The sequence below is a fragment of the Lepidochelys kempii genome, chromosome 9 (assembly GCF_965140265.1).
Source record: "Lepidochelys kempii isolate rLepKem1 chromosome 9, rLepKem1.hap2, whole genome shotgun sequence".
Lineage (NCBI taxonomy): Eukaryota > Metazoa > Chordata > Testudines > Cheloniidae > Lepidochelys > Lepidochelys kempii.
Genome location: NC_133264.1, coordinates 25204887 through 25349065, shown reverse-complemented (window position 1 = coordinate 25349065; position 144179 = coordinate 25204887). Strand labels below are relative to the sequence as shown.

Here is a 144179-nt window from a genome sequence, read left to right as displayed (position 1 = left end):
GAATTCTCCTTTTCTGCCCACCCCAGAGCCCAGACACTTGCAATATTTCAGGGATCACCAGCCATTTTAGTTCCAACATGGATGACATCTCCTCCAGCCCAAAATATTTTACAAACCTATTTTAAAACTTCTCTGCTGCAGTGCTGCTCTAATTAATAGAAGTCTTTAGCGGAGTGAATGGGAGTTCTGGATACAAAAGGATGGAGAAATCTCGTCCTGCATAGGTGTGTTCTGAACACAGTGGTCTGTTGCCCAGGCAGGAGCAGGATGCCAGGAACTCATGCAGGAGATCTATATCTACTGTGAGCCACGGAACAGAGTTTTGCAGAGACTCCCTGCATCCTAGTTGCTATAGTTTGTGTTAAAAATTCAACAGAAAGATATAGTCCATTAATAAATTCTAGGGTATTTTTAAAGTAATTTCTACAGAAACCACTTTAATTTCTATAGAACCCTATTGGCCTCATCATTAATAATTTCTACAGGACTTTTTCATATGGGCAAGTGGTTAGAGGCACAACAACATAGATTTGTGCTGACCACTTACTTTACTGGCAGAAAACTGCTAGCATAAAATTTGTGAGCACAAAGTGCACACACAAAGGGGAAAGTCCGTCTTCAACCTGGCTGAAGGTACACCACAATATGTACATTACTCAGTTCTCAATCCTTTAAGACAAAGAATTAACACTGACTTTTAAAATGGAAGTGCACAAATAATCAAAAGGAAAAATACAGTACAATAAAAACAGCAATTTTGAATTGAGAAGTGAGGGACATGAAATGTAACAATTTAGCTGTCTGAGTTTACAAAATCCATTGATTATATGATGTTGTAGGTTTAATAAGTGCATGTAGAGCTTACTAATTTGGTGGGCTTTTTTAAATAACATTCTGTAGCAACTAATATAGGTCAGGCTTTTTTACAGTTCGGAATATTGTAACATGTTAATTTTATTATCTATGATTCCCTTGAGTAGGAAGTGGGATTATGTAAACCTCTTGGTAATTTTTTACTTTGAATATAATTTTGCAAATTTTAGTGGGGAAAGTTTAGGTTGGTAGTGCAAGTCAGATGGGATGTCAGTGAGTGATGGCAGTGGGCAAGAGGCTGGATCCCTTTATGGTTCAGCCCCAGTGTTGGGAGTTTTTGTTGAGGTTGTAGAATTTTTGTAAAGAAAATGTAATTGAGTGTTAGCCAGAGTCCAATGAAACACACAATTAACCTTAACCCTTTTTAAATACGTTTTTGTTTATGAAATGATACTAGGCACAACATCAAAAAAAGAAAAGGAGTACTTGTGGCACCTTAGAGACTAACCAATTTATTTGAGCATAAGCTTTCGTGAGCTACAGCTCAGGAAGTGAGCTGTAGCTCACGAAAGCTTATGCTCAAATAAATTGGTTAGTCTCTAAGGTGCCACAAGTACTCCTTTTCTTTTTGTGAATACAGACTAACACGGCTGTTACTCTGAAACTAGGCACCACATAGCTCTTAATTATGAACAGACTTTGTTAAAATGAACTACTTCAAATCATCACTCCTGATAGACTGGTAATAAAAGATTTAAGGTAAAATGTAAAGAAAGGGAGAAGTTATTCCAGTTCCAAAAGACCACTCCAATACAGCTAGCATGAATAAAGTAATTACACTGCAGAAATCATCCCATTCTCTACTTTTTAACTTACTATTATTATTATCCCTCAGTATTACATCATGTGATGTGTTTGTTTCAGACAAAAAGCCTTCATAACATACAAGATCTTTAAGCATATAAAAGGGGGAGCTACTGTCTTAAATTTATCCCCTGGAGTCACCAATACATCTGACCATGCATTGACACTGTAGGTTTGGGTAGTCAGGAGTTTTATTAAACCCTCCAGAGAGTTCCTGTGTTTTAGGTGCTCAAAAGCACTCATTCTTCACCTTCCTCAAAATTCTCACAGTGCCTAAGAGCGCAGTCTTCTGGAAGTCAGTGATTGTGATGTCTTGCACTTCTTGTGTCATGATGACTTCTGTAGTTATCCTCCTACAGTATTCTCTTCTTTGGCAGTAACTGCAGAACTGCTGAATTCTTTTAGTGCCTTGAGTCAGCTCAGTAAAAACTGTGGCTTCAGAAACAAGCTGGCATGGGGAAGCAGAGAAGGCAGATGGCTGATCACTAGGGAAAGTCTTTCACTTTTTATCATGCTCTCGTATCATTTTCTTACTTATTGTTTATGACTCCTGACAATCAAGAATCCAGTCATGCAGAGTGACTGTATTCCTACTGAAGTCATTGGGAGTTGAAGCCGCTCAGACCTTCCTAGAAGTGGAAAGGCCCTGTTAGAAGTTAATGATATAGCATATTCAAATAATGTGTGAGCCCTGTCCGCACTCTAGAGCAGAGGTTCTCAAACTTCATTGCACTGAGACTCCCTTCTGACAACAAAAATTACTACACGACCCCGGGAAGGGGTCTGAAACCTGAGCCTGCCTGAGCACCGCCACTGCACGTGCGGGAGCCAAAGCAGAAGCCCAGGGGCTTCAGTCTCAGGTAGGGGGCCTGGAAACTGAATCCTACCACCCAGTGCTGAGGTCCGCGGGCTTCAGCTTTGGACCCAGGCCCCAGCAAGTCTAAGCCAGCCTGGTGACCCTATTAAAATGGGGTCACGACCCACTTTAGGGTCCTGACCCACAGTTTGAAAACCGCTGCTCTAGAGGTAGGGATCTCAGTACTGCCAGGGGAAATGTATGCCGAGAGAGTTCATTTACATAAGCTTTCCACCCAAAACCATCCAAGTGGTGATGCAAGTCAGATGGGGTGTCAGTGAGTGATGGGAATTGGTGGGGTAGTGGAATTTAACAGAGAGACAGAGGGAGGGGAAAGGGACTCTGCTCAGGGGTCCTATAGGCCATTCACCCCCTCCACTGAAGACTTTGTGATAGGATCATGCTTTGCAGTGAGACACAGCACTGAGGTAGCTCTTGGCTGAAATCACGGGGGCAGCAACAGAGCTGCACGAATTCTGCTGAGGCCCTCCCTCCCCGGCATCAAATCAAGCTGAAATCTCAACAGCAGGGTTAGGTGGTGGAACCTCAGGACTGGATCAGCCATCACTTTGCCTAGTGGCTGCAGACAGGACTGCCCAAGTGCACTCTGGAACTACCCTAACTACTGACACCAACCATGGAGTAGGGTGTAGCTCAGAGGGAAGGTGGAATGTGACATGTTAAAGGGGCATTCACCTATCAAATGTTCACACTAGCTAGTGGGGAACTGAGGTAAAGGATGACTCTCAAAATTACCACTGGCGTGAGGGTTTTATTTATGGTTCATATAAATATATTGCTGATTTACTGTTGCGGTTTTCCCAAGTTAATGCCATGTCCCCTTGTCCCTTTATAAAGTTTTCCTTGTTTCACACACAGACTCAGTGCCTGTTTGTGGGGAAGTATTGCCTGTTAAGGGTGCCCAGGGAAGGTGTTTAATTTCCTCAGGTCTCGAGGTAGGGGCTTGAGACAATGGTATGTTAATTTTAAGAGGAATCCCTAGATATTTGAACCTGGATCTTGTTGCTGCTGACAAGAAGGGTTACACTGGTATTATAAACCATTGACAAATTAAGTAAGGCTGAGTTAACTCTCCGTCTCTCTCACACATGACCCTCTCCCTCCCTTTTTTGTGCCCCCCCCCCACCTAGCTTCAAGCAGCAGATCTCTGATCCCACAGAGGAAATTCAGGAGGTTTGGTACTGATGCTATGAAGATATCAGTCCCCCATACACTTCCACGGAGAAAAGTGGGATCTGCACACGCAGGAAGGTAGAGGGGCTCTTAACACTCACCACACTATCTGGCCCACAACTAAAGAGTCTACAGATGATGTAAGAGATGGATTTTTTTCAGAGAAATACTAAGACAACCCAAGATGTTACTATGGAAAGACAGTTTGATTAGTTCCCTGTTTACAGAAACTAAAGCAAAGGAGATTGCCAGCTAGATAAGAGTAGAACATGGAAGACTTACAGAAATCTTTTGTCCATTTAACTCCACCAACTATTAGTATGTCATAGAATATCATTTAAATCTGAACACAAAGCCAAGCCAATAAAGCACATCATGCTTCCTAGATCTTCCTTAATTGGATGCCTTGGTTCGCAGTGCATCTAGCAGCAATAATCTTGATGCTGTATCCTTCATCATCCCATTTCTCTTCAGTTCAAGTGTGCTGTTGAGAAAGTCAATAGTTTTAGGTAAAATACTCCTGGAGAAAGCTTATATCAGCCTATTATTATAAGCACTGTCTTCTTCTGTGTGCAAGCAGGTTTTATAGTAACTACTTCAGGTAGAAAATTTCTCTGCTTCCAAGAATTTATGCCATTTCACACTTCCAGAACAAAATCCCCAAAGTTTCTCTGGCAGGATTCAGCCATAGCTGCTTTATTGCAAACCCATCAAATTAAAATGGGCAATGAGACAGTCTTTGTTTAATTTCCTTTGATCCAACTGCACAAATAACATTAACAACCAGAAATCTACTGCTCTTTTTCGGAGCATGTAAATGGAGGGAGAGACTGGCCAGGGCAAAGGAAAGAAACAGGGTGGAAATCCAGTGATTCCAGACAATAAGACTTAGTGGAGCCAATGGGGAGAAGTAGCCAACAGATAGAAATAAGGTCAATGGGGGGGGAGGGGAAAGGGAGAGTGAGAAAAAAACCTATTCAGCCAAATAAATGTGATGGCAGAAAAAAGATCACAAACAGCAGCACAAAAGACCCATAATAAGGAAAACTCTAATGGAGCCACAGAAAGGAGAGATGAGAGCTGGAAAAGAGAGAGAAAGGGAGATGGGGCTTCAAATGCTGATGTCAATGTGGTGTAGCTGAGAAGAGAGTTGAGCTTAGCTAGTTCAAGAAACAAGCTGCCATAAAGAGAAAAAGCCCAATAAAGCTTAAAACCAAACCAGCCTATGGCACTGTAGCGTCCATGCCCAGCTGTTACACAATTTAAATGAAATTCTTCTAAGGAATCCTGCCTTCCCTCCCTAGAGGTGCTACTCCTGAATCCTAAGTAGCCAATGTTACAGATTCTTCAGTTCCTGATGGTATACTTTTCTAGTGGGATATATGTGGGCATCCTGTCAGCAAATAGTCTACACAGAATGGGATGTAGCTGCAATGCATTGCAGAGCTTAGTACACACTACATTTTTTGTAGCATCACTGAACTTTATTCAGACAACACTGGTTTGGAATTAATATTAAATGCAAAGTGAACATAGATGCACATGTCATGAGAACCGTTTCTTGTTCTTGTACAACTAGCCAGATTGGCTACAAGCCATTCAAAATAAAAAGGCCTAATACAAGAAAACTTATTGGGCTTATCACTTCCTGGATAAATGCTAGACTCACACTGAAGACATTTCTGGTTAATAACAGAAAAATAAATTGTTATTCCTGGTGGAAAACTTGTTTTATCTTTCAGTGCAAACAACCAGATAGCAACTTAATGGGAGCTGTCAAAGAAAGGTAGCAAGTCTATTACCTTCTCAGCTGACATGTGCACATTAGTTTTTTATTAATAATGACATGGTGTAATAAAACTAATACAATTCATGCAAAGAATATATATTGATGGGAACTAATAATAATTTACAATGCCAACCCAGTATTCTGCAGACTGTGAGTGAAATAGACTCCCTCGTTCAGAGATCCCTTACAAGACACTCTGCTCTACATGTGTGGGTCGAATTTCACCCTGCATGCGTGAGGATTATGCCACACCCCAGTGAAATGCAGCCACTTCTAAGAGGGAAACATGGCACCGGAGCAGTGACTTTCAGAGGTGCTGAGCACTCAAAGCACCTGCTGACTTCAAAGCAAACTGTGTTGAGGCTGATCAGGGAGTCACCTGACAAAACTGGCTGGAGATTACAAAAGAGAGGGTCTCTCAGCAGCCATTTTGAAAGCGAGAAGGAACAAAGACAAAGACCCTGAGACTCTATATTCTGGATGAAAAATCATGTGCAGGAGAGCAGAGGGGAGTGAAAGGATACTGGATTCTTCCTAGGACTCTGGACTATGCCCAAAGAACTCTCCCAAGTGGTAAGGGGACTGTGGCAGGGAAAATGTAGATTCATAGATGTTAAGGTCAGAAGGGACCATTATGATCATCTAGTCTGACCTCCTGCACAATGCAGGCCACAGAATCTCACCCACCGACTCCTGCAATAAACCTCTCACCTATGTCTGAGCTATTGAAGTCCTCAAATCATGGTTTAAAGACTTCAAGGAGCAGAGAATCCTCCAGCAAAAGACCCGTGCCCCGTGCTACAGAGGAAGGCGAAAAACCTCCAGGGCCTCTTCCAATCTGCCCTGGAGGAAAATTCCTTCCTGACCCCAAATATGGCCATCAGCTGAACCCTGAGCATATGGGCAAGATTCACCAGCCAGATACCCAGGAAAGAATTCTCTGTAGTCACCCAGATCCCACCCCATCTAACATCCCATCACAGGCTATTGGGCCTATTTACCATGAATATTTAAAGAATATTTAAATTAACTGCCAAAATCATGTAATCCCATCATACAATGTGTATAGCTGTGTTTATTATGTAACCCTTCTGCCAGGTGGAGCCAGCAGCAACCAGGGCTGGGTTCAATATCTAGGGGTTCCTTTCCATCGATACATCACAAAACCCAGCTCGAGCCCCCACCCAATAACCTGGGAAAATTACACACCACTCCTGGGGGTCTCTGAGAGGCAATACTTCCCCTCTCGCAAGTACAGACTCTGAGTGTAGAAAAGAAACTTTTAATGAAAGGAGGGAAGTCACCCAACAACAATTCATAACCTGATACAATCTTGCTCACTCAAGACAATGATATTTCGTGAATTGCTCAACCAGAGGAGCTTTGCTGTGACTGGGTGTTTGTGCTCTCTGAGGCTTATGCTGCCAACCACCTGCACTTGACCCAGACACATGTGCGAAAGAATCATTTGATAATGATTCAAATCAGTTTGGTCAGATGCCAAACATTTAGCAGCCAGCTTAATACTAAGTGAAAAATGTCAATGAGGATTCTGCTTCTCCCTCAATCACCATTATGGTTTGTAGGCTTCTTCTTCACCCATAAAACTGCACGGCAGATCTGAATGATATGTAAATTAATTCAGTACAATTCAAGGTTTTCATATATTGTATATAAAGCCTTTCATAATCTGGGGCTTAAGGACAAGAATTGTTCCCTCTCCATAAATCACTGCCCAGTAGTTAGTCAGTCAATCAGTGGGTCGGGTCCTGGGCCCTAAATCCATTCAGGACCAGGACTAAGCCAGCAGCACAGATTTCTTGTTCTGGGTCTTGCTTGTGGAATTCTCTCCCACAGGAGAGAAGAACCTTGAATCCCTTGCTGTGGGGGTGGGACAATGGGGGTCAAATAAATTTGTTAGTCTCTAAGGTGCCACAAATACTCCTTTTTTTAATCCTGACTCTGTCATTGATGTTGTTGGGGTGGATGGTAGGGATGTGGTGTGAGAGAATTAGATTTCTTCAGTTTTGCATTTCTTCAATATTTTGCATGTGAAATGAGAATTGTTGCATTTTATTTGGCAAGATGGCTTGTCTGAGAACTACAACGTCTGCCCTTTGGTGCTGGCTGGGGATCTGTTTGATTTTTTTTATTATTATTGTTGTCTTTTGATTTATGATCTGATTGTGCTGCACTTAGATGATAAGTGTCTTAAAAATGTATTAAATAAAGTATTTTTTGGAATTAGAACATCTCACCAGCTTAAAAGCTAATATGAAAAGCATCTAAAGACACCAATATTCTGACTCACCCTTATGATCTAATAGCTATGCAGGCATTTGCTGGGCTTTCTTGGCAAAGTACTGGGTCAACAGGAGTGCTAGGAAAAACTTCAGAATTGCTTTCTCAGGCTATGTTCCAACAAGTTTACTTCAGTGATGCCACCAGGGATCAAGTGTAAAAGTTACTTCATATCTTAAATTATTCCTTTCCTGTCGTGCAGCCAGAGCATTGGTTATGCAGCTAGTCATCATTTTTTAATTGTGCTCTTCATCAGCTTTGAAAATTAAGGTCAACCTGTTCTGCGCCTGTGGCACCAACAACATCTCCTCTTCTATTTTCATTCCAAAAAAGGCAGAGGTTGTGATAGAATTGCTGCCAAAACTCGGTGCTCTGACACCCACCTGCATAAGTGCAATGATATCATTGACCTTGGGGTGAGGGGTGGGGGTTTAGAAGTGGTGTGGAGTTATGCACATGTATGTGACTACTGGCCTGTAGGACATCTCTGAAAGAAAACTGAGAGCCTTTCATTAGGGCTCAGTTTTTCTTCACATCAAGAAGATGTCACAGCCAGATCAGACATTTAGACTCTTACCTGACCGGTTGCCCTCCTGTCACTTTCACTTTTTGATAGACTGACTTGTCCTGATCTGTGACTATTCTATCTCTGCAATTTAGGAAAATAGAACAGTTCACCTGGCATGCTGAATGGAAACACACAATTAGTACATCCCTGAATATTTCTGGACTAGCTTCAGACTTAATTAAATTCTGCTGATAATAGAGAATTAAGTTCTATTGCATGTTTTTTGACATTAATACATTTACAGAATAACCAGTCCATAAGGGAAGTTACTTTCAAATCTCCACAGTCAGAGGTTGGTTTATGCCCTTAAGCATGAGACTTTATATCCCTTATGCTGTTTTATTCTACCTACAGATTTTCTCATTATCCATATAAACGTTCTTTGACTCTTTCTAAAGCTTTTGGCCTCAGTGAATTGTTGTAGCAATGAGTTCCATGGATATACTGCATTGCAGGAGAGAAGAGGGGAAATAAAGGGAACTGTCATAAAGATTTTGTATTTTTAAAATAACTGCTGTCCTTAAAGGTAGATGTGGAAAATTCCCTTAAAATCTTTGTTTTTGCCCACATAAATCTGGAGCATTGGAAGAGCTACCTTATTATCTTTTGGTTTGTAGGATTTTTCAGCTTCTGAGAGCACACTGGATTTTACCTCTTTTGTATAAAGAAGAATCTATTACCATCTCAAAAGATAATGTTTTAAATATTTTCTCAATCCTCAATAGTAATTAAATCCATGGCAATTTTTGCCCTTTTAGCATTGGGCTGACAAAGAGAGTTTTTCAAGTTATGATTGACATTTTAATGTATTATATGTAGTATATGGCTGTTGGTGGTGTTTTACATAGTGTATGCTTTTCCTTTTGTATTTGAAAAAGACATATGTCATATGCAATTTAATAACATTGAATAGAAAACTGTATTTCTCTAAGTATTTTCTTTCATCAAGTTTAAATGTTTCCTTTAAATTTAATTCAGTGCCTCTTGTTCTTGTATATGAGAAAGTAGATATAGGGCTGTCTGGTTTACCTTCCTATTCCAGTCATTATCTTCTCTCTAAACAAAACAATCCCATTAGTTTCAGCCTTTCTTTATACAGAAGTTTTTCCATGCTTCTAGTCATTTTTGTTGTCCAACTGTGAATCCTCTCTCTGTCTGCTACAAATGACAGCTGGTAATGGGGCTGGAGGGGTATAAACCAATTACATCTCCTGCCCTTTATTTCTTCAGACAAGAAATATTTATGGAAAATCTCTCTTTGCCCTCTTGTCTCCAGCAACCTGATGGCGTGGAATGGGGTGGCAGGGAATGGGGTGGAGAGTGCTGATGGTGGCATCTAGATCTTTCATTACCGCAGCACCATTGAGAGCAGCCAGAGGAGGCTGATAGAGAGGCATGGATGAGCGTTTAGGAAAGGATGGAGTGGATTTCGGTGCTATTGTAGAGGCAGTAGTAACAGAAACTGTCAAGAGCCTGAGTGTGACCCAGCAATCCCCTGGTGCCAACTGGCAGAAGGCATAGGAGGTGCATAGGGTTTTACAGGGACCTCTTGGGTCAGATATATGTGTAACAGTTCACTTAAAGGTGGCATGTGAGGTCTCTACCAACAGCCCATAGCCCACTGGTTGTCATAATCATTGTGATATGTGTGTACAAGTGATGCGTCAATATTAAAAATTGCATTCTTAAAGCCACCAGGAAGTGACATACCTCAGAAATGTTCCTGTCAGGCAGTAAGTAACAGATGCCTATCTCCCTGTCTGTCCCATTGTGTAATGTATATTGTATGCCTCACACCATAGGCCTATATGGATACTGAGCCAGGAGCAGAATGAGAGATTTCAAATCTACAAGAAAGGAAATTTACAAGATGAAACAAACAGCAGTGGTTGTCCTGTTTATGACAAAGACAAGGGATTGTTCTGGTATATCCTGGAATACAAGAAGACACACAGAATCCTTCACCTATGAGGGAAACTGACAGTGTGTTTTATGAAAGGAGGATCACAGCCAGCCTGGCTATGAAGTGCTGGAAGTATTTTGGGTGAGTAATACTCTACGAGACACAAAGGGGGTCCTGTTAATTAAGTTTAGGCTCTAGAATGCATGTTATGATTTTATTTTGTTGCCATTTTTGTCCAATACATTTACTTGAATCTCTATACTTTGTTAAATAAACTTATACTTGTTTTCACTAAATACAAATCTACGAGCAGCGATCTGATGTGAATGTGGCAAGCTGGGATGCATGGCTTCTTTAGAAGCAGCAAACCTGTGAACTCTGCAAGTGTCCAGTGGACCAGGGACTGGAGACTCCAGAGGGAGACACTTGGAGGGCTCAGTGGTTAGGCTGTGCCAATCACTAACCTGTAAAGTAACAGCAGGGCCTGCGAGGCCTTGAGGGGAGCACTTGTGGTGCAGTGGGGCAGCTGACCCACAGCATGCACAGACAAGGCTTCCTCATGCTAAGAACAGATGGTAGCAAGATGCCTCACAGCCCTGGTCACCCCCAGGAAGTGTCACACTAGGTGTGAAGAGAGAAATGAAGAGAGGAGTCAACAATCACTCCAAAGCTGAGAGCTGTGGTGTGGAGGAGGATGAGGCTGGAGAAAGGGAGAGGCCTGAATATGGGAGGGAAGATTAGAAATTCAGTTTGCTAGAGAAAAGAGAGGGAACAAGGTAAAATTTCCATCTTGCTCTGCTCTTCCAATACGTCAGAGATAGCACACTCAGAAAGAAATCTGTGCAGATGTTTAAATGTTCATGGTACAGTATTTCAGTTGCCGTGTAATCTTTTTTTTAAAGTCAGAGGGCTAGATCTTCAATGAGTTTAAATGGAGCTATGGCCATTTATACTAAGTGAGGTTCTGCCCTACAGATGCAACTAGCTGTTTATATTTGAAAGGCATAATATTTAAAAGGCCAAACATTTTCTATTCAATAGGCATTGGCTATATGACTATGTTCACACTCACTTTGGGTTTTTTAACAATAATGCCTTATAATGCCAGATGCATAAAGCTGCCAGAGCATTCCAGTGAATATGGTCCAATATTCTCATCAAGAAAGATCCTAAAGCTCTTTACATGTTTCAAAGTTTGTTCTCTTAAGCTAAATATAGTAGTATCCAGAGGAAGCACTGTGCAGATTGCAAAATATGTTTGTGATGGTATCTTTAATTATTAAAACTACATAGCCACAGTCATTCCACATCTATGTTTAAATTAAACTAAATTAAAAGAAACATAAGCTCTACATGTTTTAGAAGAAGTACAATCAACATCTCTGATATATTTTAATACATGCTAACGCATTGAATTATGGTAAGAAAATACTTAGGTCTCAGACATACATTAGGGATGATGAAGAAGCTGCAGCACTCCAAAGGGAACTTGTGGAAATATGGGATTTTTACCAACAAGAAGGGGAGTGCACCTGCGGATACAACTTTTCATAGGTTGCTTGATAATTTCCCCTTGATAATTTCCTCCCCACCCTCTTTGTGGTGTCTTGTCCTCTATGGGCTGCACAGGGAATTGTGCACACCAGCTACACACTGATCCGAGATTCTGTACACTTGCCTTCCCTCCAGGGCTGGCCTTACCATGAGGTGAACTGAGGCAGCTGCCTCAGGTGCCAGACTGTGGAGGGGCGTCACTAGGACCCAGAGTTTCAAAGTTTTGGCCCAAGCGAGGGAGCACAGGGGCATCATTTGAGCTTCCCGCCTCAGGTGCCAAAATGTTGTGAGCTGGCCCTGCCTCCCTCCTGGTGTACCAACCAAGCAACTGGGCACAAGCTGGCCTTTAATTATTAAATCCAAGTGGCCTCAAATTTAGCTAATAAAAAAGCGGTGGGAGGAATAGACTTTTTTAAACTGTCCATTAAGAAAATCACAGCGCATGATAGCACTCCTGGGTCACTGAAGAACATACCAAAATCTGCTGTCTGAAGTGCAAGTGTTCCTACCCTGCCAGTAGGCCTTGAGCCACATCTTGTAAAAAGAACAATTTATACTTCATTCTTATTCAGTCCTTGGCCTCTCCATTGACACTGCCAACAAGAGTGCCAATCAGCGTCTGTTATGGCAGTGGGTTTTGTGATAGACACCTATCGACAAGGAACGGACAGTACTCAGACCTAAGGAACTCATTTGACATAGGGCTCTGAACAGCTGTAGGGTGCCAGTTTGTCTCTATGAGTCATAGTTGTAGCAGGGACCATGTGATCCAAGGTTCTTTATCTAGGCTTTTTTACTCACTATTACATTTCCCTAAGAGTTTAAGGTCATTTGAGTCACTGGACCAAAGTCAGCCATATATAAACAAACAACTTCATCAATATCACATCTGAATTTGTCAAAGTATATAATTGTTAGCCCCACAAGTTATACTTTCCATTACTTTTTGGAAGACTGAATGACTCTGATATTTTCCCTTCCACTTTGTTGTACCCCTCAAAAGTTAACTGTTTGCATGGTTTGCCTAGTGGCTGTATTCAATTCATGTACCTTGCCAGCAGACCACTCAGTTGATGTCTTGAATTGATTCTAAAATGATTTTTTACTTAGGGGCCACTGATCATTGACACAGTATCCCCTAAATGTCATCATGCTTAGGTTCATTCTCAAAGTCATCAAATTTTACCTCTACCATAACATCTGTGAAATCTTGCACAGTGAAACTTAGAATTGTAGGACTGGACCTCAAGAGGTCATCTAGTCCAGTCCCCTGAGCTCATGGCAGGACTAAGTATTATCCTGGACCATCCCTGAGGGAGCATTTGTCTAATCTGCTCTTAAAAATCTCCAATGACAGAGATCCTCCCTAGGCAATTTATTCCCGTGCTTAACTACTCTGACAACTAGGACGTTTTTCCTAATGTCCAAACTAAACCACCTTGGCTGCAATTTAAGCTCATTGCTTCTTGTCCTATCCTCAGAGGTTAATGAGAACAATTTACCCCCCTCCTCCTTGTAACAACCTTTTATATGATCTTGCATGATACAGGTATCTGCTCCTGATGCCCAGGGGATAGCTGTAGCAGAGTTCTATTTTTCACTTGTGTGTATGTATTTCTGTCTGATTGCTATAATTAATCATGTGTTTCTCACCTCGGGGCTACAATGTGCTCTACCTAGGGCTACATCCTGGGATCACTTGAAGACTGAAACTAGTGCAGAATGCAGCTGCCTGCTGTTTAAGTGAAACGTCACTCAGATACATAAAACCAATACCCTCTATAAGCGCACTAGCTGTCTGGGTGGAACTTAAGATGTTAGCTTTAACCTATAAAGCTCTAAATGGTTTAGGATGCAGCTACCTAAGAGATCATCTTACTCCCCATACAATACATCCAGAGTTGTGATCCACAGGGGCACTCAGCACAGAGCTCCCTTGTGAGGAATGGAAGAAAGCAGCTGGCAGGGTATTCTCCATCAAGTCTTGACTCAGGAATGTGCTTCTCCTGGATCGTCTGGAGCCCAGATTTGTTGCCATTCCATGCATACTGAAAAGATCATCAGTTCTCTCAGGTATTTAGGAGGTTGCTTTGACCTTAATCCAGACAGTAACTAATTGGCCAATGTTGGAGATTGTTGAAGGTTTCTAGTTTGCTGATGATTATATTTAACACTGGTTGCAATAGTGTGGATGTGCCCAGACCTATGGATGGCATCTCCTGTATCTAGAAAGAGAAATAAACCAATATGCTAAATAAAGCTAGGGTCCCTTTGTACCATGAGCTGAATTCTACAGAGCAGTGAGGGAGAGAAAAAATTATAGCTGATAAATTTTAAATGCCTCTAAAAATTAGGTTTTCTATCAATAAAAATGCCACTTGCTAGGCTGAAGGATCATGATATATTTCACCTTAAATCTATCAGTGGTACAGCACAAAATATTGGTACTTTGAGCTTCAAGTAAGTGTATTTTTGGAAGGAAATTCCATATTTGTGCAGACAAGAAGGAAATACTGGCATATTACATTCCCCAAGCAATGTTAGAAGTACTGCAGTTCCAGAGGTTTCTGGGTCAGAGGTTTATGATACATGTAATTTGGATATCACCACCATATCATTTGTGTGTATGTGAGTGCAGCATACATATATAACCCACTGGATAGTGAGTGTCGGAGGCCCATAGCAGTTTGAATCCTGGATGAGTCCCCTTACATCACAGATGCTATCTTGGCTGAAACAACAAAGACTGAACTAGGGACTTCCAGAACAAAAAGCATGAACTACTCTAGTTTGAGCTAAACAACCAAGGAGTATTAGGTCTGGCTATAACCGATTCGTATCCTCTTGTGGCTCAGGTACAGAAGGAGCAAGGAAAGCACACTCACATTTGCTTTAAAATAAAAACATTCTGTTGGTTCCATTTAGCAGGCATTTAAAACATTAAAATAAAATAAACACCACACATTTACATGTATGCATTTATTTGTTTGGATTTTATAAAAAACCCATGGCCAGGCTCCAGGTTCCCCTGTCACCAATTAAAATACACTAGAAAAATCATTACAAAACCAGAACAGCAACATGTTTCTCCCTATTCATAACACTGTCAGGCAGCAAAATAGAGCAGAAACCAAATTACATTTTCTCCCTGCAACCTATAGATTTGCAAAGAAACCCTAATCTTAGTCATTTCAGCCCTGCTCAAAAAGATAAACTAGGCCGCATACCCAAGCGGTGAGGAGTCCCCCAACTGAAGGGGCACCCACAGAGAATGCCCTGAGTGCATCCACCTCTCTTCTATAGATCAAGAGAGCTCCAGCTTGAGTGCTTCCACTGATCCCAGCCATGGTACTGTGGCCCAGAGGAGGAAGGTTCTCTCAGAAAGTGCTCTATAGAACAACAGTCATAATCTTAAACTCCAATGGGCAGCCACTGCAGGTCACAGATCACTGATGTCCTGTGTTCACATTGGGGTACTCCACTTCAGATGAGCTACTATAGTCTTCACTAGTTTCAGCATCTGAACAATATAGCGCCTACATTACTGTAGTCCAGTCTACAGGTGACAAAGGCATGGATTATGGGAGCAAAGAGGATTTAAGAAAGACCAGAGATTTGGTCCCTGATCTTTACCCTACACCAGAAAGATCATCAACCAGTGCAGGTTCTATCTCCTACCCAGATTCAAACTCCATATGACAAGGGTCAAAGAAGTCAGATATAATATAATATAATGTTGCACTGCAAGAAAGAGTGTGCAGGTGGCGGCAGGGGAAGTGGGTAGGGAGAAAAGAAAGGGAAACCAAATTTAGTGTGAAAGATTAGTTTACACAAAACCTCAGCACAAACTCTGGGTCTAGTGGATGCCAAGTGTTTCCCACCAGGTGCTGAACCCTGTTCAATTCCCAGTCAGCATCTGGGAATGGAGGGCTCTCAGCACCTCACAGGATTGAGTCAGGCATGGCAAAGTTTCTGCCTCTGTAAGAATCTCTCTCTCCCCCCTCACTTCTTCCTCTTGTTTCTTGCCTCCAACCACTCCAATGGAAAATTGAAGTTGTCTGCTTTTGGGAGTCTGACATCCCAGTCAAGGAAACTAGGTGGTGCCTTTGTAGTCTCTTGATTAGGGCTGGCTTTAAAGCACAAGCAGAGCAAGCAGATCTTAGGACTCTGCTGATCTGATGGCTCAACCTCCCATGCAAACTCTCCTAACTCAGAGTCCAGCCCTAACTCCCTTTCCTACAATGGTAGGAAATAACTCATTTCCAGATAGTCTTGTCTGCCACTAGGACCCGAGAGGAAGGAACCATGTAAATCACAAAGACTGGTTGTGCTGAAGACTCTGGACAGAGAGAGAAAAAGGGGGAAAGATTTAAGAGGAGGAACCCAACTTGCCAGTTTAGGGATTTAAATTCTCCTGGTATTCACATCCAATCTGGAGGTGTCAGTTGCTAACCAGTGCATGTGAGGCCATTGCCAGCTCTGAAGTGCCAGACATTCCACGGTCATACCATGGGGAGCCCTCCATACCTACTTGTCATCCCAAAGGGAAACAGCCTGTCATCCTCTGCTGAAAAATAACCCAAGATAAGTGACATATGAAGCATCAGGACCACCAGAAGAGCATTTGAGCTTTTTTTGTAACAGCATCAAGTAAATCCCATTTGGTATTAGACTTAAAACTTTAAGATTAACGTAGCAATTGTTCCTGAAATTCTTGAAGCCCATCCCTACAGTCAATAGCATTCAAGTATTCGATTCTGCATCATATGACGTCCTCAGTCTTCTTTTGTGGAAATCTGATATGCCTTTCACTACCTGAGTTTCAAGTACTTGCAGTGATGAGTGTCCAGCTATACAGACATGCATGTCCAAATAACAGCATGAATAACACTTTGATTATCAGGTCTATTATAAGGCACTGGGCTTTGAAACAGGATACAGATTCTTTCATATCCAGGTCCCTGGCTAGAAACCAGTTCAGGTTGGTAGTGACCAAAAGCTGTTACGGTCTTATGGTTCTAAGTCTGGTCTTCTGTCAACACATGCAATGGATTGGATTTGTATTTAACTCACCATTGAAGCAGGAGTGGAAATCTTACTTACACTTTCACACATCATGGGATTAACCTAATTTCAGTGGTTACTCATTTAAATTGCACTACCCTGAGAGTGCTTAGAAGATAAGAGGAAGAGACAAGCACTTCATTTTCTGCAGGATAGACTTGCCATAATGCTCAATAAAGTGCTGACAATTAACAGCTTATTGTTTTCAGAGTTTGATCTGAAATCTGTTATCAGGAAAAAGGATGCCTTGTTCTCTTATAAAGAGGATTTGGAGTTCTTTGATGTGTGCCAGTGGTTGGGGTTTTTTTTTTTCTGAACTTTATGGCATGATTGGACAATATTTACATTATGTTTCACTTCAATATAATTTTACTATTTCTTGGTTTGCTAGGTTTCATTGCAGCAGGGCTTCCAGAGTCCCAGCTGGCCGTGCCTCCCAGAGCTGAAGCAATCAGGGGCAGCTGAGCCTATTTGAGCTCAGACCCTTAAAAGGGGTGAAAAGAGGCTGGCCTGACCTTATGGGGGCAGATATGGATGTTTGCTAAGTAGAAGCTAGGCTAGGGAACTTAAAAGCTGTCCCATTTAAGTTGTTTTGTTGAGTTTTATATTTTGTGCAGTTTACAGAGAATGTATGAAGGGAATGTGGCCACAGAATTTGCTTTGTGTTGTTAGTTTGGGGTGGGCAAACTTTTTGGCTTGAGGGCCGCATCGGGTTTCCGAAATTGTATCAGTGGGCCATGGCAGCCTGCACTGATCTATATTCAGAGCTCCAGACCCACAACTCAAAGAAAGGCTGAAGAGTCCTTGTGGGAAGGCCAGGATTTCCACTTTCCCCTCTGATTTTTTATCAGTAGCTGGTCTTCTCGTTCTTGTTTTTCTAAGGTACTTGTTTAATAAAGCATGTCATTTGCGTCATAAGTTGCACAGAAAGAGATGTGATGAAAGGCACTGATTCTTAGGACAAAGAAAACCTCAAGACTGGAGGAATGTGTCCATGGAACCTACCTGCTCAACCATTCCCTGCTTTCTTAAGGTTTACTTTGGGACCCCACTCATCTGCCCCACTGCATGTGACCCAGATGCTCAGCTGCTTGGGATATAAAAGGCCCAGATTAAACCAAAACTCCCTCTCTGCATTTTTCTGCTTTAGATATGTTGTTCAACTAACACAGAGGTGGGTGAACTACGGCCCACGGGCCACATCCGGCCCACGGGACTGTACTACCTGGCCCCTGAGCTCCTGGCCCAGGAGGCTAGCCCCTGGCTCCTCCCCTGCAGCCTCACCTTGCCTCCAGCACAATGCTCCGGGCGTCAGGGCTGCAGAGCCCAGCCTGACCCAGTGCTCTGTGCTGCACAGCTGCCAGTCCTGGTGCAGCCGCGCTGCCAGCCACCAGTGCTCCAGGCAGCACGGTAAGGGGGCAGGGAGGGGTTGGATAGAGGACAGGGAAGCTCGGGGGGGGGGGGTGGATAGGGGTCAGGGCAGTCAGAGGGTGGGGAACAGGGGGGGGTTGAATGGGGGCAGGGGTCCCGGGGGGGCAGTCAGGAAGGAGAGGGGAGGTTGGATGGGGCGGCAGGGGGCAGTTAGGGGCAGGGAGTCCAGGGACAGTCAGGGGACCGAGAGCAGGGCGGGTGGATAGGGAAGGGATCCCCAGGGGGCCATTAGGGAACAGGGGGGTTGGATGGGGCAGGAGTCCCAGGCAGGCCATTAGGAGGCGAGAAGCGGGGGGGTCAGATAGGGGGCAGGGGTCGGACCATGCCTGGCTGTTTTGGGGAGGCACAGCCTCCCCTAACCAGCCCTCCATACAATTTCGGAAACCCGATGCGGCCCTCAAGCCAAAAAGTTTGCCCACCCCAAACTAACAACACAAAGCAAATTCTGTGGCCACATTCCCTTCATACATTCTCTGTAAACTGCACAAAATATAAAACTCAACAAAACAACTTAAATGGGACAGCTTTTAAGTTCCCTAGCCTAGCTTCTACTTAGCAAACATCCATATCCGCCCCCATAAGGTCAGGCCAGCCTCTTTTCACCCCTTTTAAGGGTCTGAGCTCAAATAGGCTCAGCTGCCCCTGATTGCTTCAGCTCTGGGAGGCACGGCCAGCTGGGACTCTGGAAGCCCTGCTGCAATGAAACCTAGCAAACCCCACACCACTATCTGGCTCAGTGAGCCCCGCCCCCAGGGCCTCAAGTAGCACCCAATGACCTGCACATCCCACCACACCTGCACTGCTGTGTGTCACCTACTGCTTCTTTCAAACTGTGAAATAGTGAAATGTTTGTGTATATAAAGCTAATCTGTGCTCTTCATTTAAATGTTAGAAAGCCTGCTAATTCAAATTGCTGGTGAACAGTATGCTCCTTCTTAATCGTGGCCGACAGTCAGCAATGAACGAGCACTTTTAGACAACGATGAAGTTATTTCATGCAGACCAGATTAGGATCATCCATTGTACATCTTCCTACATCTGCTATTGTCCACAGTACAGTAATATCATATTGCAATTTTTCCTATTTTCTACAAAAAATGCAAATCTTTGTTACCTATCAATCACATGTTCAGAATAGGTCACTATACTTTGATTTAAACTAATCTGTGCATTCCGTTTACTTGTTTTTCTTCTAATATGAACTACTGCTTACTGAATACTTTTTTCTTAATTGTTTACATACCATAGTTAAATAAAATGTTTAATATTCAGGAATAAATGGCCATGAAATGCTAAGTTCAGAGTCAGAATCGGCCCAGAATTCAAGGGTTTTAGATCCAGTGTCCAGGCATTGCTTTATCTATAATACTAAGTCCTATTTCTTCAGTTATGAGATTGTGAATTTAATTGCATGAGACTGCCCAGCTATCTTGAATTCATTGTATATTTGAAAATACTACTTTGTATTTTATATAATTGGTGTCCTTGATATGGATCCTTTAAATGTGACTACCTACAACAGGGGTGGGCAAACTATGGCCAGGGGGCTAGATCCGGCCCCTCTGGGCTTTCGATCCGGCCCACGGGATTGCTACCCCCGTGGTGATGCGCCACTCCAGGAAGCGGCCACACCAAGTCCCTGCAGCCCCTGGGGGTGGGGATGGGGGAGCACAGAGCTCCGCATGCTGCTCTTGCCTGTGGGTACCTCCCCCAAAACTCCCATTGGCCAGGAACAGGTTACCGCAGCCAGTGGGAGCTTCGGGGGTGGTACCCAGAGGCAAGGGAAACACGCGGAGCCCTGTGCCCCCCCACACACTCCCAGGGGTTGCACAGGGATGTGGAGCTGGCTGCTTCTGGGAGTGGTGCGGCATGAGGCCGGGGCTGGAGCTGGGGCAGGCAGGGAGCCTGCCCTGGCCCCGGTGCATGCCACTGCCACCCGGAGCCACTCTAGGTAAGTGGCGCCGGGCCGGAGCCTGAACCCCTCCTGCACCCCGCACCCCAACTCCCTGCCCTGAGCCCCCTGCCGCCCCCCACACCCCTCCTGCACCCCAACTCCCTGTCCTGAGCCTCCTCCTGCAGCCCTCCTTCACCTCAACCCCCTGACCTGAGCCCCTCCTGCACTCCACATCCCTCCTGCACCCTAACCCCCTTCCATGAGCCCCCTTATACACCCCACACCCCTGCTCTGCCCCAATCCCTTGCCCTGAGCCCCTTCCTGCACACTGCACCTCCTCCCACACTCCACCCCCGTACCCCAACCCCCTGCCCCAGCCCTGCAAGCAATTTCCCCACCCATATGTGGCTCTCGGGACAAAAAGTTTGCCCACCCCTGACCTACAACAATTGTTCCATCAAACAAATTTAAACTAACAGTGATGGTAAGTGATTGTATTGCATGCTCATGTTTTCAGACCTTTACGTGAATCACTTTGGAACAAGCTATTTTCTTGTATTATTCTCTATTTTGTTTTTGGATAAAGAAAATGACAAAATACAAACATAATAGCAAATCGACTCTTCAAGGTCAGAGCTGCAGCAGTACATTGCAAAGCCTTGCTCTGAAGGTGCATCAGACATTAACATTAAACTAAACTAAATCTGTGGTACATTTTCTTTAAGTAAATTAAATAAGTAAATGTGGGAGGAACAAAGAATGAGATGTGTATATAGCCAAATTATTGGGGTTTCATACATTAGCATATTTCATTTTTAAAATTTTATTCTACTGATGTCAATAAAATGTTATGCAGATAGGAAAAGTGATATTTACTTCTGAAGCAAGATAGTATTGAAACACATTGGAGAGCATTCAAAGATCTCTAAATACAGATTGGTTGTAACTCTTTGTGAGGACATGTTAAAGACCCAAGTCTGATTTCCAGACCGATCTTCTGTTTTTCAGCATTTTAGTGGTAAAGTACATAGGGGTCAGGGTGAAATATGAGCCTTGCATAACTCAGCAGCAACCCCAGTGAATGATTTAGTACTAACAAGGGGTTTTGAAAGCACCATTCTGTCTGCTGAAAGTTGGAAGCTGGACTTATAGAAGGAGAAATTGAACCTAGGTCTCCCACATCATAAATAAGCACTCTAATTACTGGGCTAACCATTGTGAGGGCATCACCACTTCTTCTGGCTGTTTTGTGTGGAGTTAGGATAGCTCTGAGAACACCTAGATCAGGCCCTGCAGGTAATGCGAGTCTGAGGATCCCGCTGGGGCTACAGCATGAGGTAGGTGAGTGGTCGCTAGACGGAGGCTGTTGTGGCAGAAATCTAGGTACCTACAGAGCAAGACATCCACTGAGTCAGGGTTTTGAAGATCTCAGTGTTGCCTAGATGTTGGACTTAGGTGCCTAAGAAGGCAGTTAGGCACCTAAGTCTTTTTGTGGACCTAGCCCTAAGTGACTAGCCTAGGCTCACTCACGAACCCTGTGGCAGTGCTGAGAACAGAATCCAAATCTCTGTACTCTTCCCACAGGACCACTCTGCCCAGAAGAGAAAATAAAATGCGGAAGACATTTAAAGAAGAAAAGTGAAGGACAGTAAGAACATTTGGTGCACTGGAAAATGGTTCCTGCTCCAAACATATGCTGTTCCATTCTATTCAGGGCTTATACAGCCTTTATCACTGTAACATCTGAGAAGCTTCCAGAAATACATTAATTGACGTGTCTAGCATCTGTCACATATGATTCTTTCTTTTTGCTCTTCCCATCCCCAAGGATAAACTTGGGAAGATAAAAAGGCCCATAGAAGTGGGGGAATGGGAGTAAAGTGCATTCATAAGAAGGTTTAGGTAGATCCAAACCATAGAACAAAAATGTGACAGTTATGGGACATATTAGTCTTGTAAAAAAAAACAACCTGGAGAATATGGGGGGGGGGAATCCAAGACTCTGAACTGGGAAAAACTGGTTGATTTGAGAATTTTGTCTGATTTTCAGACTGACAGAGCACTCTGATGGGAGTTGCAGGGGCTCAGCACCTCTGTAAACCAGGCCATTCATTTTTAATAAAACAGTAACCCAGAAGTCTGTGTGTGCTGGAAAACCGTAGCCTGCTGCTAGCTGTTGAGTCTACATTCTGTTTCCACACTACTGGTGGTCTCATACATAATTTGCCTTTTCCTTTGCAAGTAATGGAGTATTTCTACTTTATAGCCCATTGTAAGAGAAGACTCTTGTGGTACCGGTTATGTAAAGCCTCGGCTCAATCCAGCAGAATGCAATTGTAAGATTTGTAACTTTTCAGTCATTGCTAGTATGATCAGAAAGTTAACTTTAGTTATTGTTCCTTTTAAGCTTCATAACGCTTGCAAGCTTTGTAACCTTTTCAGTTACCACTTGTATAAACCTCCAAGCTTTGCAATACCCCATCAATCAATCAGAGAGAGTGTGAACAAGGGAGTGAGTGTGGGACTGGGCGGAGAGGAACTGCAAGGAGAATAGAGCCCGGAGACAGGAAGCAGGTGTGTCTGATGTAATCTGCCCTGAGAAGGCAATCATGGGGTGCCGTAAAGAAAAGAAGAACCTGGTATGCATGAAAGGAGCGAGGCCTGGGAATACGTCTCGATGACAGACGCAGAAGGGAAACTCAGTGTATGTGACAGGAGCTGCCAGTTCCAATAAAAGGAAGAAGGCATGCACATGAGCCCCCTGCTTCTTGACCTGCTCGCCGTCCGGGACCCGTGACCACAGGCAGACACACCAGATCTACTATGCTTCGACTTCTCTGCTTCCTTTGCTGTCTCTGGTAACTGTCAGCCTGTGTGAGTGTGTGGGTGCATGAAGGTATGAATGCGATGAATGTGTGCATGCATGAATAAGCCCCATGCCTTTTCTGTTTGATCCAACAGCAGCATTTAATAAAAACAATATAAGTGTAGCCCTGGGTTGGTTTCTAGGGACACTGGGGAAACTGAGGTAACAATACCAAAGATTTTGACAGTTCTTAGTGGAGCATGAGGAAAATTCCTAAAATAGAATCATAGAAATGCAGGGCTGGAAGGGACCCTGAGAGGTCATCCTGGCCAGCCCACTGCACTGAGGCAGGACAAGTATACCTAGACTATCCCTGAAAGATGTTTGTCTAATCTGTCTTTAATAATCTCCAATGATGGGGATTCTACAACCTCTAATATCTAACCTAAATCTTCCTTGCTGCTCATTAAACTAATTATTTCTTGTCCTACCTTCAGTGGACATGGAGAACAATTGATCACCATCCTCTTTCTGACAGCCTTCAACATATTGGAAAACTGTTATCAAGTCCCCCTGAGTCTTCTTTTCTCAAGAATAAACATGCCCAGATATTTTCACCTTTCCTCAGAGGTCAGGTTTTCTCAACCTTTTATCATTTTTTGTTGCTCTCCTCTGGACCCGCTCCAATTTGTCCACATATTTCTTAAAGTGTGGCGCCCAGAACTGGACACAGTTCTCCTGCTGATGCCTTGTCAGTGCTGAGTAGAGCTGGACAACCACCACAGTATGTTGCATACATAAATTCAATCAATACATCCCAGAATTATATTGGCCTTTTTTGCAGCTGCATCGCATTGTCAACTCATTCAATTGTGATCCAGTCAAACACCTCGATCTTTTTCAGCAGCACTACTCCTGAGCCAGTTACTCCCCATTTTGTAGTTGGGGATTTAATTTTTCTTTCTTAAGTGTAGTACTTTGCACTTGTCTTTACTGAATTTCATTTTGTTGATTTCAGACAAATTCTTCAACTTCTCAAGGTCATTTTGAATTCTAATCCTTTCCTCCAAAGTGCTAGCAACCTCTCCCAATTTAGTGTAAGCCCTAGATATTATAAGTAAACTCTCCACTTCATTATCCAAGTCATTAATGAAAAGATTGAACAGTACTAGACCCAGGACAGACCCCTGCGGGACCCCACTAGATAGGTCCTCCCAGTTTGACAGCGAACCATTGATACTACTCTTTGAGCATGGTCTTTCAACCAATTTTGCATGCACCTTATCGTAATTTATTCTAGACCACATTTCTCTAGTTTGCCTATGAGAATGTCATCCGGAACTGTGTCAAAAGCCATACTACAATTAAGATATGGCATGTCTAGAGCTTCCTCCTCCCCCCCCCCCCCCAATTCCCTTGGCCAATAACCCTATCAAAGAAGGAAATTAGTTTGGTTTGGCATAATTTGTACTTGACAAATCCTTGTTGGTTATTATTTGTAACCCTATTATCCTCTAGGTACTTACAAATGGATTGTTTAATAATTTGTTCCAGTATCTTTCCAGGTATTCAAGTTAGGCTGACTGGTCTACAATTCTTCAGGTCCTCTTTGTTCCCCTTTCTAAAGATAGGCAAATGTATCACCTTTCTCCAGTCCTCTGGGACCTCACCCCTCCTCCATGAGTGTTCAGGATAACTGCTAACGGTTCTGAGATTTCCTTAACATGCCTCATTATTATTTCATACAAACTGATTTATGTAAAATAAGGACAAGATCCTCAGCTTGTGTAAACTAACTGAGTATTCAGACCTTAAGTCATTAAGTTCTGTGGTGTGGGGATGCATGAAACCCCTTCTGCCCCAAGCCACTTTTACCACTGATGCCTTTTTTAATTTTACACTGAGTGATGATGTCTCCACTCCAGCTATCCCACCGTCTTTAGAATCAGCTTTTGATTGAGCCTGTTTCTCAGTCATCCTACTGTCTTGCTAAATGAATCTGACACTACTATGGGACAATGCCTTTTCACAGAGGTTCCTATTGCTGTGACAGCATCCCCTCTTTCAAAGCACCCATTTCATTTCTAGAAATGTCCTTGGAGAATTTCAAAGAATGTTTAGGCCAATTCATTCATTGATGTTGTTATGCAGCATCCATTCCATACTAGCTGGGCATCTCACTTGCAATTAAAACAAAATTGTTAAATACATTGAAAGAAACTACACAAACAATTAACTCAATGAAATCAAACACAAACCCCCAGTGATGGTGACAGTTGGTTGATTAATTAAGAACCTGATCATACCATATTCTGATATTGCTGAATTCATGTTCTGATAGATCAGAGGAAGCAAAATGTATAGGAGATGAGTGGACTTTTCAAAAGCACTTAAGTCACCAAGGAAGTTCTATACCAGGGATTGGCAATGTTTGGCACACGGCCTACCAGGGTAAGCTCCCTGGCGAGCTGGGCTGGTTTGTTTACCTGCTGCATCCGCAGGTTCGGCTAATCGCAGCTCCCATTGGCCACGGTTCGCTGCTCCAGGCCAATGTGGGCTGTGGGAAGCGGCATGGGCTGAGGGATGTGCTGGCCACAGCTTCCTCCAGCCCCCACTGGCCTGGAGCGGTGACCCACGGCCAGTGGGAGCCTCGATCAGCTGAACCTGGGGACACAGCAGGTAAACAAATTGGCCCGGCCTGCCAGGGGGCTTACCCTGGCGGGCTGCATGCCAAACATTGCCAATCCCTGTTCTATACAGCAGATCAGATTAGATTATCACAGTGGTCCCTTGCGGCTTTATAAACTACCAATGTAATCTATGCAGGCCCATTGAAACTCAGTGGGACTCATGCTATATGTGACTACAGCTTTTGAAAATCCCACCCAAGAGTCTTAAACTGAGAATGTCTTGCTACCTACTCCTGGATAATTCCATTTCAGGAAACAGCAAGAATGTATCAGCAAATCTCAATTGTTGTGACAAGAGATTGCCTCTTCCCTATCTTTCAGATACCTGAGTGCTAGACATAAAAGGTTTATCAGTACCTTTAATTGTATCCAGAAACAAACAGGAAGCCACTGCAGATCATAAAGTACTGGAGTCATATGTTCACAGGGACATTCACCCCATTTAGGAGTTAAGCCACTGCAGGTTTTCAGATCTTCTTGGATTGCTTTTCTATCCCATAGAAGAGTACAGAAAAACTGCAGGTGAGAATATCTTGGAAAAACTTGGCACTATTAGGGAAACCTCCAGATGTAGTGATGGAATTGCAGAGAGACCTTCACATGTGTGTTATACTGGGGCTGAGGAAAGTATATTGAAAACCATTGTGACAAATATTTTCAGAAGGGGATCTGATTTTCAGAAGTGTTGGGAAATCACAGCTCCCACTGATCTCAAGGCAAGGTGCTCAGCACCTCTAAACACCCATCCACTTATTTAGGTATTTGGGTGCCTAATGCTTAGCACCCACATTTGAAAATAATGTCCTGGTGTGGCCTATGTTTCTGGCAAACTGTCCCTGCAGACCCTCACATGAACAGAAGGGAAAAAGAATTCCCATAAAGGTTATTAAAGAAAAGAATTTCAAGGAAAAGAAAAACAGCTGTGTTTCCAGAGGCATGAGTTTCCACTCACTTCAATCCTGAATCTTATTTGGCTTTCATGAAAAAGGGAGATATTGTGCTATTTCAAAAGGACATATGCCAACAGTTTCCTTTAATATGGTATTTTTGAATTATTCCATTTAGTTAAACTGATTAGTCCCATTATAATCATGATTTCACAGCTGGGCATTTAATGCAAGTTTTCATGAAAGCATTTATACAATGTATAAATCACACTTAAGAAAGGAAGGGTACAATTACATTTGTAAGCCATGTTTATATTATGGCTGCAATCTTCCATATAGGTTTTCCAGCTGCAATTAAAATATCATTTTATATCCCTGCAATTTAGAATACTGGAAAACTATTAAACCAGAATTATTTAGAGAAACAGAAACAGTTAGAAATTAAATTTGGAGATCTCTGTTGAACAGCATGTAATATGATGGAAATATTGTCCTTCAACACAAAAGTGAAGAAGCAGGATGAACCAAGATCACGTGTAAAGAGCTAAAAGGGGCATTAATTCACAAGAGAGAAATAGTGAAAACTACAACTAAAACACAAGCTGAATTGACAGAGGGTGTTGAGAAGAAACAAAAGGCAGTGGACAAGACATACTCTTAGAAAACCAGAAGCCAAGTAAAAGACAAGTGCAATTTTGAAATGAATACTAATAAATGAAGGTTACAACAGAGCTTAAAACTATTCCTTCATTCAGATTGGAATTTTCCGCAGTAATCTTTTGTTTTCAGTTATGTACCATTGATTTTCTTTCCTGCTTTCTGCTTAAAGTTGATCTTTTTCAAATTGCATTTCAGTTTGCGATTGCAAAGATTGTGGTCACTGCTAACATCTGCTGTTCAACATTCCCTTGTGATGTGAATCAATGACCTGAATCTCAAAATTATCACAGATGTGTCAATCTTATTTTTTGTTTTGCCATCTGGTGAATTCCATGTTTCTTTGTGTGGACCTTTATGAGAGTACAGGGTACTTGCAAGAAATAAGCTGGACACCAAACAATTCAATTACTGTCTTGCCATTTTGGTTGATGATTCCCATTGTGTGCTTCCCCACTGTTCTTTCTGTTCTTTGGTTGCCATATTGTACTTCAGCATTAAAGTCACCCATCACAAGAAGTAAGTAATGTTTAAATATTCTGGCAATCACATTTTGGAGGCAACCGTAGAACTCCTCATGTTCCTCTGTATGATGGCCATCTTTAGGAATCTGGTTTGGAGTCTGCAATATATTATTCACTGGCTATCAGGTTCCTAGCTCATGTGAAGCCCTCGAAACCCAGATGTCAAGCACATTAGAAGGCAAAAATATCATGGAAGTAGATCAGTTCATCTGGGCAGTGGAGATCTCAAGAAGGAAGTGACATCAAGAATAGGAAAGGCATCCACAGCACTTACTAAACTCAACAACATTTGGAAATCAAAGATATACAGTACCAGAATGAAACTGAGAATTTTCAATTTAACCATAATCTCGATGCTAACATGTGGCTGTGACAGCTACTAACACAGTGGGCAGAAAACTAGAGGCCTTCGAACATAAATGCGTAAGAATGATTCTGGGCATTGGTTGGAAAGCCTTCATCACTAATGACAAGATTTGAGAAATCACCAACCAGCAGCTCATTTCTATCAGAAGTGCTGGACATATCTAGGGTATGTACTCTGGAGGCCAACACACAGATTTGCACATGTAGCTGTCAAATGGAAACCACCTGAGGGTGAGGAAACGAGGGAGCCCAAGAGAAACCTTAAGAAAAACTCTTGGAGCCAGGACACTGTGATTCTGGCAGACCTGGTGCCAGCTCATGCCAAGGGCCCCTGCCTCACTGAACAAATCAGCATGGAAACCAGTCTGGCTTATCTGTATGGTAGTATTGTTAAGATAGATATTAGAGTTGTAAGAATGTGTTTGGTGTTTAGACCTTATGAATAGCTTGTAGGATGCTGTATTAGTCTCACTTATCTGTACCCAATGTTATAAAGCATTAGCAAATGTTTGCATTGTAAACCTCTGTAAATGTCAGGTTTCAGAGTAACAGCCGTGTTAGTCTGTATTCGCAAAAAGAAAAGGAGTACTTGTGGCACCTTAGAGACTAACCAATTTATTAGAGCATAAGCTTTCGTGAGCTACAGCTCACTTCATCAGATGCATGCATCTGATGAAGTGAGCTGTAGCTCACGAAAGCTTATGCTCTAATAAATTGGTTAGTCTCTAAGGTGCCACAAGTACTCCTTTTCTCTGTAAATGTGTAACTCAAACAGGAAAGAAGCCTTCTCTAGTGCAAATGCTGGCTTCCTACAGAAGATGCTAGGTTCTGACCAACAAGGAGGCCTTTAAAACCAAATGAGCCAACACGAGCCATTAAAAGAACAGAGGCTTTGTTAATTGCACTCCTCCCTGCTCCAGGCAGAGGAGACCTGCGAATGAACTCATCCCTTCAGCGTGGGCTCTGGGGTGAAGGGGCTAAAAACCCAACAAGGAGAAACTTAGTTCTTTTTGCTTCTTGGACTCTAAAGGGACAAGAATCACTAAGCCTAAACAAAAGACCCCCAGCTGTTTTGCCTGGGTTAGCCCTAAAGGACATACAGAGTTTGCTTATTATAGAAGTTTCTATCTTTTAGAACCTAAGACTGTAACTCATTTGGGTGTGTATGTTCCCTGCTTTAACGTTGTAAATAACTCATTTCTTTTTCCTAGTTAATAAATGTTAGTTAATTTCTTACAGGATTGGCTACAAGCATTGTCTTTGGTCTGAGATCTGAGTACAGTTGACGTGGGTAAGAGACTGGTCCTTTGGGATTAGGAGTAACCTGACTATTGTTGTGATTTTTGGTATAAGAGACTATATCTATCCAAGAGGCAGACTTGCCTAGAGTGGTAAGATAGATCAGAGTGCCCAAGGGGACTGTCTGTGACTCCACGGTAAGGCTGTTATAGTGCTTGTTCAGTTCACACTTGTTACTTGGTTGATGAAATTGCATTATAGAACACAGAACCAATTTGGGGTTTGAGCCCTATTTCCTGACAGTCTCCTCTGAGTTTGGCACCCATGTTCATGAGCCACTCACAGCAGGAGAGAAAGAATAGTCGATCTCAACACCAGAGAGCAAAAATGGAAGCAGCAGCGAAATGACAGAGAGGAATAGAAGAGACTGGTTTCTGCCCTGTGTGCCAGCATTGGCAAAGGAAGGGTGTTTAAAAGCAAAACAAATGCGAACAACCAACAAAACAGAAAACCACAGAGCTAGACAAAATACCCAGAGAAGAAATCAAACAAACAGTCATTCTTAAGGGAACAGCATAAATATAAAATGATCTGGCTAAAGATTATTGGGCAAGATTTGGGAAGGTAGAGGGGACATACAAAAAACCTAAATTTCCTGCTGATGATCAAAATTCTTCTTGTATAATGTTTATATTAAGCAAGGCCTGGACTTCCATAGCCCATACCCAGGAGAGGGATCGGGAAGACAGATGAGAGGGAAAAGGCCACTAGTGCTGTGCTTCCCCATCTGCTGCCCAGAAAGGGGACAGTGAGAGAAATGAGTCACTGCTGAGCTCTCCCACACGTTGTTCGGTAAAGGAGGTATGTAGGGAAGAAACAAATTATTTCTGGGCTTCCTCAGCCCATGCCCATGAGAGTAGAAAAGGAAGGAGAAACAAATCCCCACTGGACTTTCCAGCGCTCTGCCTATCTGGCTGAGGATATGGCAGCAGGGACCCACAGCAAATACAAGCTCTGATTCAGGAAAGCATTTAAGCATATGCTTAACTTTGACCATGTGCTTAAGTCCCATTGAATTAAGCAGGAATTAAGTACTGACTTTAGGGATGCTTTTCTGATTCAGGGTCACAGTAAGGGCCAGGAAGAGCAGCTATCGCATGGAGCCACTATGGTGGGAGGAAAGAGAAGATGAGTTCTAGCAATGAATGCAAGCAACAGCTACTTGGGAGTTATCTGGGCAGCCAAAGAGAGCAGTGAAAATTAGAGGCTGGAGAAGTGATGGCCACCACTCGGGAAATGTGAACCATGGCCTCTGGGAGCTGCGGGCAGCTGTGCAAATGTAAACAAACGGTCTGGCGGCCCACCAGCAGATTACCCTGATGGGCCACAGGTTGCCCATTACTGGTCTACACTGTAAAAAAAAAAAAATCTTTACTCAGGTTAGCTAACTTGGGTTAAAATAGTAGGGAAGACGTGGAAACTCGGGTTTTACCTTGAGTGAGCAGCTCAAGTTCACCCCAGGCTGCCCTTATGGGCTTGAACTCAATGGGTTAACCTGGTTTAAAAGCCAAGTGGCCATATTTACACTGCTGGCAAACATGAGTTAAACCACTAAGGTTAAACATCTTTTTTGCAATTTACCCTTAAGGCCCCTTTACTGCTCTCTGAAAGTAAAGGTTACACCCCCTTTACGCTGCCAGAGCAGTGTAAAGAAGCTGTAATATAAATAAGAATCAGGCTCAATGAAATTTATGGTAACAGCCTGTAATTAAACTTTTTTGAAACTAAATATTGTATAAAGCCTTATTGGTAATGCTATTAAAACAGTCATGAGATAATCCGAATGACTACATTTGGCAATAGTAAATATTTAATGAGAACATTTATATAGTCTTCCAAGAATGAAAAAAAAAAAAAACACAAACAGTACAAATATTGTGCTTGTTTAACCTTTCCTAGTGATAGTGGTTAGGGGGCTTTGGGAGGCAGGGTTTCTTTCCTAGCACACTAGAATACTGTAGCACCCTAGTTCTCCATAAGTCTACTTAATATAAGTTCAGAGACCGGAAAGCCTGTTGGCAACTTTTTGGAACCATTTAGTAAAGGTTATTATGGCTAGTTGCAAGCACTTAATATATCGACGTAAGTATCCCAGCTGTATTCCTTTGAGTTTATTTTGATGGATTCCACTTTTTCTTCCTTTAAACTTCAGTGTCACAGAAAAAAATATTTCCTGTGAAACAAAGTCATTAATTTTCTCTTAACTAAATATCTATTCATGGAAAGTCAGTTACGTAATCTCCCTGGATGATTTCTTGTTTAATCAAGGTGCCCTTTTTATATTGGAATGTGAGCTCCCTTTCTAAATTTAGCAAATAGTGCAGTAATGCAAACTTAATGTTGATCACAAGAATTGGTCTTTTTATATCCTCTGTGACAGGTTTCAGTCGGTCCTCCGAGCCCCTAGGGGCGATGGAGAGCTATGGTCCCACTCGCAGGCCTTAGTCACACCTTTTGGGCGCTGGGGAATTAGCGGGGAAGGTGTGCCGGCCCAAGTCTGCGGCGCGCCCCCCACACAGGGGGAGCGCTGGCCCGAGTCTGCGGCGCGCCCCCACAGGCAGGGGGAGCACCGGCACAGGTTTGTAGCGCGCAGTTCTGCTACCCAAGGCAGGTTGGCCGGGGTAGTGGAACTCAGGCCCACCCAACTCCACTGTGTTCCAGCCCAGGGCCCGGTCAGTGGCTGGAGGCCAAGGTCCTGCCGCTGGGTCAGCGGGGCCATCTGTGCCCACTGACCAAACACACCCACCCCACGGTGCAGTTCTGCCCCTGGGCTACTTCCTAGCCCGGTCTCTCAAGCGGGTCTCTCCGGTCCCTCCAGCTCGTCCAGGTATTCCGCTGCTGGCAGCTCCAGCTCCCCCTCTGTGTCGGACTCACGCTGGCCCGGGCTACAGCTGGGCCCCTCCAGGTCCTCCAGGTATTCAGCAGCTGGCAGTCCTGGTTGCCACAGGCCTTCCTCCCGGTCAGGTTCCTCCTTGCCCAGGGCCTCACCTGGGTCAGCAGCAGGATCGCGAGGGAGCAGCCTGTGTCTGTCTCCCTCCCTGGTGCTCTCTTCACTGGGCAAAGGGCCCCACCCTTTGTACTTCCTGTCCCACCCCTCCCCTTCCGGGGATTGGCGTAAACTTGGTCTGGCCCTGCCCTCTCAGGCTGAGAGGGTGGCTCTTTACCCTCTGGTTCGGAGGGGAGCCACCCTGGCTCCCTACATACCCCACCCCTCAAATCCAGCTCCCGATCTTCGGAGCTGGCGTCCTCACCCTCTCCGAGGCGGGATAGGAAATCCGCACTGGCGTTGTCTCGTCCCGCCCAATGGTGAATCATGAAGGCATAGGGCTGCAAAGCGAGATACCACCACATCAGCCTGGTATTATTGTCCTTCATCTTATTAAGCCACTTCAGGGGTGCGTGGTCCGTAACCAGTATAAAGGGGGCCCCCGAGGATGTAGTAGCGGAGAGCATCGACTGCCCACATAACTGCTAGGGCCTCTTTCTCCACAACGGAGTAGTTCCGTTCTCTGGGGAACAGCTTCCGACTGAGGTAAACAATCGGGTGTTCCTCCCCGTCCACCTCCTGCGAGAGGACTGCCCCAAGCCCGACGCCTGGGGCATCAGTCTGAACAATAAAGTCACGATGAAAGTCAGGGCTGAAGAGTATTGGATCGCTACACAGCCGTTCTTTGATAGTTCAAAAGGCTGTCTCGCACTCATTGGACCAATGCACCCAGCGGGGACTGTCCTTGGTCAAGAGCTCCATTAGTGGGGCCGTAATGCTTGTGAAGTGGGGTACAAACCGCCGGTAATAACCAGCTAAGACCAAGAACTGACGCACTTGCCTCTTCGTGGTTGGCACTGGACATTCCTGGAGTGCTTGGACTTTCCTGATGAGGGGGTGGACCTGTCCCCGGCCCAAGGTGTACCCCAGGTAAGTGGTTTCCTCCCACCCAATTCAGCATTTTTTTGGATTGGCCGTAAGCCCGGCTCCACGGAGGTCCCGGAGGACTGCCGCTACTTGGTTAAGATGTTCCTCCCAGTTATTGCCATAGATGACCACATCGTCCAGGTAGGCCGCAGCGTACTTCGTGTGTGATTGCAACACCCGGTCCATCAAACGCTGGAAGGTTGCCAGGGCCCCATGTAGGCTGAAAGGCATCCGGATGAAATGGTATAACCCTGAAGGGGTGGCAAATGCGGTCTTCTCCTTGGACCTGGGATCCAAGGGGATCTGCCAGTATCCTTTGGTGAGATCTAAAGTGCTGATATAACAGGCCTCCCCGAGCTGGTCGAGGAGCTTATCGACGCGGGGCATCGGATAGGCATCAAATTTTGAGATGGCATTTACCCTCCGGAAGTCAATGCAAAACCGCCGGCTCCCATCTGGCTTTGGTACGAGGATGACGGGGCTCCGCCACTCGCTCTGGGAGCATTCAATAACACCCAGATCCAACATCGCCTGGACTTCCTCCTCTACGGCCTCCCGCATTCGCCTAGGCAATGGCCGGGGTGTCTCTCGGACCACCACCCTGGGTTCCGTCTGGATCACATGGTAGGTGAGCGTAGTCCGCCTGGGTTTCGTGGTGAATGTCTTGGGGAATGCCCTTACTAAGCAGAGTGCCTGTTCTTGCTGCTCAACGGTGAGTGTCTCTGCTAGCTGGGGCTCACCATTATCCGACTCCTCGGGTGGTTGGGGTCCGGTTTGGGGGGATATGGGGCAACTAGGAGCCCTTCCCGGTCCTGCCAGGGTTTTAAGAGGTTTACATGATAAATCTGTTTTTCCTTACGGTGACCAGGTGCCGAATCTCGTAGGTGACTGGCCCTACCTGGCGGAGGACCTCATACGGACCCTGCCAGTGGGCAAAAAGCTTTGATTCCTCTGAGGGGAGCAGGAGGAGTATTCGGTCCCCTGGCCCAAATGATCGAGCCTGGGCACCCCGATTGTAGTGCTGCTCCTGGGCTCTTTGGGCTGTGTTTAAGTTCTCCCTCGCTAGCTTGCCTGCCTGTGCCAGCCGCCCCTGCAGTTGTAAGATGTATTGCAAGAGACCCTGTGTTGCAGACGGGTTGTGTTCCCAAGTCTCCCTCAAGAGGTCCAACACCCCGCAGGGTCACCGCCCATAGAGGAGCTCGAACGGGGAGAACTTCGTGGATGCCTGTGGGACTTCTCGAATTGCCAGTAGTAAAGGAGGGAGCAGCTGGTCCCACTGGCGGAGGTCCTGGGTTGGGAAATGCCGCAACATTCCCTTCAGGGTCCGGTTAAACCGTTCGACCAATCCGTCAGTCTGGGGATGGTAGACCGAGGTCTGCAATTTCTTAATCCCCAATAGGGCACATACCTGGCGGAACAGCTTAGACGTGAAGTTGGTCCCTTGATCAGTGAGTATCTCCCGTGGGAGACCCACCCTTGCAAAGATCTTCATGAGCTCCGCAGCGATAGTGCGGGCGGTGACACTTCTTAAGGGGACGGCCTCGGGGAAGCGGGTGGTGTAGTCCATCAGGACGAGGATGTATTGATGGCCCGCCTTACTTTTTGGAAAAGGCCCAACCAGGTCCATTGCTACCCGCTCAAATGGTACACCTACGACTGGTAACGGGACCAGGGGGGCCTTCCGTACCCCTGCCGGGGCTGCATGTTGGCAGTCCAGGCTCGACGCATGGTAATCCTTCAGCTCATGGTGGACGCCGGGCCAGAAGAACCTGGCCAGGACCCTGGCCACAGTTTTTTCCTGCCCTAAATGGCCGGCAGCCGGGATGTCATGTGCAAGCTTCAGGACAGCCCGACAATGAATGCGGGGGACCACGAGTTGGGTCCGGACCTCTTGGGTCTGGGGGTCTCGGTCAAGGTGGTAGAGCCGCTTGTGGTTGAGTTCAAACCTGGGCCATTGGGTGGTGCGCCGCGCCTCCACGACCTCACCATCCACCCGGGCCAGCTGCTCATAGGCAAACCGGAGCGTAGGGTCCTCCCTTTGATCTCGGCTAAAGTCCACCAGGTCAGGAGGGGGACCAGCCATTTCCAGGCCATCCTGCCCGGGGGTGGGACCTGAGTCAGCTCCAGGGTCGGAGCTCGAGTCAGGTCCTGTCTTCTTCTCAGACGGGACTCCCTCGAACGGCCTCTTTGGTGTGTAGGGATTGGAGCACCTCGACGAAGTCTGGCCAGTCACGGCCCAGGATCACTGGATAGGCGAGGGATGACGCCACCGCCACATTCATTAACTGAGTTGCTCCGTGCACCGTGATGGGGACCCGAACCGTGGGGTACGATTTTACGTCTCCGTGGATGCACTGAATCCGTACTTCCCCAATGGTCCGCTTGGTGTCCGAGAAGAGCGCTTGGCGGACAAGGGTCTGCCCACAGCCCGAATCAACTAGACCCACCACAGGGACCCCGGCGACTTCCATGGGAGCTGTCAGTTTGGCCACGGAGGGCAGATGGGCTCGTCGCTCCCCGGTGCACACCAGGCCAAAGTTGCAGTCCATTGCAGGACAGCCCCGTTGCAGATGACCATACTCGCCACATCGGAAACAAGGTCCTACCTCTGGGCGCACCGGCCACGTGGGGGCACCAGTGGGACCGCAGAGTGGGCTGGGGCCCGGTGGTCGTGTTAAGCGTCCAGGGCCGGAGAGTGGTGTGGACTCGGGGCATCAGGAAAACCCGTTCCTGCTGCCATCTGGTCGTCGGGTACGGTGGGGTGCGTTGGTTTGGGAAGTGGGCCCCCTCCGTTCAAGTTTCTGTGCATTGGGTCCAGGGTTTGGGGGGCGGGTGGCCGGTCCTATCAGGGCCTCTGCCTCGAGAAAGTCCTCCATAAGCACGACGGCCATGCTCAGACTTTGTGGCCGGTGCCGTAACACCCAAGCCCTCCCCTGGGGTGGGAGGATGTGCACAAATTGTTCGAGGATGACCTGCTCAGTCACCTCAGCTGCGGTTCGACGCTCGGGTTGGAGCCATCGGGTACCTGCGTCCTTCAGTTCCTGGGCCACGGCCCAGGGTCTGGCACCTGGTGGGTAGACCTTTTCCCGAAACTGTCACCGAAAAGTTTCTGGGGTAATGTCGAAGGCATCCAAGATAGCTGTTTTCACTCGAGCATAAATGCGGGCCTCATCATCTGGGAGCCCACGGTAAGCCTTCTGGGCCAGCCCCGTCAGATATGGGGCGAGGAGTGTCGCCCATTGGTCAGGCGCCCAACCAGCCACTGAGACAACCCGCTCGAAGATCACTAGATAGGCCTCCGGGTCATTCTCAGGCCACATCTTGGCCAGACAGATCGGTGGGGCGGGAGGGGTCAGGGTGGCTGCCCGCTCTGGTTGAGCACCACCATGGCCCGGCCACAGGTTTGCAAGCTGCTGGAAGCATTGGGTTTGTTGTTCCTGGTGCTGGGCCCCTAGGGTTTGAAGCAACTGCTGCTGGTGGGCGCCCAGCTGCTGTACGAGTTGGTGCTGCTGCTGTTGCTGGCTCTCAGCCAGGAACTTGATAAGCCTTTCCATCTCCATCTTTCCAGTAGGGGAGCTTCAGAGGCCCCCTTGCACTAACCCCTTTCTGCAGAGATAGGGATCACCTGCCCACATTCTCCACCACTTGTGACAGGTTTCAGTTGGTCCTCCGAGCCCCTAGGGGGCGATGGAGAGCTATGGTCCCACTGGCAGGCCTTAGTCACACCTTTTGGGCGCTGGGGAATTAGCGGGGAAGGTGTGCTGGCCCGAGTCTGCGGCGCGCCCCTCAGGCGGGGGGAGCGCCGGCATGGGTTTGTGGCGTGCAGTTCAGCTACCCAAGGCAGGCTGGTCGGGGTAGGGGAACTCAGGCCCACTCAACTCCACTGTGTTCCAGCCCAGGGCCCGGTCAGTGGAGGGAGGCGAAGGTCCTGCCGCTGGGTCAGCGGGGCCATCCGCACCCGCTGACCAAACACACCCACCCCACGGTGCAGTTCTGCCCCTGGGCTACTTCCTAGCCCGGTCTCTCAAGCGGGTCTCTCCGGTCCCTCCAGCTCGTCCAGGTATTCCGCTGCTGGCAGCTCCAGCTCCCCCTCTGTGTCGGACTCACGCTGGCCCGGGCTACAGCCAGGCCCCTCCAGGTCCTCCGGGTATTCAGCAGCTGGCAGTCCTGGTTGCCACAGGCCTTCTTCCCCGTCAGGTTCCTCCTTGCCCAGGGCCTCACCTGGGTCAGCAGCAGGATCGCGAGGGAGCAGCCTGTGTCTGTCTCCCTCCCTGGTGCTCTCTTCACTGGGCAAAGGGCCCCACCCTTTGTACTTCCTGTCCCACCCCTCCCCTTCCGGGGATTGGCGTAAGCTTGGTCTGGCCCCGCCCACTCAGGCAGAGAGGGTGGCTCTTTACCCTCTCATTCGGAGGGGAGCCACCCTGGCTCCCTACACCTCTCTGTTACCTGCTTAGGTTATGAGATGGCGGCTACTCTTTCTTTTGTGATAACTTTAATCGCTGAAATTGATCTGCTCACTCAGTCCACTTACATGTGCTTAAATTATAGTTTAGTTCATCCTGTTCCATTACTGTGCATAGCAATTTGTTTAATATTTCGTTTTAATTGTATTTGATGAGAAAAAGATGGACAGTGGGAAGAAATAGCAAATTAAATTAACATTCCTTAGTTAGCAGGTCAATTGAATTTGATATGCTATGCAAAAAAGAAATGTATGAATAATTTTCTGTTATTTTGTTTACATTCAGATAAAAAGCTTTGTTTTGTTTCAATTATTCAGCATATCTGGCCATTTCAAGAGGTGATGATTCAATTCATCAGTGGTTAATTATTATATTTTCCAGGGGGCAAAAAGGAGATGTGCTGATGGGAAATTATACCTTAAATAAATCAGGTTTGTGAAGAACTATATTTTCAATCAGAACGCTTTGTAAATTCAAATCTAATATTAAAAATGTGGGTGCTACCTTCCCCACTTGGCATCAAAATCCATCCTATGTCTGTCACCACATTCTATTCTTCCTCATTAATTTAAATCTGACACATTCCTTTTTTTGGTCCTTCTAGATCTACGTTTATTGGTGTCTGTTGGACTATATGTTTCAGGCTAGCTGGGATGAATGGGGAAAAGTGTCTTTATTACAGTCCTATCATACTTTCAGATTGCAGTCTCTTCAGCTATCTAAAATCTCATAGCCTTGAGGTCATTAAGAACATCTTCTGAGCAGCACAGTGAAACTGTGTTACAGTGGACCCCAAACGTCCAGATGAATGTTTTTCTACATCATGATTTATATGGAAACTGGAAGTGTTGAAGGAAAAATTCTATATATAGGCATTTTTTAAACCACACTAGGGAAAAAAAAACAACTGTATTATTTTAGTAAAGGAACAAGCAAATCTATATATAGCAAAGGTAATATTTTAAAATTGTATGATAATATAAGGGCACTTTGTCTTTTCTTTGCTTTGAACATGTTTGCTATGATGCAGTGAATATTTTGATACATTTAAAAGTGTAATAATACATTGCTGAATTGTGTTATTGCAATCAACTCTGAGTCCCTAGAACATGGAGCTACCCCTTTTAAATTCCACATACAGAATAAGATTCCAGGATTGTCACTCTGAAGTCTAGGATATCTGAGTCAATATGAAGCAATGAAAAGAAATTAAAAAAAAAATTGAGAGCTCTTTTTGTTTAGAATATCACCAGGTTCAACCATCAATGGAATTCACTGTCTACTACTGTCCAAATTTTAAATTCTCAGCCATTTTGTCTTTATGAATTACACCTATGCCATTTACAGCTACAGTAAGGCATGTATCTAAGGCCAAGAGTTCTAGACCATTGTGATATCAAAGGTAACTCAACCAATCACCACCCTCATTGTACAGCTAATTTGCATGTAACCGTTACATTGGTTATATGAGGTAGACTGCACAGATGGTAGATTACTTGGCTTAAATGCTACACCTGTGCCACAGCATGGGCTTTCAGCTACAAGTAATACAAATAATTTTCTATATGGTGAATAGTAATATGGTGCTTTCCTATTAAAACATAAAGGAGAAACTTTTGAGAAGTGTCCGCTACTTTGGATTCCTCAGTTTTGGGGCATCTAACATGAAGAACCTATGGCAAAAATTTTAAAAACAGCCACCTAATTTGAGGTGCCTTTATTTTGTGTCTCAAGCTGGGCACCCAAAAATGGAAGAGCCAAAGTTAATGGATGCTTTTGCGAATGTTAGTCAAAATGGATATTCCAGCTACAAAGGTGGGCTTGATTCTCTCCTGCGTCTGAGATCCACGCAGCGCAGGGTCAAGGAAGTCATCACAAATCTGATTCCAACTCCCTGATTCCATGGGTTAGTCTCTACTGGTGCCAGCCCCAACATGAATTAGAACAGCTTCAAGGCTGGTCTAATTTATGCCAGCTGGGTATCTGTGGTGCCAAGCAGAGCTCCAGCCTGCTTCTTCCCAGTCCATGGATAATCCTAATTATATGTAAGATCTTACAAATCAGGATGCATGCAAGCCATCTAGGACATAGCTGTATACCAAGATAGTGGATTCCATATACATGTAATAATATATGCATTTAATGCATAGTGCCTATTTATGCACTATCAGACACTTTTGAGCAAGAATTTTTGTAGCTCTGTGAGCTCAGGTGTCTTCATTTTGTTAATCTATTTTTAAAAACAAATGATATTAGTATTTATGAGAGTGTCAGAACAGTCTCTTTAAAAAAAAGAAAACAAAAACACTGTAAACCAAAGTCACTACTTTAAAAAAAATTTATAATTTTATTTCTCCCCTCCACAAATGAATTGCATATTTTCAAATGTAATTAAGGTACAGCCATCAAAACAAAACTCTCTCTTGAAAGACAGCACAGCATCAGTTATGGTCTGCTGAAAAACCATGCTATGCTTTTTGGGGCAGGGACTATACCTTCCTCTGTGTTTGGAATGTGCCTCTAACATTCTGGGCACTTAGCCATCTTTCCATTTGCCCCAGTCCAATAGCCAGCTCTTGGTGTAAGTCAGAGTGGCCACAGGACTGCTGAAGCTTACCCTTGCTGGAGCAGTTCCATGGACCACTGAGCCAGCCCATGATCACCTTAACATATTGCACTCTGACTCCACCCCTTCCCATCCTGACATGTCTTCTCCCTGCTCAGCATACCTCCTATGTTGGCAGGGAATTTTCAGCTGCTTTTTTAAGGCAGCTTTAAGTTCCCTTTTTATTATGATTTGGGTAATTTGGCCACCTGTCCATTAACATCACGATACTGACCAATGGCTCATTCCACTGAACAGCCTTCAGAGACAACCCCTTACAGTTACAGCTGATTTGCATTGGATTTAAACCTATGACTCCAAGTGGGCCGAGTGAATAATAAATTACCCAAATAATCTTAAATTGGTGACAACTGGGTTCAGAGAAATACCCAAACATCACTAATATTCAGGGCTATTTAGATAAGTTATGATTCAGGGACAGGAAATGAGATTCAGGAGAGCATGATGCCAGGGACCACCAGGAAGAATGACAGGCTGATTGGTGTTCCTTTATACCCAGCTGATGTCAATCTGACAGGGAGAGGCAAAGAAGCATAGATCCACTCCTCATTCAGCTAGCTCAAAACTGTAAGCACAGCAGTGGCTCATCTATACTATCCCCCTTCTCCCGCCTACCTCACCAAATCTTGGAGGGGGAGGGGAAGAAAATGATACTTCAGTTACCGCTCTCCTAGTTCCAGTGGGAAGAGAGTGACTATTCAAGCGGTCTAGCTCCCTTCCCTGGATGCAAAGGGAGTAAGATCCTGGCAAGCCAGACTCCTGATGCCTCAGGAGGTTAAAATTACTCAGACAGCTTGGATCTTCTCAATTTCCACTTTTCCAGGAAGGAAAGGAAGAAGGAAGTTCCCTCCAGGCTATGTGGCCCCTCTTCCTGAGGACAGGAGAGAGATAGTGTGTGAGGAGAGATATCCACAACCTGATGATTCCTTCCCCAAGGCTGTGGGAAGGAGGCAGATGAGCAGGACTGAGGGGTCTTCAGCCAAAGTGGTTATTACCTGAATACTTTGATGAGATGAGGCTCAATATTTGACCAAATATGGACCAGCTGATGGCTGGGACCCTCACACATCCAGAGACCTACATCCATACCCCATTAACAGTCTCCTAACCATCCAGTCTAGGGTAAATTTGTTCCTGACTGAATATCTTCATGACAATATTCAAACATGAGTCAGAGTTTATTAAGGGTAACTAGTTTCAAAGCTGCTCAATTTCCATTTAAATTTAATGGGAATCAGGTGTCCAAGTCCTTTGGGCAGCTCTGCAAATCTCAGCCTAAACATATATATATAGAATGTTAGCTAATTCATCTCAGACCCTGTGGGCCCATTTACAGGGCCGGTTTCAGGCACCAGCGAAGGAAGCAGGCCTGGGGCAGCCAATAGAAAGGGGCGGCACGTCCGGGTCTTTGGCGGCAATTCAGCGACGGGCCCTCTCTTCCTCTTCACTTTGGTGGCAGCTCAACCAGGCTTGGTTTGTTTTTTTTCATTTGCTGCTTGGGGTGGCAAAAAAGCTGGAGCCAGCCCTGTCCATTTATACAATGGATTGCTACAATCTTTTAGAATGAAAATCCTTGTATGGAAAAGCTGTCATTATTCCTTAAGGAGCAACCATAGCAACTGTCATCATGGACATTCTGGGCATCTCACATGAGTAAATCAGGAGTAATCTCATTAATGTTAATGCAAACTGGTGTGAGATCAGAATTAAGCCCTTTCTTTTGCACTGAGAGCTTTGTTGGATAGCCATAGACTGTAAGAGCTTTTTCTTTCATTCATTACTTAGTAGCCAAGAGCCTGCACAATGGACTGACAGGTCACGTGCACTCAAAATGCCTTTTCACAGCTGGTCAAATATTAATGCCCTTTATGCCTTTTTTGTTCTCATCTGCCTCAGTATTATACTGTATGCCGCTTTTTGTATTGCAGTAGGTATACTGGGCTTAGAAAAGCTAGATTCTAAAAAGAATGGTCAGAGGAAACTGGTCAGAAATCATTCATTTCCTGTATGAATATGGAATCCTAGAATGCAAGAGGGAAAATCACCTAATAAAATATAACAAATTCTTGACATTTTTATAAAACAATACAATGTTGCTCTTATTTTAAAATGCATCTCTATGCCCAGAAATCTTCACAGCAAACTAGGTAATAGGTCTCTGAGGTTGATTCTCACTGGGGGACTCTAGAGGGAAGTGGAGTAATAACTGACTCTATGAAAAACTGGGCTGGCTGTTTTGATTGGCAAAGATCAAATCAAAGCAGCAACTGGGCATGCAGAATGGATTGTCAGTATAGACGGGAAAAGTAACTTCTAGTGGAGCCAAGTTGAACTCAGATAAACTAGAAAGAGATTCCATTTGGCTTGTCTGGCACAGCTACTTCACTGTTTGTTGACTTCAATAATACTACTTATGGAACACTTTCCCGTTTGAAAGCACTGTACAAGCACTAAGGGTTTTTCTAGACAAACTGTTAGCACACAGCAAGCTAGGATATAAATCTACAGTGCTCTGACATCCTGTGCACTAATTGTCCATGTGGACCTTGCTGCTGCACACTAAAAAATCCCTAGTACATAATGACCTACTCCCGTTTCAAAGCACTAGAGGACTTTTAATGTGTGTGTGACGGGATGGTCACCTGCTCCTGCCTGGAAGGACTTAAAACAGCCCTGGGAGAGGGCTGGGGCAGGGGAAAAGCGGGGCTGATTGGGAGGCAGCCTCAGCTGTGGCCAGACGCCAGACAGACCCAGCTGGCCCTATAAAAGCCAGTGAAGCCTGCTGGGAGTGTATCAAGGTACTTGAGGTGAGCAGGGCTAGGGGAAGGCCAGAGGAGCTGGGGCGCTCCAGCCTGGAAACCCCCCAGCTGGAAGGCCAAATAGGTACTGGGGTTGCAGAGGAGAGCCCAAGGGGTAGGCAGAGGTAGCAGGTCCAAACCCTCCTTGCCTATGATGAGGGGTACTTACGCTGCAGTCGGCCACAGGGAATGGGGGCTAGGTGATGACTGGCAGTTGCCACAGACTGAGATGAGGTGGGGGTAGAGGGTTGGCGGTTCCCAGATCTGTGTGGGGTACTGCAGGTGGTAGCACTCTGGTGTGAAAGGGGGCACCGAGGTCCAGGAGGGACTCGGGGGGGCCAGCAACAGCAAGTGGCCCACTGGCCTGCAGAGGGTGCTCTGGAGGCTGGAATGCTAATTCCCTGGATGACCAGCAGGAGGCGCTGCAGGGGTGAGTTGCTGCCCTGCTACAGTGTTGTCACATTGTCTGCCCGGACAGTTAGGCAGGCCACTCTAACCCCTGGTGTTGATGCAGATTTAGGTCAACAAAAGCCTTCTTCCATTGACCTAAGCTACTGTTCCAGGAGGTGGAGTTTCTACAATGAAGGAAAACCCCTTTTGTCACTGTAGGTTTTGTCTATGTTACGGGGTTATGCTGGCATGGTTACAGCACTGTAGCTATTCCACTACAGTCCCCATAGTGTAGACAGGTCTATGGTGTGCAACATGCTAGTGTGCTGTAGACTTATAACCCAGCTTGCTGTGCACTATTTGTCTAGAAAAGCCTTAAGGCCCACATTCAGCAAGGTACTTAAGCATGAGTTTAACTTTAAGCATGAGTCTGTTCATGTGCTTAATGTCAGGCATATGCTTAAGCACCTTGCTGAATCAGGGCCTAAATAACTAACTCTTGTAACATCACTGTAAAGTAGATAATTTTTATCTCCATTCTACAGAAAAGTAAACAGACTCTGAAGTGAAGCTACTGCCCATGACCACACAGAAATTCAATAGCAGTAGTGGCAATAGAATTCAGAAGTTCCTGACTCTCCACAAACCAAACCTGAGAGCCTCTTAGTCTGTTGAGTCTCTGCTATAGTCATATGTGGGATGACCATGCTGCATGGTCAGCGGCAGAGGAATCTTGATATTTGGTTATGTTTGCTCTAGTGTCTGACCACCAACTGGCAGATTTTATCTATCTGTGCATTTCTACCACACTCTTCACCAGGGTATCTGAGCAGCTGAACAAATACATCTGAACTTCATGTCCACATATATTTTGAGTCCCCTAATGTAGATGGATTCTTCTTTTTAAAATATCTGACAGATCATATCTGACAACAGTAGCACTCATCTCTGATGGAGTGACATTAACATGCTATTCCGTCACATCCAGGGCAGACAGTCAAGAACAGAGTATTGCTTGCCAAAACTTTGTCTTTAGCTCATGTCTTTAAAGTATTTCAATTAGTTTTCATATTATCCCATTCTTGTAAAAGCTCTAAATATCCTGTTGCATATCCTCAACCTTTTCCTAAATTTTGTAATTTTAGGCATGATACAATTTTTTTTAAAAATGTTCAGACATTTGAAGTGATCCAATATTAATTTAGTGTAATTCATCCCTCCTCAGAATAATATATCCTAACCCAACAAGGGAATTTGCCTAGTGAATGATAGAGGATGAAACCTCAGAGAACACACCTATATTCAGTGTTTCCTCCCCATCTGTACCCTTTCCTTGCCAGATGTATCGGTCCGGTTGCTTTTGTAGGCATAGCTTTCCAGGTTACTTCCATCTCTAATGGACCATACTTCCAAGATAATCATCACCTGAGAAGTCAGGCCAAGAATAATATCAATCTAGAAGTTCAATAAAAGTTCCTCTACTAACCAACTGACTAACCCAGATGGAAAAACCCTCATGGCATTCAAAGAATCCACTAGGAATGTTCCAGATCAATGTGCATATAGAATCTGGCCAATTACAAATGCCCACAAAGTTAAAGCTTTAGAAAATATTATGCATTAACGCATGATTTAGATAGGAGTTAGGTCCTGGAAGGGTAGCATGGTGGAACAAAAGGGGAAACTGCAGCTATTATCATTACCCTTGTAGATTGTTCCTGTATTTATATGAAAGTCAGCCAAGTCTGGTATCCCGCTATGAAATATAGATCAGATTGGAAAGAGAAGAAGCAAACCAGTTCCACATAAGTGTCTCGTCCTTGTCTTTAAGGCCCTTCACAATTAAGCCCATTCTATCTCGCTAATCTTGTAATTTATTACAACCACCTCACCACCACTCCTCCAATGTTCCCAGCCTGTATTACCCATCAGTTGCCTTCTCCATTAAATACCTTCACACTTTCTCCCTGTAACTGACTCATCACCCCAGTGTACCCCCTTGTGATGTGACATGACATTTCCATGGCTCTGCCTCAGGACTTCCGTGATATTGCATCATGGTGTCTTGGCCAGGTCACATTCTAGCCACACCCCTTCCTGAGTTCAACTGGTCTTTAGAATTCCAAATGTCCACCACAGCTGGCAAATTACATATACTCAACTCCAATGTCTTTTGTACCTCCTGAGGTCTCTCTTCAGTCCCAGTGTCTCTGCTGAGAAGTAACAAACAAAAAACCAACCTCCAGCCCTGCGGGGCATGAAGTTCCAGTCTCTTTTCCTGTTCCTCTCAGTCCACCATCCTATTCTTAGGATGTTGACTCACAAGGCCTCTCCCCTCAAGTTTTGTCCTTTCCCAGGCTCACCAGAAAATTAATCCTCTCCTGCAGCTTTCCTGAATTCCGTTATCCCTGTCTCTTGCCAATCCTCTTACAGGAGAGGATCCAAAACCACCTCTCCCCAGGGTCTTCTCCCTTTGACTGCCCTGTACTCCCTTCTTTAGCTTCCTCCTTCAGCCTACCACACACACTTCAGGTGCACTAGGTGAGGCTAATAAAGCTCTCCAGATCCAGTTAACCTTCTGTGCCCTGTGTGGGGTTTACATACCCCATCACACACCCTTATGCATGGGGAAAACTCCCTGACAAAATCTGTCCAGCCACTACCTTATCTTTCCTGAAATTCCTCCTTATTAGTCATTTCAGCTGTGTTGCCTCTGAATCCAGATACATAATGTCTAGATAGGTGACAATCTATGATTGTTCTTCTTCCTTTTCTTTCTTTTTCCTATTCCCTTACTGCCTACTTCTACCCTGTGTTAAATACCACCACTACCACATGTAATTAACAAAGCTGTGCCACACATTTGTTTGTGTGTCATGTTTCCATCACCTGCCCTTTGTTTGTGTTTTTTCTGTGTCAGGGATGGTCTCTGCTATGTGTTTATACGGCACAAAGGGGCCGTAGTCAGGATTGAGGGTTTTGAGTGCTATAATGATACAGAAATTTACTGATGTTACTTCCACACATCCTCTTTCTAACTGGAACAAACTTGATGTACCAAGATATCATGAGAAAAATGCTGCTGTGGTATTTCCAGGCCATCCAACAGCATGAAGCATACAAAAAAATTCTGATAGTTCAGATAAGCAGTGTGCTTATCCTAATGAATACCTGAACCTGCTGATACCTGATCCATTGAATATCATCAATACCAGTGACTGTAGAAGGAGGTATAAGGCTTGATTCAGTGCCCACTGCAGTCAGTAGGAAGATTCACATTGGCTCATAATGCACTCCTGTTAAAGGGTCTGACTTCATGTGGAAACATTTCTTAAATGATAGATTTCAATAGGCTGAATGAGAGCCAGGAGTCTCCAAATAGCTCTATGTGGGACGTATTCAAGGCTGTAGTCAGGGAAGGAATCATGCAGTGAACAAAAAGCAACTGTACAGTCTTCAAACTATGGTGAATAATTAGAGGAATATACGATACAATTAGAAACTGACCATATCAGAAGCAGTAATACTGATTTGATCTGGTCCTGCACCATATGTGGACAAGATGACTTGCTCCTGTTTATCTCATAGATCCATGGTCTGTATCAGAAGAAGGTACTCTGTTTTCCCCTCTTCCACCTTGAATTTAACACACAGACCAGCCAGACTAAACATGCAATTAACTTAAAAGAGAAAGGGCAAGTACTAAAGTATTGTCATTATCGGTCAGTCTCCCCACAAAGATTCACCACAGAAGTCAAAGGGATGGTCAAGCTACCTGAGGTACACCAGGAGCTCAAGTGAATCATAATACATTGTAGCTGGAGCTGGGCAAATGGGGGGGGGAAGTATTTATGAACATTTTTGTGAATTCTGAATTACATTTCAGTTCAGCCTTGTTCACAGGAGGAGAAGCTCACAGAAAATTAATTTAAAGCTGGAGCCAGGATCTGTGAACCAAGGCACAAAATGCATTTTGCATAGAAGTAGATGCTGTTTATAAATATTAGGGCATCCAGTCAGCCAAAAATAGGAGCAACATCATATGACTCATCATGCAGCTTGAACAGCAAAGTCCAAAAGTTGAAGGACCACTTTGAACAATATGTGAACAATCCACTAACTGACATGTATTCATATAAACCGTTCAGCAAACGAGTTTGAACAAAGAACAAACTTTGAAAACTGTAATATGTTCATAGACAATTTGTGAGCGGAACACGGAGACAACCTGATGGTGGGGGAGCACAATTAAGGGTTGTGGGGGACACATGACTATCCCATGCATTGCCTCAGGGTCCTTTTTCCCCACTCGCCCTGTACTTCCCACACCTGTTCCAAGCCAGCACTACCCTGCGCCCACTCCCCTCAGAGCTCTTTCCCCACTGCTTCTATTGCCTCCCTACGGGCATGGCGCAGGCTCCAGACACTGTCAAGCAGGTAACTGCAGTTCTGGGTGAGGAAGGGATGGGACTCAGTGGGTTTCCCCTCACCCACTCTGGCAGAGCTGTGCTGCCAGTCCGGTCTCTGTTCTCTACTCCAGGTGCCTCCTAGCAGGACTCAGCAGGAGCACTAGGTGTTGGAGCCTTCCCAAGGCACATCCTGCTAAGCTGTGCTGAGTCCAATTCCCACCCTGGAGGGACATGTGACTCCCACCACACGTCGCCTCTGAGCTAAAATCTCTGAATAAATTATTTGCAATAAATAATGTGACCAGCTCTTATTTAGCAAAGATTGATATAAGCTATGTTTGAGATAGGAAAAGAATCTGCAGAACAGGTTAGTTGTTCATATAGATACCTCACTCAGAACCACGTTGGAATAAGTAGTGAGAACTGGCCCAGAATAAGATGAACATAAAGACAACTTAGCCCAAACTAGCTCTCTCCCCTATATATGTGGTGTTAGGCATAGGTGGAACAGACTATATATATATATTGTCTGAGCTCATTAGGGTGTCATTCTACAACGTATCTGTTTCAACCGTTGGCATTGACTTTCAGGTGAAAGCTGCACTGTGCACCTCTGGTTATAACAAGACCACACAACTCTCAGCACAACTGTACCATCTGCTCTGAAAGACTAAACAAAAATGGGGCGTACCTCCCAAAGTCTTCCCCCAGTTTCATCATCACTGACAATGTTGTAAGCTCCTTGTGCGATAACAAACTCACACATGAGCTTTGCTTTCTCAGCTGTCTGCCACAGCTTATGTAGGATTTTCCTGAGGGTGAACATTCTACTGGATATCTTCTAGCAGATGCTTTCAATATCTGTACACATTTTGGATCACTCAGAGAAGGAAAGAACTTCTGGAGAGACCTAATATCCCCATGCAAAAATAAAAATAGGAAAGTAGCTAGAAAGAACACTACTTTGAAAATTGTGGAAAGATTGACAGTACTGAGAAAGCATACCCCTGGAATAAGGCCTGCAATAAAGAGTAACTATTTAGTAATTAAAGCATATATTATTTTGCAACCAGCAGAGAGAAGTACTTGTTTATCTCAGGAGCAATTTCACTGAAGTTGAAAGAATTACATGGGCATAGAACCCCAGCATGAGAGCAGAATCAAGCTCCCATATCTGATGCCATTGGAAACTAGATTGGAATCATAGTCTTGCCCCCACTTCTACAACAGTCCTCTGAGAAACACCCCAAAAAGCTTTAAGACAAGATTTTGAAAAGTAAAATATTTGGCTGTCACGCAGCCAGCAACTATATCTGGAAGAGGCTATTCATTTCTCTTTATCCCACTGATTCACCTGCCCTTCCTTCTTAAGTAATCCCGTTGGAGTCAATGTCAAATGGTGAGACTAACAATATTTTAATCATGCAGAAAGGTAAATGCTTGTGCAAATGTCTGGACTTAGGCCAGCACAGTACTGTGGGTTAATTCCCACTATTTTCACAAAATTGATAGCAATTGCCAGTAAAATCCACATACAATTTGTGTGAATTTCACACAAAGCACCTATTTCCTGGGGTTTAAAAATGAATTTTCTACAGTTTCACAAAAGGTGAGAATTATCTTCGTACACCCTAGGTTGATAAGTATTAGAATCCCCAATTTACAGATGGAAAAACTGAAACACAGAGGTTTTAATAATATAAAAATAATATTGTTTCTTCTTACTGTTAACACTTAGCACTCCCCCCCACCCCGACCTGAAGAGGTGGATACAGTAAAAGTACCAAGATACTCATTTTACAGATGAGACAACCAAAGCACAGAGCAGTTAAGTGATATGTTCAAGACTATATTGTGATTCAGTGGCAGAGCCACATATAGAGCAGAAACCTCCTCACTGCTATTTCTATCCACTGGACGATACCACTATGACTTACTCAAGTCCACATAGCTAATCAGTGGCAGAGGCAGAATGCAAACTCAGGAGGAGTTTACTGGCTCCCTGTAACATATTTGTTACTGATTTATGGCTGTTTTTAAGCATCATGTATGGAATGGCATGATTTTATATGATTTTATAATGTTTATGAACTTCTACTTCTCAAACTATACTGGGAGCACCACTGTTTGACACAATGTTTTATAGCTTTGTTCTGCAATTTCTCTACGTATAGAGATTGAGATTGTCTAACTGGTCCACAAGTATTCTCGACTGTATCTGCTTGCTCCCTAGCCAGGAGGTTATTTTAATTTTAACATAGCATCCCCCCAGATTATCTCATAAAGTAAGAGAATAGTAATACACTTCTGGAAGGCTGGGGAGTCGAGCAGATCCTCTACTCTCACTTCCACCTAACTGAGTCACTCTCAGATCCCCTAGGCTTCTCCACAGCTTGCTATCATATTATTTTGGCTTGGAGTTATACTTACACAGTTGGTACCACCTGCTGTAAATTCTTTAGTCCTTGTTATCTCTGCAGCAGCTCTTGGCCTTTTAAAAACTAATTCAGTGAAGGAAGAGGAAGGGACAGTGTGTGCTTGATGTTCAAACAGCAATTTTATTTTCCAGAAACTCTTCAGATTTATAGTTCAGGCTACATTTTGGGAATACACAGTGTGACACAATGAACTACTAACGGCTGTTGCTGCTACTACTACTATTTAAATAATAAGGGCCAAACTATACTCCCGGTTATATGATTGTGAGTGTAAATCCAATATAACTAAGGACTGCAATGGAATATCTTCAGTTGCAGGTAATAGAGAAATTCTGGAGTTTCACCTGGGTAAACGAGCACGGAATTTGGATCTATGACTTTATACATCCAAGGCATAGGCCAAAAGCCAAGCGAAAAACCCTAATGTTTTCCTGTATACCTCAATATTAGGCACAATAGAGCATTAAATATGTATATTAATACTATTAGGCATGTTCACTTTCAGTCCTGCGGATGTCACCAGACCAGTAATGGAGAAGCTGAGGGAGACACTGAGTGGCCACTGTAACAGATGAGTTATTAGTTCTTAAATACACTCTTTTTGGATGCAAAGCCATCTTAGATGACTCAGACACATGATGGATTGAAGCACTGCTAGTAGTTGAAGCAAAGCTTAATGATTTCTCATTCATTTACATCCGTTTCATTTCATTTCATTTATGAGGTCTGAGTTGTGAATTCAGTGGGAACAAATGGAGAGATCTTACGTCAGCAAGAAAGTCTGGCTGGACAATAAAACTAGAGAGAGGCCCAAATCAGAACCCTGGATCCCACTCCCCATTGGACTTTGGGAAAATTTGGGTTTGGATCTGGATCCGAATTTTACAGCTCAAGCCCATATATAATCGGAACATAGATTTGGACAGTCCAAACCTAAGTCACACTCTGATACAGCTTCTTTGATGTATAAATTCTCCACCTCTTATTTCTGTGACTTTGGTCTTTTAACAGGGCATTGACTGGAAGTGAAAGAGGAACAGCCCATTTGCAGTTTGGTCCAGGCCCAAACTGGAAGAAAAAGCAATGACATGTTGCCTCAAAAACAACCGTTTGCTCTACTTCTATCCCTTTATTCCAACACACGTACACTGCTATTTTCAACTAACGGCACTGAAAAGTGGGCTACTCACTTAGATCCCAGTTAAAGAACTTGGATTGCACTCTCTTCCTGGCCAGGAAAGCTACAGTGGAGGTCTGCCCTTGTAGTCAGGAAGAATGTGACTGGGCTAATTACTTTTTAATGGTATTAATGGAGAGTAATGCACACTGGAAAACATAATCCTAACTATACATACAAATGCTGGGGTCCAAATTAGCTGTTACCACTCAAGAATGAGATCTTGGAGTGACTGTTGATATTTCTCTGAAAACATCCACTCAATGTGCAGCAGCAGTCAAAAATGCTAACAGAATGTTAGGAACCTTAGAAAAGGATAGATAAGAATACAGAAAATATCTCAGTGCCACTATATAAATGCATGTTGCACCCACACCTTGAATACTGTGTGCGGTTCTGGTAGTCCCATCTCCCCAAAAATATATTAGAATTGGAAAAGCTACAGAGAAGGGCAACAAAACTGTTTCAGGCATGGAGCATGCAAGGAGACGTTAAAAAGACTGGGACTATTCATCTTAGAAAAGAGAGACAAATAAGGGCAGGAACTTGTTGCCTGGGGATATTGTGAAGGTCAAAAGTACAACTTGATTCAAAAAAAGAATTAGGCAAATTCATGGAACATAGTTCCATCAATTGCTAGTAGCTGAGTGGTCAGGGACACAACCCCATGTTCCAGGTGTGCATTAAACCTCCACCTGCCAGAAGCTGGGAATGGACAACTGAGGATGGATCATTCAATAGTTGCCCCTGTTCTGTTCATTCCCTCTGAAGCATCTGGAACTGGCCACGGTCAGCAGACAAGAAACTGGATTAGATGGACCATTGTTCTGACCCAGTATGGTGATTCATATGTTCTTACTTTCATAATGCGAGCACAGCAGTAAAACTTGATGCTTAACAGACACCTTGCATCTGAGGATTTTAAGAGGGTGAAGGTTTTGGGAGCAAGTCTCTTCCTGAGTTGGACAAACACTGAGACCCATTTCAAAGCATCACCAGAGAAAAGAGAATTTGTGAAATTCCTTGTTCACAAACACTGTGTTTTAGTGGACTGATAGTGTGAGGTGCAGTGTCTGGCAGGCATACACTTTAACATGCACATTTTTATTCATATGCCAATTTGAATACTAACAGAAAAATCATACCATTTGGAACCAAACCGGCCAAGTTTTGCCCAGCTGATTTTTGAAAGTCCCCTATCACTTTTACAAAGTTTTAAGATGCTATTTTCCATTTTAGATGTAAAAAACTTTAAAACTCTCTCACTTATTTTCTTACACTATTTTTCTAAAAAGATAACTTTTTTCCTTATTCCTTTAGGCTTTTGTGTGTAGGCTAAGGTAGCTTCATTCAAAATCCTCTCTGGTCTCAGTGTGTGGTGTCTTTGGAATGCCTTATTGTCAGCTGAGCTGAGGGGCATTTAAGAGGCTTGTAAGTAGACTACTAAATCCCCCTGAAAATCCAGGCAAATTCCAAGGCTGTCCTTTTCTCAGTAGGGGTGGGTGGGCTAATTACAAACCTATTTAAACATTGTGAGTTCAAGGGTTTGATTTAACCTTGAACAATATTTGGTTCACTTCATAATTAGGAGATGCTGTCAAAAAGGGAAGAAGAGAGGGTGAGAGAGGACATAGCCAATATGAAAACAAAGTGAATATTGGTGCTAAGAGTGGGCAGACTGAAAACACAAGAGTAAGGTTGAACTCCCCTGAAAGTCTGGGGGTTGGGAGTGAAAAAATTCTAATTACAAAATGAACAATGTACAACAGTGAGTATCCATTTGTCATTTCGTATCTTTATGTGGGAGTGGAGGGAGGGATTCTGTCTTGCTTTCATAAATTGCACGGGCTCTCTTTCAGTCAGAATAACTTTTTTAATTGAATCACCCTTAGGAAATAACCCTGCTTGATTGGCACCATAGAAGATGCTGGAACAATGAGGAGACAATTAGCATGGCCTCTGCACAAGCCTGACATGAATATTTGCAAAGCATTCCTTTTATTTTTTAAAGGATTTAAATTACAGAAATAAAAGGTTCATACACTAGAGCAAGTTTTGTGAACTCTGTTAACCCAAAAGAGTACTTCAAGCAGTTTGCCAAATCTCAAACTCCACAGGGTTCAGCCATCCCCAATTCTCACTTCAGTTGGGTGTCCACATAGGAAGTGGAGAAAAGAGATAGGACTTGGAAGTGTGCTGCCACCCTCAGAGCCCATGCCATGGAACAGACTTCCGATGGAGGTTGTGGAAGCTCTTTTGCTGAAGGTTTACAAAAGGAAGCTGGATAGCCATCTGTCTCGGGTAGTTTAGACACAACAAATCCTGTATCTTGGCAGGGGGTTAGACTAGACGACTCTTGCAGTCCCTTCTAACCTTATGATTCTATTAAAATAAATCTGAAGTAAATCATTCACATTAGTAGAATTACTCCTAAATTATTCTGGTGTAATCAAATTATTAGCCACTTGTATTCACAAACTATCTTTCCAACCTTTGTTAAAAACACCTTGGAATCTACAGTACAAATTTAATTGTCCTACTTTGTAAAGTTTACGGAATGGCTTCTAACAAAGACAGAAAAAGTGATAGATTATCCTGCTACATATATCAGGATAAGCTAACATGGATCTCAATGGAAACAAAAATAAACACAACAGAGTGTGAGTTATGATTTTGGTAATTCAAAAAAAGTTGATCACAGACTAAGGATCAGGCTTAGACCCATTATAAGGGATAATGTACTAGTTCAGTATTATAGATGCATAACTGCAGTAAATTCATGTGTATAATATGCTCTGGATATTAATCTTTAAAAGAAAAGGAGAAAAATATGACAGAAATTGAGAAGAGAGGAAAAAAGACAGATTTTTCTTACTGACTGCTGCAAAGCGGGGCAGAATGTCAAAGTCTGAAAGACCATACTCAGAGAATACTTATCAATGCTTTGCTGCCTCTCCCCTGCCAGAGCCTTTCTCTACCTGCAGAGGATTGTGTAGGACCCTAAGGGTCTGTCGTCTCATTACTCTATTGGCATAAGCAGTGCCTCACTGTATATATTCTATATATACTCCTGCTGGAGGGCATGCAGTGTATGTATTGTACATGCTGCAATAAGTGTAGACATAGCCTTATACAGAGTTTAAGAATACTGGGTACAGTTCTCATTGTTATAATACAATGAGCCATGGATGGATTGTACAATTATATATCTGCTACATACTAAGGGCTACATTGTGCCATTCTTACTCCTGTTGAGTACCATTGCAATCAATGTTATTACTCAGGAAGTATGGCACTGCTTGATATGAGTAATAAGGGCAGAATCTAGGGTGACCTGATATCCCGATTTTATAGGGACAGTCCTGATTTTAGGGTCTTGTTCTTATATAGGCTCCTATTACCCCCTCTCCCCCACCCCATCCCGACTTTTCACATTTGCTATCTGGTCACCCTAGGAGAATCTGGCCTAAACATAGGAAGAAAAAAATATATAAATTGTTTCAAAGTAACATCTAGAGCACTGGACAAATATTGCACAACCCTACAAAATAACAAACCACTGCACTTCATCCACTGCAGCAACAAATCAATGCAACTATAGAATTTCAACCCACATCATTCACATTGTGTTTAAAACCTATATTGTAGTCTCATTTCCCAATGATGTAAGCAAATAGCCTGAAAGAAGAATGAGTTCTATTTCCATGTCACAGATTAGGCGGCTCTACATCCGTGCACAATGAGATAAATAATGGATTTTGCTCCAATTAAGTGTCCCTTTTGGGTCTTTTTATCCCAGATGACAAAATACAAGGCTTGCACAGCATAAATAGTAGGCATCCTTCAGTCCATGGATATGTGCCCCCGAGAGGTAAAGAATTTACTCAGTTAGTTTTATGGCAGCCACGAACGTGGCTGAGGAGACCCACTCAAATGAGGCAATCTCTGCTGCATCTGTCACATTTAAAGGTGATGTTTCGACCCTTTGGGCTCTGCCTTCTCCGAGCTCTTTTCTCCTCTGCCAAGCTGGACAGCTTCCTCTCAGAACTCCAAAGACCTTTGTTAAGCTCTTGTTTCCAAAGGCTTCGGTCTTGAGTGTGTTCTTCCCATTTGTCCACATCCATATTCATTTCTTTGAGGTCTCGCTTGCACACATCCTTGAAACGCAATTTTGGATGTCCTTTGGGTCTTTTTCCAGATACCAGTTCGCTGTAGAGGATGTCCTTTGGGATGTGCCCATCATTCGTTCAGCACACATACCCAAGCCAGTGGAGGCATCTATGCTTCAGCAGTGTTTGCTTGCTGGGTATGCTGGCCCGTTCGAGCACCTCAGTGTTGGTGACTGTCCCTCCAGGAGATTCGAAAGATTCAACGAAGGCAACACATATGAAAGCTGTTGAGCCTCTTTTCCTGATGAGAGTATAGTGTCCATGTCTCGCTTCCATACAAAAGTGTGCTTATAACACATGCATGATATACACAGATCTTTGTGTGTTCTGTCAGTTTGTTGTTTTGCCAGACCCTCTTGTTCAGTCTAGACATTGTTGTGGTGGCTTTTCCAATGTGGATGCTGAGTTGTTTCAAGGGAAAGGTGGACTGCGATAGTGGACCCCAGGTATGTGAACTTGTTCAACACTTCAAGCTTGTTGATCTTGATGGAGATTGCTTCCTCAACTCCTTGGCACATTATTTTAGTCTTTTTTTAGGCTTATAGTAAGCCCAAAGTCCTGGCAGGTTTCTGTGTGGGTTGTCACTGCTGCATTGTCAGCGAAGAGGGGGCGTTGAATAAGGGCCTCCCAAGTCTTGGTTTTAGATCTGAGTCTTGCAAGATTGAACAGCTTTCCATCAGATCTTGTGTGCAAGTAGATTCCTTCAGGTGAGGAACCAAAAACTTGTTTCAGTAGCAGAGAGAAGAAGATCCCAAACAGAGTTGGGGCAAGTACACAACCTAGCTTAACGCCGCTACGAATCTGAAAAGCCTCAAAAACTGAGCTGTCCAATTGGTCTGTGCTGTACATGTTTTCATGGAAGAATCGAATCATGCTTAAGAGCTTGGTGGGGGGGCTGCACTGTGATTCAGGATAGATTCTGTCTGCAAGGGTCTGAAGTCTGTTCAGGACAACTCGGGCAAAGGCTTTTCCCATTATATTAAGAAGGGAAATGCCATGATAGTTGTTACAGTCGCTCATCACCCTTGTTTTTATAGAGAGTGATGATGCTGGTGTCTCTCATTTCCAGCACAAGCAGAGCAACTCATGAAGATGTTGCAGTAGAATAGGTTTTCTGCATTTTATGACCTCAGACAGTATGCAGTCTTTTCCAAGGGTCTTTCCATTGGGGAGGCCATCTATGGCAAGACTAAGCTCCTCGACAGTTGGTTCATCATCGAGTTGGTTCATAACAGGCAGGCTTTTGATGGCATTGATGGCTGCATCCGTAACAATATTTTCATGAGAATAAAACTCAGAGTAGAGTTCTACCCAGCAATCCATCTTCTTGATGCAGTCGTTGATTGTTTCCCCTGTTGCTGATTTCAATGGAACTGTCTTCTTTGAAGTTGGACCCAAGACTTTCTTGATCCCGTCATACATGTTTCTGATGTTGCCTGCATCAGCTGCTACTTGGATGCTTTCACATAAGTGCAGCCATTCAAGAGAATGTTGCACAGCATAAATCCTGTACTAAAATGGAAAAAAAAGAGAATGGAAATCCCTGTCCCTTTGGGTCTCCTGGCTGTTAGACCACAGTGAGAATTCTCATGTAATCAAGTCCAAATCATGCTTCTTACATCACTTCCAGCAATAGATCTGGGGAGAGGAAAAGAATGGCCATTCTGAATAGCCCACATTAGTTTCTGCAGAGTCTCTTAAAAAACCTTAAAGGCCAAAATATGCATACTTGAGTGCCTAAAAATAGACAACCAAATCCATAGTGAGGCATCTAAATAAGGGCTTGATCCTACCTTCTTTGAAGTCCATGGCAAAGCTCCCATTGACTTTCAAGGTGCAGGCCTAAGGGGCCTGACCTACAGCTCTAAAAATCCAGCCACTTGCTTAGGTCCCCAGGTAGGGGATTTAACTGCCTAACTTCAGACATTTGAAATTTTTGGCCTAAGTTCCTGGCTCTTCTAATCAAATACGAGCTTCAAATATGAGCCACTGCTACTGCCTACTGAGTCCCTAAAAACACAATATAAGAGGTATAAACTTTTCCGTTAATCTCACCTGGTATTAGTGCTGAAACTCAGTGATTACAATTTAAAACCCAGTGTTAACTATTTCACTGCTGCCCATTTTAGTAGAAAGATCCAGCTTATCAGTATATTTACCTCCTGTGATTAGGTGTAGTAGAAGACTAGAGTGAGAGTGAGAGACAGAGAGGCAGGCAAGGTGGGCTGTAAAGGGACTCACCCTCTCCCCCAAAAGTCATACTAATAACTAGTAGAATCCTGCAGCACCTAGCCTCTACGTTTTCCCAACCTCTGTCCAACAGGAGATCAGAAGAAGAGAAATGATCTGCTGGGTTTTCCAACCCTGGGTTCAAGTTGGAGGAATGGGAAGCTAGGGGATTTTCCTGCCCTTGTCTCATGATAGAGTTGTTAGGTAGAGGAAGGAGATGCCATTGGCCTCCTGCTGTCTTTGCTGGATTTATTCATTCCTTTCTCAGATATGGGGATTGAGGTAAGCTGCTATTGGGGTTCTCTGTGCCGTACTTAGAAGAGGGAATGTAGAGTTGTGGAGAGAAATGGTTATCCCCGACGTTCCTTTTCACAACTGGGGAAACTGTTCTTACGATTAGGAAGTTTTTCCTGAGATTTAGATTAAATCTACTACACTGTATTTGAACCCATTGCCTCTTGTCCTGCCTTATGTGAGAGAACAACTTTTCTCCATCTTTTTTATGGCAGCCTTTAAAGTATTGAAAGACTGCTATCATGTTCCCACCTCGGTCTCCTCTTTTCCAAACTAAACATTCCCAGTTCCTTCAGCCTTTGCTCATATGGCTCCTTTCCAGTCTCTCTCTATCCTTTCAATACAGTAGTGACCAAAACTGGACACATTACTCCAGCTGAGGCCTAACCACTGCTGAGAAGAGCAGTACTATTACCCCACTTGAGACCTTCCTCCAATCTGACATCATTTCATTAATAGTTACTCTTTGTTTGCAGTTGTTTAACTAATCATGTATCCACTGAATGGTAGTTCCTCTAAGTCCGCATATCTCCAGCTTACTTATCAGAATGTCATGTGGGACTGTGTCAGAAGCCTTGCTGAAGTCCAGGTATATTATGTCCACTGCATTCCCCTATCCACCAAACCAGTTATTTTGGTGTATTAAAGAGCAGAATGTACTTGGGCGAGACTTTATTTTGAGTCAAACTGAATTTGCTGAGCTTGTTCTTTGAATTTAGTTATTCAGCCATCCAATGCAGCACAAGAAAATACTTCTTTTCTGCAGCATTATAGCCCAAATGAATTATTGCCACATCCCTGTGTTTAAAAAAAAAAAAAGAGGCATTTTCCCAGGTGCACCATTTAAGGAGGCAGCAATAGGGTAGCCTATTACCTCCCCTAGATTTTGTTGATGTTCATTGGTAGTCAGACTGTCTGATTCAAGATGTAGCAAGCAGAAGCAGATCTGCCCCTAGAGAGAGTGCATGGTCAGAGAAAGAGGCAGATCCTGCCTGTACGTGGCATGCAGCTCTGAGCAATTAAAATTGCTAGATCTTGAAAAGTGCTAAGCATGTCAAAAAGTGAACATGATATTTACTAAATTTAGAGAATTCACAGGGATTAGGAACTATAGAAATGAGGAGTACAATTTATATGCAGTAAAAATACCAAAGAGGAATTTTTGACTTTGAAATGTACAGATTGCACAAAAGGGGAAGTATTACCCCACCCCCAAAAATAAACAAGAGGGAGAATATGCACATACAGTCTTTCAAGACAGCTAAATTATAATTTAAATAGATAAGAATAGATTAATGGATTAAGAATAGAATCCAAACATCAAAATAACAGTGGCCTCTGATTGCAAAGAGGAGAGGAGCAGGAAGACAATATAAAAATTCAGTCAGCTACTGCATAACTAGGAAGGAACAAATGCAACTTGATCACCATGTGTGAGTTCAGAAAAGAATTTTCCTCCAAGTCAGATTGGCAGTGATCTTGGGGGGAGGTTTTTCCCTTCTTCTGCAGTGTGTGGGTGTGGGTCACTTGCGAGGATTACCTGGGCATATCTCACTTAATAATTACCCTGCCATTGTGGGGGCCTTGGGCACTGGTGCACCCCAATCCCTCCTATTCGCTCCCTGTGAACATAATAGTTTAGTCTCCGGTGGACTGTTATACATTGGTCTCATTTTGTTTGTTGAGTTTAGTGTGTGGGTACTGGTTGGTGTTGGTGGCCTGTGATATATAGCAGGTGAAGCTAGGTGATCTGGCCCTAAACTCTATGACTCTAACTTTAATACGCCAAGCACTGAAAATACTAAGTGAAGCACTGCATGTGTCTCTAAACTAGTATACAGCAGATAAGCATTTAAAAGCCAGTTACTATAAAAGAGAGTTCACAACAAGCTCCCTCCCTGCAGTGTTGATATGCCAGAAACTGTTAACAAAAAAAAGACACTGCCATTGCTCCAGGTTTGCTCGCGTATATGCAAATATTAAAGTTTAAAAGGTAGTGATGATAAAACAAATGAAAACAGTTCAAACCAAGGGCAAATACAATACTGAAGTGCTGTTCATTTTTCATACAAACAATGTATAATACCACAGGACTGGCACAGAAAAATACTAAGCACATGCCTGTGAATACCAAGCAGCTAAATAAAAAATATTAATGAAAATCATATAAAACTACTCTCCTCATTCAAACATATACCATGCGATGTTGCACATTATAAAGTCTAACCACACAAGTCCTCTGTGCCTGAGTTAAGGTACCTTCTAGAACTTAATTCTAGCATTTTGCAGAAATAATGTTCCCTTAACAAGCAGTTTTTTCATTATACAGTTTTAGCTTCATTTACCAGCCAGTACTGTAAGTCCTCAGTAGAAAACGCCTTGGGAAACATCAACTTCTTCCTACTCAACTAGGTTAATGGAACTGATTCTTTTATGTTTTACTATCAACTGATTTTCATGTCTAATAGGTACAGAGTAAGTGTGACCTGGAATTGATTTGTATTGATATGGATAATATCATGAAATGTTTCCCTGATTCCCTGAATAATTGAATTTGCAGACATGAAGTCAGCATACACGATGCAAGGAGCTGACAAAGTCTGCAGTTTACACACTTGAATAAAGTCTCATTTCACGGATTTGTCAACCTTCTGACTGCACTACACTTCACAACCTCTAAAAGTCAACCCCCAACCACAAGAAGAGTTATAATCCCAAGAAGAGTTATTATCCTGGACAAAGCTACTGTGTATCTAAAATATTTCCAGTGATTCATGCCCAGATCCTTCAACTCCCATCCTAAAAGTAGGAGGGCCCATTCTCACTGTAATCTCCTTCACTTGATGAGAGCTGTCTGGTTTCTTTCTTAAACTCACCAACTACTGCCTACTTAAAAGCAGAGCTATGCAACACATTCAGTTTGAACCTTAACACACACACACACACACAAATAAACCTTTGATCAAATCCAGCCTGCATTCAGAAACTAGCAATGATTCACACAAATTTGCTTGAGTCTGTGAACGCTCTATCAAAGTGGGATAGGAGTTTCTTTACTCTATCCCAGCTCACAGACACTTTGAGGCTATTGTGCATCTCAGTTCTGAAGTGAGACAAGTTACACAGCATTTCCCCAGTGTCCCTGACTAGTGGTGTCTACTGTGAGCAATCAGAAGGGAAGGCAGAAACTATATCACTTTGTTTCTTAGGTTGCAGTTAAGGTTATGTCGCTTGTCCAGACAGAAAAGTCAGAGAAAATAAACATTTCAACTCAGCTTTGGGCAGTAGTCTAGGCCAGTATGTTACTAGCCTTCATTCCATCAGTTAGTGGAAAATTAAATTATTATTATTATTTAGCCTAATTATATGTATTACTTGTATAGCTTTGCAAGAGAAAAGTTCTCTGACTCAAAATCCTGGTTCAGCTAATGCCACTACATCCTATGCCAACCAGGTCCAACTTTCCTACAGCTCCAGCTGTCTGCTCTGGCTACCCAGCAGGTGCACATACAAGCTTCTTCCCTTGGCCACAGTGTTGCTCTGTCACCCCACGATCACTGTTCTAATAACACTACCCTTATAACATATTCCTATATTTACTTATCCTCCCACTTACCTATAGTTCCTATGATCCTTCCTGACCACGGTTCACCTCTTTGCAGCACTGATTTTGAGTGACAATCTGATTGATATCTCCTGTAGGAAAATGGTCCCCAAAGACAGACCACACTCTAATCTGATCCCCAGCAGACAGCACCTGCCTCCCAGGTTATCACTCCATCTGCCTACTGTCCTTATTACTACAATCTCCCACAATGCTTGCTTTCTCCTTCTCTTTCTTACTGCATTTATATTATGCTCATCCAATGTGGTGTCTCCTCTTCCCCATGTATAAAGTGTGTATGTCACTTATTATCTATAGTTAATTTGCTCCCTCCTCTCACAAAAGAAAAAGCCTCTGTGTTGTCTTCTAATCAACACTTACAATCATATTTTCCAATATGGTCACTAGTCCAATTTCTGGTCCCAGTGAGCCAATGTTAACTCAAACTTTGCCTGTGGGTTTGCAGTGAGATTCAAACATACAGCAAACCAGATGTGTTTGCAGCCAAACCTTTTCAAACGTCAAGGATTGCAAACTCATCTGAATCAGTTGTGGTATAAAACTTATCAACCTGCTCACACCAGCCATGGAGGGGTTTACAGTACTCTACTACTGAAGCCTGAATCATTTAGAAATTCTAACAAACCTTTTGAGAGCTGTGATCTCTTTGGAATTCAGGGATTATAACCCAGTTAGTCTGCAATCATATGAAACACAAAGAAAGGAATTCTGAATCTTGTATATGATGAACCTAGAGCCATGAATTCACAATCTGTTTTACAGCAACCATCATCTGGTCCGTCAGCCTCCTGGATAACTTCTCTGCTGCTGAAGCAAGAGGAAGCTGACAGATTTAATCAAGGCCCTCATACCAAAATAGACGATGTTAAACTTGCTTTGCTTTACTCTACACTGAGTCATTTGGAGGAAACCATCTTCTTAAATGAATAATTTACAAAGCAAAATACTCAGACCACAGACTTGTTTAGATACAGTAAAGGAGACATTACAATTATATACTATTGTAAGAGAATGCAACATCGGTAGCCAGGAGTTGAATTAAAGTCTGGGAAAGAAAAATAAATAAATCAACCTCAATCAAAACAAGCTGCAGCGCTGGGGACAGCAGGGAAAGAACTATCTGAGTGAGCTGACAGCTTCTTACTGAGAAATTGTGTCCCTAAGTTTGGGTGTGGAAAGCGATCATTTAGGAAGCATGGTTTAGTAGCTAAAAAATGGAATATGGAAAGTCAGGAGATGAAAATTCAATTCCCCACTCACTTGCTGTGTGACCTTAGACAGGTAATCTAACCTGTCTGTGTCTCAGTTTCCAAAGCTGTAAAATGGAGATAATATTGTAATAATAATAACGTACCTCACTGAGAAGATTAATTTATTAACATTCACAAAATGTTTTGAGAGGTTCAAGCGGAAAATGCTATCTGAGTGTGGAAAATTTTTATTATTATAGGCAGCACAGCCAGCAATGCCTATAGTTGCTTGACAATTTCCATTATGAGACCCTATTTTCAGTTGTTTATAACGTTGCCAAACTTTAATCATTTCAGTTGAAATTTTCCATGCCAGGTGACTGCATCAGGCTGACTTTATTTTATTTTATTCAAATTTCAGCTAAACTAGTTCAGCAATATGTTGTTTTTCCCATGTTAAAATTTCTTACAACTGTTTTGTTGAGAATTTCTAGTACCTCCATACTTTGGAGCAAAGATTTGTAATTTGGCTAGTGGTGGGTGGGAGGAGTTGACATGGTGCCAGGGTTGTGACTTTTGCTGTCCCCATGAAAATTCCCACAAATTTGGACGAGTTATAAGCCTCTGAAAAATCTGTTTGCACATACTCAATAGAGATTTGTTGCAGATTAGCAGTTCCATTCTCTGAAGATTCCATCTGCACTGAGCATGCTCCCTCTTGGGAATGCAAGGGCTGAGCAGGACTTTCCTTGCAATAGCTGTTTCTTGCTGATGCGGATCACTCTGGCACTGTACGCAGGACCTGAGAGGAAGCAGTCTAGGCAACCCTAATTTTGGCCTTTCCTAACTTTCGAATGCCTGACTTTTCAACCTAATGTTCTTTTAATGTAGTGTTTTGTAATATAATTTATATATTAAGGGTGGGCATTAGATCTCATCAAAATGACCAGCGTTCAAAGGGAATGTATCAACTTTTCTCAACGTTATCACATAGTCATTTTAAATGGCTACTTATTTTGTTAAATGTCATTCAGAGAGTACCTTGACAACAAAATGCCTGATGTTGCTGCCCTAGTCATATGAGCCAATACAATATTGAATGGATTACTCGCTGTTCTTCCATTGATTGCATGTGACTGTGAGTTGACCTATTGTGATGCAACTTGTTCTAAGTATACAGTAAAGTGCATCTTTCTATTATAGATAGTGCTGGATTATCTGGAAGCACATTACTGTGTGTACTTTACATGTTTCCAGGATAACTGCATCTCAAAAATCTGGTGCAGGGAAAAAAATGTAGCCATTCTGAAACCAGAAAAACTAGTGGCAGATCCCAAGAGCTATCAAACAATTCTTCTCCTTTGTGTCTATGCAAGCTTATGGAGAGACAGATTCTGATGTCCATCAATGAGGTTATCAAACCACAACTGCCTTCAAATGAGGATGGTGTACCGAGGATCAAGTCATTTGCTTAATACAAGACATTGAAGATGCCTTTGAGAAGGGCAAGAAAGTTGCTTCCATTCTGGTGGATATGTTAGCTTCATATAAGACTGTCTGGCATACAAGGCTGACTGCCAAGTTGTTCCAGACTGCAAGCCCATGGAGTACGGTTCATCATAATGAATTGATGCTTCATCTTGCAAGCAGGAGACAAAGTCTGCTGGCTTAGGCATCTCTGTTACAGACTCCCACAATGATCCATTCTAGCTCCTCTCTTTTTCAACATATATACTTATAAACTACCAACACCTAAGCCAATTAGTATGTATATTCAGATGACATCCATCCCACTGATGGGGGTAACATTCTACGCAATGTTGAAGATTTACTCTGCCAAGACATGAATGCCCTGGCCACTTACCTTTGTCCGTGTGATACCAGAGAAACTCCATTTTGAAGTCCCCAGACTCCATCTTGTACCCCAGCCTCTATGTTGAATGAGCAAGAGTCACTCCACCATTAGATGAAAGCTGTAGGTCACTTAGCACTGAAATTGACAGTAGATTTATTACTATATTTATTATATTTATTATTAATTATATTTATTGGCAGCAAAAGCAGAGGTGAGGCAGTTGTTGATCATGAGGTTGGGTACATTAAAAACAATATTGTGATGTGGTAGGTGCTCTGCAGAACTCTGACAGGAAAATATTAGCAAAAGTAAGCAAAACAACTGTCAATCAAGCCTCTCAGCATAGTATATAAACAGCGTTTCAGAGATACAGATAGCAGAAGAGAAGGTGCAAGGAGTGTAGAGACTGTGCAGAGAGTAAGAGTGCTAGAGTGCATGTAGAAGTTGGAACAGGAGGAGCAGAAACCAGAGAAGGATCCAAAGATGAGACTTAACATGAAAGACACTGAAAGACTGTTACCAGCAGCTGTCAGCAACCTGTGGAAGACTGGCCATCTGAAGCAAGGCGCAGCCACATAGCATCACTTCAAACTCTATGGCAATTGAGTTTGGGGTGCTCTCTAGCTTGTTGTGAGGGTTTTGTGTTTTATAGCATCAGTAAGGGGTGTTGTTAGGTTGTTATTGTGTTAGGGATTTGTGTTACTTGTGTTTGCACCAACAAAGGGTGCTTTGTTTTGGAACACTGCTTGTGTCAATCATTTATCAGAGGGCTGTATCTGTATCCTCTAAGAAATTCCTTAGACATCCTGGAGACCCGTACCTGAGGAGAACAGATTGGCCAGGTGATCATTCAGATGGAAGATTGTGGCCACTGTCTTAGACGCTACTTGTTACCCTAAAAACAGAAGTTAAGTACCCCCAGAATAGCTCAACTATTGCCCCCTCCTGGGTTTACCAAGAGTTCCCTCAAAACAGCCCAACTCTTCACCTATTATAACCAATCTACCGCTTACAGTCTCTGCTGAGGATTGTTCACTCCCTTTTTAGCTAGTTGCCACTTATTTAGGAGTCAAACTGTACTGTAGTCTATCTTAATGGTCCCAAGTAGAACACAAAGAAAAAGATCATCTCCTACACAGCCTTGATCCAAAAGCTAGCAGGAACCTCCTGGGAAGCCGAAGCAATGTTCTACAAACCTCAGTTCTGGCACTGCTGTTCGCTTCAGAGGAATGCAGTGCAGCAGTGTGGGGAAAAAGATGGCATAGCATCTCATTGATTTGGAGCTGAACACTGTCACCCATATCATTAGTGGCTGCCTTAACCATATATTAACATCTAATTTATGTGTTGGCTCACATAGCTCCCCCAAAACTTTGATGAGATTGTGATGGGTTGGATCACAGAAACTCCCTGGGGGCTGCCAACTGATGTGCCAAAACTACTTCTGCCTCTGCTTTCCCTGCCAGCTTGGGACTCCAGCACCCTGTCTTGTTGAACCAGACAAGCCAGTCTGCTCCAACACAGACCCAGGGTCTGAACCACATGCCCCAAAGCTACAGACTTAACTGAAAGCAGCTTAAGAAATGTTCCTGTCTTTAACACTCGGATGCCCAAGTCCCAATGGGATCCAAACCCCAAATAAATCCATTTTACACTGTATAAAGCTTATACAGGGTAAACTCATAAATTGTTCACCTTCTATAACACTGATAGAGATCAGAGTAGCAGCCGTGTTAGTCTGTATTCGCAAAAAGAAAAGGAGTTCTTGTGGCAGTTTAGAGACTAACAAATTTATTTGAGCATAAGCTTTTGTGAGCTACAGCTCACTTCATTGGACGCATTGAGCTGTAGCTCACGAAAGCTTATGCTCAAATAAATTTGTTAGTCTCTAAGGTGCCACAAGTACTCCTTTTCTTTTTACTGATAGAGAGATATGCACAGCTGTCCCCCCCGCCCAGGTATTAATACATACCCTGGGTTAATTAATAAGTAAAAAGTGATTTTATTAAATACAGAAAGTAGGATTTAAGTGGTTCCAAGTGGTAACAGACAGAACAAAGTGAATTACCAAGCAAAATAAAATAAAACACACAAGTCTAAGTCTAGTACAGATAAAATCTCACCCTCAGAGATGTTTCAATAAGTTTCTTTCACAGACTAGATACCTTCCTAATCTGGGCACAATCCTTTCCCCTGATACAGCCCTTGTTCCAGTTCAGGTGGTAGCTAGGGGATTTCTCATGATTGCCACCCCCTTTGTTCTATTCCACCCACTTATATCTTTTGCATAAGGTGGGAATCCTTTGTCCCCCTGGGTTGCCACCCCTCCTTCTCAATGGAAAAGCACCAGGTTAAAGATGGATTCCAGTTCAGGTTATTATCACATGTCACTGTAACACTTCATTACCCACTTGCCAGCCCACAGATATACAGGAAGACTTACAAGTAAAACAGAGCCATCTACAGGTAATTGTCCTGTTTAATGGGACCCATTAAGATTCCAAACCACCATTAATGGCCCACACTTTGCATAACTACAATAGGACCTCAGAGTTATATTTCACATTTCTAGTTTCAGATACAAGAGTGATACATTTATACAAATAGGATGACCACACTCGGTAGATTATAAGCTTTGTAATGATACCTTACAAGAGACCTTTTGCATGAAGCATATTCCAATTACATTATCTTCACACTCATTAGCATATTTTTATAAAATCATATAGAGTGCAATGTGACAGAGACACCATCACCCATAAAACTGCATGGAGGGATAGGACAGATGAAACCATCTGCTGCACACAAGGCCTGACAATGGTTCCAATACGTGCAAATAAGCAACTCACATTTCCCACAAGATCTGCCCACCTCCAGAGGAAAACACCTGCCCCTGTAGTTCCTGCTGACTTTCCACACCTGACTTTTCAATATTCTTTTGAGGTGGCCATTCGTGCATTCATGTCCAGTGCTGCCAGTCCAGTGCCTATCTCAAATGAACAACAACATATCAGGGCCGACAGCTATGACTTTATGGAGTGGCACCAACTCTGGGATAGAGAGACAGGCATGCTGATGAACTTCAGAAGCCCTAGTTTACAATCTGGGATGCTTATCCTGAACTAGGCTTAATAGGCTACTGACTAGAATAGACATAGTGGCTCCCACAATGCAGAAATTTGGCTTAGTCCAGTCTTCACAGTGTGACTGCAGGGCAGTGATGCAGACAGTCAAATGTAGTGGAGTGCACAATTAGAAGATTGGATGGTCAACAGCAACACCTTACTACCCTCAATGATGCAACAGTTAGATGGCTGAACAATTTAGATAATGACTTGTGATGCATGAAGCTGGGGGGAAAGTACCTGGAAGTAAAGTTTCAGAAGAAGCAGATTTCTTTAACCTCTTCTTTTGAAGAGATCATGTCACTAGTATGAAGGACTGCCATCAGATCTCCCTTAGACAAACTGCTGGCACAGAAACCTGTATGTTTCAAGCCAGAGACATTGATTCAATGGCAATGTGCCATTCTATTGATACTATTTCCATTCTCTGATTCTGTAAGTGGCATGCTGTATTCTCTTTGACTACCAAATTACCACTTTTTCATGTATCGGCTTCAACTTAGTAGTCATCTTTTAGAATACAGAAAGTTATCAGGGAGTAACCCCAGATCCCATTAAAGTTACCACATAGTGCCTGATTCTGCAAACCCTTACTCCTGTGGTTATTCTCACTGAAACCAATATGACTACTCAAGAGACTAAGTGTTACTTACATGAGTACAATTTGAGAGGACTGGCCATTTATTATGACACTAAAATGCCTAGGATTATAAACTGTTATAAACTATTATAAAATTTAGGGAGAACTTGTTTCTGTTTCTTTTCTTTCTTTGTTTTTTCTTTAAATAACACGAACAAATGAGCAAATTGAATTACAGTAAGGAATCTGATCATGCACACAAATATTCTGAGAGAACATCACATGAGTTAAAGCATTATGCTGTCATTTATTTGGTTCACCATGGCAGTAGAGGCATATCTAATAAATATATTTATTTTTTCCATGAATGGAATGACCTTTTTGTTATCTCTAAAAAATACAGCGCATAAAAAGATTAGAGAATGTAGTCCTGAAGTCGTCTTAGCAATCCTTTCATATTTTTGGTACCCTTTACTGCACTGGCCAGATCCTCAGCTGGTGAAAATGGATGTTGCTCTACTGAAGTAAAGGGAGCTGTGCAAATTGACACTAGCTGAAGATGTGGCCCATTGAGCCCAAACTGTTACCTCTTCACTCATCTCTTAAGCAGAATATATTTATATGGGATTCTTGCCTGAATAAAGGCTGAGGAAGAACTTCAGAATTTGATCCACAGATTAAACAACTGATTAACCCCTACATCTGCTAGCCTGTAATCTCTTCTCTCCCCCATCCCCTCCAAACTAGGGGCTCTAAAACAACTGGACAAATAAGGGATGCAGACTTAGGTATTTTAGTCTCTTTTGAGCAGATTTTAAAGTTACTTTCCCCTCTTCCTCCCTCTGCAATGGGCCCCAAAGTATTGGCACTTCTTTTGTTCACCTCAGAACATTTTGAAAAATGAAACCTTGGGGCTCATTTTAACTCAGACCACTCCCATTTTCCTCTACTTCTGGAACTTTACTGTACTTTAAATATCAGGGGGTTGGGGGAGAACCTACTACACTCACATAATCAGACTCATTTTAAAATGTTTTTAAATGGCTAGTCTGCCGCCACCATTTGTAAGAAGGATAATGGGTAGAAGGCTTGGAATTATGACTGTGTAAAGGGTGATTTTAAGGCAGTAGAAAGATGGATAGTCGTGGAAGCAGATGGCTTGCTGTAATAACTGAAGTGGCAGGAATGAAAGACTAATGCATGAGAGGTTGAAATTGAGACGTTTGAATTAATAAGTCTCTAGAAAAGATTAGAGTAGGGTGGTTATTACTCTGCATTTAGTTTTACACTGGAAGAAAATGTGGTATCTCTGTTCTGTTAGTTTTTGAATGTGCCCCTTTCTTGCCTTCACTGGATGCTTCTCTGCCTTTCTGCTCAGTCTATAAAAAACTTCTGTTCGTTTTTATTCCTTTAATAGGCTGTCCTACTTAATTGTAGGCTGTTCACCCTCGTCTTACTGATGGGTGGTTGGGACCATTTGCTGTGCAGCTCAGAAAGGAAATTAGTTCTTAATGTTCACCCTTCCCCATTAAAGAAAGGGTGCAGCTCTGAGGTGGCAGATATTTTCGTTTGCGGAGCTGGTAATATCAGAGCTGAGACATTTCAACTGGCACTTGCATCCCTGAAACACTATATGGGCTTCTAGGAAAGGGGGTGTGGGGAATGGTAATAAAAATCTATCCGTTGCCTGTTTGGCACGTTAGTAACAGCAATCAAACTACTGCCGTTAACGGTGTAGCTAGTAGCGTGATTCCCACTAGCAAGGCGCCAAACACGCACATGGCTATCTTTACTTTGTCAGAGAATCCTGAGAAAAGTACAGGTCAGGGCCATTCCCATACCCAGCCCCCTTCTGAATGCAAAAAGTCTCCCCTGTCTGTCTCTCCCTCTTCAGAAAGCATGAAGTGCGCCTGGGGAAGGGAAGCTTGCAGAGAAGCGGTGTGACGGCATTCATTTGACAAAGGCAACGCGCCGGCACGAAACAGGCATTGTGCACGGCAGAACTTCCTCTGCTAACCCCGCTTGTGCATCCTCCGCCCCCCTCTCCCCCCCTCCCCCCCCCCCGAGCCTGGGGAGACATGAAAACCCCGGGAAGGAAGGTGCAGTCTGAGCTCCCGCTGCAGCTCGGCTGTCACTTTGCGTACGGCCTGTGTGTGTGTTTGCCACACGCGAGAGAGAGCAGCTGACTAAAGTCTGCCCCAAGGCTGCGGTCCGAAGTCAGGAAATGGGGCAATTCCATTGGATCAGTGCTCCCCTGCGCTGAGGGCCGCCCGCAGGCGCCTCCTTCCCTCGCGATCCCTCAGCAAGCTGTGGCGGGAGCGCCTGGGTAACCCCCCCGCCCGGTGGGCAGCGAGGTGACCTTCTTCCTGCCCCCATCCCACTGTGCCCGGGGGGAGAACGGCTCCGCCGGCAGACCAGGGCTGGTTTATCGCCGCCACCAAAGCCTGGCTCTGCAGCCGCCGCCGCCGCCGCCGCCGAACTGCCACCGCAGCCGGTGCGGGAAGAAGGCAGAGCTGTGCCGGGCTTTGATGTCTGGGAGATGCCGCAGCTCCTCGCTCCCGGCCGTGCTGCACCCGGAGTCTAAGCCCGGCGCCCCAGGAGCAGAGTCTCTGCCCCGCTCTAGCTCCCCAGCCGCTTTCCCGCCGGCTCCCGGCGACTGCTCAGCCGGGGACACCCGAGGCTGCCTTCGCTTTTTCATTGGTCGGTGATGTGTCTATTTACATCAGCACCGAACTTCTCCGAACACCAGCTGGTGAGTCCCGGGAGAGGAGACGGGGCAGCGGCACTGGCGGGGGGACTGAGGCAGCAAGAGGAGACGGGGCAGCCGCACTGGCAGGGGAAGAGGACAGGGCGAGGGGGGCGAGGAGACGGGGACTGGAAAAGGGGAAGAGAGTGAGAGTGGGGTCGGACAGGGAGAGGTTCTGGAGGTGAGGGAGGAAGAGGAGGACAGGGAGAAAATGCAACTGGAGAGCTCTGGAGATAGGCACAGAGAGAATGCAGTTTTCTAAACTCTTATCACACCTCCCTCTACACAGTTACTTGGCTGTCCTCTTCAACAAAGGTGCGCCGAGAGCTTGTTGTAGCAGAGTCTCCCTTTAATGGGATATTGAGGTTATGGTGGCCAAGCCTTCATTGGACTGTGATTTTTGATTATATACAGCATATAGTTAACACCGTCTAGATTTATGTTATTATGCTCTCCGTCTGCTACCTTTGTCATCATGAAGTCATACCTTATTTTCAAGTACCCTGTTTTCCTCCATTGGACTCAAATGTAATTTACAGTGATACTGATTATGCTTTGATGGCATTTGGTTATTTTTTCACATTGTCTTTTACATAAAAGTTGATATTACACATTTCATAAAATTTATATATTAAATCACTATGGATTTGAACCTGCAAGAAGCTTAGTGCCACCAGTGAGATGCTAAGTACCAGCTCATAGCTAACTGCCCTGCAGGATCCAGCTTAGTGTTCCAGTAGCCACATCCTGCATCCTTTACTTATGGAAGGCATCCTACTGAAATGATCATAAGTGACTCTGGTTTTACACCTTTGATAACTTTGGTTTTACATCTCCTCCAAAAGATGAGCAATGGATGCCATAACCAATCAAATTGTAGTGTCAATAAGATTCTGATATCCTTTTTCTGATCCAGGCTACTACTTAGCCTGTTGGAGCAGACAAAATCATAACACAAAGTGGTATGGCTGTAACAAATACTTTGTGTTCACTTTTTAATTAAAAACAAATTACATTTGTAAATGGTAAAGGTTTTTGCAGGTATACATTGTTACTCCAAGATCACATTCACATGTCTGATAAAATGTAGAAGAGATAGTAGCTCTAGCCCAAGAGTTCATGCTTATCTGAGTGATGGCTGAAGGCATTTGTTAGTCATCTCTGTCAATCCTTTCTGACCCTTATTGTAACAGCCGGGGTGTGTCTACTCCTCAGTTCCTCAGGACATAAGTTTTAACTCATGTGGAAGTGTGTGGTACTTTTGGGACACACTCGCATTTCTTTAGAGATTTGATTGAGAACATGTGGCTCATCTCAGAAGTCAGTTTTAAACATATGCATCCAGAAATGAAAAGCTAATGCATTAACTCACTCTGCCACCTAGGCCACAGTCGGTCAAAATAATTATGGTTGTCTGTTTTGTCTAAGCTTTAGTGGGCAGCTGGTAGAGGATCACAGGAGCACTGAGAGAAACATAATGAAACTATAATACCTAAGCTCATATCTGCTTAAATTACTCCTACGCTTTTGTGTCTGCAATTAACGCATAAAGAGGCTTTTACTAGGTGTTCTTTAATGGTTTTCTTTATAGATTTTACAAAGAACTAAAAGTAAGAATGAATCAGTGGGATACCTTTAAATAAGAGGAACACTCCTGTAGCAACAGAAAGACTAGTTTACTTGGAAAAAGTTGCTGACTGCAAAAGCACATTTGCACATGAAAAAATATAGCATTTCCAGAGCACTAAAAACACTTCCAAAATCAGAAGAGTACACTATATTCTAATTTAGGAGGAGAGTGTTGAGAATTGGTCAGCTCTTAATATAAATAAAGAGCAAGCCTTATTGCTTGCTGTATGTGGAGGTGAAAAGATAAAAGCAATTTTAAAAAGTTATACATTTGTATCTGTGAATTTAGATTTCACAGTTTAATATAGGTCCCAGTTCTCCCAAACATAGGAAATTCTCACTCTTCTGTATCCATTTTCTATGGGATTCCACTCTTATGAGTGGCAAGCTGTAACTTATTTGATGAAAAACCTGTAATTCACAGTAAAACGGGAGCCCATGTGGACTGGCCAGGAGGTAGGGCTCTGGTAGTCTATATGTTTGGAAAGGGAGGGGCTAGACAGGCTATGCAGGATTTCAGTCTCCTATGGATGACCTGTGCCTCCCTGTTCTGTGGTTCAAGAACTATCCCTTAAGGGAACAGTTGTGAGTCAGGAGAGTCTGTAAGTACTGGGACGTCTGGGGACTGCAAGTAGAACTGGGAGACGATGGGAGGGCATATCATCCTATTCATTTATTTACTGTTGTTATTATTAGTCCCCAAAGGCCCCAGTCAGGCTCAGGGCCCCAGACTCCATTGAGCTTGGTGCTGGACAAACATATACTGGCCCTGCCCAGGACAGCCTACAGTCTAAAAGAGATGAAGAGTTGGGGAACATTCACACAAAGTGATCAGGGTGATGGGACAGGTATCTCCAGGCTGTTGAATTCTTTTACATGTTTTTTTATTTATTAACTTACAAATACTAGTTATAGAGAGCTAGTTTGGGGGGAGGCGGGGCATGGAGATCTTGAAATTGAAAGGAGGGGAGGAAGAGGTCATAGGTTTAAAAGAGTGGGAATGACTGAGAATTTCAGTCTGTATGGGGAGGGAAGTGAGGTTGGGCAGCTGAATGGCTATGGTGGTAGGAGAGGATAGGGATGAAGCAGAACCAGCCACCAATAGCATTACAGCAAATAAAAATATATATATCTCTAGAATACAAGCCTCAGAGCTGATTGAGTGATGATGACAAGATGCTGAGAAGGTCGCCACCAGCTGTCGTTCCTTATTGGATGATGGGAAGGCGGGGCCACTAGGCCAGATGCCCCAGGTGGGTCCCTCTCGGTATGATGGAGGCAGGAGGACTCAAAGGCCCTGACTTACTGCTGTGCCCTTGGTTGGTTACTTTGGGGGGACAAACCCAAAGAGTTTGAGGATTTCCACCATTCCTGCTGGTAGAAATCCATTATTCTTCCCTGTAGAGTGAAAAGGGCAGGGGGTGAACTCTACCCCCTAATAAAAGGATCTCAAGGAAACTGAGTTGAAATGGTTAGAGTTCCCATTCTGTGGCAGGGAGAATTACCCTGCATCAAGGAGAATCTGACCCAGTATTGCAGAAGCAGAGGGAATGAAAGGGCCCTATGTGAATGACAATATTCAAATGAGGATGCAAGGAGTGGGTATAAGCTCAGCAGTACTGTAAGAGGTAAACCAAAAATTGCCCTTAAAGAAATATAAACAAAAAGGACTGTCACCACAATCATATCCTACTACCTGCACATTCTCTGATCTCACTTCCACTATGAAGTTATTTATTGAAGTTATTCCTAATTTACACCCATCTAAAGTTAGATCGGTGGTTCTGATGCTACTCCCATTAAAATTAAAATAACAACTCCCACTAACTTCAGTGTGAGTGGGATTGAGCCCAGAACAAAGCCCATTTTTCTTGCTTCTATTTAGTCATAGCCTCAACATTACAAACTTTAATTGCTCAAAGGATTTTAAAAAAATGCCACTGAGGCAAAAACAGCATATTTGACCTTTGGCATTAGATCAAAGAGTGGAATGTTAAGTTAATTTTTATTCAGACAGTAATAGTTGCCTTTTGCTTGCCTATGAACTCTTGTCCCAAGACATATGATTAAATCACAAGGGTAAGTGTTAAAACCATGGGTTTGTGTTCTTTCCTTTTTGGTGGCTTGTATGTGTGAAAGAACTGTCCTGTGAACTGTGAGTGGCAAAACAGCTGTGTGGTTATAGTCACTTTAATTTTATGACTAACATGCTATTTGGATTTTTCAACAAGCCAACGTTCTTTCCTTTTGTGAAAGCTCACCATGGAAAAATCCTAGTAGCTGATGAGCTAAATGGCTAGATGTATTTGGGAAATACGATTCAATTAGGTTCTTAGTGAATTTGGCTTTTTCCTTTTCAGAATTTGGGTTATGGGCAAGTCGGAAAGCCAAATGGATATAACTGAAATGAACACTCCAAAACCAAAGAAAAAACTGCGATGGAGCACCCTCGAAATAGGGCTCGTTGTTGTAGTGATTCTCCTAACTATTATATCTATCACAATGATAGCTCTGTATGCAACATATGATGGTAAGTGGATGTTCATCTTATTGCAATTTGAATGTTAAAGTTGTTAATAGTCTGCAAAAAAATGTTTTCAAGAATAGAATGAACCTGATAGAATAAGATAAGAGATAGTAGCACACAAGTGAGGTAGGCTCAAATGTAATGTTAAAGTTTCAATATGTCTGAGTGCATATATATTGCTAACTAAATAATTTAGCTAATAAAAGAAAAACCATTTTATGTTTGACCTAGAGGGGCTCAGCCAAGAATTAAATTGCCTGTCACTACTATGTTATACTTTTTATAAAATTAGCTGATTAACAGCTGCAATTTATTGGCAGCTGACCATAAAAGAGTCATTAGACAGCATTACATGGTCAACTGAAATTTAAAAGTTCATCCAAATTTAATATTTCATTTAAAGTTCTGATTTACTATGAACGTTCCTTTTCCAAGAATTTTTACTTCAAGTAACAGAATGTGGCAAATGCTACATTTATTTTAACAAAAACACCTGTTTGTTCCAATATACTAATTCTGTAGTTTACAGTCTGTGCTTTACTGTATACACTATAATTTAATTACACAGTATGCTGGGGAAAAGATAAATGAAATAGGAAAGCTTTCTGTTCATTCTTACTGTACCCAGCATGAAAACTCCATTCTTCCTAACTAAGGCTCTTGATTTGAAGTACAGCTCCCACTGTTGTCAACTGGAATTTCATCAGAAGGATCAAAAGCAGTGCATGACCCTAACTAAATGAAGATGTTAGCAATCTTAGGGCCTGATCCTGAAAACACTTACTTACCAGTTGAAGCACTAACTATTGTGGAATATCCAATTGATGTCAGTAGGACATAGTAGTTAGCATTATATTCAATTGTACAAGTGTTTTCAAGGATCAGGCCCTGAATTAATTAAAATTTTAGGTGGTGTTTAGTTTCTGCATTGCCTTTAAATTCAATTCTGAAATGACAGTAGCACTGAAAATCAATAATTTAGTGTAGTGTACATTAAGGAGACTTTCAAATGGAAATTAAGGATTTGAATTTTTGTCCCATAACTTTTTTCAGATGGTGTTTGCAAGTCTTCAGACTGTGTAAAATCAGGTAAGGATATATAGCTTTTCAACTGATTCTACTACTTTTGCCTGTGTTAGTACTTTGTAGAATCCATTACACTGTCACCCTGCTTACCTTAAATATTCTCCTCTTCACAAATCTATCCTTTATTTAGTAACACTTTAGCTGTTTCAGGAAAGCAAAGGCACTTAGAGTACTGATTTCATATGGTCTTTATGTGTTTGTAATAGATACCTTCATGGGAGTTTTATAATCTCAGTTTTATTTAAGTAATTAAAATGTTTGGTAAAATAAATTGATTTAATTGTATATCATACTTTTAATTCATGAAATATAGCAACAATAGTTCACTTACTTTTTTAAAAGCACATTAAAACCTCAATCCTGATCTCAAAGCCTTCAGGCCTTCATTTTTGCAAGACAGTCAACAATCAGCTTCTCTGCGTGTCTGAGATCAGGATCAAACCTTCAAGCTCTCTAGCATGGTAGTGATTTATATTTTATGGGTGAAATCCTGGCCCCATTGAAGTCAATTGCAAAACTCCCATTGATTCCAATGGGGCAGGATTTTACCCTATATTTCCAAATTTCATCCTCTATCTTCTAAATTGTGCACTGCCCTGCATGCACACATGAAAGAGGCTGGGGTGAAGAGGAAGCAAGGAACCTTGTACCCCACTTAACTTCTCTAAGTATAGCCAGTCATTGGCCCTTTAGAGTAAAAGGACTGGGGGGACAATACTGTAAGGAGGAGCAATAGAATTTCATCATTCCTTCATCATTGGCTGGCATGGGAAGCACATACTGCACTGTGGTAGTAGCAGATGCCTTTGCTGTGGACACTCACCTAATGTTTCAGGAAACATTGTATTGCCTGAGGCACAATTAGTGAAATACTGGCCCAGCTGAAGTCAATGGGAGTTTTGCCACTGACTCCAATGTCTCTGGGAGCTCACCCTATATTTCTGGGAGCTATCACTAACTCAGTCCAGCAGTCTCGCCTTTACTTGGTTTTCATTGGGATACAAAAATACAATTATCTCCACACCTGCTCATCCTTGAACTGTTGTCCATATATCATATTTGTGAGAGTTAGACTGCAGATTCTTCTGGACAGAGACCCAGAGAACATTCCATCTTTTCTACATATGCTTTCAGTGCTATGTGACTAAATAAGCATAGATAAAATGTTTTAAAATTAGTATAAATTTGAGATGAGCCTTGTGAATAACACAGATCATCCCAAGCAAGCACCTATAAAACCTCATACTGTATAACCCATCATGTATTCTGAATTCTTCTTCCAGGGAAGTCCTATGGCCTATTTTATGTAGGAGGTCAGACCTATAAATATGCCACATGACCTAAGGGCCAGATTGTGGAGTCCTTGCTCATGTCTGTGAGTACAGACTCCTTCACTCACAGGACTACTCCTGGGTTTAAATGCTCACTACTGTGAATGGGGACTCCACGCTCCAGCCCTAAATCAGTGTTCTGTATTGGCAAGTCAATGGGAGTTCAAGGCACCCAGCTCTTCAAAAGATTTGGCAATATAGTGGTTTTCATGGGTTTTCCACAGTTATGAAGTGATTCAATGGCATGATAAAATTCACTCTGTTGTGAAAGACTAGTATAATAAAAAAACCCTGAAACCAGAGAAATAGTTGTCGATCCATATTAGTTACCATGTGTTAATGTTTCCACTATGATGATCCATAACTCTGAGTTCAGTATTTAAATCAACAGTTGGTGTCCATTCAATATCTGATTGGGCTTTGGTATCAAGGGCTAGTTGGATAAACTGCTCAGGTTACTTTTAGTAGTACTATGGCAGCGGTACACACATGGAAGGCAAGTGATCAAATTACTAATGCTAGGAAATTATACAGAGGTCCCAAAAGAAATTGAATCAGGACAATTTTATTAGGGATAGAAATTAAATAAACTGGTAAAGCCTTGAACTTACACCAGATATGAACAATGTACTGGGACAGTTTTTGTGTGTTCATTTTCAAAAACTTTGCAATATGCACAAGCCCCTAAAAAGGGTTAAAATGAAAGTCTTGCATTATATATGCCAATTAACCAAGCTCAGTGGGTCTGCTCTTACCGTAGTTAATAGGAGTTTAGCTACTGATCTCAATGGGAGCAGGCCCAATAAACCGAGAGATGCAGTATTGACAAATAAAGGAAAAACAAGAGCAGTAGTGCTTTGGGGAAAGTGATAAAGTACAAATTTAACTGAGCCACAAATCCATCATTCAGGCTGTAGAGACTCCCCATAGTGGTTCTGCTTTGCAAAGTAGGGGGGGCTTAGAGGTGAGCGAGCCAAACAGGAGGTTATGAACCATTTGCCTGTCACAGAGTTTTGCTCCTAAAAACAACTTTTGCAAAGCCATGCAGGGGCAGAGAGGAACAGCTCTTTGATTAACACACTGGCCAATATAGGTGTCAAGGTTCCTCCCCCACTCTGAACTCTAGGGTACAGATGTGGGGACCTGCATGAAAAACCTCCTAAGCTTATCTTTACCAGCTTAGGTCAAAACTTCCCCAAGGTACAAAATATTACACCCGTTATCCTTGGACTGGCCGCTACCACCACCAAACTAATACTGGTTACTGGGGAAGAGCTGTTTGGACGCGTCCTTCCCCCCAAAATACTTCCCAAAACCCTGCACCCAAACCCTTGGATCTGAGAACAATGAAAAAGCATTCAGTGTTTTACAAGAAGACTTTTAATAAAAAATAGAAGTAAATAGAAATAAAGAAATCCCCCCTGTAAAATCAGGATGGTAGATATCTTACAGGGTAATTAGATTCAAAAACATAGAGAACCCCTCTAGGCAAAACCTTAAGTTACAAAAAAGATACACAGACAGAAATAGTTATTCTATTCAGCACAATTCTTTTCTCAGCCATTTAAAGAAATCATAATCTAACACATACCTAGCTAGATTACTTACTAAAAGTTCTAAGACTCCATTCCTGTTCTGTCCCTGGCCAAGACGACTACAGACAGACACAGACCCTTTGTTTCTCTCCCTCCTCCCAGCTTTTGAAAGTATCTTGTCTCCTCATTGGTCATTTTGGTCAGGTGCCAGCGAGGTTACCTTTAGCTTCTTAACCCTTTACAGGTGAGAGGAGCTTTCCCCTGGCCAGGAGGGATTTCAAAGGGGTTTACCCTTCCCTTTATATTTATGACAATAGGCTTTTCAGTAAAAGTGTTGTGATTAAGTGTATATCTCAATAGCAGGTAGGTCATAGTACATGCAGATAGGAGTTTAATTCCAAGGGTGAAACAGTCTTTGCTTTTATGTAGCCTGTTAATGGTTTGCCAGATGCATGCAAGATGTGTCACTTTTGCAAAAAAACAAAAACAAACAAACAAAAAACCAAAATGTTTCATATCCACTCTTTTCAACAGGAGATTTTTCCAGTACAAAATTATTTTGCGACATGGCTGGTGCTTTGCACTGTCATGGAAGTCAGCCAGCTTTGGTGCAGACTAGGATATTAAAAACTTTCTTGTCCCCTGGGCAAACCAAGAGTGAAGTGCCTGGTGATGCACTCCAACTTAATTCAGGGGAGAATGCTGCCTTTTGGATTGAGCTTCTGCCCAGCCAGTGAAACTCATGAAGTCATGCTTAAAAAAAAAATGGTAATTTACTATCTTAAGACAGAAGCTGTCAAGTAATGGAAGCCAGTGAAATGTTAGATTCTGGTGGACAAGGACCAAAAACAAACAAAAAAAAGTGAGAGCAAGAGAGATTTTACTTGGGCAGAATGGTGGACCACAAAAACAAAGGAAGGAATGGATGAAAATGGAACTGCAAGCTTGTGACAGGGCACTACCAAACCTATTAGAGAAAGAAGCTGGAGCCATGACAAGATAAAAGGCACAATTCAAAACATTCACGACACCTTGGGGGAGTAGGGCGCGGGGCGGGAAATCTAGACTGTGACCGGGATATCAGAGATTACAGCCAAAGTAGGCAACCCTTTGACCAAAAGGTACTTGATAGTAGAGTTGGGGTTTGGATTCTACAAGAACCTTAACAAACACCCAAACATGGGGAAACACAACCAAACTTCAATCTCCCTGTATGGTGGGCACAATCTTGTATGCTTTAAAAATCAATGGGAGTGTTGCCATTGTATTCAGTGGTACAAAGATCAGGTGCTGTATTTTATTTGTTTCCATGCCCTTTACTGCTTATGGGAGCTATTTCTTGGGGCCAAATAATGCAGGATTTGTTCTAGTCATAGTTTTTGCATGATCCAAGAATTGGGGCATTGTGAAAAAAACAGATGTTGGCTTCAAAAAGGTCTCAAGTCATTAAAAAGTCCATGAAAACAGAAAAACAAAACACCACACACACAAATACTAGGCCCTTCATGCAACTTACCAATGGCATAAAAAAGGCATGAGCCACAGGCTTTCTAGGAGACTTAACTCCTAACACTCACCTCCAATCTCTAGTTTCCTTCATTTGCCAGACTCTAATCTCCTCTGAAAATGTCTCCCACTCCTTAAAGGGAAAATGTGTGTGTGTAATTTAAATGCTATTTTAGCCACATTTTGTTACACAGAAGTATAAATGAGTAAAGGAAACACAAGTACCTTGTATATAATTAAAAACAAATCATCAGTCATGGAGTCATCATCTTGACAATTTGATTATGCTAAATACAATTAGAAAAAACTGGTAACTAAAAAAGTTATTGTATGTGTTGCATTTTGTGGGCTGTTTAATTGTACTTGGCTCCACATCTAGGCACATTAAAATCAATGGCAGATTTACCTGAGTAAGGACTAAATCAGGGGTCTCAAACACGTGGCGGCCCATGGAGTTATTTCTTGCGGCCCGCCATAGCTCCCCTCAACACTCCCCTGCCCCCTCCGAGCGTGCCGCATCCCCACTCCTCTACCTACCTCCGAGCACTTCCCGCCACCCGCTTAGGACCTTCCAGGAGGGAGGGGAGTGGGGACTCATCATGCTCAGGGGAGGAGGCAGAGAAGAGGCGGGGCCAGGGCAGGGATTTGGGGAAGGGGTTGGAGCAGGGACTTTGGGGAAGGGGTTGGAATGGGGCCGGGGAAGGGTGGGAAGAAGCAGGGCTGGGGCTTTTGTATCTTTGTATGAAAAGGTGTCAAGTGATGTGGCCCTTGGGCCCATGTACTAGTCCTCATGTGGCCCTCATGGTGATTTAATTTAGTCCAGGGATCTCAAACTCAAAGCGAGAAAGTTCTTCAGCATTTGGCCCAGCAAATATTGATACTGAATAAGCAACTAGGATTTTTAAAAGATGCTTTGACATTTAAAAATGTATACTGAGTAGGAATATGCCCCAAAAATGGGGTTGTTTTTTTAATACCTTTTAGATAACAAACAATCACTGGAGTTTTGCTTTAAGGCTGCCTACTCACCACTACATGCGGGTCCATCTCTACTGCCCTTTGAGGATGAAGGCGTTTCAGTGAACAATATCAGATATCAATTTAGTATTTATCATGTTACAGTATAAATTAGAAAGGTGGTGTGGTCTGGAAGAATGACTACAGGGTTGGGAGTCAGGTGATTCTAAGTTTTAATCCTGGCTCTTGCACTGACAGTGCCTTGGGTAAGTTACTTTACATTGTTGTCTCAGTGTTCCCAGTGGTAAAATGGAGATAATACCCACCCAACAAACAAGGCTGTTGTGAGGATGAGTTAGTCATTGTCTATACAGGGCTTTAAAGACATAAAGTGTTAAATTATTAAATTTACTGCCTGATTTAGAAAAAAATTCTTTTAACTTAAGAAGATTGTGTATGTGTTTTGGAGAGGGAAGGAGGAAGCCAGGGTATCCTAAACTCAGGGATTATATTTGTCCCTTTCCACATCAGAATCCAGATTTATTTATTTTCTAAGGTTTCTACATGTGTCCATCTGTCTCATATTACAGCAGCCCGAATCATTGAGAATATGGACACTACTGCAGAACCTTGTAAAGATTTTTACCAATATGCCTGTGGAGGATGGTTAAAGAAGAACGTCATTCCAGAGACCAGCTCCCGTTACAGCAACTTTGACATTTTAAGAGACGAACTAGAAGTTGTTTTGAAAGGTCAGTGGAGTTTGTCCATGTACTAGAGAGCTGGACCGTATAAAAGTTTCCTCTTTGGCTTGTGTGTAATCAGAACAAAACAGGTTATGTAATAAAGGTTTATATGTGATAGACTAGTCAAGATCTGTATTCAGTTCAGCATAAATCAACCCAGATTATTTGCTTGGATAGTAATTTGAGTTTTGGTAGTAATGCGGTTGTTTCTGAAAAAATAGTAGCTGACCACTGAAGCAGACTTGTCCAGACCTGACCCCTGTGATGACTGAATTCTGTGTGTGCACTTATCCACCTATTACAACAGCTGAAACCCAATTCACTACCCTCCTGACCTATAAGTGACAGCTGTCCCAGGTGAGGGGAAAAAAAGGAGTTTCCCTCTGTGTGAGCCATTGGAGCACGCTCCACATGCTAGAAGTTGCTCTGTGCCAGCTTTACATTCAGCATGTCTGTACTCCTATCGAGATGTCAAAGGGTATTAAGACCAAATTCAGGATTGTGGCCTATATAATCCCTCACTTGAGTTTCCACAGATAGGGTGTTTTTCTAATCATTCCACTGTGTGTCGGGGGGGGGGGGGAGGAAGAGCAAGCACCCTTCCCAGCTGCCCCCAGCAGATCATTTGGGGGACACCACCCAGAAAACTCAAAGCATCCATGGTGGTCAGGGGCCTTCGCAGGGAAACCCAATATTCCTGTACTGTTTCCTAGGCTTCACCTCTTGCATGGCAACACAGCTCCCTCTACTTACAGAGCTTCCCCACCATCTGCAAACTTTCCCTCCAGGGTCAGGGAATTTTCATTCTACACTGGAGGACTCCATAGACAGTTTCCCAATAATGTTTGCCAGGTAAACATCTGTAGACTGGAGGTGATACCATGGAGAGTGGCTGTCTTAAGAGTTTCAGAGTAACAGCCGTGTTAGTCTGTATTCGCAAAAAGAAAAGGAGGACTTGTGGCACCTTAGAGACTAACCAATTTATTAGAGCATAAGCTTTCGTGAGCTACAGCTCACTTCTTCAGATGCATATCGTGGAAACTGCAGCAGGCTTTATATATACACAGAGAATATGAAACAATACCTATTCCCACCCCACTGTCCTGCTGGTAATAGCTTATCTAAAGTGATTTCCAGCACAAATCCAGGTTTTCTCACCCTCCACCCCCCCACACAAATTCACTCTCCTGCTGGTGATAGCCCATCCAAAGTGATAACTCTTTACACAATGTGCATGACAATTAAGCTGGGCTATTTCCTGCATAAATCCAGGTTCTCACATCCCCCCCACCCCCATACACACACAAACTCACTCTCCTGCTGGTAATAGCTCATCCAAACTGACCACTCTTCAAGTTAAAATCCAAGTTAAACCAGAACATCTGGGGGGGGGGGGTAGGAAAAAACAAGAGGAAACAGGCTACCTTGCATAATGACTTAGCCACTCCAAGTCTCTATTTAAGCCTAAATTAATAGTATCCAATTTGCAAATGAATTCCAATTCAGCAGTTTCTCGCTGGAGTCTGGATTTGAAGTTTTTTTGTTTTAAGATAGCGACCTTCATGTCTGTGATCGCGTGACCAGAGAGATTGAAGTGTTCTCCGACTGGTTTATGAATGTTATAATTCTTGACATCTGATTTGTGTCCATTTATTCTTTTACGTAGAGACTGTCCAGTTTGACCAATGTACATGGCAGAGGGGCATTGCTGGCACATGATGGCATATATCACATTGGTGGATGTGCCCCCCCAGATGTTCTGGTTTAACTTGGATTTTAACTTGAAGAGTGGTCAGTTTGGATGAGCTATTACCAGCAGGAGAGTGAGTTTGTGTGTGTATGGGGGTGGGGGGGATGTGAGAACCTGGATTTATGCAGGAAATAGCCCAGCTTAATTGTCATGCACATTGTGTAAAGAGTTATCACTTTGGATGGGCTATCACCAGCAGGAGAGTGAATTTGTGTGGGGGGGTGGAGGGTGAGAAAACCTGGATTTGTGCTGGAAATCACTTTAGATAAGCTATTACCAGCAGGACAGTGGGGTGGGAATAGATATTGTTTCATATTCTCTGTGTATATATAAAGCCTGCTGCAGTTTCCACGATATGCATCTGAAGAAGTGAGCTGTAGCTCACGAAAGCTTATGCTCTAATAAATTGGTGAGTCTCTAAGGTGCCACAAGTCCTCCTTTTCTTTTTGTCTTAAGAGTATCACCACTCCCCACCCAGCCATGCCACCTCCAGGGCCCTGTCCTTTCAGACTTGGCGTGGAGGGGCTTCTATGGGATTTGCTCTGAACAGGGAGCATGCTGAAGAGTTATGGATCCCCCATCCTTGTGCTCCCAGTTGGTTTCTATCATGTTTTCCTCCAGGCTCCTCCCATTGCAGATGAAATGCTGTAATATTTTTCCATGTATGTGTTCTTTGTTTCAGACGTCCTTGACAGGGACAACACTAATGACATACTGGCAGTGCAGAAAGCAAAAACTCTGTACAGATCATGTATAAATGAAAGTAAGTTTCTCCACAAATTACTGTACATAAGATTTCTATGTAAATATGGGCATAATCTGCATATACTGCACAGTGCATGGGGGCTGTAACTAAATGCTACAAGACTCCCAGCTTCTGGAGCCATCTCAGGAAGCAAACTGGAAGTTCTGACCCCATTTCATGTGAACTAGATTAGATGTCTCTAGCCTGTTTGCCAGAAGTTGGGAATGGGCAACAGGGGATGGATCACTTGGTGATTACCTGATCTGTTCATTCCCTCTGGAGCACCAGGCATTGGCCACTGTCAGAAGACAGGATACTGGGCTAGATGGACTTTTGGTCTGACCCAGTATGGCTGTTCTTATGTAGATTTGTATTTAATTAAATATGAACCTCAGTACAGTAGCCACTGTGTTATTAATTTTGATGTCAGTTTATATTACTCTTCCCTATTCTCTGTGCTACAGCCTTTTGTAGGCAACTTAGAACTGCACTGTAGAAATTCTTGAAGATGAAGATTTTGAGTGCTGGGTAGCAGTCATTTGGGACTTCTGACATCAGGAAAGGCATGGGGAAACAGTTTTGGATTTTGGGGATAAGAGTGTTAGCCAGATGTTTCTACTAAAATGATCATCAGTAAAAGAGCTAACAGTAGCCCTTTGAATTATCATTGTTAGGTGTCAGAGTGAAATGTTAACTCAAACTTTTCAGAGCTATTGTTTGAAGGTGATTGCAGCAAACTGTACTTCAGTTTACACTGGCTCACATTTTAAGGTTTTGTTGTTTGGTTGGTTTGTTTTGCATTCATGAGAGAATTTTTTTTTAAAGAAATCTCAGATTCTGGAGCACAAATCTGCAGTGCTGCTGGTGGGTATGTTCTGGGGAAAAGTTTTTCAGCTGCAGAATCCTGGAATACGGAGAACCTTTTATACAAGTCAGTATAGTATTTGGATGTTTTAAAAAAACTGGGCATATAACTCATACTGTATTAATTTTGTTTCCAAAAGCTACTATTGATAGTAGAGGTGGAAAACCTTTAATCAATATATTGCCACATGTGTCTGAATGGCCTGTAGCAACAGATAACTGGGACTCTGCATATGGTAGGCCAACTTTGTCTGTTTATTTTTCTGTTAAAATCTCTAAATGATTGTATTTTTTCTTTATTTTCCAAAAATACTGAGACTAAATGCATCTATCATTTCCTTAGGTGCCAGTTGGACAGCTGAAACAGCTATTGCACAACTGAATTCACAATATGGGAAAAAGGTCCTTATTAATTTTTTTGTTGGCACCAATGATAAGAACTCCACAGTGCATATCATTCATGTAAGTCTGCTAGGATGGCATTGACTAAATAATCCTTATCGCCATACACATTTCACTCTTTTATAATTATTAGCTAAAGGAAGTCAGAAGGAAAAAATTACTGATTTGAATTTTGGCAGTTAAGAAATAGCAAATCTTATGTTTGTACCCTTTGTATTTAAAGGGTTTATCAGTCTGGTACAGAGAATCTCAGTTACTGAGGGGTTTTAATGACACTTAATAGGACTGTGACAAATATCTGTATATGTATGAAAATAGCATGCATGCAGCGTATTTTCTTGTATTCACTGGACTATACTCAGCCAGCATAACTCAGGATTGCAAGATTCTAAGGCAGAAAACCCACCAACAAGGGAGCTGCAGCTGTACAAGACAGTCACACCCCTTACTCCACTGTGGGATCTGCAGTCAGCCAGCAGAGCTCTGAAAGGGATGTGGGCAGGGTGACCAGTCTATTTTTTGATTAAATAGCACATTTTCCAAGCAGCTGCTGTGCAGCCTGCCCTGGCCATAAATTTAAAATAGCCTCCTCTAGGAGAATATCTGGGGAAGCGCAGTGGTGAATCCACTTACAGCCCAGCTTTCTCATGCAACCCTTAGCAATGGTGAATCTACTCTGTTTTACACATTATATAGAGTCTTCAAGAGCCATGGTGCCCATCTATAGATTTTGTCTGTGTATTCTTTGCCACCAGTTGCATTGTCTGCTTACCTCTGAAGACAATGCCACAATGGACTGTATTGTTTATAGGGCAGCAGCAGAGGGAAAGAGCTAAGAAGAGATGCTTCATAAATTAAGGCCAGAAGATTCCACTGTGATTATCTAGTCTGACATCCTGCAGGACACAGGCCAGAAGACTTCCCTGTATAAACCCTCTTCAAGTCCAATATCTGTGTTTGAATTACAGCATGGCTCTTAGGAATGCATCCAGTCTTGATTTAAAGTTTTCCAGTAATAGGGAGGCAAAAGGAGAGGAAAAAGAAAAGGGGGGGAGGGAAGAAGAGGAAGGTAGGAAGAGAAAGAGACCCACCTCAGTCAGCCTATGGATTTGCAATATTAAGAATGAAATCAGAGAATACTTCATTATTTCCAAAATTTTAGTGTGCTACAGGGTGGTACTATTTTGTCTGTAAGCTATTTTTTTTTTAATTGTTTTTGTAGATTGATCAACCTGGGCTCGGTCTGCCTTCTCGTGACTACTATGAATGTACTGGTGCATATAAGGAGGTAAGCCATGGCTAACAAGTAGGGGTGCACATTCTCTCCCGTGTGCAGAGGCAATACTGAAAGGAGAACCGTCCCTGGCCCAAAGAGCCTGCAATCTAACTCTCATGGAAACCACACTGGTGGGGAGAACAGAGAGGTTCATGGGTATAAAGAGTTTTAAGAAGAGATTGATCTGATATCAGAGAGTGTGCTTAGCAGAGAGGAAAAGGTGGAAGAAACAAAGAAAAGGCACAAAAATCAGGAACAGAAAAAGGAAACATTGAATATGAATGAGTAGCAAGTGAGAAGGCAAGGAGATATAAATTAGAGTAGGGGAGGGGGACAAGAGCCATAGGACCGTGGTGGTGCTATGAATATGATGTAGTGAAGGTAGGGACTTGGTTCAGTTTTCCTGGGTTCATTCTGAGCCAGCTGTTCTCTATCCAAAGTCAAGTTCCCCATATGCACTGAGATAATGGGGATACTCTGTGCTGGATGAGAAGGATGCACTTAGCTCATGTTGCCTCATAGTTGTCCCTAATGGCTGCACATAGATTTCAAAGAAGAGCAATGATGAGGCTGAGCCTTGTGGGAGCATGCAAGCTGAAGCTCTTATGGAGCAGCAGCAGTTGCCAAAAATGGAAAGGAATAAATGTAGCATCATTCCATCAACTTCTGCCAGGACACAAAAAATAAACCGGGATAGTTGAAACTGGCAGTGTTAAAAGTGTTTAATATGGAAGATTTGGTCTCAGCCTTGGTGTTCCATCATCATGAAGAGGTTGTCTCATCAGTTCAGCCAAGGCCATTTCTGTACTATCACATCTTGAATGAAGCAAGACTGGAAAGAGTCTAGGGTGTCAGTGGAGGCCAGGCTTTACAGATTTGCTGCCACCTTCTTGAGATCCTTGTCCCGGGAGCTTATAGACTAGAGTTGGAGGTAGTGGATTCATTGACACTGTCTGTATTTGACTTTTGAAAACAAGATTAAGGATGGAGATGACACTTGATCATTTTGAAAAAAAAAATGTTAAATTTTAGTTGTCACTGATATGTTTAATGGGATGAAGACAGTAAGAAACCTACAGTCAAAAAGGAGCCTCCAATCGAACTATTGTATTGCATGGTTTAGCAGAAAAGATCTAAAAGTGTCTTAAGCTTGAAGGTAAGCAAAGAGCCTAGCAGCCACATTACATCGTGCCATTAGAATTACTAAAGCTGTTTATAGTTCTAGCTGATCTTTAATTCATGTTTACTTACCATGCATGTATATTTTCATTAACTCCTTGCTACTAGAATTGTATATTCTCCCCATTGCCAACAATGGGTGCACCTTAATCCTCTAGGCGTTAAATATATATATATATTTATTTACTGAAGTCATCTAAGTGCTAAAATTGTGCCTTTAATTAGCCAGTTTTCCCATCATATAATTAAAGGCAGAAGAGGTGAGAAATGCATGATTGTTTTTTGTTGATTTTTGCTAACATATGATACTTAACTAGTTTAAATTGTAACATTATGTTTAATTAGAGAGTTTACTTACTAATAAAGATAACCACTAATTATGCATATTAGCATAGTTCCTAGGAGCCCATCACAGACGAGTACCCCACTATGCTAGGTGCTGTATAAACACAGAACAAGAAGATGGCCCCTGCCCCAAAGAGCTTACAGCCTACCAGAAAGTAGGTCATGAGGAAATTATGTAAGTTGTATGAATTGTGACTCTTGCTGGTATTTTCATTTGACTGTGGGCCTGATTTTGATCTTACAATAGTTTTTACAAAGTATAGCACTAATTACTTCAGTGGAGCAAATTGTGATTTACACAAGCATACGTGAGAGGAGAATCAGGCCACTGAGTTCTCAGATATACAAATCTGTACAATGTTTAACATGAAGGGCTGGCACCCCATTCAAATTTTCATCCAAATTCCATCCCCCTTAAGGATGTATTTGGGCTGTAACAATAGCTATTTCTTGGGCCTTTTAAATGCAAGATACTTGGTTTTAGTATTTGTTTCGATACAGAATCTAGTGAACAAATTAGATGGTCTTACACTGTGACCTGAAAAATTGTCTACCATCAAAACCTCAAACATTCTACCACTAAATAAGGAAGAAAGTATGGACAAATGTTTGGGGGGGAAACCCTCCCAAAAAAACCAACAAAACCTCTTAGCAATGCCAAGAGTAAGCACTAGGCCAGAAGAATCTAAATTTCTCACCGCCACAAAGACTTCAAGGAAATGGGAAAAGTCTCTTCCCAACAGAGTAGACACCTGCACTCTGCCAGCAGCCTTTTCTTGGCTCTGGTTCCTGCTGTGTCATTCTGCTTTTATCCTTGAGCTGTATGTGGCAAACAGACAGACAGTCTATCTCCTGTTCTTTAACCCAAGCATTTTCAGCTTTAGAAGGGGTGTTTCTCATTCCAAAACTACATGTGAGGTTTTTTTAAACTAATGGTACTTCAGAAACGGGTGAAAGTAACATTAAGCATTTACCAGTACAGGGGCCAGGCTCGGGGACCCTGGAAGGGGTGGGGCCTCGGGCAGAAGGGGCAGGTTTGGGGGTAAGGGGTCAGTCTCTCCGAGCCAGCGCATCTGCGCTGCCTGGCCCACACTGCCCAGGGCTCTGGCGCCCATTTAAAGGGCCCGGGGCTCTGGCCACTGCCACGGTAGCAGCAGCGGCTGGGAGCCTCGGGCCCTCTTAAATTGCTGGCCCTGGGGCAGCTGCCCCTTTTGCCCCCACCCCTCCACTGGCGACCCACAGGGGGCAAAGGGGACAGTGACGTTAAAGTGCTGCGGCTTTAAGAAGCGCTCTAACGTCGGCTGAATGCGGGCCAGTATCGGCGGCCACTTCTTACTGGTATGTCGTACTGGCCGACTTTCACCCCTGCTCAGAAGCCATATCACCCCACTGCTGACAGTTATTTTTGACCCTGAATGCCCTTTAAGATTGCAGTATATCCAGCACCTATTTACAACTGTAGCTAGAGATCAGCTGAATTGTCCTCTTGGCTGTTCTGATTGTTCCTAGGTGCCATGCAATGGTCTCCAGGTTAGGCCTGATCCACAGTCCATTGAAGGCAATTAAAGGACTGCCATTAACTTCGGATTTGGATTGGGCTCCTGGAAAGCTTAAGATTTGTGTACATATCTGTGTACTCTTAAGTGGTGTTTCTGGGCTTGATAAGCACAATTCATGGTACAATTTTTCATGTTAACTGCCAGGAACTTCATGCCATTTCCTCCCTGTTAAAATGTTCTTTTCTAACTCGTGAAAAGTATCACTGAGGGCCCAATCCTGTGAGGTGCAGTGATCTCCCAACTCCCAGTGAAGTCAACATCATTTTCAGGAGGTGCCCAGTGCTTTGTAGGTTTAAGCCCCAAGTGCATACAGACTGTTACCAGCACTGCCTTTTAACACACATATGAGAGGCTAACTGCAGATGAATGGGATTGGTAGTAGTCACTAAAATGTCCACCTGAATGTCTCATTTCAGGACACAGATTCTGTCAGCTTGTGAGCAGACATAAAAACATCCCAGTATATTTCCTTAAATGCACATATGCTTTAAAAATTTTGTTCTTCTATTTAGTTTAATTTATTTATATTTGCATTAAGGGAACATGTTGAAAGTAGGATTCCTATCAGGGAGAAGGTAAAGCAAAGTGAGTGGGAATTATAAAGAGGCATTGTAATGAAATTCCTGCCCTACTTTCCTTTATGGAAAAGTCCCATAGAACCGAACAGATGACACCAAGAGGGTTCTATGGAAATTTAATCTTATAAAATTTAATAGAAAATTATATCCATACTACATGTTAGCCACCCTATAGATATCCATAGCAGGGATATTATTATTCATCACATTGAATAGGATGATCTGAAAGCCTACAGAAAGGTTATCATTTTCTGTTAAATTCCACAGGAGATTCAGAAATATCCCTGCTACAAACTGTTTAGCCAACACAATTCATAAAAAGCTGTATACAGAGCACTTTTCCCCTAGCCTTTGAATGCATAACGGAGTGCACGGCCATTAGCCAGACCTCAGGATGTTCTGACAGAAAGTATGTATCACTGCAGACTGAGGAAACTGGCCATCACAGAGGTTCCTATGGACTCACAAGAAAGATATAGTAATTACTTGACTAAAAAAATGAATCACTGTTTCTGGGAGTGATGTTTCCCAAATGCTAATTCAGCACTAGCCCATCAGCATTTCCCTGATGTTAACGTTTCTGCTTCTGCTGCCTGGAGGCAGTAAGTAAGATGATTAGGAAATTTAGGGTAATTCCCAGACAAATGAGGGGTGGGGTTTAAGTATGAACTTGTAAACATCTTAATTTTAAATAGAGTGCATGGCATAATAGATTGCAATGTTTAGCCTTGATTAGTGCTGCAAACATATAGCAATTTGCCATGAGGAAATTTTTAAAGTTAATTTCCACGTTATAACACAGCATTTCAGAATGTAGTACTAGATTTTGTTCTTGGCACTTGTTAGCTACATTTCTAAAGAATAATGATTCACAGAAATCAAAGTTAGTCTAAGATATGTATGATACACAGTACTTTGAAGAGGTTTGTCTTGAAATGGTTTCTTTTTTGCAGGCATGTTCAGCCTATGTGTCTTTCATGATTTCTGTGGCTAAGTTAATTCTCCAAGAAAAAAATCTCACCATCAATGAAAGCCAGATTTCTAAAGAAATGGAAAGAGTTATGGATCTGGAGATAGAGATTGCCAATGTAAGGAAACTTTTCTTTGTGAGTTTTACATAACTGACTTTATTCTCGGTTGAAAGAGATAAGCAGTAGGAATACTTAGGAAAGAACATTATAAACAGTTATGAAGTTACCTTAAATGTGAACACTAAGAAGACATGGAGCCATATTCTGCCCTGAGATAATTAATAGGCATTGTCTCCCTGTAACTGGAAGCTGTATTCAAGACAACACAGCCCATGTTACATTTATATAATGGCCTTCATCTTCAAAGGATCCCAAAACATTTTACATCTTAAACTGATATACCAACTGTATAGGGTAGAGCAGAAGTGTCAGACTTTTCCAAAGTGAGGACCTGAAAGATTGTCTCATGGGCCACCTTCCCTCCCATTCACAATCCTGTGGACCCCTTCCCCTATGAGTTAGGATTTCATAACACCCTTGTGGCAACTATAGCAATTGCTTGTCTGGAAAGTATTATTAGCAAAATGTTGAGTATATTTTTAGCTGTCTTTTAATTTGATAAAGCAGCTGGAAATTAGGAGGAGAATGCTACATGTAATGTGCCAACCTACTGCAAACCACTTGAAGCGATTCGTGTACACAGAGTTTCTTCATTTAAACATAGCAACTCTATACAACGCTTTAGGTTCCAAATCCTAAGACTAGCTTATATGGCAGTATGGTGTCCATAAGACACAGGAGACTGTAAATGGGATGTGCACCAGGCCAATTCTGAAGAAGGTCAGGCCTTGTACACAAGATGGGAGATTAAAGGGCACATGGACCTGAAGGTGCCTATTACAATGAGAAAGAGGAGATATTATCATTAGGTGTCTCCTCCCAAGCAGTAGTATCCTGACCCTCTGCACATTGTTTACTTCAGCCCTCCATAGCTCTAGTGGGGAGTGGGAAAATGACAGAAGAGACTTGGTTCACATACCATCTGCTTAAGAAAAGGCACTTTGAGGGACATTTTAGGGGTCTCTTTCCTCCCAACCCTTCTTGATTTTGGGGGGGTTGGTTAGAGCAGTATTATAGATCAGTATTACAACAGAGTAATATTTGGCCCACACCACCTTTTCAGTCCCTCCCTTAGTCAGCTGTCCCAAACAGATTCTTAGCCAAGAGTTTTCTTCAACAGTAGCATCCCTAACACAGGCAGCCAGAATTTAAATGTGTCAAGGGGGAAAACCAAATGGAAAATTCTGGTACTCATGCACAAAAATATGGGCTCAAAACATTCACAACTTGAAGATTCTGGACTGATTTTCTTCACCCTTGAGTTGTTTTTACTTTCTCAATGAGGAGGACTATAAAACAATCCAAGTTTGCATTTTCTAGCTTCAGCCATTTGAGTCACACCAACAGACTAATGGCATGTGTGTCAAGGAGGAAGTGTAATTTCCCCATTTCCATATCAAAACCAGATGATTTTGATTTTCCTCAGAATCTTGAGAAAGTCACCTCTGGCTGAGGCCAAAGATGGAAAACTTTCAACCAAGAGGAGTTTATTTGATAAAGAGTGAGGGATTGAAATGAGAAGTTAGAAACGAAGTCACATCTGACACTTCTCTATAGCATTTCTATTGGCAAATGCCACGCTTAGTGATGGGCAACCTGCTGTTGCCTAATTTTGAACCCATTTGACCTAAGTTTGAAAGTTCAGCTCCAGTTTGAACAGTAATGGATGTGGAATCTGCATTTGGCTTAGAAAAGCCTGTAGGAAAAGGAGTGCAGAGAAAAAGGTATGATGAAGCCGAGTGAGGAATAATGGAGCACGGTGGAGGGAATGAAAAAAAATAAATATAAAGGAAGTCTTAAAAAGGATTGGAGCTGGGGAGAGAATTTCTAAATTAAAAATGAATGGAGAGGCCAAAGTTTGCTAACCCTACACCAGCAGAGTTGGCAGTGCCAATAAAGGTAGGGGATTCTGCCTTGGATAGATCACCTTCCTTTGAGAAATCACTTGGATCCTTATTGTTTTGTGTTCTCAACTCACCATCATGGGAGCCAAGGTAAGAAGGGACACAAGGACGATATGCTGCCAGATGATACTTCCTCCCCCTCTCTAGTCAGACAAGCTGCAATAGGAGGAGACAGAGGGGAAGTAGCAATATGGCAAAAAGCCAGTATTTCCCTGCTCAGTGCTGCATCATGCAAGTGCTTGCTCCTCTCCTACCCTTAGGGCAGATCTGGCTCGGGGGGGGGGGGATGCTGTACATTGGAAAGGACAGACGGAAACCCAGGAATGAAGTGGATCTTTGAGGACAAGAGAACATGTGCCAGATGGCTGTTTAAGCAACTTAACTGGGGATAGCCGTGGTGCATGAGAAAGAGTAGAAGTATATCCCACGGGTTGAAAGTATCTTAGCAGAGCAAGAGAGCTTCTTGGAAAAGGCAGTGATACTGGCTCTCTAATCCAAAACCAATCCAAAAAGTAGAGACCTATAGTATTAACAGAGATTTAGTCAGTGCAATTTTGTCCTCTCTTTTGACTCAAGCCTACTACATGTACCTGCAAGACATTGAGCAATATATATACTGCCCATATACAGTAGACATGTATCAATGTATCAAGCCATAAGACCTTCAGTTCTTTCATCATTGTCACTTCCTTTTCCTGCTATTGCTATAAATTGCCTCAACTTATATAGTCTTCTTCTGTAATTAACATGTGTAGGCTACATCTAAACCTGAAGACAGAAACAATCCAGTTCTGCTATATAATAAAATGACATTAACAGAACTCCAAAATAACTTCTCTTTGGAGATCAATCATCAGGTGAGTGATTAATATCCAAATATTTTCAAGTCCTATTAGTTCCTGATGAAAGAAACTGTCGTATTATAGAATTCTTTTTGAAATAAAGCTTTTATCTAGAACTGAGGTATTTAAAGTTGAACTATGTACATGAAGTGCTTGAAGATGATAGGCTATTACTGGCTGATTTGGTGCCACTAAATTAAAAACAAGGAGGTGCTCTTTTAAAGCCAACACTCAGGATTGCTGGAAGAGCATTGACTAGAGCTAGTCAAAATTTTTCAACCCCAATTTTTTTTGGGGGGAGGGGAGAAGACCAAAAAATGCAGACTTGATAAACCAAAATGTTTTATGCATGTGTCGAATTCACCAAATGGTTTCAATTGAAAAGATAACCCCCAATACAGAAGGTTTTGGTTCATTTTCTAAATGATTCAAAGTTACATTTTTAAAATAAAATTGAAGGACATTTCAAAACAGAGTAAAAATATATATATATATCCAGAAATCAAGATGAAATGTTCTATTACAGGTTGAACAAAATGTTTTGTTTGACCCAAAGCAAGTTGTTTTTTTATTTTTCAGAACAGCCAGCAGCCTGAAAAATAAAGTTATCCACACGTCTCTATATCTGAGAGCTAAACACATTATTTTGAGCCAGATTATGGCTGGCCTTGCCCCTGCCATCCCACACCCACACCCACCCTATGGTAAGGTTAGAGAAGAGGAGAGAAAATTCTCATTAAAAATTAATTCCGTGGACTTGATTTACTCTTGGCGGGGCAGGTGGGTGAAACTTGCCACTTCTGGACATACAGTCTTAGCTAATGGTCACTGGAAGAGAACTTGGAATGCTAGGCAGGAGTGTATTATTACTGAGTCTTTCCGCCCAAGTAATGTACTTTGAAATACACCTCCTGCCACTGCCTGTTACATAGTATCCTTCTTAATCTCAAAGACTGTCAATGACTTTAAATGTCCCAACCTAAATAATATCAATTTAATTCAGCTCAGCTTATCGCACTTCTGATTTCATAAACATCACATACACTCACAGATCTCAATTAAACAATGACTATACATAAACTGTGGTATCAGGAATTTATTTAGTTTGCTCATAAAACATTACTGCCCTGGCTATTTCTAATGTCATGGGGAAATTAACAGCCACCTCTCTCCTGAAAGTCTGTCCAAAAATGCCTTAAGAAGGTACCAATCAAGACCAAGCCACTTTTCAAAATAAGAGACAGACCTTTCTGAGTGACAAACTTCCTCAGGTGTCAAAGTACAAAGCTGCTTGTGCTAAATACAGTAACTTTCCTCAACTATTTAAAGAGCAGATTTAACTGAACAGGGGGAAAATACTGGAAAATAGCAGCTCAATTATTGTCTCCAATGACAACCATCCTCTTCTAAAATTTCCACCCCCTCAGTCTTCATATTGGCCCACAAAGGCTCTGCAGCCCTCTTTTAATCTTGAATTCCCAGCACAACGGAACAGGGAGTTATGGGCCAATATGCAGATTTTAACAGATCATGTGAACTTCTACACAAAGCAGTGTATAGTTGCAGTTTTCCTAATGGAAACTGCCATATCTACTCACACGGGAAGCTCATTTGGTAAAGTGATGAATGGAGAAGGTTTTTTGTTTTTTCATAGGATTCAATCCTGCAATGTGTTGAACACCCCCATCTTCCATTGAGGTTTCTGGTAGTTGAAGGAGTTAAGCATCTTCCATGTAGTGTTTGGGGCAGCACAGGATAAGGCCAATAGGAGTGTAATGCATGTGAAAAGTAACACATTTTCCAGTGCTGTCAATATAACTGTCTGTGGAAAAGGCCATTACTCTGCCAATATGCTTCAGTACTGACCTAGAGGGAGCATGTATAGGTTGTAGAAGTATAGTCTCCATTCTTACTCAGACCTTGTTCTTTGATGAAACTATGAACAAAGATGCCATGTTGGTGAGGTTAGTCGTACAAATACCCTCCCACTACATAATAAAGTGTGACCAGTAACTCATTCTTCATAATCCACAAAATAGTCTCCAGCTGTCAACAATTTTTTATAACTACTGCCTGTATGGGGGACAAATTCAGTGTTCAGTGAAAGATTCTATAACCTCTTACCAATCCTTTCATCCAGTTCAGTTTCAGTTTCATCTAGTTCCTTGAGCAAAGAGCTATTAAAAACAGAAAACATAATGGCAAGCAATGATATTTCTTATTCAAAGGTTGTTCACAATTACAGAGCATAAAGGATTGGAGACCTATCTTACAGCACCTTCCTCCTACCAGGCCAGGTTTTGCTCTTGCTGAGCCAGCTCATTCCCTAGCGTAATTCTATCTGATGCTCTCTCATAGAATCCAGGGAAGCAGTTTTCCCACACAGTTAGTTGCTTTTTTTTTTTATTTCAAGCCTTCTTAACACAAGAAAACAAAACCTCATAGACTCTTCCCTCAGTGTCTGTGCAAGTTGAGTAGTCCCTTCCCCAAGTCTGCTCCTCACACCAGTAAATTCATCAACCCAAAATGTCATGCCTCTTACCTCTCAGCCTTAGTAACACAATTGGTCCAGCAGCAGTCTTGCAAACAGCCACTAACCCATCAGTTTTCTGGAAGGTACTACCAACTCCTCCCTCCATTTCCTGCTGCCTTCTTTTATGAGGATCAACCAATTAAGTGCCAGCTCTTTTTCCCCAGTGCAACAGGTGGAGCTAATCAGCCAGCCAGCTGCAGGCTTCTGATCCCTGAGGAATGGTATCCCTTATACCTTCACACAGTTTCAAATTTAACATGTTCACGTTTTAAAATAACACACTGTGTAGACTGCATAGGCATTACTCAATAAGAATTTACTTAATAGAAAATTGCTTTGATAGCTGTTCGTCCAAGCTCTGAAGACCTTGTAATAATGAACAGCAGCACAAACGAATATGGGGTTGGAGACCAGAAGGGGAGGAGAAAAGCCACTTTATTCTAATGGTAGAGTGTAACTCACCCACATAAACCATAGACATGGTCTGTTTCAGTCTGTGTACCTTGTTCACACGTGAATGACATGGAATTCTGAGAGGAGACATTTTGCACAAGCCAGAATGTGGGATGCCCATGTTCTAGGGTGCTCATTCAGAGATGTGTCCAAACAGTTTGCGTTTATGCAGGTGTGTACCTGCCATTCACATTGACTTTTTTTTTTTATTGTAGCCTGCCTTGGTCTCCTTGTACACTCTCCGTGTAAATACAAAGGCATTGTTTAATTTACTGATATTTTAATGTGGTCTCCAAAGACAAGCGCTAACCTTGGTCTGAGATTTAACTGCCTCTTTACACTGAAAACAGTGTTGCTTTCAAACATATCCTTTTCAAGTATCTTGTTTTAGTGAAAATATGGCAGGATGGGGAGCACGAGTAAAAGGATTTGGGGTATGTTCCAAAGCCCACTGGAATACATCTTATTGATTTCACTGTGCTGTGTATCAGGACCTTAGTGCATATGAAAGTACAGGACCAGATTATCATATATATCAAGGCCTTAGTTTATATGCTATTACACTCCCAAAGCAATACAGAGGGGCCTTAGAGTAAATGAAAATAAGGTTCTCAGTGAATTATTAATTTAAAAACTTTTGACTAGAAATTAGAAAAGAAAAGAAAAGAAAAGAAAAGAAAAGAGCTCCTGAAACTGCATAAAGTATCATTTCCACTTTTCCAGATTTATTTTATAGTACCATAACCATTTAACTCACTGTACTTTAAAAAAACAACAAATTCCATATCCTGCACAGTAATTGTCAGCCTGGAGTAATATCATTTCAAATCCTCCAAAATCAAGTATTACCATGATAGCTTCAGTTACAGTAGTGTCACTATTAGGAAAACTAAAGATTAACTGAAACATTTGTTTCACTCAAACATAGTCGAATCCCAAAAAGAAATGGGTAACAATCACATTATTTTAATCTTATTTAATACTTATCCCTAAAATGCATGTTTTTTCCAGCAATTCAACTGGTCAGAATTCATAAATAATATAATGTCAACTGTGAAAATTAATGTTGAGAATGCAGAAGATGTGGTTGTTTATGCTCCAGAATATCTAACCAAACTAAAGCCTATTCTTAATAAATATACTTCCAGGTAGGTATGTCAGGTATGTTTTTAAAATTTGCATTTTATTGCCGATAAGTTCCAAAAGCCTAGAAACATCACCAGCTTATTATTATTGTTTTATTACACAGAGACATTCAAAATTACATGATTTGGCGATACGTAATGGATCTTGTAAACAGTCTAAGCCGTAACTACAAGGACACAAGGAATGCTTTTCGTAAGGTGCAGAAATTCATCTCTCTTTTTAAATTTTAAATTTGACTTTTTAACACCCACTAAAGGTAAATGTTTTCCGAGAACCAGCTACACAATATACATTTTTTAATACATTTTGAACTTTGCAACTAACAAAGCTGTAGATGTTTGCTGATGTTCCTGATGGAGTGTGTTTATAATTTATATGATGTATCCTTGATACTTGGAAAGAGGGTGGGAAGCATATTGTTCTAAGGTCTGTCTCTGTGTTATTCTGAATCTGAGTCAATCAAGTGAATGCATGATCAGTTTTATGGCAGTACAGTAATATTTTAATAATATTAGTATTTAGTAATATTTAATATTTTATGGCTCCTCGACTCCTATTGACTTGCTGCAAGCTTTCCAGCATCTTACGGTATCATGACCCATAGCTAGGGTGACCAGATGTCCCGATTCTGTAGGGACAGTCCCGATTTTGGGGTCTTTTTCTTATATAGGCTCCTATTACCCCCAATCCCTTGTCCCAATTTTTCACACTTGCTGTCTGGTCACCCTACCCATAGCCAAACATTATGGGCCCAATATTGCGGTCATTAATGGCACAAACCTGCAAGATGCCAAGTACCGACTGTGTCTACACTTAAAATGCTGCAGCATGTCAGTGTAAACACTCATTACAGTGACGGGAGGGGTTCTCCCATCACTGTAGTTAATCTACCTCCCTAACATAACTACATTAAGATCCTTTCCCCGATTCACCCTGAGCATTTTTCTCTGAAGATTTGACCATTCAGTCAGTTATTGATTTAAAATTTCACATGTTCTGGAGCTGGAGACAGAATGCTTGAAATTTGCAAGTGAAGATGCCAGAACCCTAGCAAAAAGGCCATCAAACCTGTTGCCACCACTTTTTAGAATCTCAGCAGAAGGAGCCTGGCAGATTGCTAGACTGCATATTCAAATAAACCTGCATCTGCTACAAAGGCAGGACTATGACCCTAGCTCACTGGAGTTCCATTCTATTCCCTGAGGCCAAACTGTCAGGTTGCACCATCACAGTTGTTGCCCCTCCAACAGATCTGTTATTGAGAGACTTGGAAAGACAGTGAAAATGGCATGCTCATTAGTATGGTGATGCATAGCACTTGGAGTTGAAGTGACTGTACAACTGTGGATATAGTTATTTCCTTTAAAGAAAGTCACTGGCACCTTCTTTTTTCTATTATTATTATTCTTTAAAAAACAGAAGTTAAATGTTAAAAGCTATATTAATAGAACACTGTAATTGAGAGTTTATGCACAATAAAATAATGAAAGTTAGTGGTATGGTTTCTAATAGACCCATGTGGTCGCCTTACACACATGAATCTATATCAATGCATTGTAGTTTAGCACCATTGATAATCACATGCAGAGCGGATGAGTTTCCATTGTTGTAGGAAACATAAGTTTGGATTTCCAGTGCCAGATTCACCAGTTCATTGCGCCATGCTGGTGAGGCAAAACAGACTTAAAAGCCGCTTCCTGAGGATTCCGCAGGTGTAGGAGAATCCCTGAGCAACAAAGAGCACCGTAATCTCTCTCCTGGCTATTCTAGCCCATGTATGTGGCGTGTGGCCAGGTGTAAGGGGGCACCTGAGCAACAGCTGCAGCAACAACTGCCACCCCGCTTTGGTTTGTGGGAAGCTGGTGTAAGATTGAGCAGCACTGAGGTCACTTTCATGGTCTCCCATTGAACTTGTGCTGAGCACAGCTTGGCTGACCTACTGACTCTAGCCCCCTGATTTCTGAGTAAAAAATGTCGACCATAACATGACAGCGTGATTTTTTTTTGTATTTATTTTTGCTATGTCTGCTTCTTTTTGTGTTTAAAAGTGAATCAGTCCCAGCATACTGTGCCAGTATTGTATTACATGCATATTTCCCCTGATGCAGGGTATATGTGTGTATCTGTGTGAGAAAAAGGAAGCAAAATTAGAAATAGAGGAATTTTCTATTCTATTCAGTGGCAGTGTTGAATCATGTAAGAGTCATGGAAAAGCTGCAACAATGCAAGGTCTTCAGGGAAGCCTGTCGTAGACAATTCTATATTGTGTCCCACTGAAGCCATTTCCTCTCCTCCTAATTCTTCATGTATTTGTTGAGGTGAAAGGAAATATCAGAAGTTTTCCTTTTCACTATCATTAATTCAGTGCAAAGTGCAGCAACTATGTAGCTCTTAATACATGAAGTCCCAGATCTACAATCTTGAAGAAAAGGATAACTCTTTCCTCACTGAACAGGGCTCCAGGGAGCCACCAGATAATCACGGTGTGACTCCCTAACATTGTAATCATTTTGTGATGTCACACCATCACATCAACATCTCTGCATCATCATTTATTAATGAAATATCATGACAAAATCTTTGCAACATGTACATTGATAGTACGAGATACCAACAGCCTCCCTTCAAACAGTCAGGGCTGCCCCCAAAATGTGTGGCTCTCGCTGGAAAGGTGGTATAGCCTATGTATCTGGGGTATTGACTAGGTAGATCCCCTGCTCAGATACCACCAGTGACACTCTTATGGAGCTGCTGGCAGGGCTGTGGTGGAAAGCTCAACCTTCCACCTCTGGGTGTGAATTTGTCCTCTGGTCACAGTGGCCCTTAGTGGAGCACAGGGTTGCAGTTCAAATACAGGCACCAGAGCAGCAATGTGCAGCAACACCTTCCTTATCTCTCCCCTTTGTGGCTATTAGGGGTGTTTTTCTTCCCCCACTCCCTTCCTTGGCTGCTGGAGGGATAGGAAATGTTGCCAGTGACTCCCGTATGTTTGCTCAGATCAGTGTTCAATTTAGAGAGTACACCTCATCCCCACTAACACTAATGATAATTAAATGTAGTCAGTGAGGGTAGATTAGACTCCTGCAAAACTCATAGTCTGGCAATCAGCCACCATTCTCCTTCTGTTTATGTTGACCCAGATGCCATTCCTTTATCTAATGTTTATGTTTAACAGGCACTTTATGGCACAACATCAGAAACAGCTGTTTGGCGGCGCTGTGCAAACTATGTCAATGGCAATATGGAGAACGCAGTGGGACGACTGTATGTAGAGGAAGCATTTTCTGGAGACAGTAAACATGTGGTAATGTTTTCAGTTCACTTAACTTGTTCACCATCCAAGTGGTTAAAGTTTAGTGGATGATGATTTAATAGAAATTGGCTTCATATTAGAGTTGTAGAAACCCAATTATTGCTAAAAGAAAAGGAGTATTTGTGGCACCTTAGAGACTAACCAATTTATTTGAGCATAAGCTTTCGTGAGCTACAGCTCACTTCATCAGATGCATAAAAGTGGAAAATGCAGTGAGGATGTTTTTATACATACAGATCATGAAAAAATGGGTGTTTATCACTTCAAAAGGTTTTCTCTCCCCCCACCCCACTCTCCTGCTGGTAGTAGCTTATCTAAAGTGATCACTCTCCTTACAATGTGTATGATAATCAAGGTGGGCCATTTCCAGCACAAATCCAGGTTTTCTCTCCCTCCACCCCACTCTCTTGCTGGTAATAGCTTATCTAAAGTGATCACTCTCCTTACAGTGTGTATGATAATCAAGGTGGGCCATTTCCAGCACAAATCCAGGGTTTAACAAGAACGTCTGAGGAACGGGGAAGGGGGGAGGTAGGAAAAAACAGGTTACCTTGCATAATGACTTAGCCACTCCCAGTCTCTATTCAAGCCTAAGTTAATTGTATCCAATTTGCAAATGAATTCCAATGCAGCAGTCTCTCGCTGGAGTCTGGTTTTGAAGTTTTTCTGTTGTAATATCGCAACTTTCATGTCTGTAATCGTGTGACCAGAGAGATTTAAGTGTTCTCTGACTGGTTTATGAATGTTATAATTCTTGACATCTGATTTGTGTCCATTTATTCTTTTATGTAGGGACTGTCCAGTTTGACCAATGTACATGGCAGACGGGCATTGCTGGCACATGATGGCATATATCACATTGGTAGATGTGCAGGTGAACGAGCCTCTGATAGTGTGGCTGATGTGATTAGGCCCTGTGATGGTGTCCCCTGAATAGATATGTGGGCACAGTTGGCAATGGGCTTTGTTGCGAGGATAGGTACCTGGGTTAGTGGTTCTGTTGTGTGGTATGTAGTTGCTGGTAAGTATTTGCTTCAGGTTGGGGGGCTGTCTGTAGGCAAGGACTGGCCTGTCTCCCAAGATTTGTGAGCGTGATGGGTCGTCCTTCAGGATAGGTTGTAGATCCTTGATAATGCGTTGGAGAGGTTTTAGTTGGGGGCTGAAGGTGACAGCTAGTGGCGTTCTGTTATTTTCTTTGTTAGGCCTGTCCTGTAGTAGGTGACTTCTGGGTACTCTTCTGGCTCTGTCAATCTGTTTCTTCACTTCAGCAGGTGGGTATTGTAGTTGTAAAAATGCTTGATAGAGATCTTGTAGGTGTTTGTCTCTGTCTGAGGGGTTGGAGCAAATGTGGTTGTATCGCACAGCTTGGCTGTAGACAATGGACCGTGTGGTGTGGTCTGGGTGAAAGCTGGAGGCATGTAGGTAGGAATAGCGGTCAGTAGGTTTCCAGTATGAGGTGGTGTTTATGTGACCATCGTTTATTAGCATTGTAGTGTCCAGGAAGTGGATCTCTTGTGTGGACTGGTCCAGGCTGAGGTTGATGGTGGGATGGAAATTGTTGAAATCATGGTGGAATTCCTCAAGGGCTTCTTTTCCATGGGTCAAGATGTCATCAATGTAGTGCAAGTAGAGTAGGGGCGTTAGGGGACAAGAGCTGAGGAAGCGTTGTTCTAAGTCAGCCATAAAAATGTTGGCATACTGTGGGGCCATGCGGGTACCCACAGCAGTGCCGCTGATTTGAAGGTATACATTGTCCCCAAATGTGAAATAGTTGTGGGTAAGGACAAAGTCACAAAGTTCAGCCACCAGGTTAGCCGTGACATTATCGGGGATAGTGTTCTTGACGGCTTGTAGTCCATCTTTGTGTGGAATGTTGGTGTAGAGGGCTTCTACATCCATAGTGGCCAGGATGGTCTTGTTAAACCCTGGATTTTTGCTGGAAATGGCCCACCTTGATTATCATACACATTGTAAGGAGAATGATCACTTTAGATAAGCTATTACCAGCAGGAGAGTGGGGTCGGGGGAGAGAAAACCTTTTGAAGTGATAAACACCCATTTTTTCATGATCTGTGTGTATAAAAACATCCTCACTGCATTTTCCACTTTTATGCATCTGATGAAGTGAGCTGTAGCTCACGAAAGCTCATGCTCTAATAAATTGGTTAGTCTCTAAGGTGCCACAAGTCCTCCTGTTCTTTTTGCGAATACAGACTAACATGGCTGCTACTCTGAAACCTGCCAATTATTGCTGATATTCATTTCATTCCACTGCAGATGCCCAGGGCAAATTCTGTCTTGGCATGCTTGCAGCTGCTCCAACTGACATAAATGGGAGCTGCACCACTCATTCATCCAGTGTCAGAACTTGTTCCTTGAAAATATAGTAGCTTTGTTTCATTCCCATGCTAATGGCTACCAAGGGCTAGATCAGGAAAAGGAAAAGCAAGCTTATCAGTTCAAGAGAATCTTTGAGTTATCTGACAAACGTTACACAGTACATCATCATGCAGTACTACTCTGCTAATGTTTCTAAGCAAATAGATTTAGTTCCCTCATCCAGTACAGAGGGAACACTAATTGCAAAAGCATAAAATGTTATTTCCCACATTCAGATGTTCAGGTTGGGTTAAGAACAGTGAAGAAAATGCTACTCAGCAATACGCTGGGAAGCACCCATGTCAGCAATCTGTGGTGATGGGATTATGTACCTTTTCCAGGACAGTAAAACAAGCAATTAGCAAATGACGCTAAGAGTGGATGTCAGTGGAGATTAGGCAATCTACAGCTTAGGCAAACTGCAGCTGGCAATATCATAAAGCAGAGAAGGTTACAGAGCGAGGCACTGAATTTGATTACCTTTTCTGAAAACCAACTCTTTTAAATCAACTTAATTAAAATAAATTGATGAATTAAATATTTAAGTAAAATGATTTTGTAAGGTATATTTTCTCAATGAAAGGAGGGTGAATTTAGTTATTTAAAACAGTATTTTATTATGGCTAATGATGTGAAAATACATGATTTTTCCTTTGAGGTTATTACAGGGTTATTGTCTAATCATACATTCTTTAGGATCACTGACCCTAACATCTTCCCAAATAATTATTGCTGCAATAAGTAATAGCCACTTTTAACTTTTGATTCTTTAAATAACAAAGGTAATTGTTATTATTAACACTTTCCACTTGGAAACTTTGCTTTCTGATAAAATTGGCCTTAAGATTTTGTTTGTTTGTTGCTCAATTAATATGCCATTTGAGTAACAACAAGAATGTACAGAACAGATGATGATTTAGGGAAAAATTACTGTATTCTGATGGCTTTTCCCAGGTTCAAGAAATGATTACACAAATCCGTGAGGTTTTTATAACAACGTTAGATGAACTCACCTGGATGGATGCAGAAACCAAAAAGAAAGCAGAACAAAAAGTAAGTGAAAAAACAAGTTTTGATTTGTTTTATAACCCTACTGTAGAGAGTGGTAACTTAAATTGACCAAAAAATCTAATCAGACAGTCATACCATTGCATTTATCTACTGTTCCTTTAGTTAGGTCAGAATAACAGCAATCAAGATAGTACAATATGGAGATCCCTTGTTTTTCCAGACCTTAAAAGTGTACCAATCACACATATAATCATAGTTTTTCAAGCTCCAGACACTACATTAGCAGTTTTCAGATTGTCTGGGAATGACTGATGAGGAAAGGTTAAAAGAGATAAATATGCATGGTTCGACTAATGGGTTTTTAACTGGGGGCAGGGGTCACAACCACCCTGCCTTTCCCATTTACTGAATAGAAGGGGGTCTTAGTTAAGTCCTGGTTACATTGGAGGATCCTGGCATGGAACAGGAAATCCATGTATAGAAAAGGTTGAGAATCACTGGGCTGAGCAGGGACAAAGGGAGTAGATACCCTTTCAAATACAATATTTGTAGACAGTTATAAAGACCAAAATGTAAAGGAATGATTTAAGGTAATTCACTGAGCTAAAATGACTGTAGGAGTAATGGGATGGAATTAAGAAGGGAAACATTTAGGCTGAATATTGTGAAAAACTCCTGGACAGTGAGATCTGTAGAACAGGCTTCTAAGGGCAGAGATAAAGTCCTGTTGCTTTAGACGTTTAAAACTAGGCTGAATTAAACACTAGACAACATACTGTAGGAGACCATCCTTCTTTTGCAGGGGAGATAACCAAATGGGATGATTTCTAATAAGAACATAAGAATGGCCATAGTGTCAGATCAGTGGTCCACCTAGCCCAATATCCTATCTTCCAACAGTGGCTGGTGCCAGATGCTTCAGAGTGATCCATCCCGTTGTCCAGTCTCAGCTTCTGGCAGTCCGATATTTAGGGTCACCTAAAGCATTGTGTTGCATCCCTATCTTGGCTAATACCCATTGATGGACTGATCGTCCATGAACTTAGGTAATTCTTTTTTGAGCCCAGTTATACTTTTGGCCTTCACAACAACTCCTGGCAACAAGTTCCATAGGTTGACTGTGCATTGTGTGAAAAAGTACATCCTTATTGTTGGCAGACCGAGATGAGGGCAGCCTAGCCTAGTGGCCAGAGTCTGAGCCATAGTCAGTCATCGGGAGCCAAGGGTCAAACCAGAAGGCAGAAACTGAGTATCAGATACAGGTTCAAGCTGGAGTCCATAGTCAGGAGCCAGAGCCTAGGATCAAACGAGGTCAGGAACTGGATCAAGCAGGGCAGCAGGCAAGGAGTGGTTCAAGGCATGGTCAGGACAGAAGCGAGGCTAGGTGGAAGGCAGGAGCAGGCATATGGGGGAGGAGGGTAGGACAGTATGATCACTGAGAAGCCAGCAAGCTGCTGCTGCTGCTGGCTTAAAAGCCAGCCTTCTGGCCTCAGCAGCCAATCAGGTGGTGTCGCTAATCAGGCAGGCTTCTGCAGGTCAGCTGTACTGATGAGGCTGCGTGGAGACTAGCTCTGCTGCAGTTCCTAATTCCTGACACTTATGTTGGTTTTAGACCTAGTGCCTATTAATTTCCTTCGGAGAGCCTAGTTCTTAGGGTATGTGAAGGGGTAAATAACACTTCCCTAGTCATTTTCTCCCCACCAGTCAAGATTTTATAGATTTCTATCATATCCCCCCTTAGTCAACTCTTTTCTAAGCTGAACAGTCCCAGTATTTCTAATCTCTCCTCAGATGGAAGCTGTTCCATCCCCCCCAATCATTTTTGTTGCCCTTCTCTGCACCTTTTCTAATTCTAATAGATCTATTTTTAAATGGGCTGACCAGAACTGCCCACTGTATTCAAGGTGTGGGTGTACCATAGATTTATACAGTGGTGTTCTGATATTTTCTGTCTTATCTATCTCTTTCCTAATGGTTCCTAAAAAGAAAAGGAGTACTTGTGGCACCTTAGAGACTAACAGATTTATTTGATCATAAGCTTTCGTGAGCTACAGCTCACTTCCTGTAGCTCACGAAAGCTTATGCTCAAATAAATTGGTTAGTCTCTAAGGTGCCACAAGTCCTCCTTTTCTTTTTGCAAATACAGACTAACACGGCTGCTACTCTGAAGCCTAATGGTTCCTAACATTCTGTTAGCATTTTTGACTGCCGCTCCACATTGAGCAGGTGTTTTCAGAGAACTGCTCAGAGTGACTCCAAGATCTGCTTGAGTGGTAATAGCTAATTTAGACCCCATCATTTTGTATGCATAGTTGGGAGTATGTGCATTACTTTGCATTTATCAACAATATTCTAGAGCTGGTTGAAATTTTCCCAATTTTGAGTATTTTAATGACTTTTTCATCAAATGCTGTCTCTAATTTTTTTTTAAAGAAAACCCTGAAAATGGTAGGATTTTTCTACCTAGTATCAAGCTGGTCAGGTTTTTTTGACAATTGTATTTTTTCAAAATTTGGAAAAACCCATTAATTTTTTTGAAAAATTCCTGTGAAATGTATTGTTGTTTTTTCAACAGGCTCTAGGTTCTGCAACATATAAAATAATGTCATTATTGCAACATTACAGTCAGGAAGTTCAAAGTTAGTATTCCCCAATGAGTTTAACCATCTCCCCTGCACATTTTGCTTTACGTTAGTGTCTTTCATTACATGCTTATGCAATGTAGATGCAATTATACTATATTATATTTATGTACATCCATGGTCATAGAGAATAGTTAGTTATAATCTATATCAACAGTTCAACAATACAGTAGGTTGAGTCCAAGAATGGTATTTTAAGCAAGGTAGTATATTGAGCACCTATTGTACACTCTGTACTATAATTAGTTCTGATATGTGCTCAGCCTCTCCAACCTAAGAAACATTGGCAAGACTATGCAGATTCACATGGATGAGCCTTTGACTCAAATCATTACATTTCAGACTAATTAGTATTAGGCCTTGTTTACACTATAGGGGAAATTCGATCGAAGCTACACAATTTGAGTTACGTGAATAGTGTAACTCAAAGCAACGTAGCTTAGACCTACTTACCGCAGGGTCCACACTATGTAATGTCGACGGGAGATGCTCTCCCGTTGACTGCCCCTATTCTTCTCGATCTGGAGTACAGGAGTCGACGGGAGAGCAATCTCTGGTTAATTTAGCGGGTCTTCACTAGACCCGCTAAATCGACCGCAATACATCGATCGCCGCTCATCAATCCCCCGTAAGTGTAGACAAGCCCTAAGATTCCCAAATGTACTGAGATGAGTTACTTATATTGCTTATTTGTGTGCATAGCCAGTCAGAGCATTACTTACAGACATATCAGTTAATGGTTTAACAGTTAAATTCACTGTGGCATTTATATTTTGAAAATATGAGAAAGGATTGCCAAGGAGGCCTTTACTATCATGAGGATTTTTATAACTTCTGGCCGTGTCATCAAATAGAAAACACTGATTAGTTACACAAAGTAATGGACATTGAATGGTCTGGACTGAAAAGACTGGATCTGGATTTCAATCAAACTCCTCAACATACAGGGGTGTTCAAATACAGGGGTTTGGTTCAGTCAATGGTAGATGTAGAAGCCTGCTCTAAAATTTGGATCCAGATTCAGATTCTGAAAATTCCTGTCTTCAAAAGCTAGGATTTGTTCAGATTCAGGATTTCAAGTTGATCCCATCTCTCCATATAATGTACTTATCCCTGCAAATATTAACAAGACTATTTTGCCTGTCTTGTGTTGAAGTTACACAAATTAAAATTATTAATTTAATTTCTGTCTTGTAGAAATATCAGATACGTTGGGATAATCTTCCATTCACTGAAATAAGTATTGCATTTGAAACTGCTGCTGAGATATGGGGTCCTGCTCTAGCATACGGGTTTATAGAAAAAGCATATGATAGTATTTCTGTTGAATGGGACACATTTTTTTAATTCTTTTAGAGTCATAAAGTAATTAACCATAGGACTTTACAATCCTTAAAATCCATAAAAGAAAAGAAAAAAAATACCTCAACAAAAACTCTGTACAATGAGACTGAAGGCTCCTACACAGGTATTTCCAAATAGGTGCCTGTAAACATCTGGTACATTACTAGTATCTGATTATCTTGGAGGTATAGTTGTATTTGGATTGGCATGTAATAGCAAACCCATTTAAATATTATTATGTCCTTTAGGCTGCAGCAATTACAGAGAGGATCGGCTATCCAGATGATATCATAACAGATAATAATAAACTGAATAATGAATACCAAGATGTAAGTATCCATAAAGTCATCATGCAAACAATGGTTAGCAAAGGCTCTTAAGAACTATTCTGTGATTGTACTACACGCCTATGCAGGGATATAAGGCGTAAGATTTCACCTCCACATGGGCTGCCTGGATCTTGAATTCAGGGGAGCAGGAGTCAGGGAGTGGGTGGAGTTTAGGTTCTGCACATCCGCTCTCCTCCCCCCCGATATGCAGTGTGGCACAGATGATTGATCCAGCATGGGTAGTGGTATAATTTGCTGCTGGTATAAGCCAAGAAATGCCATGGGGATGGTGCATAAGTGCAGATTCCAATGGCATTATATCAGCATAAAATTGGAGTAGTGCAATGGAGAATCAGGCCCAGTTTCTACTGACTATGTGTGAATTAAACAGTCCTGCTTTAAGTGACTTCAGTTTCATGGAATTCAAAGAAGTTGTGCCCATATCAGGGTTGAATTTGGCCCTTCATTTGTGACCTTCTGCAAGTCACCTAGTGTAAACTGTATCTCAGTTTGTCCATCTGCAAAGTGTGGCTCATAATTCTCTCCTGCCTTGCAGGGATATCATGAGTTACTTTCATTAAAGTATGTAAAGCATGTTGAGAGCCTCAGATAGAAGGTGGGGTAGGAGTCCAAAGTGCTGTTAATATTTTTAAAGCTAAAAAAGAATGGAGAGTCATAAAAAAAATCAGAATATCTTCTTAAAATAACCTACTGGCCTGATTCTGACATGCATACTCCTGGGAAGCAGCACCATTGATTTGAATTAGGTGATTTCTAGAATAAGGTACTACTCACTCCAAGTAATGATGGCAGAATCCAGCCCTAAATCTACAAATACGAAATAGTGGTGGCAAATAATGATCCTTTGGGGTACACTGCACTGCAACATTACATTAGCGTATGTCCTGGTGCTGATGTAGTTGTGATACCCAGGGAATGATGTTACAGAGCACTGCAAACCAAGATCTGCTTTTGCAGCTTAGAAATTTTCATAGGAAATTCATCACTCTGAGTACCATGCTCGAAATGGACTTTTTAAATCCAGTCCCTCTTCGGTAGCAGTCAAGTAACAAACCTGCAATATCATTTTTCTTTTATTTCTCCTTTTTTAAGCTGAACTACAAAGAGGACGAGTACTTTGAGAACATCATTCAAAGTTTGCTATTTAGCCAAAGGAAGCGTCTGAAGAAGCTCAGAGAAAAGGTGGACAAGGAACAGTATGTATTTTAAATGTCTGTGTATTGTTTATCACATGTGTTTAAAGTAAGACATAACTGGCTTTCAGGTAAGCACCTGGGATTGGCCACACTCCTCCCAAGCACTCCTCTTTTCACCAGGGCTCAGTTCCACATGGCCATAGATGTTTGCTACCATTGCTGAGCAATGTGCACGTTTCTCCACACTATGTGAGCAGTGTACTAACATTTCCTGCACACACTGAAAGCAGAGCATTAGCACTTTGACTTGCTTGTTCACCCTAAATCAGCACAGATGTTACCAGGGATCTACGGTCTCCGGATGTTCTCTCATTAATTGGTGTTTGAAGATAGATCTGAATTCAGGAAAGTCCGAGTATTTATCAAAACAAGAAAGGTGATTACATTTATTTAGGTAATATAAAAGAATGCAGCATGTATATTGGTGAGTTTTTTGGGAGCTTGAGCTTGTGAGGTACTGAGTTGAGAATGATACTGGAATAACTGAAACATAATGCAGTTATATTACAAATTTAATCCATCATGTATACATTTATCTTATAAATACGATCCGGCTGTGAAGCACAGTGAAATCAATGGGAAGTTTGTCTACCTAGCTATGCAGGAAATGGCTCTTAATTACTATACACATTTTTTGCAAATCTTATAAGATAAGAAGTCACAAAAACTTAGGCAAACACTTCAGGTCTGGTCTACACCTAAAACTTAGGTTGACCTAGCAACGTTGCTCACGGGGTACGAAAAATTAACACCCCTGAGAGATGTAGTGAAGCTTACCTAAGCCCCAGCGTAGACATCATTAGGTCAAAGAAAGAATTCTTCCAGTGGTGCTTAGCTTAGCTTAGCTACTGCCTCTCAAGGGGCTGGATTTGCTACAGCAATGGAAAACCCACTTCCGTCACTACAGTAAGTGCCTACACTACAGTGTGGTGTAGCTGCTGCGCTGCTGTTGCCCCACTGTCGTGCTTGTACTGTAGACATACCCTTAGAGGTAGAGAAGCTGATATAAAAAAGCTAAACGCCCTAAATGGTCCCGGGGGCCTCCTTCCAACCTGAAATATTACTATGATACTTCACTTAGGTCATTTAATTTAGTGACATAGAATGTAACTACTATAGACTGACAGCAATTGATCTAAGCACTGACATCTGTGCAACTGTATGAGTAAAGCTAACGACTAAATTTGTGCACATCCCTCTCTCCAGCTGGCTCCCTTGCAGTGCTCTATTACCTACTTCTCTTGTTATAGTTTCATTTACACTCTGCTTTTACAATAAACTGTCCTATTACCCAGTTCTCTTGTCCGGGCTCAGCTAAACTCTGCTGTCACTAGCATATCTCAAAGCTACAATTTTATTTTTCAGCTTTTAGCTTTTTAAAAACTTTGTCCATCTTTTGAGAAAATGTTCAGTATTGACCAGTGCCAGAATGGAAAGAACTTACCTGTCGTGGAGGGGTTCAAAGGCTGTGATTCACTAGCTGATGCTGCTTCTTGTTTCAGACCAGAGCACAGTTTCTCATGTTCTTTGTAAATTTTACTCTGTGGTTTCTGATTTAGAGAAACTGCCTTAATGCATCAAAGTCTCTGTTGTCTCATCTGTTGTGAGATAATATACTTTGTGGCTATTTGACCGGATCTGCCCCCTGCTGGCATACAAGGACTGTTCCACCAAAACCCATGGCAAAATGGGGTGAGGATTCATCAGTTGAAGAGGGTGGCTAGCATCCACGGGGGAGGGCAGCTTTACTTTCCACTCAAAGGCTGAAACAAGCATGTGCTGTATCAGCCCAGTCCCTGGTTGACCTGGCCACATCCCTCCCCTGCCAGCACTGCCCACTCTTTTGGCTACTTTAGCCATTTGCAGGACCCAAGCAGAGAGGGGATGATGACCAGAATGGATCACCGACCACAAATGCAAGACTATTCTCATAAGTAAGAGCTGCAGAAGTGGGTTTGTTCAGTTTATCTTTGTAGCTGGTTTATAGTTTTTAGCTCAGTTTTGGCAGAGTCCAACAGACTACAGGTAATCTTTTTCAGCCTGTCATCTTACCACCTTACACTTGGTTTTTGTCCATGGTCACTAGGTATTCCCTATGCATCCATCGGACTGCAGCTTTGCATGGGATACACCTTCTTGGAGGGGACTCTAGTTTGTGCCCCTTTGACCAAGAATCCTGACCAGAGTAGGCTCCAGGCACCCTTCTTTCAGTACATCTTGTTAAAGGTTGAAGGTTGTTTTATGTCTCTGGGATGGTCAGCAGGAAACTCCCAAGCGGGATAAGACTCAAGCAGAATTAAAAACACAGTCTGTTTAGAAGAGAATAAAAATCACGCTAACACAAAAGCAGCAGCACGTATCCTTGTATTCATTAAGTGTTAACTTAGAGAGGTACCTCTTAGGTTAGTTACAATGGGAGAAATGAAGTCCGTCATTCCCAAAGAATACATTCTCCTTTCTCCCCACTAACCACCCATCAAGTAGTAAATAAGGGTTCAGTGCTGTGGTCTTATGGAGGTACAATTCTTATCAGTTTCACTGGAAGAAAGCCCTGTTAGGATTCCAGTGAGGTCAATCAGGGCCAAGGGTCAGAGTAGGGACAAACCCAAGACTGGGAGTGGCAGGGGAGTTCATAGTCAGATCCAAGGCAGGGTTAATACCAAGGGTCAGAGTCTGAGTCAGGCAGTGAAGTCCTAATCAATCTGAGGACAAGCCAGGAATTCAACAGCAAGGAGCAGGACCAGTCATGGCAGCCACAGAAGAATCACACTGTTGCCTAGGCACTCCCTGGAATGCCCCTTGCGTTTATATTGGTCACAGAGCCAATCTGGAGCCAATGGGGCTGCTGGCTGTCAAACACTTGAGGCAAAACTTTCCATGCGCTGTGGGAAATGGAACACAAGTTAATTATAGCTGCTGCTGCTGGGTGACAGCCTGGAGTGGCTAGCTGCCTAGTAGCTCTACAGAACTGGGTTCTAGACCTGTGTGGGCCTCACATCCCTGCATAATGACCACAGGCTCAAGTCTGCTATCTAGATTTCTGGACTTATAGCTGATGATGGATCCTGAAAACATTGACATATAAGACTATAAACACAATTTTAATTAATCATAAATACTTTGAAATCACAATAATCTATGCTGGTGTGTCTCACTACTTGAAGATAGGCAATCTGGATTAATTATGTTTTTTTGTGTTTGAAATTTTGCCAGCGAAATCTTCTAGTGCCAGTAAAAGGAAATCTAAATATTTTCAGTAACAGGTGAAGGAGAGGGTCACTTTCCTGGTCTGTTCCCATGCCCCATTGAGCTTGCTGTTAAGAATTGCATTTCTAACTAGACTTCTTATGTGTTTTCTGTAGGTGGATAAGTGGGGCCGCTGTCGTCAATGCCTTTTATTCTGCAACCAGGAATCAGATAGGTAAGGTTTACTAGCATACTGAAGGTAGAGTTCTTTAATGACCTGGTTATTTGTTTTTAAGCCCTGAAAGTGATATGCATCCAATAGCATATGGACTGCAGAAGGCCCTCAGTGTAGCAGAATGACAGAGGTTTCATTACTTGGGGATTAGGTGATTGTGGGGCTCTCACTCACGGATGGGGACTCCACATCTTCTGTACATGGAAGAACTGGGTAGTGGACCATTTCTGCATAAGCCAGTAGGGAAGGGAGCTTGGAGTTCAGCTGTGGAAGCGAAAGAGGTGTGGCCAGTGGGTCAAAGATTACAGTGACCACAAACCTTGCCTAGGGGATGCCCAGGAGTTGCAGTAACTGTACTGGCCTGAGAGAGGAAGCAGTGGCCTGAGCTGCCCAGGGTTCTGTCTGTAGATTAGAGATTGATTCTGTTCCCTACACCTTCTCCATAGCTCCTTCACACAAAGCCTATTTACTCTAGCTTTAGTCGGGACAGTGAATTTCATCCAGGTGAATAATGGAAGCATGAACTTACCGAATGTATTCCTTACAATCCCTTAACATCCCTTTTCATGTCCTCTTTATGGGCCATAAATCTCCTGCCCTTACGTTCATGGAGGTTCCTTCCCCTGGGAGTATTCTCATCTAAATCAACGGGGCTACTCTCAGAGAAATGTCCTTTTGGCAAGGTAACAGAAGATGGCCCCATGTTAAATCATCTTGAAATACGAGTGTAACTAACTTTAGCCTGTAAGGAAATCTGTTTCCACTGCAATAGGCTCAGCTGGCATTTGTCATTTTTTTATCTTAAACCTACAACACGGCACATTCTATAAAGTACTGCTCTGTAAAATTTTGTGAAGTCTAGGGGCTCCTTGGTTCCTATTTCTGTTAAGCACATGTCATCCATTAGATGACCTGAAACTCCTGGTCTGTCACATGCTTCATCTCTCTTTAATTCTGGTTTCCTTTGTACTGGAAAAAACGAAAATGTCAACCTGGCAGATTAAACTCAGCACAAAAACAGCTTAAAGAAGAGAAGAAGACACAATAATCATCAAATATCTTTAGCAATGCTTTTGGGTATAGCTAGAAACCTTGTAGTATCAGCGTATCAGGCCCGCCTTTGGTTATATATAATTTGGAAATAGAAGAGAAACAATAAAAAGATGATAAATTATTTTTATGAATATGGAAAAATAGGCTTTGTCTGAAGAAAAGAATATAGTAATAATGAGAGAAACCTCTGAGGTTCCCCCTTCTATATAACAATAACATACTTTGCATCAAAGCAGACACTTTCATCCAAAGATCTCAAATGTGCATATACCATAGATGCAGTAAGTATTATCCTCATTTTATAGAAATTTAGAGAAATTTGAAGTTCAGGCAGTTGAAGGGGCTTTCCCTCAGTCAACCAGAGATCAGTGCCGAAGCCAGAACTCCTAATTTCCCAACCCTGCTGGGTGCTTCCTTACTATTATGTATTTGTTCAATTCTCAAATGGAAGATCTTCTCCTTTTACACTATTCAAGAAACTGCTCACAGGGCCCCGGCTGGAGATTGCCCCTGGCAAGGAAGAAGCCGAAGTGGGTGCAGAGCAGGTATAGTCAGCATTTCTGCTTTCCTTCCATGACTCCTGGTGCAAGAGGGCTAAGGCATGTCAGGAGCAGAAAGGACTAGGAAGAAGACAGGGAAGGGGATGGGTGGGGCACCTTGGGGGCCATAGGCAACTAGGGCAAGTTAGAGCAGCCCCAGCCTGCTCTAACCTGTGTTGGGACTGGGGCACATATAACTATCCCCCTAATAGTCCCTTCAGTCTGCTGTGCTAGGTGGATGCAGCAGAGGACCTGGCCCCTTGTGTCTATTTCAATTCAAGTATCTGTTATTTCTGCTTTTTTCATCTTGGTGCCCCTGTGTAGTATTTTGCTTCATATGCGACACCAAGACAGAAGGGACACTCACAGGTACAGCCTCTGGCCTTTATAACCCCTTATGGAGACACCATAAACCATATATAATTCTTATTACTGCATGAAAACAAAGCTGTACCATGTTTAGAAACTATAGGACCTGATCTTGCATTGCTTGCACAAGAAGAAATAACGTGTTACTGGTTTACATATGGAAAGCCTTTGAAGAAAATATTTGACACTCTTGGTTTCATTGCAGTTAAACCAGGGCTGTTTAATATTTAAAAAATTGTTTCTATTACAATCTTACTTCTATTTTTAAACGAAGTATTAAATCAACGTGCAGACTGGTGTGCAGTTTCTTCCACTGGGTTCTCAGGTTGCTAGTGTTAAAAATTATGTCACTTTTCTGCAACATAGTCACTTCCAGCAGGAGGTTCAACTGCAATTTGAAACTTTATTCTAGGAATATATATCAATTTATTGCATGGCAAAAAGTGATTCCCATTGCACACTCTGTAAGCACAGCTGCACTGAGCTGAATGGATGCGGTTTTCCTTTCATATTTCTGGGGCATATTTACATTGCTAACATTTTGAGAGTATGTATTTTCTACCCAGAAGAAAACAAAAGTTAATGTTGCATCTTGGATCATATAAACCCTGCTCCTGCTCCCACTGATTTTGAAGGTCTAGGATCAGACCCAGAATGAAAGAGAATTGGAATTCTAAGGTCAATACTTCCAAGAAGGTTACTAGTTTGATTGGAATATTTCTTTTTTTTTTTTAAATTAGACAATTTCAAAATGGTCCTGAAGTCCTAGGTCCATAGTTTTTATTGAGCCTGTTTATATCTTGTTCACAGCTCCGCAAATGTGGCCCCACCTTTTCCCAAAACTCCCCATCGCCTTTGGGCTTGCACTCAGAGAGGCACTAGAAGTTTGTAGTCTCTAGTGCACAGGGACTACAATAATGTTGGCCCTGGCACAGGGAAGGCAAGATTGACGGGAGTAGGAGGAAGCCTCCAGGCACCCTACACCTGGTGCACCTAAATAAGAGCCAGGGACAATGTAGCAGCCCACGGCAATTTGATTAGATGGGTTGTGTGAAATATTTGCATGAACATGTGAAACCATGCCAAACGCGCCAGTTTTCAGGTTTCATCACCCACTTGAAACTCAGATAATGTTTGCTCACAAATTTTTCCAGTTAACCTCAGCCAATTTCTGTCTTTAAATCAAAATCATGTGAAATTTGCAGTTTTGCACTGCACCAAGTGAGCACCCCTTTGACACGGTAGGGGTTTTTGAACATGAAACATGTGGGGATGGAGTTCCAACCACACAGATTGAAACCAGCAGTACATGATCACCCAAATGCCAGCAAAGCAAAACTGCCACACAATTATCTTTAGCTACAAGAGCTCCCACAAACAGACTACAGTAAGAGCTTAACACAGACAATACTCCATTGACTTCACTGACTAGTTGCACTTGGGTAAGGACTGCAGAATGAGGCCAAGGGTGTTGAAGTCAAATAAACATTCTGAAAGTACCTTTCAACAGGCAGCCTAAAAATCTGCTCACAGAGCTTTGTTTAAAATAGCTTTTGCTTAGTAATCAGTGGAACAGGAGTCATAATTTGGAAGCTTGAAGCTAATGACTGATAAGAATTTATGGCTCATATTTACTATCTCATCCTTGAGCTATGGCGTGTCACTTTATAATTAAAGCAGCATGATCTTTAAAGTTGATGCTTGAATAGCTTAGTAACACACTTAAGAAGATTTCTTCTAAAGCAGAGCTTTCAGCACAGTGCTTAGGGAATTTAGGGATCTGTTCTGGGGCTTCAGTACAGCCAAGGGCTGGGGTGATATGGATCCACATTTCCTCAGCAGGACCTCTGGGAGGCACTCTGCCTCAAAGAGAATTCTCCCTAAGCTGTTGGGCGTGCAGGGGGAATGCTGGGAATAACCCACTGCTTGAGACCTTCAGAAGGTGCACCATAGATCCCCCCCATGCAGCCAGTTGTCTTTGTTGGCAAATATATGGGAAGAAGGCAGTGGACCCATGTCCATCCCTGTCGTCTTTGGAGTATCTTGCATCCTAGGAGTGCCTCGAGGAAGCAGGCTTTGTGCTTCAGGGACTAGAGCTGTGTTGTGCAGGTGTGCACAGGGCTGGTGTAGTGAGGTGCCTAAGAGCCCGCAGAGTAGCAGGGCACAGACAGGCTCTCAATGCTCAGCAGGAGTTGCACATAGTCTTAAAATCTCCACTCTGAATGTACCCCATAACTTTAATAGTGCCTCAGGTAACTCTAGTTAAGTCTGGATTTTGTTATGTAACAGGAGTCATGGAATCAATGCTCTTATAGGAGGGTGGGTAAAAACCCATGAGTCCTGACAGTATGTTTTGTACTGTCCAGCCCTCGCCTGGACAGTCCAAATATGTGTGTGTGTAGAGTCCATCAGTTCGACAATGACATTTTCATGCTCTTTCTTTTTATGGATTCTGGAGTGACTGTGAAGTCCAAAGCATGACGCGCATGCTTGTGAGCAGATCGAGCAGACAAAGTAATTGGTGAGCGTCTTGGTAGCTTCAGCAGTAGTATGATGCTTTTCCCTTGCAGCTAACAGTCGATTATTTCTGTCCTATTCAAAGGCTTGGAAAGCTCTGAGTGCTGTGTCTTGCCATGCTGCTCTATTTAACACAGCCTTCTCAACATCATCCAGTTTTATTGCACCAAAAAGTGTGTGCTGTTCTTGATGCTGTCCTTGCAGCACTTTCTGGAGTGGCCTTTATTCCCGTGTCCTTGTGCCAATTATCCATAGAAAATTTTTCTGGGGAGTTGATATTCACACATCCTAATGATGTGTCCAACCCAATGTAGTTGGGCTTTTATCAGCATGGCCTTGATATTTGTGGTCTTTGACTTTTGGAGAACCTCCAAGTTGGTAATCTTGTCCCGCCAGCCGATCCCATAATGAGTTGCAGAGACTGCAGATGGAAGGCCTCTAGCTGTTTGAGATGCCATTTGTACAGTGTCCAGGTTGCACAGCCATAGAGGAGAGATGTGAGCACAGAAGCATTGTAAAGTTTTATTTTTGTTGAGAGGGTTATGTTGTGGGATTTCAGGACTTTGCTACATAGCTTTCCTAATGACTGAGAAGCTTTCTCTATCCTGTTTGTGATCCCTTTGTCAAGAGATCCATCATGGGAGATGTTGCTGCCGAGATGGGAAATCCTTGCTTTAGTTGGATTCCACTGATGGACATGCTAGGGGATATGGCATGGAGCCGTGAAGATGATTGGTGCAACATCACAGTTTTCTCCAGGCTGCTTGTGAGGCCAAACAATTTTGATGCTTCAGCGAAGCAATCTGCGATGCAGATCTCCCTCTGTGTGTGCTAGGAGGGCACAATCATCCACAAAGAGTGCTTCTCTTGTTAGTCAGTCTGTTACTTTTGTTTTTGCTTTAAGCCTTGTAAGATTGAAGACTGAGCCGTCGTGTCTGTATCTGATGTATATGCCACTGTTGAGCCCATCTGTAGCATGGTTGAGAACTTGGGTGAAGAAGAGGTTGAACAGCACAGGGGCAAGGACACAGCCTTGTTTGACTTCATTTGAAATGGGAAAGGAGTCAGTGAGAAAAAGTACCTGACCTTGCATCCCCTCATGAAATAAACGAATGATCTTTACCAGTTTTGGTGGGCAACCAAGTTTTCTGAGGATCATTCATAATCTTTCCCTACTGACTGTATCAGATGCTTTTGTGAGATCAGTGAAAACACTGAACAGATTCATGTTTGTTCGATACATTTTTCTTGTATTTAGAGTCCCTTATTCCTTTAAGGGAATAATATACAACAACTTGCCACCTTAAATGGAATTAGCCAGACACTTCAATGTAACACACTGGATAAGATAAAACAATAAAACAAGCTTATTAATTCAAAGAGATGGATTTTAAATGAGTACAAGTGAGGAGGTATAAGGATTAGAAATGGTTACAAGAAAAATAAAGATAAAACACTGTCTAGTGCCTAACTTAACAATCTATATTAGATCCAAGCAAAGTTTCTCACCACATGCTTCCAGCAGTATTGTCAGGACTCCTCCCCAGAGTCCAACAGCTGCTTCTTTTATCTTCTCAGGTGCAAAGAGTGAGATGGACAGGGAGAGAAAAGAGAGGTGCCTTTGGGTTATTTGCCCTTCCTTTTTAGAGTTTCAGTCCCCCTCTTGAAAAGCATTTCCAGCTGAGAACCAGGAACCAAAGAGTCTGTGTAGAAAAATGTTCCCTGCTGGGTTTTTTTCACCTGTGTTTGCTCACATACAGGTTTTCTTTTGTTTCCTCCCTTCCCCCTTTCTGCTTGATTACTCTGTTTACAGCTTAAATGCAAATTAAGGCAAACACATACTCCTTTGTTCAAGACAGGTCTGTTTGACCAGTTTGATGCCATGTGAGTCTGAACATGTATTTTTAATATCATAAAGGGGGAAATTTATAACTTTACACATAATGCTGCTGCACACATTTTACCATATTACTGATCAGCAAGTTATACGTTTTCAGATGATACCTCGGAAGGCGTACCTTGTACAAATATTATTACAATAGTGTATAGGGCAGTGGTGGGCAACCTGTGGCCTGTGGGCCACATGTGGCCCATCAGGGTAATCCACTGGCAGGCCTCCATAAAGTTTGTTTACATTTGCACAGCCTCCCGCAGCTCCCGGTGGCCACAGTTCGCCGTTCCCGGCCAATGGGAGCTGCAGGAAGCGACGGCCAGCACACCAGCTTCCCGCAGCTCCCATTGGCCGGGAACGGTGAACTGCAGCCACTGGGAGCTGTGGATGGCCGTGCAACTGTAAACAAACTGTCTTGTGGCCTGCCAGCAGATTACCCTGACAGGCCACAGGTTGCCCACCACTGGTATAGGGTGCGAATATAGGGGTGCATTCTGCCACACCTCTACATAGGAATATAATCAGCTGATGCTTTGTTTCATATTGCCCGGTTTTGCCAATAGTTAAGTTGTCACAAAGTACCTGCAATATCATTAATTTCTTGTCATTTCTACTGCATTTCCTGAAAATATTTAACATCAAAGCATTTGGACATTACTTCTACAGTACAAATGGTGTTGATTAATCAATTTGCTGATTATTCTCAGTAGGCAGCGTTCATGGACAATTACTGTGGCTTTTTATTTTGTCTTTTAATATTTTCTTATTCCCCCTCCCTCAATATTTGAGGAAGAACTTGAGCCAAACTAGGCTTTATAGCAAAATACTGAATGTATCTATTCTCCCTATGGGAAAATTGTCCATTAATTCCTCACCCTTGTTATATTGTAGTTCCACAACCATACCATTCACAATGGGAATTAATCCCTCGTATTCGGGGAACCCCAGTGATGAGTGTAGAAAAGAAGAACCTGCATAGAATACAAAATAGAACAGAATTCTCTAATTCATATTTGAAGATTTTTTTAATTCTTCATCTTTACAGAAACACGTCACAATTGAAACATGCATTTAATTTAATTGATTTATGTATTTGTGACATTGCTTCTTCTGTTAATGGCCTAAAGAAATGAACACAGAACTGAGTGAAAGGCACCCCTGTGGCCCAAATCTTCCCCTACTGCATACAACTTACTTATATTGGTTCTCATGGAATCATTTCATATCCTTTGCTGGGAGAATAAGGTCTTATCTCTGACAATGACTCCTTGTGGGGCCTTGGTCAAACAATTTATTCGCTCTCCTGGTATGGTCTCTGACCTCACTGGGTGTTGTGAGGATTAATTAACATTGCTAGATCGGTCTGGGGGTGCCAAATGCTGTATAATAGCTAAGTACCATTACTTCTTTTTGCTGCACATAACAGCGAAGATCCAATGTAAAACAGCGAAGATCCAGTTGTGAGTTGCCAAGCAAATGTTTGAAGGGATGTTTCCCTTTCCCCCATGTTTGATTTTTTTTTTTCATTTATCTTCACTTCTCACAGAGCTTCCACATGTAAATATATTTACCCTTTTTGCTGTATTTGAGGGCAAACAGCTTGACTTCCTCACGGAAGTTCATGTAGATGATTCTGTAATAAAGTACATTTCTTGTAAGTGATCCCATATGAACGAATTACTTTATTAAAGTTGAATGCATGAAATAATGAATCAGCATCTTACTGTGTTTTCTTACTTTGCAGTCTTCCCCGCAGGCATTTTGCAACCACCTTTCTTCAGTGCCTCTCAATCCAAATCGCTGAATTATGGTGGCATTGGTATGGTCATTGGCCATGAAATCACTCATGGATTTGACGACAATGGTAAGGTTCAGGGTTTTTATTGGATAATCCTTTTGGTAGATATTACATTATTGACTGCATACTTTGCAGTCTAGTCATTCAAGGTAGCAGATAAAAAGATGGTGCTTCTAGGACCCAATCCCTATTTCCGTGTGATTTGCACTGGTGTTCTCTGGAGAGCAACAGCCAAAGCACTACAGAGGCACGAGGGTAGCCTCAAGGCTGCAGCAGGAGCAGAGGCACCAGAACAGGCAGGTCCGGGGGCGATGGCCCCACCACTTTTAAAAGTGAGGAGAAAGCAGGAGGCGGGGTCTTGGGGACAAGAGGCAGGATGAAGGCAGGGCCTTGGGGGGAAAGGGCGCCACAGGGGGCGGAACCCTGGTTCTGGCACTGATGCCCCCACGCCACCTTTAAGAAGCTTCTGTCACTCCTGAGCAGTAGCACAGCACATGCTCTCCCTCCATCATGGTTTTTTGACCAGTGGCTCTCCTGCTTTTTCCCCGGGCTATTCCCAAAGCCCTTTGTATGCTGTTGTGGAGAGAGCCTTATGTTCTAGGCAACCGTACCTTTCCTTCCTGGCTAGAACACAGGCTTGTTTGGAAAGAAGAAAAAAGGCATCATTTCTGTGATTGCTTCATTACAGAAACACCTATTTGCATGGATAATTACACTGTAATATATTTTCTTCTAACTGAGAAAGTAACTTTTATTACCCTTCATCATTGCATCATCAGCTTGTTTCTTACATACATCATTCTGTGTACATGTCCTTACAGGTAGAAATTTTAATGAGAATGGGGACCTCATAGACTGGTGGACTCCAGAATCAGCAAAACATTTTAAGGATCAGTCGCAGTGTATGGTATACCAGTATGGAAACTTTTCGTGGGACCTAGCAGGTGGACAACATGTAGGTCATTCATAATTTGTCTATACAATGTCATTTTAAATGAAATTAGATGGACATTTAAGGCCCAGTCCCACAAACTCTTATATATGAGAGTAGTGCCATGGTGGTGTATGGCCCAGATTAGCCTCCCTCAGAAAAACCTGTGGAAGGAGACTTTGGTGGATGACATCTCCAAGAAGATCACATACATACGGTCTGATCCAGCAGGGGTCAGTATTTACCCCCCCCCCCATTTGTAAGACCATGGTTTGTGACTGCAAATCTGCACCGGCATTGAGCCCTGAAAGCCATAGATTCATAGATATTTAGGTCAGAAGGGACCATTATGATCATCTAGTCTGACCTCCTGCACAACGCAGGCCACAGAATTTCACCCACCACTCCTGCAAAAAACCTCTCACCTATGTCTGTGCTATTGAAGTCCTCAAATCATGGTTTAAAGACTTCAAGGAGCAGAGAATCCTCCAGCAAGTGACCCGGGCCCCATGCTACAGAGGAAGGCGAAAAACCTCCAGGGCCTCTTCCAATCTGCCCTAGAGGAAAATTCCTTCCCGACCCCAAATATGGCAATCAGCTAAACCCTGAGCATATGGGCAAGATTCATCAGCCAGATACTACAGAAAATTCTTTCCTGGGTAACTCAGATCTCACCCCATCTAATATCCCATCACAGGCCATTGGGCCTATTTACCATGAATATTTAATTACCAAAACCATGTTATCCCATCATACCATCTCCTCCATAAACTTATCGAGTTTAATCTTAAAGCCAGATAGATCTTTTGCCCCCACTGCTTGGAAGCTGCTCCAAAACTTCACTCCTCTGATGGTTAGAAACCTTCGTCTAATTTCTAGTCTAAATTTCCTGGTGGCCAGTTTATATCCATTTGTTCTTGTGTTCACACTGGTACTGAGCTTAAATAATTCCTCTCCCTCTCCGATACTTATCCCTCTGATATATTTATAGAGAGCAATCATATCTCCCCTCAACCTTCTTTTAGTTAGGCTAAACAAGCCAAGCTCCTTGAGTCTCCTTTCATAAGACAAGTTTTCCATTCCTCGGATCATCCTAGTAGCCCTTCTCTGTACCTGTTCCAGTTTGAATTCATCCTTCTTAAACATGGGAGACCAGAACTGCACACAATATTCCAGGTGAGGTCTCACCAGTGCCTTGTATAACGGTACTAAAACCTCCTTATCCCTACTGGAAATACCTCTCCTGATGCAGGTGAGTCATTGAATTGTAACTCCCTTGCTGGACAATGATTGTTGATGCATTAATATGCATTAATGATATACATATATGGATAGAAAAATGACTTTCAGCAGATCATAACATTTCCCCTTACAAGGCACGCTTTATATGTAAGATCACTATTATATAAAAATGAGGAATATGAGGGTTACAGAGTGCTCCCCCAAGGTACAGAATGTCACAGAGGGACCACCTCTACATAATTAAAGGTAGTTCAGTTTCTCACAGGAACACAGAACCCTGCAGTAGGAACCCATCAGATAATCTGTCCCCACATTAGGTTTCTTCCTAATCTCTAATATTTAGAGATTGTTTTAAACCCTTAAGCATGAGGTTTAATATCCCTTCCTAAATTTGTGAGAATTAACTATTATAACTCTGAATGGCCTTGTTTTCCATATAAAGTGTCTAACTTGTTTTTCATTCATGCTAAATTCTTGGCCTCAATGGCTTTCTGTTGCTGTGAAGTTCCACACTGTAACTTTGCATTGTGTGAAAAAGTAATTCCTTTTATTAATTTGGAATTTGCCACCTTTTTGTTTAAATGAATGTGCCCTTGTTCTTGTGTTATTAGACAGGGAGCCCCCAATCTACCTTCTCTATTCCCTTTATTATTTTACGAACAGTCCCCTCTCTTACTCATCAGCTATCTGAGATAAACAATTCAATCTTTTTTCAATCTCTCTTCATGAGATGGTTTCTGATTGCCCTTTTCTGAACCCCCTCTAGTTTTTCAATACACTTTTTTTAGATAGGTTGACCAGTACTTTACACAATATTCTAGATGAGGACTCACCACTGATTTAGGTAAGGGCATTATGATATTTTCTGTATTCCCCATCTTATGTCTTCCACCTCCTACCATCTTATTTACTTCCTTGAAGTAGCACACTGGGCAAAGGTTTTCATTGAGCTGTGTACATGTATGCCATATCCTTTCCTGAGTTGATACAGTTAATTTAGAACTTTGTAAAGTGTTTATATTTTTCCCTTCAGGGTGCACTATTTTATATTTTTCAACATTGAATTTCATTTGCCATTGTATTGCCCATTTGCCTAGATTTATTAGGTATCTCAGATTCCTCACAGTCTTTTCTGGGCTTGGCTAACCTAAATATGTGTGAGTCATCTGCAGATTTTGCCATCTGTTCCCACTTAAACTTCCTGGTAGAACAGGGAAGATAATTTATTTTTGGCTTCATTTCCTTGGAGCTGGAGGTGGGGAAAATGTACCTCCCAGTCTAAACTCGTCGTACTTGCTACTTTCCCTGGCCCACTCAGTCTCTCCCCCTGCATTGTCAGCAGCACAGATCCCAAACCAGGTAGAGACAGGCCTCCAATGAGTCTGGAGAGAGCTATGGTATTCATCACTATAGTTCTTGAGTCCTGAATAAGTAGAGGCTTGCAGATTCAGGCCCTCAGTCTGTTTGTGTATGTTTAACGTTCCATTAACTCATAAAAGCAGGTGACGATAACATCTGTCTTCTTTTTTTTAACTGAATATGAGTCCAGCCTATTTAACTCAAATGGCAAAATTTCCAGTTGAAAAAGTATTGAAGGATACTCAGTCATATCAGTGTATTTCTATTTCTCTTATAAACAGAGACCTGTATTAGCACATTTTCCTTCCATTGCTGCAGTCTCCTCTACTCCTTTGGTCTGGAATTTGCTTAGAGTCTAAGCAGAGCTGTGAACCCTTCAAAGTTCAATTTGAACAGCTTCATGAATTTGTCAGAACCATTTTGCATATATTCACAGGCCGTGAAGTTAAGCAAAGTTGGCATTCAAACAATTGGGGCTCTCTCATAGAGGAAGGGACAGTTAAAGACCTGGATTAGGATTTAGGGTTAGGTGGGTTCTAATCTTGAATTTGCTGATTTCCTTGTGTGATCTTGGGCAAATCATATAAGCTCTCTTTGTCCCCAGTCCGCATCTGTAACACCGAGATAACATCACTTCCCTACTTCATCAGGATGTTGTAAGAATGAATTCATTAACGTATGTGAGGCACTCAGATATCACCACAGAAAAGCCGATGAATAAGTGTTAAATCTCATGTATCTACAATCCACGGTTTGGAATGCGTACATGTTCATGGGGTTGTACCAGGTTTGGTGGTTCACTAGAATAGCAGTATGTGACTTGTCCCAAGGAACTTCTCCCAGTGAACCTCCTTCAAACTGAAAATGCACTGAGAAAAAAACATCCTCCTAACCAAACAGCGCAAAGACATGTTGACACAGAAAGAGCCCTAAGAATCTCGACTAGCTGAGAAAGGCTGATAGAACTAGACAGAGGTAAAACAGACTGAGTGCCTTTGGAGTTCCAAACTTGCATTTCACACGTTTAAAAGACTGAGTTTCAATTCTCTTTCACCTGAAGTTTCTGCTGAGCTGCCTGCATTCTCTGTGGACAGCTTGTAAGGGCTTGTGCTTTGCAGTTTGTGTTGTTGTTTCTTTCACAGAGAAGGCCACACAGCAAATGAGGATGAGCCCCTGAAACACTGTTGGACAGTAAATGGGTGGAAGGTGTTTACAATAGCACCTGATTCCACTGTGAAAGGCCAGTTACTTACAACATCTGTCTTGTTTATTTGGGACTTCTCCAGATAACCACACGCAGTGTTCAGCAGTGCTGAAAGCTGTTTGTCTAAAGAGCAGAGTTTCAATGGGATGGAACCTCCTGCTGCAAGTGATGAATGAGGGGTTGCTCCCAGCTGTACCTTTGACTCTTATTGTCTCTTTGTTGACAGCTGACAAGTCTGTTCATTGCCATACAGAACGTGCAAAAGACAAACTCCCATCCAGAGGAGTTTTCAATCTATCAGCTATACCAATAAGATCACCAGAATCCTTTTAAAATCATTTGGGGAAATGACAGCGCAGGTTTTTGTCCTGATACTTATCCACCCTCAGAATTGAATCTAATGATGAGTTGCAGTTTTATGACTTCAGATGACATGCAGTTTTGGATTAAGGACTGGCAAAGTTGTTCAATAAAAATAAAGAGCCAGGTTCTCCACTAGCATAGCTCCATTATCTTTAGTGTTACTACATTGATTTACACCCACTGAGGATCTGCCCCAGCATGTTGATTAGAACATGAAGCTAAGGGGCCACCCACCTTGCCTGATATCCAGCAAAATTCCTAGTAAGGTTCCAGCAGATTTGCCAGTCTTGGTTCTGTTAACTCATGTCTTCCAACATCATGAAGTCTGGGTCTTCCCTGCTTCATGGGTTTCCAGTGTATTCTGGCCACCACTGGCCTGGAGACCTTGAGCAGTGATGACAAAAGCCACACTGAGCCCAACAGAATCAGCCAGACCCACCGTTTAGATTATAGCAGAAGTAAGGGGGATGGGTTTGAGAAAGATAAGAAGCTAGATTTTAAGGACACAAAGAACAAGAAAGAGTGAATTAATCAGCAGACATCAGAGAGTCTGGGCAAGAAAGATATGACAGCCATAAAATGCTCATTGTATCGAGAGGGAGTTTGGAGTTAGGGTTTGGAGACAAGGGAGGCAGAGAATGTTCAGATGCATTAACATAAATCTTCTGTTAAACATTGAAATTTGGGAGGGCTTGCTTGAAACTTTTGCCATTCACTCATCTCTGCTTTGGAACCTGAGGCTGCTAGTCAAGGCCAAAGTGGGTAAATAAACAGGAGATATTCAGAAGTTTAGCACTGTAATTCCCAGGATAGAGAAGCTTTTCCTGCAAGAAAACCTGCAACTTTTTCATTTCTCTCTTTGCAGCTGAGTGGAATCAATACTCTGGGAGAAAACATTGCTGATAACGGGGGTGTTAGACAAGCGTATAAGGTGAGAAAGATCCATTTTCTCTTTGTCTTCACAGTTGAGATTATTACTGTTGAAACACATTTATTAAAGTTCCTGGGGGGGGAGCAGTTTTTATGTGTGGCAAAGACAGAAGGACACTTTACTGTAATTCTCTGTCACCAAGTCAGCTTCTAAAACAACTGAAACTTTGTTACCTTTTGTTCAGTATATTACTCACTTTAGGGAAGGGATTTTCTATTCCTAGTGCTCTTTTGTTTATTATTGCCCATTACAGCTCTCTCTAGCTCTCTCTCACTATTACTGATTGGGCATAAAGAATTTGTAGAATGAAAACACTTAGTGAATCAATCCCACACAAACTTTAACCTGACTGAAATGATCATATTGACCTGTTGTCTATGTCTGTTCACCAGCATTCTTGTTTATGAATGGCAGCGAACGGTAATGGTAGTCTTCCAAGTTCCTCCCACAAAACAGTCTCTGCCCACATGGAACGCCATTCACAGTAGATTGCTCAGATGTTCAAAATATGATCCTGCTTGCTTTCAGGGCTTGGTTTCCCCTTACTGAGGTCCATATACACCCATCAGCTCTGTGTGCCAGGCTACCCCTGGGTGCGGGCCCAGATAGGGTTGCAAACTCTGACTGAAGCTATTCCGGAGATTTTTTTTTCCAATATTACATAATGTCATTTTCTTAAAATACCCTATTAAAATCTCCTGGATTGCTTTCAGTAGTCACCGGGAAATTGATGCCAATTCAGACCAATCCTGGACCAATCCAGACCAATCCTGGAGGGTTGGCAACCCTAGGCCCAGATGCCCTGCTAGGCTCTTCTAGGCTTCTTGGGTTTGGAATGGTAAAATGGCAGTACTTTCCCAGTTCCACTCTTGTGGCACCACAGTGAGGTCTCCATCACAGCAGATGATGTAGATCCTCATAATATGACCCACCCTCTCCTTTTCCACTTTAATCAGAGTGAAATATTTCACAATGTTGACACTTTATGTAATATCACTCCATACCAGAGCACCCCTGGAACAAATGGGGCAGCTCAGACCTCTCAGAGCTATTGTTACAAGTTCTGCAAACACAGGAATCACTGCATCAGTTATACTCAGTTCACTAGGGAGTTCCTGGAAAGCTTAGATTCTGGACAAGACGGCAGCAGCCAGAAAGAGGAGCTGGTATGTCATACTGCTACGTACAAGCTAAATCCAAGACCTGGTTTATGTAGCATTTAAACAGGAAAGCACAAATACACAGGATATTATCCTGTCTCAAGTCAATGGGAGCCCAGAGCAAACCTAGCACAGGGAATAATAGCAAGTCAGCAGTACTACCAAGAAGGAACTGGGTCTTCAGAGTTACTGTGATATCACAGATATGGTCTGTATTATGAACATGTGAAAGGAGCAAGTTTCACTGGATGACAACAGATTTTTTACAAGAATTTAGTTCAGGGAAAAGTTTCACCATTTCTGCCAATGAACACTTTTTTTTCTTTTCAAAATAAAAAGAATCCACAAACTAGCAAATCAACTTAATTACAGCCTGAAAAATGGCCTGCATTTTCATAAAAGTAGCCCTAGGGAAAATTTCCTTTTTCATAAGGAAATGTTGCATTTGTCACCACAAAATCAGTTTTACACCAGACATAGGTATGAATGAGATTCTGATCGCCTACGGTGTAAATATGGAGCAAGAGCAGTGGAGTTACTCCACATTTACACCATGTAAGTCAGACCAGATTCTGATCAAAGAGGTCTTATAAGTCAGACCAGATTCTGATCAAAGAGGTCTTATAACTGAAGCATTGTCATAATTCCTGTGGTAACAGCCTATGGATTTAATTAAATAACTTGAAATTACTTACATTCATGGAGAAAACAAAGAATTTGGGAACAGAATGACACATTTGTGTATTGTCTGAAATCAGAGAAGATGGTGATTTTTCCTGCAACTGAAACTTGTTACCCCACAGCTCTAACTGTAGTATCATGGAAAGGATCAGGTTAGAAATGTTAGCTGATTAAACAGCAGAATAAAGCCTCTGTTTACACATTAATCATCTTGGAGACAGACTGTGCCCCCTGGAGCCCAGGCACAGAGGGGTCCTTCATGCGCAGAAGGAGCTCAGTACACTCCATGCTGCAGTCCATGCACCTAGCCAGCAGAGCACTCTGCATAGTCCAGGTGGTCTGAGAGGAAGAGTGGGTGGGTGAGATGAACATAGTCTCCTTATTCTGGGCTCATGCACTGTACTTTAGGAAGACAGCACAATATCAGGCTGCATTAACTTTTCTACATAGCCCCTCTGGGGGCTGTGGTGGGGTAGTCTCTGTTAGAGTGGCTCCGAAGGAACATGCACAAGCCCAAGGTGCTGAGGGTCAGAGCTTCCATGGGGCCTGCCAGATTTGGAAGTTGGCCCCTCTCTCTTTTCTGTGGAAGTTCAATCCCCCTGTCCACAAGGAGATATGAGCCGGGCTAAAATTCACCTGGTACTGTCCGGAGCAGAGCTCTGGTAAACATTTTCAAACCCGCTGGAGTTTTTATAGGATTTTGGGAGAGGGATGTGGGGGGAGGACTCCAGAAAATACTCAATAAGAATGTAAACCCTGGATATAACCATGGCAGGGGACAATCGAGCCATAGGTAATTAGTAATGCTGGGAAATGCAGCATGAGTACATGACAGTTAAATGGGATCTGATAAAATATTAACTAATGTAAAGCTTGCTGAAGTGGGGAGGTTATACGCGGCAGGTAAACAAATCGGCCCGGCCCGCCAGGGGCTTTCCCTGCACAAGCGGCAGAAGAAGTTTGGGAACCACTGGTCTAGAGTTTGTGTCTCTACAGTTATTGTCATACAAACACAATTCGCCTATACATTATCTTTCCTATAAAAAGGTGCATGACGTCTGGATGCCGACGGCATGATATATTGTCAGCTATCACACCTGTCCTACTGAGACAATGATATTGCTGTGTTTACTTTTCTACCAGTAAATTGCATTCCTTGGACCTAATCCTCCCCTCACTTACCCCAGTATAAATCAGGAGTAACTACCTGAACTCAGTGGAGCTACACCACTGTAAAACTGATCTGAGAGGAGAATCAGGCCCTGTGTCAATCAGATCATTGCATTTCTTTCCTGTGCTGGCCACTCTTTTTCTGCACATGGGTGGCATTCAGCCAGAGAGGATACCTAAAATAGTCTTGCTGTAGTATGTCAAATAATCCATGTTCCTTCTCATTAAAGTGCCATTTTGATAAGGGAAATAGGAAACCATAACATTTCTGCTCCATTCGTTTTGCAGGCCTACGAAAACTTTGTCAAAAAAAACGGAAAAGAAAAACTGCTTCCCGGGCTTGACATGAACCATAAGCAGCTGTTCTTCGTGAACTTTGCACAGGTATTGTATCCTTCTTGACTGGAGGTTTGAAAATAATTTTGAGTTACAATTTCACCATAAGCTGAACAGCAGTCTGACTTTTCTCATTCTAACAAGAGCTGGCAAGGTTGTTAAATTGAGCAGAGTCCAGAGCAAAGCAGACAGGATGTTAATCCTAGCTACACACGTGAATTCATGCAGGAGTAAGTCTGCTAGGCACAGTCTTCTAGGCTCAAATGCCCGTGAAAGTGTACTACAGTATGTGGGATTTTATAGAATCCACATTTTTTCACTGTGGTCCAATTTGAAATGTGTTCTCCAGCATTAAATGTTTCATAATAAAACTAAAGCAACACTTCTCCTGAAAAATCTTATTCACAACAAATCACTTTCTTTCTGATACGTTTCTAGATATGGTGTGGAACATACCGTCCAGAATATGCTGTCAACTCCATTAAAACTGATACGCATAGCCCAGGCAAATTCAGGTCAGTGTTTATAATCATCATCCTCGGCTGTAAGATAGCTTTTCATTGTAGATATCAAAGCACTCTACAAAGCAGGGCAAGTATCATTATCCTCATTTTATGGATGTGACACAAAGAAGTGACATGACTATCTCAAGGTCAGACAGCAGGTCAGTGACAGAGCCGGGAATAGATTGCAGACATCCAGGCCTGTGGCCTTTCCTTGTTGCCTCCTATGATCATGTTCATTTAAGCCTCTGCTAAGGTTCTCCCCAAGATGGCCGAAAGACAGACAAGGAAGTGACTTAAGGGGCTCCGTGGCCTGAAGGCTAGGATTGAAATCCTGGCTCTGCTGAAGTCAATGGCAAAACTCCCACTGACTTCATCGGGGCAAGGATTTCAGTTTGTATGTCTCTCTTGACAGCTCTAAGGAGAGAGGGCTCAGCCAGGGAAAAATGAAGAAATCAAATGGTCTCCCCACAAACAGGGATAATAGAAGGGAGGAGGATGGGCCTTTTTCTATGGTGGGAGCTCTTTGCCTAAAGGTACGCAGGCATCACACCAAATCAGAAGCAGGAGCACCTTCCAGAACTCTAGGGGTTCTTTTGTTTTGCTTTTTATTGTCTGGATTGGGTCTTTTCCTTCACTGGTATGGCACAGACAGTGTGACTGCATCCTTAGACCTACATTATTATTATTTAATTGTACTGAGGCACTGTCTAAGGGCCACAAACAGGACTGGGGCAGCATTGTACTGGGCACTGTACAAACACAAGGGAAACAAGGTCCCTGTTCCCTCCCTCTCCCTAACAAGAGGGAAGAAAAAAAGGCTGGTAACAAAGATTCTCCACCCCGTGAGCAACAACAGACCCACGCACTGTGGCGTGATGGAGAATTGGTTTACTTTTCCTCCCATCAGGCAACTGAGTCATAGGTGATCATGCCTAGTGGTAGGAGTCCAAATGCCAGAGCCAAGGGGTGAAATAGGGTCAGACCAGGGCCAAAGGTCAGAACCAAAATCAGAGTCCAGGTGCCAGAACCAAGGGTCAAGACAGAGTGGGAGCCAGAAATCAGAGCCAAGGCTCAGAACTGCATTACCAGGAGTCAGGGAAGGCAGCAGTAGGGCTGGCTCAGAGCCAAGAGCAAAGCTGGGACAGGACTGGGTGCAGGGCAAGGTCTAGGCTGGAGCAGTGGTGGAGAAGGGCTTGGAGAGAGACAAGCACAGGGAAGCAGAGACTCTGTGGACATGTGCATTGAGCAACCACCAACCTGCTGCTGCTGCTGAGCTTAAGGACCATCCTGCTAGCTTCCTCAGCCAGTCAGGCAGGGCGGTCCATCAGCCAGCCTAGCTGACTTGTTAGGCTGTCAGGAGTACTGAGCAGGTGCAGGGCCTTCCTCCTGGCAAGTCAACCCATTCTGGAGAAAGCTGACTCTGTGCGTGAGGGGGTGCCAGGAGGAAGGCCCTGCAGCTGCACTTGCTCAGTACTCCTGACAGTCTAACGAGTCAGCTAGGCTGCCTGACTTCCTCTTCCCCTGCAGGGGCTGCTCCCAGGGCAGGTCAGACCCACCTCTGGGGTCTCCCCCAGCTGCAGGAAGCTCCACGTCTCCAGCTGTGTCCTCCCCACCCAGAGAGGCTGCTGCTCCAGATGTCACCTCTCCTCCCCCACACGGAAAGGCTGCAGCTCCAGCTGTCACCCTCCCCCATGCGGAGAGGCTGCAGCTCCAGCTGTCAGCCCCCGATTTGGGTGGGAGACTGCTGGGAAAACCACAGAGATGGTAACCCATGCCCCCATACCCTGCTACCCTCACTTCTGTGCTGGTGCTGGCTTTAAGCTGGGTGCCCAGCCAGCAGCCTTCCTCTCTGGCTGCCCAGCTCTGAAGGCAGTGCCCCTGCCAGCACCAGGGCAGAAGTGAGGGGGCAATCCCATGACACACACACCCCCACACACACACACAATAGCCTTGCCACCCTCCCACCTTTGGGCTGGGACCCCCATGATTACATCTTGAAATTTCAGATGTAAAAATCTGAAGACATGAAATTGACTAATTTTAAAAACCCTTGGCCATGAAACTGACCAAAATGGACTGTGAATTTGATAGGGCCCAACTTATGAGGCTTAGGTACCCAGAAGTTGCAGACGGTGTGGGCTGATTAGGACCCTTAAATTTTAACCTAAACCAGCACAACATTCCGTTTGAACTACATAAAAACACTGCGTTTGTTCTTCTATATCCGATCGGCTAAGTCTCGTCAGAATGGTAGATGCCACAATACCTGTGCTAGCCACAAAAATCATTGTGAACCCTACAGCACTTGCACTCCCGCTGATCACATTATCTTCTGATACAGTTCAGCACATCACTTCCAAAGGGCTTTTTTTCTTAACCCCCTCTCTTTACCAGAGAATTATTGCTTATCCCACATATTCAAATATTTGGTGAAAGCAGTGACTGTTCCTGCTGTTGTCATTAATTGGCATTTTGGTGTGGGCGTTTCTGTGTTATCTGCAAACCTCTCCCCAAGGCAATTATATTTAAAACTCCTGCAAGCCGCTGAATCTAGGCACAATGTTAATGAGGATCTGTGGCAGTTCGTTATAGCTTTGCCTCATATTTGTGTTATTAATTTGTACAGTTCATTCGTTCTTGTGATCGGCTTGATGTCCTTATGCATTTATATTTGGATGCACTTTGCTTCAATGTCATACGTTAAGTCTCACTACTGTTTTTATATCTATATAGGTGGCTACAAACGAAACGTGCCTAATCCTGCAAACCTTTACTCACACAAGTCATCTTACATGAGAAATCTCACTGATATTGCCAGGACAGCTTGCCTCAGTAATGATTTGCAGGATCAGGCCCAACATAAAGCTCTAAAATCTAAAGCATCTTTGTACATATTAGAATTGTATCTAAAACTACAACATATTTAACTTAAACATATAAAACTACCAGGATATTAATGACTTTGTATCAAAAAGTCATATGGACTCAAAATGTATAGGTTTATTTTATGCCTATTGCATTTGCTGGAGCTGATTTATTTCTCTGTCAAGGTGGGATGGGCAGTTCTTTATATTGCTTTGTTATTTGCATTATATGTTTTTAACGTATGGATTGGTTGTTTTGAGCACTGGATGGAGAATGACAGAAGCTTGTATATACCTGAAGTTGTTGATCAGATTACATTTGTTACAATTAGAATAAATGTAGCAATAGAATACAATATCTAAGTATAATAAAATAAATATGAAAGGAAGCCTTAGATTTTTGGTATCTAAAGGAGGAAAAAGAAATGAAGTAATTTTTCAGATAATTTGCATTTGATTGTTATTCCATTTTAAAACAAATCAGATATAATGACAGATACAAGTCAAATCCTGCTCATCTGACTCACCTTATTGGTATTAGTGACATAACTAAAGCAAGCAGGATTTGCTCTCCACTGCCAATAGATCAAAAATAATGACAGCTATAAGTAAGATTTTATGACACACAGAATATTTTTGGCTATGTTTTTGGCAAAATCCTACTTCAGTAGCTCCAGCCCTGGGATTGGTCAAAGCTTTTCTGGATCACTTACTAGAAAGCAATCTTTGTCTTCTCTCTCTTCTATTTGGTCCCATGTGCTGCTGATGGCTCCTGAAAATACTTACCAAATATTCCCCTTTTGATTTTACAGGGCCGATCCGGTAATTTGTAACAAATGTAATCAGATAAACTGCTTCACCTCTATTACTGCTCACAATTTCCACAGACAGTTCTTGATTATATTGAATCTAATTGTTATTGAAATTATTCAGAAAATGATTTCTGCAAATAATTCTTGCTTCACAATCAATTCAGTGCCACTATTTGATATTTGACACTAAATACTGGAGTTGTTTTGACTAGATGTATAGGTCACAGGGTATATTTCTGCCCTGGGAAGGGTGTAATTCTCAGAGTCAGGTTTCACAATACAAATCTGAAAATTGCTTTTGACTAGCATTTCCCAAAATTCACTTAAAATCTACTGTTTATGTCAACATTTCTTCCAGGAAACTTGTTCACTAGAATATTTGTGGGCAGTGACCAGAAAAAGGGGCATGACTATAGTCAAATGGAATGAATACTAACAAAAAACATCTTCAATATTCCTCCAGCTCTAGGTTTTACCTACTTTTACAGAGGACTTAAAGCACAAATGGAGCTGTCAGAAAAATTGCCAGCAAAACGAACAAAAGGCCATTACCCTGTTCCTATGATGTCAATGAGAGTTTGACTCCAATAGACATCAATGGAAATAATATCAGGCCTGTGTTTCTACGGGTCGCCTTCTTTTATATGTGATAGGGAATGTGCAAACTGGAAAAATAAAAATTTAGGTGGGCCACTACCATTTTAGAGGAGAAAGGGGGATAACCTGAAAATGCTTATGGATGTTTCCTGAAATATTTTGAGGTGCAGAAAATAACAGTTCGGTTTTATTTTAAGTTGGGTCTTAAAGAGAATTAGTGGTACCAACTTCTTTTTGTTTTTGTTTTAAAGGATCATAGGATCATTGCAGAACTCTGCAGAGTTTACCGAGGCCTTTTCATGCACCACAACAGAGTACATGGACCCTGCAAAAAAGTGCCGTGTTTGGTGACAGCTATAAACCAGGCACCCCAAGGACAAACTTCCAGGCAAACAGAAATTTGGAACTTACTGGGAGGACTGGGGGAAGGAAATGTGCTACAAAAGTCATTTGTTAGTGGACAAAAAAACCAACAATATCTGTGAGATCAGAAATTCAAAACAATCAATTCTTCAAATTAAGGTTTATAGCCAAGGCAGCAAATATAATATATAAACTGCTTTTTTATGACCAAACCTTGCAAAATATAAATCACTTAATTGTTTACCTATTTCTTCACTCTTAAACAACATTGTTATTATAGTTTAATTCTGTTTCCCATTTGGTCTACAGATTTTTTTATTCTCACTGGGGAACACTTAATCACCTACTCCTTTGAGAATGTATACTGATATTTCTGATCAGATGGAGGAAGAAGATATTAAGTAACACATTATCTTGGACACAGTGGCGTAGCTAGGTGGAGCGAACAGGGCAGCAGACATAAAAAAAAGGTACCACCCGCTTGTACTCACCAGGCGGCGCTCCGGGTCCTCGGCGGCACTGAAGGGCCCTGCCGCCGAAATGCCGCCAAGGACCCGGAGCGCGTGAAGGCCCGTGCTGCCGAAGTACTGCCAAGGAGCCGGAGCGCGTGAAGGCCCCCGCCGCCAAAGACCAGGAGCACCACCGGGTGAGTAAAAATTAAAAAAGGAGCCTATAAATTAAAAAGGCGCCACTTGTGCTCAGAGGGGGAGCAGTCGCTCCCCCCCTGGCTATGCTACTGCTTGGACATCAAAGTATAATCAGACAACAGTTCATCTAAAAAATGTCAGACTCTGTACCCTCTTCTGTCATGATAAATGTGTTCTACCAAATGTTTGTTTTCATTTTTACTTGAAATGATTTATATGAGAAAAGTCCAAAGACCTGTTGTAATTCACTTAAATAATTTCTCAGTAATTATTCCAATGCTTAAAGGCTATTTACTTGGTTTTATTTACCGCCTTCCAGCCAAAATGAAAATGTAGCTAATTTATTAATTTTTGAGTTTACAATCAGTAATGTTGTGATCAAAGACCCCTTCACAGGTTTCTAAGAGTTGTCTTGCTTTCTCTAAACTTGGTCTTTTAAAAAGATTTGTAATAATATATAAATCATAGTTTTTATTTTTAATTCTGAGCTACACTTATGACTTGAAGTTATTGTTATATATTTTATCAGTGGCTGCATATAATTGAGAAATTTTAGTTACACATAGTATGATATGAAATGACAAAGCCTATAAAACAGATCTCTAAAGGGATGCACCAAAAAACAACTTTTGAGACTCACTTTTTCAATTTTTAGGGCCTGATCCAGTAAATACTTTGACTTTGTTGATGTCAGTAGTCCATTTGAAGTCAATGAGACTGGTTATGTCATTAGAGTTATACAAGTGTTTGCAAGATTGGATCCTTAATTGGTACTGGCAAAAGGCTTTAAATACACTATGATACATATGAAATGCCCTCCTGCAGGTTGCCAAGAACTTACTGCTTCTTCTATCGAAGCTAGTTAAGACTTCCAAAAATAAACACCAGATACCTCCAATGACTTCTATAATGGGTAAAACTATGTTCATTTTAGCTTTCCAAGTTTGTCGTCTGAGGAAAACCTTTTGATAATAAATTGAAATTATGAGCCAACTGCTCATTATTGTCTACAATGACTGCAGTGTATGTGTGTTTTCTGTGGGAGATGTGCAGTAACAAAGATGTGTCGTCTGCAGTAGAGGTACAGAAATTCCAAACTCCTGGGGTGCCTGTTATGATTAACATGAGAACTCAAATTATTTGATGATAATTAAAAAAAATAAATGGATAATTTGGAACCTAGGGAAATTACACCAGAATGGACTATGCTAGTCTTTGTCTCACATGCGTTCATCACACCAGGCTGACAAACAAAATACATCAAAACATAGAGCACCAAGTCCTCTTCCTGCACCCTGCCCAAGTAGTCAGGCTTAGTGCAGGAGCAAGAGGAAAAAATACTCTGTGGATGCTACTGCAGCTCACCAGCCACTGCATCACCACTCGACAAAGGACAACAGCAGTGGCTCAACATAGTGGCAGCCCCCAGGCCATCTGTCAGCTCTGTGCTGCCAAAGCCCATTGTACGGAGATCCTGACAGAGCCCCACACAACTTGGCTCTGCACTGTATTCCCAGTGTAGACCCCTGAGCTGGCTTTCCAAATTCTACTCCCCACTTTGCACAAGAGAACTCTAATCCCAGTTCCACTCCATCTGGGTCCCCCTGTTGGCACAGCAAAGGGGATAGCAATGTGTGACCTAGGGAGCCCCTCAGTGCCAACTGGCAGAGGGCACACCATAATATAACTCATATCAGGCTTGGCACACTCATTGCTCCAACTCGCTATTGTCCTAATCTGTACCTAAAAGGTGCCCTGTAAGATATTTTATCTAAACTGGTGCCACGCTGGTCATTAATATTATTTTGTGGTGTATGTACAGGTGATATATGAATTATAAATATGTGTTGGAAATATTTTCTTAAAATGTGTTTGGCAAACAGGGTTTAAGACACCCCCACCTTAGACAAAGGTATGTGGTTCTTGAATGTGTTTCCAAAGTAAATTGAGCAAGGCGAGACAATGAAATTGTCTACCTTGCATGTAAATGTAAAGTCATCAGGCAAACCAGTGTGGGGGATGGCCTCTTAACAATAGGAGATGGAAGATGCAACTCCAGGAAACCTCCTGGAGATAAGGTCATTGAACTTTGGAAGATATAAGCAAAGATAGAGAGCCATTTTGGTATCCATTACTGGACAGATACAAGTGGCCAGGGCTCTTGTACATCTGAGGAAAAACAAATAGAGGTTTTCAACCAAGGAGGCTGAAAGTCTATGGAAACTGAAGATAGGTGATAAACCTCCTTATATTCAGACTGTAACTTCCTGAAGTTAAATTTAGTCACTAGAAAGCATGTTTAGTTTGTAACTTTTCATATTTCTTTCATTTGTACTAGAAACCCACTTAATCCTAAATTTTTGGTTAATGAACTTCGTTTTAGTTTTACCACAAACTATCTGAATGCTGTGTGTTTCAACTACATGTGGGCGGACCTTCAGCTAAACTAGCAGGCTGGTATGTATGGTGTCTCTTTGGAGGCAGCAAACTGAATATCTTCTGTGAGGGCCCAGTGAGAGGGACTGGAGGCTACAGAGGCAACAGTTTTAGAGAGACCCAGGACCGGAAAGACTGTTGGTGTCACCCTACAAGGAGTAACCAGGATGATCAAAGCCAGGGTGAGGCTAGAGTGCTGTTGGCATCAGGGCTCTGAGCCGAAGCTGTACAGCAGAGAGGCACCCATGGTTACAGGGCAGGAAGTGACAGAACACCTTTCGGGCCTAAAGTATCACATAATGGCCCCAAAGAAAGGAGATTACAGGATAGGAATAACAAGAAAAAAAAGACAACTGTGTATTGGATTTCTCTCTCTACTGGATCCCTCTCCCACCCCACTCTATCTATTATCTTAGGTACTTATATGGCCTCCATTATTGTATTGTCTGAATGCTTCACAATCTTTAATGTGTTTCACATTTCCCTAGTTTGTTTATGAGAATGTCATGTGGGACTATGTGAAAAGCTTTACTAAAATCAAGATATATCATGCCTAGTGCTTCCCACCCCCAACCACCCCCAAGGTAGTAACCCTTTCAAAGAAAAAAATTAAGTAATGATTTGTTCTTGACAATTCCTTGTTGGCTATTACTTTTAACCCTATTATCCTCTAAGTGCTTACAAATTAATTGTTTAATAATTTGTTCCAGTGTCTTTCCAATTAAAGTTAGGTTGAGTGGTCTATAATTCTCCAAGTCCTTTTTATTTTTAAGGATAGGTACTTTGTTTGCCTTCCTCCAGTCCTCTGGGGCCTCAATCATCCTCCATGAGTTCTCAAAGATAATCGCTAATGGTTCCAAGATGTACTTCGGGAACTAGCTGAAGCACCGTACAATTAATTTCATTAGGCTCTGCTGTCTTGAATACATCAAACTTACCTAAATATTCTTTAACCTTTTCTTTCCCTAGCACGAGGGACAGCATGAGAAAGCACAAAGGTGCTTGTTGGAAAGTTTAACAAATGTGCATTGGAGGCTGGTGTCAACAGCTTGGTAACAAATAAGAGAGGATAGGTAGCGTGAGGCTAGAGTGTGAAGGGCCTAGAAAGTGAAGACAAGCAGCTTATGTTTCATGCAATAGACAAGGGGGAGACAATGGGGAATGCAAAGAGAAAGTGACATCGTCAAAGCCACAGACTAGAGAAATAATCTTTGCTTCAGTATTCTGAATGGAAATGAGTGGGGCAGGATTGCATTTGTCAAGGAAAAAGAGAAGGATGTTGCAGTAATAAAGACATGCGATGATGAGAGCTTGCACAAGTTTTAGCTGGATGGACAGGAAAGGCCCTATCTTATAGATGGTCTACATAAAGAATCGGCAAAATTTAGACATAGCCTGGAGGTGAGAACCTAGAGAGACGTCCAAGCTGAAGATGAGAAGCAGGCAAGGATGGTGTTATTTTCCCTAGTAACCAAAAAAAGAAGTAGTAGGGAGGCTTGGTTGGGGAAGACTAGAAGCTCTGTTTTAGCCATGTTCAGCTTGAGAAGACAGCTAACTTAGTGGAGAAGGAGAGGGGAATACATGGCCAATGATGTTGCTCAGTAGTTCAGTTGTTTCTCTCAGGCTGGCAGTAAGAAGCAACTCATCTTATGGAAAGTACCCAAAAAACACTGGCCACAGCAGCAGCAGCAGAAAAATTGTTTGATGAAGCAGAACCTCTACCCCTATCACAGTTGGGCCAGACGACTTGCTGAGGCCAGATTTCTCTTTTGTGATTTTTCCCCTATGTTTCATTGTCTGCCTTTTTTTTCTTATTAGAGAGATAAGGTGGGTGAGGTAATATCTTTTGTTGGACCAACTTCTGTTGGTGAGAGAGACAAGCTTTCGAGCTACACAGAGCTCTTCCTCAGGTATGAGAAAGGTACTCAGAGTGTCACAGCTAAATACAAGATTGAACACATAGTTTAGCATAAGTAGTTAGAATGTGTGCTAAGGGAACATACCAGGTGAAGTGGCTGGTTATCGCCCTTGTAGGCATAGGACAGAAAGAGGGGTTAGTAGATTACAGATTGTTGTAATAAGCCATCAATCCAGTGTCTTTATCAAGACCATGAGTTTTAGTGTCTGGCAAAGTTACAGATTTAAGCTCCCACATTGTGTTGTGCAGGTTCCCTTTGAGGATGAGGACTGAAAGGTCAGATATAGAGTGATTGCTGTGTGAAAAGTGTTCACCCACAGGTGATAGCTTTGTCCTTCATCATTTTCCTGTGTGAATTCATTTGACAGCATAGTTATTGTCTGGTTTCACACACATAGTTGTTATTGGGGCATTTAGTGCATTGGTGAGGTACACCACATGTAATAGGCATGTGTAGAACTTGAAAGGTGGTTTTTGGGAGGGTGTTGATCATTGTAGCAGCAGAGATATGTCTGGAGGTTTTGCATCTGTTGTTCTGGCAGGGTCTGGTGCCACTTTGAGTTGGTGTGTCTTGGTCTGGGGAGGTTGCTTCTGATAATGAACTTGGAGAGGTTGGAGGGTTGTTTGAAGGTTAGAAGTTGGGGGGTGTCAAGAAAGATTTATTTTAGGATGGGATCTGCCTTGAGTATGGATTGTAGTTGTTTGATGGTACTCGGTATGGGTTCCAGTGTGAGGTGGTAGGTGACAACGAGGGGTGTGCAGTCAGAGGGGGTTTTCTTTCTGTATTGAAGCAGGTTCTCTTGGGGTCTTTCAGTGACCTATTTCATGATGCAGTCTACTTCTCTGGTGAAGTATCTTGTTTGGTGAAGGCGGTTTTGAGTATGTTAAGGTGTATATCCTGGACTTTCTCCTCAGAGCATATTCTGTGGTCTGGCTGTAGATAACAGACTTCTTGGTGTGTTTGAGGCTGTTATTGGATCTGTGAAGGTAGGCAGGGTGATCCATGGGTTTCTTTTATACACATGTATGTAAGGTTCCATTGTTGAAGCTGATTGTGGTGTCCAGGAAGTTAATGTTAGTGTGGGAGTGTTCCAGAGAGAGAATAATGGACGGGTAGTGGTTGTTGAAGTTGTGGTAGAAATCTATGATGCAATTTAAGTAGTCTGTCCAGAGGATGAAAATATCATTGATGTATCTCAGGTATATCATTAGTTTCATAGTGCACTTGTCCAGAAATTCTTCTTCAGGGTGGCCCATGAAGAGTTTGGTACATTGGGGAGCCATCCTAGTTCCCATGGTTTGGATAAAGTGTTTGTTGTTGAATGTAAAATTGTTATGGGTGAGGATGAAATGGATGAGTTTGGA

General features: G+C 42.5%; 1 protein-coding gene and 1 non-coding gene across 5 annotated transcripts; both read left to right on the top strand.

Annotated features, from left to right (window-relative positions):
• The first annotated feature begins 53575 nt into the window (after nucleotides 1–53575).
• Nucleotides 53576–53678, top strand: LOC140917804 (U6 spliceosomal RNA). The gene has a single exon (XR_012160996.1). It is a non-coding gene; the product is annotated as a U6 spliceosomal RNA (small nuclear RNA).
• A 17257-nt stretch (nucleotides 53679–70935) lies between these two features.
• On the top strand, nucleotides 70936–139473 carry MME (membrane metalloendopeptidase). 4 transcript variants are annotated; one of them, XM_073359632.1, is made up of 24 exons: nucleotides 70936–71493; nucleotides 74255–74369; nucleotides 75477–75646; nucleotides 76697–76732; nucleotides 82649–82810; nucleotides 85237–85317; nucleotides 86304–86399; nucleotides 86507–86625; nucleotides 87788–87853; nucleotides 92456–92590; nucleotides 95253–95354; nucleotides 99337–99473; nucleotides 99575–99668; nucleotides 102647–102775; nucleotides 106118–106216; nucleotides 110409–110489; nucleotides 111603–111706; nucleotides 115069–115127; nucleotides 123241–123360; nucleotides 124116–124249; nucleotides 129259–129324; nucleotides 132624–132719; nucleotides 133110–133186; nucleotides 137702–138115. In XM_073359632.1, exons 3-24 carry the CDS (start codon nucleotides 75487–75489, stop codon nucleotides 137799–137801), a joined length of 2253 nt encoding a protein of 750 aa, XP_073215733.1. In that variant the 5' UTR covers nucleotides 70936–71493; nucleotides 74255–74369; nucleotides 75477–75486; the 3' UTR covers nucleotides 137802–138115. The 4 variants fall into 4 exon arrangements, with proteins under 4 accessions (XP_073215733.1, XP_073215731.1, XP_073215729.1 ...); XM_073359628.1 differs by lacking the exons at nucleotides 70936–71493; nucleotides 74255–74369 and adding exons at nucleotides 75162–75195; nucleotides 138123–139473 and having other exon boundaries at nucleotides 137702–137838; XM_073359630.1 differs by lacking the exon at nucleotides 74255–74369.
• Nucleotides 139474–144179: the final 4706 nt, after the last annotated feature.

Bases quoted from the DNA above. Each gene is read 5' to 3' on its own strand.
- MME (XM_073359628.1), top strand. The intron at 85,318-86,303 runs GTAAGTTTCTCC...TGTTTCCAAAAG, and splicing joins CAGATCATGTATAAATGAAA to CTACTATTGATAGTAGAGGT. The intron at 99,669-102,646 runs GTGCAGAAATTC...TATGTTTAACAG, and splicing joins CAAGGAATGCTTTTCGTAAG to GCACTTTATGGCACAACATC.